Source organism: Nycticebus coucang, chromosome 5, assembly GCF_027406575.1.
Source record: "Nycticebus coucang isolate mNycCou1 chromosome 5, mNycCou1.pri, whole genome shotgun sequence".
NCBI lineage: Eukaryota > Metazoa > Chordata > Mammalia > Primates > Lorisidae > Nycticebus > Nycticebus coucang.
Window position 1 is genome coordinate 113921361 of NC_069784.1, and position 123142 is coordinate 114044502.

General features: G+C 40.1%; 1 protein-coding gene and 1 pseudogene across 4 annotated transcripts; one reads left to right on the forward strand and one right to left on the reverse strand.

Moving 5' to 3' along the window:
• Nucleotides 1-37754: 37754 nt before the first annotated feature.
• IL20RA (interleukin 20 receptor subunit alpha) lies at nt 37755-87474 on the reverse strand. Of its 4 annotated transcripts, XM_053591805.1 has the most exons (8): nt 87065-87160; nt 73824-73925; nt 57008-57143; nt 48898-49079; nt 47436-47611; nt 46207-46351; nt 40902-41041; nt 37755-39127 (listed from the first exon to the last, which is right to left on the reverse strand). In XM_053591805.1, exons 3-8 carry the CDS (start codon nt 57082-57084, stop codon nt 38330-38332), a joined length of 1518 nt encoding a protein of 505 aa, XP_053447780.1. In that variant the 5' UTR covers nt 57085-57143; nt 73824-73925; nt 87065-87160; the 3' UTR covers nt 37755-38329. The 4 variants fall into 4 exon arrangements, with proteins under 4 accessions (XP_053447780.1, XP_053447779.1, XP_053447778.1 ...); XM_053591804.1 differs by lacking the exon at nt 73824-73925 and having other exon boundaries at nt 48898-49076; nt 87065-87474; XM_053591803.1 differs by lacking the exon at nt 73824-73925 and having other exon boundaries at nt 87065-87474.
• Nucleotides 41035-45559, forward strand: LOC128586201 (obg-like ATPase 1; annotated as a pseudogene).
• Nucleotides 87475-123142: the final 35668 nt, after the last annotated feature.

The window sequence follows — 123142 nt, forward strand, 5'->3', positions numbered from 1 at the left end:
TATCCATCTTCCCTCCTCCACTTGAAAGTTTTAAAAGTCTCAATTGCGACTGCAATTAAAGCAAAACCAAACTCCCCAAAACACCTCTCAAGCCCCAGTGATCTGGTGCAATAACGCCATTATACAGATGAAATAACCGGAGTCCAGAAAAGTGAAAGATCAGAATGAAGCCAGAACTTGAGTCCAGTCTTTCCGACCCTTTGCCCAGTGCGTAGTTTATCACGATGAGAAAGCTGGCTTTGAAGTGCATTGAAAACATCATGGCAGTACTGATATCTGTGTCTAGCGTGCAGAGAAATAGCTACACGGGCCAACCCTGACCTACGTGAAGATGCATTTTAAATGCTGGGCATTCTCCTTTACAAAGATATTTCAGGTGAGGCCAGTTTTGGAAGCACAAATTTAGGAGGAGTAGGTGGAATTAGCCAATCTGATATTTAAAAAGATTTAGGACACAATGGAACAAAAGGTATTGCTCAAACTAATATGACTTAATAAATCATAGTTCAAACCCCCAAAGCAGAGAAAAGATAATTAACATTATTACACAATAAGTGATAAATACAAGACAAACTATGAACAAAATGTGACGATGCTGGGAGGGAGAAGAAATTACTACTAGCTGGGGTGGCTTCAAGCCTTTAGTGTGGTATAGTCCCCTTCTTGAGGGGACCCTGAAGGTTCATGATACAGGGAAAGGGAAAATTTGGGGACAGCAAGTAAGGGTTTTGGACGAACATTCATGATTGGAGTTTGGGCATTGATTGTCTCACTGTTTACCTGGAATACATAATGGGAAAGAACTTTTAAAAATTTTAAATAAAGTGGGCCAGGGTGCAGTGACTCACGCCTGCAATCCTAGCACTTGGGGAGGCTGAGATGGGTGGATTGCTTGCGCTCAGAAGTTTGAGACCAGCCTGAACAAGAGTAAGACACTTAGACCCTGTCTTTATTGAGATAGAAATAGTAGCTGGGTGTGGTGGCTCACTCCTGTAATCCTAGCACTCTGGGAGGCTGAGGCAAGAGGATCATCTCGAGCTCAAAGAGTTTGATATTGCTGTGAGCTATGATGCCATGGTACTCTACCCATGGTGACACAGACTCTTGTCTCAAAAAACAAAATTTATGGGCAGTGCCTGTGGTTCAGTGAGTAAGGCGCCAGCCCCATATACCAAGGGTGGCGGGTTCAAACCCGGCCCCGGCCAAACTGCAACAAAATATAGCCGGGCATTGTGGTGGGTGCGTGTAGTCCCAGCTACCAAGAGAATTGCCTAAACCCAAGAGCTGGAGGTTGCTGTGAGGTGTGATACTACGGCACTCTACTGAGGGAGATAAAGTGAGACTCTGTCTCTTTAAAGAAAAACAAAAAAACCCCCAAAAATTATTTTTAAAAATAAGGTAGAAATGAAAGAGACATGCATCATTTTCAACAATAATTCAATTACTATGCAAAAACAGTTCCCTTTGACTACTATACAAGGTATATATTTTTATTAGTCTTTAAGACCTATAAATGTCTTAAAAATACATGTTGGTCCAATTTTCTGGTGTAAACGTAGATTTTAAAATGTAAATTGACTTTGGTCTCCTCTTTTGCCTCTCTGGGTGTCCTCAACTGTGCAGTGACTAGATGATCTCTGTGACCCTATCTAGCTTTAAATTTATAATTCTACCAGATTATTTTTCAAAGCTGTAGTATCTAATTGGTACTTCTATTATTAATCCTGTTACCAGCAAACTGGGGATTTGTACAAGGCAATCTTGGGACATCATGAAGATAGTCATTACCTTACCGCTTATGATAATGATTTTAAGTGGCTGTTTGAATTATAATTTTAATAATATTAAAAGCCAGTGTTTAAAATATGCTCTGAAGTGCTTTTCAAAGTCAGAACTGTTGATATACATGCCCACAAAAGAGAGAAACTCAGTTCAATTCAAGCAAGGGGAAGGAGGGAAGAGAGAGGGGAATAGGGAGGGATTGGTGTGCTCTCACCTAATGGGCACACTGTAAGGGTATGTGGCACACCTCCTGGGAGCCAGACACAACACAGAGACTTTAACAAATGCAAACAGTGTAACCTAATCATTTGTGCCCTTGTATTAATCTGAATTTAAAAAAATGTTGATGTATAAAATCAAAATTATATTTTAAATGAATTGGAGATAATTTAATGTAGCCATATGGGGAATTTTTGTTCTTGTTAAAGAATCACTGTTTTTATAGAAATTGTTTTGTGTTTTGGGGGAAACAAAACTTTGACACATCTAATCTAAAAATAAAGCTCATTTTAAAGAATAATGTATGAGTTTAAGAAAATTCAGAAAAGATAATAAAGGAAAAGTACTAAATATTAAAATATCAAAAATATAAAACAATTTATTAGTGTTATGCTGTATAATAATAGACATAAATGAGGGGACTCGAGAAACAGGTCCTGGTCACCAAGAGAATTTAGTACACGGCAAAGACGGTGTATTGGTTTCTTATGGCTGCTCTAACAAGTACCAAAGAATCTGCTTCACGTAGGGTAAATGTTTATGCAACGTCTTTGCAGTATCTACGTAAAGAACTGGATGCACCTTTCAGGGTTAGTTCACATCTTTAAGACTTAAAAAGCTTTATTCATACTATTTCATAAAAACAGCATGAATAAACATATTTAATTCCCCATTACCCCCAAAATCGGTGGCTTCAAGCAATAGAAGTCTGGGAGGCTTGAAGTCTGAAATTAAGATGTTGGCAGAGCCACCTTTCCTCTGGAATTTCTAGACCCCTTCCTTGTCTTTTCTAGCTTTGGGTAGCTTCAGGCATTCCTTGGCTTATGACAAATAACTCCAATCTGCTTCCATCTCCACAAACTCGTTTTTTTCCCTGTCTTCAAGTGGCATTCTCTTCTCTGTTTCTTTTCTTCCTATAAGAACATTAGTTGGTTTGGTGCCTGTAACACAGTGGTTACAGCGCCAGCCACATACACCGCGGTTGGTGGGTTCGAACCTAGCCTGGACCAGCTAAGCAACAATGACAACTGCAACAGAAAAATAGCCAGGTATTGTGGCAGGTGCTGGTAGTCCCAGCTACTTGGGAGGCTGAGGCAAGAGAATCACTTAAGCCCAAGAGTTTGAGGTTGCTGTGAGCTGTGACACCACAACACTCTACCGAGGGCGACATAGTGAGACTCTGTCTCAAAAAAAAAAAAAAGTCATATAGGATTAAGGCCCACTCTATTCCATTATGACTAAATCATCTTAACTAATATCTGCAATGTCTCTATTTCCAAGCAAAGTCATTCGGAGGTACGGAGGGGTGAGGACTTTAACATGTCTTTCTGGAAGACACATTTAATGCATAACAGTATCATAACATAGTGGAGAAAGATATGATTGCTCAATAAAAACTAGACAATTTGCTAACTCTTTGAAGAAAGAAAATAAAGTCAGAAGGTTATCTTATAAACTGCCCAAAATAAATTTCCAATGGATTAATGTTAATATAAAAAGTGGAAAGTTAAAAAAAAATAGAAAATATAGGTGCACATTCATTGCTTCTTAGGAGATAGAAGACTTTCAATTGTAAAAGCCATAGTAGAGGGCGGCGCCTGTGGCTCAGTTGGTAAGGCGCCAGCCCCATATACCGAGGGTGGCGGGTTCAAACCCAGCCCTGGCTGAACTGCAACCAAAAAAATAGCTGGGCGTTGTGGCGGGCACCTGTAGTCCCAGCTACTCCGGAGGCTGAGGCAAGAGAATCGCTTAAGCCCAGGAGTTGGAGGTTGCTGTGAGCTTGTGATGCCACGGCACTCTACCGAGGGCCATAAAGTGAGACTCTTACTCTGTCTCTACCAAAAAAAAAAAAGCCATAGTAGATGTTTGTAAATACCCAAATTTGTCAATAACGCTTAAAAATTAAAAGATAAAACCAGGAGAAAAAACCATTTGCAACAAATACAACAAACATATGCATAATTCTTTGAATTCAATAAGAAAAAAACACTAACATGTCAACAGAATAAAAGGGTGGAAATAGTTAACACAGTCTAATAAGGCTTTTGTCTCTACTGAAACTTTCCTTGTCAAGGTCACCGGTGATTAATACCTTGTAAAATCAATTCTCAGCCCTCATCTTACTTGACCTATTGGCCACTTTCACATTGTTGATCACATTCTTCTGTAAAAAATAATGACTTTGCTTGGCTTTGGGAGCCCCGTAATGCCTTAGTTGGCATCCAGCACCACCCTCCTCCTTCCCTCCCTGTTCTCAAGTCTTTCCTGTCTCTGTAAATGGCACCACCTTTCATGTGGTTTGCTTTGGCCCAAACTTTAGGGTTTGCTGCTCATTTCTCTACCTTCAGAATGTATCTGGAATCTCATCACTTCTCCACAGCTGCGCCACTATTTCCAAGGTCAAACCTCCAACATCTCTTCTGGGCTGCTGTAAATGCCTCCTGCCTGCTATCCCTGCTTCTGGTCTTTTTCCCTATAGATAAATCTTCACTAAGCAGCTCCAACTGTCTCCAACAGGTATTGCATACGCAAGGGACATTTTAAATACATAAAAAGAGGATAATAGGAAAACTTTCTCCCATTCCCCAGCCCACCCAATTTCTTGTATATCCTTCCAGAGTTATTCTGTGAATTTACCAATATATTAATTTCTTTCCACACAGACCACAGAACACCATATACAATGTTTTGCCCTTTGTTTAGCTTCAGTAGAACGATCACCGAATCAGATCAGGTTACTCTTCTGCTTAAAACTCTAAGGGCACATCCCACATTACTCAGTAAAATCTACGTGATCTGCAAGGCTCTACACCGTCTGGCCCTCGTTCATGCCATCTCCTAAAATCAACTCCACGTTATCACATTTTCATATTCTTTGACCACATAGGCTTGTTCTTTCCTCTGGGCATTTGTACATACTGTTCCCTGTACTCAGAATACTCTTCTCCCACTTTTCTCTCCATTCCCTTGAGATTTCTGCTCACATGTAAGTGTACCCTGATTCCCTACCTAAGACAGCACTCTCGCTCACACCCAGTAGCACTCTTCTCCCATACCTTGCTTTATTCTTGTTTTTTAGAGCTCTTCTGTTTTCCTGGAATTATATTATGCTTGTTCATCTCTACCTGGAATGCAAACTTAAGGATGGAGGTATTTTGTTCAGGATTGTATGTCTAGGGCCTATAACTATGCCTGGCATGTAGTGATTATTCAATAACTGAATAATGAAAACAGGATATGTCTGCATATGAACCAGGCAAAACTTTTATTTTATTTTATTTTTTTTAGATCAGTGGTTCTCAGCCTTCCTAATGACGCAGCCCTTTAATACAGTTCCTATGGGGTGCGACAGGGTTGAGAACCTCTGTTTTAGTCTCACTCTGTTGCCTGGGTAAAGTGCAGTGGCATCAGCCTAGCTCACAGCAACTTCAGACTCCTGGGTTCAAGTTCAAGGAGGTAGCTAAGACTATATATTAGCTTATATATAGGTGCCCATCACAATGCCTGGCTATTTTATTTTTAGTAGAGACAGGGTCTCACTCTTGCTCAAGTTGGTCTTGAACTCCGGAGCTCAAGTGATCCTCTTGTGAACTAGGGAAATTTTAAAGTTAAAAAAAATTGTAGGGCAGCGCCTGTGGCTCAAGGAGTAGGGCACCAGCACATATGCCAGGGGTGGCAGTTTCAAACCTGGCCCCGGCCAAAAACTGCAAAAAGAAAAAATTGTAAATACTCATAGCTGAGTATTTATAATATGTAGGTGAAGGAGGGAGGTGGAGTCTCAGTGTGTGACACATCTTGTACCCTCAATGAATCCCCAACAATAAAAAAATATGTATATAAATAATAAAATTTAAAAAAGTACAAATATAATGTAAATAACTTCAAGAATATATGTAATAAATGTAGTAAAATTATTAGGAAGTGATTAAAGTATTTGTTACCTTAAATACTCATAAAAATGAGTATTTACACATAGCTGAGTATTTACAATATATAGGTACCCACAATGCCTGGCTATATATTTTATTTTATTTTTTCTTTTTGCAGTTTTTGGCTGGGGCTGGGTTTGAACCTGCCACCTCTGGCATATGGGGCCGGTGCCCTATTCCTTTGAGCCACAGGTGCCACCCTATGTATATTTTATTTTTAGTAGAGACAGGGTCTAACTCTTGTTCAAATTGGTCTTGAACTCCTGAGCTCAAGTGATCCTCTCATGAACTAGGAAAATTTTAAAGTTAAAAGAAATTCTATCAAAATTGAGTACATAGGATTCATGCTTCTCCATTCTTGTGATGCTTTACTAAGAATAATTTCTTCCACTTCCATCCAGGTTAATAGGAAGGATGTAAAGTCTCCATTCTTTTTAACGGCTGAATAGTATTCCATGGTATACATAGACCACAGCTTGTTAATCCATTCCTGGGTTGGTGGGCATTTAGGCTGTTTCCACATTTTGGTGATTGTAAGTTGAGCTGCAATAAACAGTAGTAAAAAAATCCTTTTATCATAAGGACACTTGTACTAGACTGTTTATTGCAGCTCAATTTACAATCGCCAAAATGTGGAAACAGCCTAAATGCCCACCAACCCAGGAATGGATTAACAAGCTGTGGTCTATGTATACCATGGAATACTATTCAGCCGTTAAAAAGAATGGAGACTTTACATCCTTCCTATTAACCTGGATGGAAGTGGAAGAAATTATTCTTAGTAAAGCATCACAAGAATGGAGAAGCATGAATCCTATGTACTCAATTTTGATATGAGGACAATTAATGACAATTATGGTTATGGGGGGGGAAGCAGAAAGAGGGAAGGAGGGAGGGGGGTGGGGCCTTGGTGTGTGTCACACTTTATGGGGGCTAGACATGATTGCAAGAGGGACTTTACCTAACAATTGCAATCAGTGTAACCTGGCTTATTGTACCCTCAATGAATCCCCAACAATAAAAAAAAATATAAGAATATATAAAAGCAAAAATAGATAATAAAAATATTCCATAACTCCACTAAAAAAAAAAAATTCTAAATACTCAGGGCTAATAGGGGGTGCTGGAAAGATTACAAACTGATGCCTAGAGAGATGACCTTGTTTGTTGGCCAGGGAGTAGACGACAACGAACTGCTCATGCAGCCCTGGACTTTGTCCCCCTGTAAACTGAGAGAACTGCACAAAACAATATAGAAACCCCTTCTTAAACCAAGACAGGATAATTTTCTCCCCTAGTTACTGATCTCTTCTCTTCCTGTGTCTGCCTAGTTAGTTATCCTGGGCACACAATTCTGAAGTTTCTCTCTTTTTTTTTTTTTTTTTGTAGAGACAGAGTCTCACTTTATGGCCCTCGGTAGAGTGCCGTGGACTCACACAGCTCACAGCAACCTCCAACTCCTGGGCTTACGCGATTCTCTTGCCTCAGCCTCCCGAGCAGCTGGGACTACAGGCGCCCGCCACAACGCCCGGCTATTTTCTGGTTGCAGTTTGGCCGGGGCTGGGTTTGAACCCGCCGCCCTCCCTGCTCACTGAGCCACAGGCGCCGCCCCTGAAGTTTCTCTTGTTCCTTTCTCTCTCTTTGCTTTTCTTCTCTTCCTTCCTTCTCAGAAGCAATACTAGTTTCTCAACTTGCTCCTTCAATCTCAGGTTAGCATTTTTCTCCCCTGAAGTGTGAACTTGAAGTCTTACCCTCAATCCCAGTTTATCAAAATATTTATTCCCAAAATAAATATACTTCCTCAGAGGAGTCCCACTGCATAAAAGTTTGTCTACCTCATTACATCTTTTAACAGTAGTGCTATGGAACTCGCAAAGTGCAATGTTAAAAGCAAACAATAATTTACTCTTTCAAGAGCACCACTTATGGTGCAGTCCGAAGGTACAGAGCATTGTCCGAGTCCCTTGCCTTGTCTTACTCACCTTTCTAGCACCCGTATAAAATAAGTGTTACACTCCCTATTACTCATACGAAGAAAATGAGTCACAAAGAAGTTAAGCAATCTGTTGAAAATCACAGATCTAGGAAGTGGTGAAGCTGGGATTCGAAATCAGTAGTTTAGTTTTTAGTATGACACACACATCCAAAGGGGCGAGAAGGACGCTGCGTTTTGATCCAGATGTGATGGAGAAGCAGCAGAAAGTTAGATAAGTAGAACACATTTGGAAATAGTCTCAGAGTTTTATTAATTTACTAATTATTCTCTATTTTAGATGCAGCTCTGGATTCAGGATGTGAGTTAGGCACAAAACAGTTCTTAACTTTAGGTTTCAATTTCGTCTTCCAACCAATTCAGAAACTAAGCAGGAAGCTGGGTGGAAACGGGGGCTCCTGGCTAGGTGAGGGCTGGTTCCTATGTTCCACCCGAGTTTTCTCTGAGCTGGTCCTGGGCTTGGCCCTTGGGGTCAGGGCTTTGTTCTTCCCTCTTGGATGCGCCTTTCTGTCTAGACACTCTGACTTCTTGTAACCGCTGTCTCCTCCCTGCTATTTTTTTTATAGCCTCGTGACCTCTGCTACCTCTAGAGAACATTTCCACTCTCACCCAGTCTGGATGGAGGTTGGGTAGAAATAGCCTTGGCCATTGCATGTGTGGTATCGGCAAAACAACCAGACCACAAGCACCCGTAGTGGATTTCAGTGCTGTCCGGATGCTACAGTCTCCCCGCCCCCTCTAGAACTGTGCTCCTGAATGCCTTCTCTTCATATCTTGGCTTTTACAGGGCGTCTAAATAGTCACCCGTGAAATAGCCATATGTAGGAAAAATGGGAAATTATAGCTAAATGTACTTTTAGTCACAAAATATTCTTTACAAAATTTTACACAGTATTTACAAAATGTTCTTTATGTATGGCCTTCTTTGTAAATTTTTTTTTTTTTTTTTTTGCAGGTTTTTTTTTTTTGGCCTAGGCTGGGTTTGAACCCGCCACCTCTGGCATATGGGGCCGGTGCCCTACTCCTTTGAGCCATAGGTACTGCCCCATCTTTATAAATTTTTCATGAATATTTTGTAAACAGAGCCACATTTACCTACAATTTCCCATTTTCCCTATGTGTGGCTACTTTATGGGTGACTTTTAGGACAGGCTGTAGATATGCCAAGTCCAGGAAGGTGTAGGTAATGAGGGCAAACGATAAAAGCCATTTCTCTGCCAGAAGCCATCATTTTTACAGCTCTGTTTTCCTGGTCATCAACAGTGAGCACACACTAATCTTATACCATGTGGATTTTGGACAAGAGCGGCTATTGCTTGGAAGGATCACATCATTTTATAATTTTTTCCTTTAAAACAGAAAGGAAAAAATACAGTTTTTTCATACAGTTCCTACTATTATGCCATTTTTTGAAAATATAAAATGGGCTCAGCGCCCGTAGCTCAGCAGTTATGGCACTGGCCACATACACTGAGGCTGGCAGGTTTGAACCTGGCCTGGGCCTGCCAAACAATGACAACTACAACAAAAAGCCAGGTATTGTGGTGGGCACCTGTAGTCGCAGCTACTTGGGAGGCTGAGGCAAGAGAATTGCTTAAGCCCAAGAGTTTGAGGTTGCTGTGAGCTGTGATGCCACGGCACTCTACCGAGGGTGACATAGTGAGACTCATCTCAAAATAAATCAAATAAAAATGGCTTTCAAATAAAAAATAAATGGCTTTCAAATCTATTATTGTCTTTCCTTTTTACAACTTTAGAAGGATAAGTTAGAATGAGCACTTTTTTGTGAATCACATATTTGTGTATTTTCTTAATTAGTATTTTACATTTTCTGGCCTGTGATTGTTATAATCAGGGAAGCCATCTTATTGCATCTGGTTAGGTTTTTCAAACTGTTTTGTATGAATTAACATGTCTTATTGCTTTTGATTTCTTGGACTGATATTCAATAAAAAATAATTGTTGCAGTTGACATTTTTATTAGTAGTGACTTATTTTAAAGAGAATGGCTCTGATATATCCCCATTTTTTTATTTCAAATTTTTATTTTCGTTTTGCTGCTTTGTGAATGTTTGCATTTTCCTCTTTATAAAAAATTACTACACACTGCAAATTTTAGAAAATATGAAAAAGCACAAAGAAAGGAAAAATCACAGATAACATGAAAAATTCCACCTAAAATTAAACCTGCAAACTAAGTTGTATTATATGTTCCTTCCCAGATTTTCATAGCATCTCCATTTTCTTAGTATCATTAATTATTTAGACACAGTCTAACTCTGTCACCCTGGCTAGAGTATGGTAGCATCATCATCCTTCACAGCAGCCTCAAACTCTTAAAATTAAGTGATCCTGCTGCCCCAGTCTCCCAAGCAGCAATAGGCACATACCACCATGCCTGGCCATTTTTTAAATTTTCTGTAGCTATGAGGCATCACTATATTGCTTAGGCTCGTCTCTTTCTCTGGGGCTCAGTAATCCTCCCACCTTGGCCTCTTAAAATTCTAGGATTATAGGAATGAGGCACTACACCAGGCCTAGGACCATCAACTATTAAAATTCCTATTTGTTAAAGACTTGTAAAACTTACAATTATCCTGTATTTTAGAGGATACCATGATAAACATCCATTTACCTAAATTTCAGAATATATCTAATAAATTCTTAGTAAAATGGCATGCTCAGTTTTAAAGATTGTGATGGATAATACCAAAGACTGTCCAGAAAGTTTTGCTAATGTACACTTCCAAAAACATGACAGGAGACTTATATTTTACCATACCCTAAATAGCCTAAGGCATAATTATGATTTTAATCTTGGCCTACTTAATGAGTGACAATAATTACTTTGTTTTTAACAATAGCAAAACTTTATTATTTTATTTTGTGATTGACTCTTTCATGAGGCTGAGTATTTTTGTACATGAATTATCTTTTCATATCCTTTGTCCATTTTTTTCTGTTGAGATGCTGTTTTTAAAAAAACTTTCTAACTTGTAAGAATTCTTGGTATACTAAAGATGTTAACTTCCTGTCTATTACATATGTATTATTAAGGGACAGTCTTTCACTATATTGCACAGGCTGTACTTGAACTCCTGAACTCAAGTGATCCTCCCACCTCAGCCTCCCAAGTAGTGTGCCACTCCGCCAGGCTTATTACATATTTTAATTAGCTTGTCATTTGCCTTTTAGTGGTGTTTTAACTTTTTTTTTTTAAATCTAAAAACTATGGTGGTTGATTTTTACCAAATGTCTTATTGACATCTATTTTCTTATTTTTAAATCTAACAATATGCTATATTATAGCAATATAGATAAACAATATGCTGGACTATTCTTGTATTACAAAAGCTCTACCTGACATGACATAATTTTGTCTGAATTGGACAATACTTTTCAGGATAACGAACTGCCTTGTGTCATTAGAGATGCCAAGTGTTTCCTGCCTCAGGGACACTTCCACAGCTGAAGAAGTGGCCTTGCTTCACCAACCCGAAGCATCGGTGACTGCATGACAATTGGACACCTGACTTGAGGGTTCCCTTCATAGACTTGCCAGTGGCCAGGCTGGTACGACAGTGAGTGGGACGAACTGGGTTTCCCTCTTCGGGACTTGGGGCATTGAGTCAGTCAAGGGCAAGCTCTTGAGCTCAGAGCTGAGACTGGAGAGATGGGGCTGGAGGAGTGCGAGGCCGTGTGCAGGATGAAGGAGCAGGTGCATAGGAAACCCTGCGGCTGCTGAGAGGCAGAAGGCGCTCGGTGGATGCCAGAGGGCTTTTGAGTTTCTCCAGTTTTCCTTGAGTCTCGTGTGCACCATCTTTTGTCCTTGGAATCTGTGAGAGCCTCCAGGGTTCTTTCAATCACATACCTTCCTCTTTTTTTCTCTTTCTTCTTTATTTAAGGTAGCTAAAGTAGGCTCCTGATTATGAAACTGAAAAGCCTTTGCTGGACATTCCCATACCTTCCTCTGCACCCTCTTCCCGAGTGAGTGCACAGTTATATGCCACCAGAGTGCCAGGAGATCAATGGCCTCTTACTAAAAAACTCAAAACGGCTGAACTCCGTGCTAAATGATCCCAATTTCCTTTCAGCCCTATATCTTTGTGTGTCTTTGAAATTAGTGAAGCTTTTTTTTTTTTAATTTTTTTATTAAATCATAACTGTATACAATGATATGATTATGGGGCATCATACACTCACTTCATAAACCATTTGACACATTTTTATCACAGTGGTTAACATAGCCTTTCCGGCGTTATCTCAGTTACTGTGCCAAAACATTTACATTCTACATTTACCAAGTTTCGCAAATACCCCTATAATATGCACCACAGGTGTGATCCCACCGATTCCCCTCCCTCTACCCACCCGCCCCCCTTTCCCACTTCCCCCTATTGTTAAGTTGTAGCTGGGTTATAGCTTTCATGTGAGAGTCCCAAATTAGTTTCATAGTAGGGCTGTGTACATTGGGTATTTTTTCTTCCATTCTTGGGATACTTTAGTGAAGCTTTTTATTGGGACATTTGCTAAAACCAGTTTGGTGGGACTCTAGAATGACAAAGACCCTATGCAAACTAGGAGCCAGAAGGGAATGTGCTTTGGAGACAGATCCCATGAGACAGGAAGAGATTTCCCATTTTCAAACCTCCGTGCTTCCTTCTAAGCTGACGGGCACTTTGGCTGTCACGGAACTGAAAGGGTCCCTCTGCACACAGTCACGGCCTCACAGTTGCTGTCCGTGTGTCCCTTCACGTACGCTGACCAGACTTCTGGCAGCGACAGGTAATCAAATCACCTCAAGGGACATCTGCCCCTCATCTCAGTCCTCAGACGTGAGCTGCTCTAAAGGGTTTTGGCTTTTCATCTTTAGCTTACAAACCAGCAAGATCCAATTTTTCAATGGGAACATTGATTTAGGTCTTTAAAAAACAATTCCCAGGAAAAAAGAAAACAATTCCCAGCCTCCCTGACATGGAGGAGACAGCTCATAACATCAAGATAAAAGAAAACCACGCCGTGCTGGAGTGCCTGCCTCTGCAGCTCTCCTGCGGGGAAAGAGAAGCCTAGATCAACACTCAGATGGAAGTATATTTTAAACATATTTGCGAATGTGCATGCCTTTCATTCATCTTGTCAGCAGGAAGAGAGTGGCATTCTCTTCTTACGGTGTTATATTTGTATCATATTTAAACTAATAAATATTTGAACTATCAAAAAATTCCTGAGCTGCTACTGTCAGTTGGGATATAGGAAGAGGGATAAAGATTTCACGTTTTTATTCCGAATGAAGCCTCAGATGGCATCAAAACGTCATAACTGATTAGCTTTTTAATTATCCTAAAATCCCTGGTAATGCCTCTTCTGTTCAGGAATCTTTAGATTGTGTCTTAGGTTGGGTTTCCCAGAAGTGGCCCCTGGGGTGAGGATCCATGTAAAAGTAGAATGGCCCTCCCTGATCCTTAGGGGATGTGTACCAAGACCCCAGGGGATGCCTGAACCCATGGGTAGTACTGAACCCTGTGTGTGTATACAGATGTTTTTTCCTATATACTCATACCTATAATAGAGTTTAATTTATACATCAGGCACAATAAGAGATTAACAACAAGAACTAGTAATAAAATAACAACATAGCAACATCACTACTCTTGCACTTTGGGGACATTGTGAAGTCACATAAGGGCAATCTGAACACAAGCACTGTGGTATCGAAACAGTTGGTCTGATAAGCCAGAGGGCTCCTAGGCCACTGATGAGTGGGCAGCACCTATAACCGACGTGGATGCACCAGACCCAGGGGTGCAAACACAGGATGGCTTCAGGGTTTGTCATCACACTACTCAGAATGGCACATTAATTTAAAGCTGTGAACTATTATTCCTGGAATTTTCCATTTAATAATTTTAGATTGCAGTTGACCATGGGTCAAGGAAACCTCAGATAAGGGGGGACTACTGTAATTTATTGGAAAATATTCCCAGGAGAGACCAGCAGGAGCAAGGACAGGGAGGGGAAGAAGGGTGTGATATCAAAGTCCCACAGAGTTTAACTCTTACTCACTCCTACAGCAAGACCATCCCGACTGGGCCAGAACAGCTCCCACAGATAGCGTTTCTGCTCAGCAATCTGAGGGCGCCCTTTAATACAAGAGCTGCAAGTGCTGGTTGGTAGGAGTGAAAGCATGTAGAGGGAGGGCTCGGTGTGCAAGAGGGATCTCACAGGACATGGGTGGGACACAAGCTGCTGGTTGCAAGAAACAAAGTTTCATCCTCGTTTATGTAAGGGGTATCTCAATTAAGATTGCACTTGGCTATATATAACAGAAGCCTGACTCACGGCCTAACCCAGAGCGTTTATGCCTCTAGTATGATGAGAAGTGCAGAAACTGGCAGTCTGGGATTGATGCAGCAGCTCCTGATGTTATCAGAGAGCGATGTTCAGCTCCATCTCTTGCCTGTTGCTGCATGATTGGATTGCAAGATGGCTCTTCTGCCCGCAGCCTCATACCTGCACTCCTGGCAGGAAAAAGGAGAACCGGAGAGGAAAGGCTGTCTATCAGGAAAGCAACCATTTTCCCAGAAATCTTTAGCAGACTTCTGCTTTTTTTCCCCTTTTATTGCTGGACCAAGGAGTCCATCCTCCCGTCACCTGAGCCAATCCACAGAGAAGAGGCTAAGAGATCAACAGTTTCACCAGCAATTCCGGAGAGCAGCGGGGACATCTCTCTAAAGAACTGCCCTGTCCTCCTCTTGCCCTTTGTTGCTTTTATTCTTACAGTAAAAGTAAACATCAGCAGTGTTACGACTCATCTTACTACGTATTAAGCAGATTGCCCCTCATAGGTTACAAAGTTGAGCAATATCTTCCGATCTTAAAGTGGTTATATCTTCAAAGGATTTTTTACTGTAGACCAAATTTATAGTTAGTCAACACTTCACTGGGTGCACAGAATGCCCTGCGTCCTTGACCACTACCAACTTATCAATGACAGTAGCCTTGGAAGTGGATGAGCAACCTCCAGATGTCAGCACTAGGCCCCTCTGGCCTCATTAGGGCCTGACCAGCAGTGTCCTGCAGGCAATGGCTGTTCAGGTTAACAGTGGCTGGTAACACTTTGGCCATAATTGAATCACCCAATTACCTTTAGATGTCAGAATTCTGGGGAGGTGGCAACGGCTCCTCTGAAAATGTAACTTTTTTTTAAGTAAGGATAGAAGAATAGGCAAGGACTGGGTATACAACCGTGTCTACCCAAGAGGGGATTTTTCTTTTTTCGTTGTTGTTAAAATACAATAGGCCACCTTGGGCGCTTCCGAGGACAAGATGCAAGTGCGTGCAGCTTAGGCATCTGAAGGATGGTGCTAGAACTGGCCAATGAGGAACTGCGTAGGTTCACGGGCAGTTATACAGGGCCCTGAGCTGGGGGGGAGTTGGAGGGCTCTGTGTTTGGCTTAATGTTCTGCTGTTGCTGGGCATTAACATTCACTGAGCATACAATTAAAATTATTAATAATTTTGTGTTTGGATTTGTGTTTTGTGAGTCTGATGGGACAATGGAATGTGAGTGTGCACCCTTGTTAACTCAGGCCCATGACACGGCATGCCGTGGGCGACATGTAAGCCAAGTAATTAGCCTGACTGCATAGCCAGGGTTGGTAGTGGGCCTAGATTGGTGGTGATGATGATGGCTGCAGAAGCAGCTGTGACCCTGGAGAGAGCAGGCACTCCAAGGAGATGTGAGGGCAGTGCCAGAATCTGGCACACCAGGCCAGTTTGCTGTCTATTACGGCAGCCTGTCCCTGGGCCATCGAACAAATCTTCACTCTTTGGCCAGGTCCTGCTACTGGCTCTTCCATAGTAAAACTTTGTCAGTAAATTACTATAAAAATAAAAGCATACACATCAATATTGCAATAAAAGCAGTCAGAGAGTTATTAGCATTCTTTAGATTATCATTTCTTTAAAATCTCTGGTTTTGAAAACTATTCCAACATTGCAAAACAAATATCCATAAGCTTAGAAATAGAAATCAAGTTTAAAGACCATCTCCTTTGACAGGAAAGAACACTATTTTCATATGAAGCATCGGATAAATCAATCATTAATGAAGAAGACAATTTAAAAATTACATTTTCTGTTATAATTGAAGACACAGTGATGGAATGCACAAACAGGTGATTAAATCATAGTTTCTTGTGAAACCTCAGGTTACAGAAAGTGTACGAGGAAATATTAAAGTGCTATTATAGTTCACATTTAAAATTGAATTCAGGGTTTGGGGCTTGGCACCTGTAGCTCAGTGGTTAGGACGCCGGCCACATACACCTTGGCTGTTGGGTTGGAACCTTGCCCCAGCCTGCTAAACAACAGTGGCAACTACAACAAAAAAATAGCATTGTTGTGGGTGCCTGTAGTCTCAGCTACTTGGGAGCCTGAGGCAAGAGAATCTCTTAAGCCTAAGAGTTTGAGGTTGCTGTGAGCTGTGACACCCTGGTACTCAACCATAGTGAGACTCTGTCTCAAAAAAAATTCAGGCTTTTGGGTTTTATGAAGAGTTAAATCTTTTTAGAAAAATATTCTATAAGAATTTTCATCTCTAGATGTACTATGATTTATATTTGAAAATAATTTATTAGTTATTTATCCCGATATTGGCACTGCCTGTAAAATATTCCTAACTGCTCCAGTAACATTTGCATCAGCAAAAAGATTTTCTTCAAAATTAAGAATTACCAGAAGTTGTTTGCACTCTTGCATTTTCCAAGAGCAACTCATGTTGCCTTCAATTATATCAATTGAAAATGAAGTTGCCAAAAGTATAAATTTTGATGACCTAGTAAATAAATTTGCAGAAGTGAGCCAGAAGCATCTTGCAATCAGTCAAGATAACACACTCATAAAGTACGGGGAGCCCTCTGTGGCCGTGGGCTCTACATCCACAGATTCAAGCAGCCAAGGATTGAAAATATTGGGAAAAGAAATTAAAAGGACAATACAACAATAAAAAATAATGCAGTTAAAAATAAAGCATGGCATTATTTCTATAGCATTTATATACATTAGTTATTTAAGCAATTTAGTGATCATTTAAAGTATATGGGAGGATGTATGTAGGTTATATGCAAATACTATAGCATTTTATATAAGGGACTTGAGCATCTGAGAATATTGCTATCTAAGTGGGGGCTGGAACCAAATTCCCTCAGATACCAAGGAAGGACTGTATTGTTGGTGATGACAGTGGCATTGTTACAAAACTGAGAGAAGAACTTTGTAGATAGAAAAGAAATAATAAATTTATCATTTATTATATAAGATTATGACACCAAGATGTTTAACTTGTGAGTTTATAGTGTTATCAATGTATCACTAGTCCCCCTTATGGACTGAATTTTGTCTCCCAATACCGTCGTATGTTGTGGCTGTATTCAGAGATTGGGCTTTTAAGGAGGTAATCACATTAAATGAAGTCAGAAGGGTGGGGCCCTAATCTGATAGAACTGGTGTCCTTTTAAGAAGAGGAAGAGTCAGCAGAGAACGCTCTTTCTGAGCTTGCACACCGAGGAGAGGCCATGTGAATACACAGGCCACGTGAGAAGGTTGGTTGTCAGCAAGCCAGGAAGAGAGAGGCCTCAGCAGAAAGCAACTCTGATGGCAGCTCCATGTTGGGCCTCCAGAGCTGTGAAAAAATAAATGTTTGTTGTTTAAGCCACCAGTCTGTGGTATTTTGTTATGGTGATACAAGCCAATATGTATGCACTAATGACATTTAATATAAATAATATTTTTATAGAAAAAAATCTTTATACTTTGCTACTTTCAATGACATTTCCCCCGTTTGTTTCTCTACATTTTCATTTTTCACTGGGTCCCACCACTGGTATGGCTGATCACGCTCTGAAGTGAGGTCACTCTCTGTACCCCCTCAGGCCTCAGAGTGGTTCATCTCTCTGCTTTCTCTGTCTCTAGATCAGCTGCTTCCACACTGACCCTACCTGACTTATCACGTCAAGTACTCAACATCAATCCACTAATTCTGTCTCCAAGCCCATTCTCAATTTCTGGGAGAAAGAATCTAATTTCCTTAGCCCAGCTAATGGATGTGCTGGTCCAGCATCAGATGTCCTTCTGTTCCAATGGGCCAGAGCCACACAGGTGTACCTGGCTGTCCAGGCCCATATTTGCTGGGGCTCAGCTGGAAGGTAATTTCAGAGGAGGAGGGGTGGGCTGGACTTATAGCCCCAACTGTGGCAATTACAACACTTTCCCAGAGAATCAATCAGCTTCAATGCTCAACTTCCTTTTATAATGGTATACAGCATTGTCCCTCCAAGAAATAAATGGAAACCACAGTTTAAAATGGAAAAGCAGAAACCGGTGCTCTGTGCTGGGAAGTATTTCAGGACTGTCTTGAGTAGCTTTCCATTGATGAAGAGCCCATTAAGAACATGATTAGGTGGCTATTTTCAACAGCAGAATGCAAATGTTCCTATGTTTTTAGTAAGGGTACTCCAAATTCATTTTAACATCCTGTTTGTTTCTGACATCCTGTGTCACTTAACATTAAACTGTGCTTGAAAAAGTTAACAAAGATTATAAATAAAAATAGAAATAGTAATAATTTCCACCAAGACAAATTATAAGAACTTATTTTTGGTAAGAATCATATTTATCATAAAAAATTAGGGAAACCAAGACTCTTGCTGTATTATTTTCAGAAACACATTTGAAAGATTCCTGTGAAAATTAAAGTATAAATTAAAATCCCTGGTTACCAAAATATTTAATATAGTTAAGACCTTAGTTACCTAGAAGTCATGCTTACTGGCAGCTTCTGTAGTCTGGAACACAGCGATGGAACAGAGTTCTCTGAAGCATTGAAACAGTTTTCACAGAATCAATGCATTGAATCTCATTTGCTTTAGTTGTTGGAGAGGGACTCAGTCAGAGCCTGCTCACCCTTACTATTCACTGCCTAAATAACTTTGATTATCTGGTTTGCCAACATTTATTAGGGTAGCAGTGTGCTGCTGAAGTCTAGAGAGTAATTGCTGACATCAGGGAGGAAACCAAAAAGAAGAAATTATAAAATCACCACAGGTTGGAGACATTTAGCACATACAAGCATCCATCATCATTCCTGCATACGTTTAATTAGCATGGGCTGAATGACCGCTACTAGCTAGGTGCCCAGGACACAGAGATTAAAGATTTGGTGTCTGCCTTCAGCAGCTTCTAATCTAGCATGACGTTTGACAAATACACAGGCAATTATAATAGAGTGTGGAGAATGAGTAAGCACCAAGTAAGGCTAAAATGGGCTAACATGCATTTCAAGCATTCCAGGTGAGAGGCTGGAATCCCTCACCTAACAGTGGCAGTGGAAATGGAGAAATGTGTAAGATTGGCAAAATCAAGGAGGTAGAATTTGCACTGAAGGATGACAGATGGGAAGTGAGGGGTGAGGGAGAAGGAAGAGTCCAGGATGTCACTCAGATTTCTGGCTGGTGTGAAGAAAGAGGCTTCTGCCTCTCCAGAGGGCATCTACTTATTATAGCTGACATTTTCAATGAAGATTTGGGAATCACTGACAAAAGGTCAGAGAAATGCAAAATCCATTTAGCAGTGACTGTCCCTGCTGGTGAAGAAAGCACATCATTCTGAATGACTGGTTTAGGAAGAAGGCCTGTAAGTTCCTTGAGGGCAAGGTACCCGTCATTTATCCTTACGTCCCGGGTGCCCAAATATGGTGGATACTTAATAACCATGTCTTTATTTGATTTATGGAAATGAATTAACATAACTGTGACCTTTTCTAGACATCTCCCTTTAGGGAGTAAGATAAGACACAGGAAATTTATGGATGTCTTTGGTCTTGGAGCAGATAGCGGTTGGCTCCAGATGTATTTCTCTTTCAAACAAGTTTTCTAAAGAGAATTGCTGCCTTACTGGATCAGATCTTCCTCATATCCTGACAGGCAGCCTTTCTGTCTGCTCAGGTTTCCAGCTGCTTTTCTGGTAGTAGACACCAATTAGCTCCCTGACTAGCAGGCGGAGGTGTGCACAGAGGCACACAGTGGCACCCCAGGGCACCTGGGCCAGCTGTGTCCCCACAGGCACTCTGCAGGATCACAGGTCCAGGGAAGGGCTGTCATTCTCTTTAAAGGAAAGGAGGATTCATTTGGCTGATCTCAGAGACTAAACCTTCTAATCCCTAGAAGGTTGCTCAGAGGTTTCTGCTCTGAAAATCAGCTCCTCTTTGAAAGGCAACTTGTAAAAACAATAAGTTAAGTCAAGAGGTGCTTAAAAGAAAAGCTCAGAATTAGGTCAGAGTTGGACAAAGAGAAAAAAAATACATGCATGAGGCAGTGCCTGTGGCTCAAGGAGTAGAGTACCAGCCCCATATGCCAGAGGTGGCAGGTTCAGCCCTCACCAAAAACTACAACAACAACAAAAAAATAGATGCATGTCAGTTACTGTGCCAAAACATTTACATTCTACCTTTACCAAGTTTCGCAAATACCCCTGTAGGTTAGTACAGAAGTAGTTATGAGAATACAGTTGTTTTCCATTAAGCCAGACATCATAAATATTTGTAGAAATGTTATTAAAATGCCACTCTTTTCACTAAACTTTTTCTTTTGGAAAATAGTCATTTTTAGTAAAAAATGTAATATTTATATTAACATGTAATCATTTTATTATTGTTTTTAAATGTATTGATAAATTTGTTTTAAATATTTCAATTTTAATTTCTAATACAATAAATGTTCATAACTGTAGCTCACATAAACAGAAAAAAAAATAGATGCATGATGAAGCTTCTTGGAAAATAACTGTTTCATGATTTTAATCACCAATATTGATGTGGTATTTTTTTTCATTTGAATGTTTAATTTTCAAAGCTCAAGCCTGAGAAGCAGAAGCATTCTATCCTTTATCAAATAGCTGTGAGTCATGGTTGATATGTCTGAGAAAAATCAGCTCTAAAATCTCAGTTGGCTGTGAAGCACAAACAGAAACAAAATAAAACAAGAATCGAATGGCACAAGGAAAACCAGCTTCCAAAAACACTCCCAAGAATGTTCATCCTCGCATATGAAATATACTTTATTATATCAAATTGCCAAATCTGTGTGAGCTTGAATAGCAGGTCTCATCATTATCAAATCTCTAAGATGAGCTCGGGGCTGCAGGGAGGTGAGTGGGGTAGGAGGCAGGAGCTTGAAAGTAAATGGGCAATGGACGTTCTTGGTCATGGTTTGGTTCTTGTTGGAGAAGTCATGTCTTTTTTATTTTTACTTTTGATTCCTCCTCAAGCAGCTGTGATTTTCTGCAGACGTGAACCTGAGCTGACCTTTCCACCACTTTGTGGAGAGATCTCTCTGGAAGCATTTAGTTGGGAGGGGCCCGCCAAAACTCCAGGGGGTGGAGAGACCCGGCTCTCTTCACCTCTTCCTGGACTTGCCGCCCCCAGTCAGGAGCCATGGCTGTTAAGGGACTTGGTCAGCCCAAAGCCACCTGAAGCGAGGCAGGGCACGGTGACTAAACCCCCTTGCATTTCTGAGTTCAAGGGGGCGCTGCTAATGTAATCTCCCTGTTAAGCACGGGTTCTTGCCCTCAGAGGGGTGGGGATGAAAAAATGCCAGACTGTCCTGGGAAGACTGCGGGATCAGACATTTTTGGATGTGACTGTCTGCTGCAGTTCGTGGGCTCACTCCTCTCCCCTGCGCTTAGCCGCCCACCTGCCTGGAAGCCGCTCCGCAGGGGTGTGGAGGGACGGGCAGCGCAGTCAGAGCCTGAGAGCAGAGCGGAACCCAGACCCGCCCAGGGCAGCCCATTTCCTACCCGGGCAAGGGCTGCCTCAGCAGTTCTGGAACCCCCAGAGCCTTTTTGGCCAAAGAAATGCTGAGTGTGTACATTCTGAGCTCAATTCTGGACTTTTCTGAAATTTTGCTGAAGGTCCCAAAATGTTAATTCTGAGGTGCTGCTGCCTTTGTGCCTTCATCAAAGATCAGGTAACCGTTGTGTGGGTCTGCTTGTCAGCACTCGTTCGTGTCATTTTAAAAAGATCATTTAGGGACAATGCTCACGAGGCTCACCCCTGTAATACTAGCACTCTGGGAGGCGGAGGCGGGTGGATTGCCTGAGTTCAGGAGTTCGAGACCAGCCTGAGCAAGAGTGAGACCCCTGTCTCTAAAAATAGCCGGGCATTGTGGCAGGCGCCTGTAGTCCCAGCTACTTGGGAGGCTGAGGCAAGAAAATTGCTTGAGCCCAAGAATTTGTAGTTGCTGTGAGCTATGACGCCATGGTACTCGACCAAGGGAGACTCTGTCTCAAAAAAAAAAAAAAAAAAACCTAAACAAAAACAAACAAACAAAAAAAAAAACAGGCTCGGCCACCTGTAGCTCAAGGCTAAGGTGCCAGCCACATACGCCAGAGCTGGCAGGTTCGAATCCAGCCTGGACCTGCCAAACATCAATGACAACTACAACCAAAAAATAGCCGGGTGTTGTGGCAGGTGCCTGTAGTCCCAGCTTTTGGGAAGCTGAGGCGAGAGAATCGCTTAAGCCCAGAAGTTGGAGGTTGCTGTGAGCTGTGACGCCACTGCACTCTACCCAGGGTGACAGCTTGAGGCTCTGTCTCAAAACAAACAACAAAAAAACCCAAACATGTACTCATACATTCCATCAACAAATACTTTCCCTGTATATTTACTAACTTTTCCCAGCAGATGTGTAGGGGGTCTTTATAAAATTCTTGTAAACTTTGACACTTTAATAATTTTTTTCTACAATACCACCTCGCCTTAAATGACATTTATTTATTTTTCAAGACATAGTGTCAGTCTGGTTGCCTGATAGAGTGCAGTGACATCATCATAGGTCACTGCAACCTCCCACTCCTGGGCTCAGGCAGTCCTCCTGCCTCGCCTCACTAGCAGCTGGGACTCCAAGCACATGCCAACATGCTCTATTTTTTCTACTAATATTTTAGTAGAGCTGGGTTTGGCTCTTGCTCTGGCTGATCCTGAACTCCTGACCTCAAGCAATCCTCCCACCTCAGCCTCCCCAGAGTGCTTAAGATTACAGGTGTGAGCCGCCACACCCTGCCCTCAAATGGCATTTAAAAATCAGACTTGTTGTAGAACAAATGTTTTAACACAATAATCAAGTAAATAAGGCAAAAGCTATGATTGATTTGATGTAAGCACATCAGACTGTATAAAAAAATCAATACATTGTACCTCACATATGCATAAATGTATTCATGATCTATGTGTATATGACTTAATAAAAAAATATATCAAATAATAAAAATTAGATTTGTTTAAGGTTAAGGTACTTGCTTACACAATTGTACATTTGTATTTCAAATTCTATACAAACCAAAATGGCTTTCATACGTGAGTATTTGTTTTCTACCTAGTAGTATGAAAACCTTTTAAAAAGTCCACCCCACTTGCAACTAGAGTATACTTCAGTTCTGTCAAACAATTACAGTTAAAGGGTAAAGGTTCACAAGGTTGTATGGGCTTCTTTTTCTGTGATTGCCTTGAGGAGCTATCATTATTTTTACAGATATTAGACCCTACTTATTTTCCTAATTTTAGCTAGATAGACATCTCATGGGATTATTATTAATCATCTTCAGCTGTATTCATCTGAATTTACTTCCTTATTTCAAATGCATTTTGAATGGTGCCATCTGAGCTTACATACAGTTTGTCCTTTATAACACTGTTGGAAAGATACTGTTCATTTAATCCTCTCCATTCCATCCTAATTTCTTTTTCTCAGTAGGGTTGGTCCTGAAAAATGCAATAGCTGAGAGGACTCTCTGTCCCTGAGAGTGGTGCTAATAAGACAGTAAATGTGCTTGTAATAGAATTTCCACACTTTTCTTTTAAAAATACTTAAACAATGTCACAAGTAATATATATCCATGGTGAAAAATGCAAACAGGTAAGCAGAAAGAAAAACTATGCACATACATTTATAAAATGTGGTATCTCCCACTGCTTTTAAAAACCTTTTCCTGCTTAATACAATGTGAATACTTTCCTTTATTCTAATGCCTGCCTCATTTTGCCTCATATAGATGTAATAATATACATTAATTTTTACTATTGGGGATGCAAATTATTTAAAAATCTTTGCTACTACAAAGGCAGCGATGAAGATTTTCCAGTTGTAGTCTTGTGTATTTCTCCCATGATTTTTGTACGATAAATTTTCTGGAACCCAATTCCTTTGTGACTAGGGCTCTGCTCATATCCTTAACCTATACCCCTTCATTAAAAGTGTATTTTGCTGATGCAGAAGATAGTATTGCTTCTGTTGTATGCTTCATGCTAATTCTTCTGACCTCAGAAGAATTTTGATTGCAGTATCTCTAGAAATGTCTCACTTTGGGTTTTTTATTTCTTTTCTAGAGGCCATATTTGGCCTAGCAAAAGTTATGATTATAATTTTTCTCTTTTTTTGCAGTTTTTGGCTGGGGCTGGGTTTGAACTCACCACCTCCGATATATGGGGCCGGCGCCCTACTCCTTTGAGCCACAGGCACCGCCCTATAATTTTCCATTCTCTCCTATCGCTAGACTCCCTTCCTCTGCTCTCTTTAAATGCTGCCTTTCCCACGATTCTATCATCGGCTTCCCGTCTTTGTACTCTATGCTCCCTTAGCTATTTTGTCTGTGATTCTAATTTATGAGAATGATGATTCATTCTTAAGCTCTACCTTTTTCTGCACTTTTTGATTTCTTTCCCCATCTATTTCTTGGCATCTGCACAGGACCATAGGGCAAGTATCTCAAGTTAATATTCACCAGAGTCAAATCATGCTTTATTCAAAAACTATCAAAACAAAGATGAATGCAAAATAAAAACCAAAAACAACCCTCTACCCCTCAAAACCCTAGTCTAGTGATTTTCAACCAGGGTGTCATGAAAATTCTTAAAGATCATTCATTAAATTATTTTTGGAAGAAGTTCAAAGCACAGGAAATACATTCTTCTTTTCTTACTCTTTTTTTTTTTTTTAACTATGTAATTTAAGTGTGCCATGGAAGTTTAACTACAGTTTCAAATGTGCCATGCGATTAAAAAAAAAGTTTGATGGGTGGCGCCTGTGGCTCAAGGAGTAGGGCGCCGGTCCCATATGCCAGAGGTGGCGGGTTCAAACCCAGCCCCGGCCAAAAACCAAAAAAAAAAAAAAGTTTGAAAAACACTGCCCTAGAACCACTCATGTTTTTTTTCCCCTTCTCTCTTTAATAATTGACGATGCCCACTGATCCATCATCATAGTCATTCAGATTCAGGTTGAGCTGACATTTATTGACTATAAAAAATCATACCAGTCTTCTGCTTAAAACTCTCTAGTGGCTTTCCATTGGCATTAAAGTGCAACCCAGACTCCTTCTAGGAGCCACAAAGGCTCATGATCTGGCCTCTGTCTGCCCCTGTCCTCCTCTCCTCCCAGGCTCCTCCTGCCTCACTATGACGCACAGTTGTTCTAATAATGTCTAGTCCTGGTCTAGGAGTCAGAAAAAGATTTACTTTCCTTCAAAGTACAAGTGCAGCCCGGCACAGTGGCTCACACCTGTAATCATAGCATTCTGGGAGGTTGGGGCAGGCGGATTGCTTAGGCTCACAAGTTGGAGACCAGCCTGAGCAAGAGCAAGACCCACCCTGTCTCTACTAAAAAAAATAGAAAAACTAGCCAAGTGTCGTAGCAGGTGCCTGTAAGTCCCAGCTACCAGGGAGGCCGAGGTGGGAAAATCACCTGAGCCCAGGAGTTTGAAGTTGTTGTGAGCTATGATGCTGCAGCAGTCTACCCAGGGTGACAGAGTGAGACTCTGTCTCAAAAAAAAAAAAAAAAATACAAGTACAAGTGTAGGTGTCCCTCAGAGACCAGGTGTTCACTCCTCCCTTGGCCAAGAGCCCTTTCCTTGATTGTGCTTTTTTGTGATAACTAAAAACTTATTGCCAACCCCCCCAAACACCTAGATTTTCTGCTATATGCTTTCTTTTAGCAGTTTTATATTTCGCCTTTTACATTTAGTCTATGATCCATTTTGAGTTCATTTTTGTGAAAGGTGGAAGATATTTGTCTAGAGTCAGGTGTTGTTTTTTTGGGTGGGGGGAGGATGTCCAATTGTTCCAGTGGCATTCGTTGAATATGCCATTCTTTCTCCATTGAATTGCGTTTGTGTCTTTATCAAAAATCAGTTAACTATTGTATGGATCTATTTCTGAGCACTAATTCATATCATCTTTAAGATCATTTATTCATACATTCCACCAACAAATATTTAATATATTACTATTTTTGGTGCCAGGAACATTATCTGTGAAAAACAATCCCTGTCTTTGTGGAGTTTACATCCTAGAAGTCAAGTGACCTATTACATATGAGAATATTGGTGGAGTTATTCATATTTCTTTCCGAGCTGTGTAGAGTGAGCACTGCTATGCCCAGCAACTTTGCCTATGCTTTCAATGTACTCCTTTGCTCATCACAGGTTTGAGCTGTGTGCGGCACACCGTGCCAGGTGCTGGGGGTATAAAGATGTCTTCCTCTCTCCTACCCCTTTTCATATCACTTTCCCCTTTTCTATCTGTTGAAAAGCACAGTATGATTTTTATATTTAGGTGTCCCTGAGACATGGAGTGCAAAAGAAGGTCCCAGCTAAGTTATATTTAAGGTCATACCTTGATACTTCCAGCAAAGAAAGCTCCATTCTAAGCTCCCTTCTAAGTGACTGCCTTTAAGTTTTTCTGGATAATTAGGATAAGACCACATTTTTTGAGATAGAAAAGTGATATAGATAGTGTGTGAAAAATGTAACCCTATCATCTATTAACACTTCTGTGATATGTAGTTGTTCTAATAATGTCTAGTCCTGGTCTGGGAGTCAGATATTTACTGAAACAGGATGGCTTCTGAGCTTTACTTGTATAGGAGTTCCTTTTCTGGCAACCCAAAAACTTCATTAAAGAAAACGTAAATAAATAAATAAAAGGGACTTGTGTAAGCATGACAGCAATAAAAAAGGATGGGGTCTTTATGGACCCCATAAAGATCAGCGTAATCCTCCACCACAAAAGTAAACCCACCTGGAAAATTTTGATCAAATTCCAACTTCCACAGTTGCAAAAGGATTAAAAATGTCCACTGGACCCTCAGCAGGTTTATCAATATTCTCATTAATGTGAATGGTTTAAACTGTTCTCTAAAGAGGCACAGGTTGGCTGACTGGATACAAAAACTCAAGCCCGATATCTGCTGCATACAAGAATCTCATCTTGCATTAAAAGACAAATATAGACTTAAGGTGAAGGGATGGTCATCTATACTCCAGGCAAATGGGAAGCAGAAAAAAGCAGGCGTTGCAATCCTATTCGCAGATACAATAGGCTTTAAACCAACCAAAATAAAGAAGGATAAGGATGGACACTTCATATTTGTTAAAAGCAATAATCAATATGATGAGATTTCAACTATTATTTATGCACCCAACCAGAATGCACCTCAATTTATAAGAGAAACTCTAACAGACATGAGCAACTTGATTTCCTCCAGTTCCGTAGTAGTTGGAGATTTTAACACCCCTCTAGCAGTGCTGGATAGATCCTCCAAAAAGAAGCTAAGCAAAGAAATTTTAGATTTAAACTTAACCATTCAACATCTGGACTTAACAGACATCTACAGAACATTTCATCCCAACAAAACTGAATACACATTCTTCTCATCAGCCCATGGAACACACTCCAAAATTGACCACATCCTAGGCCACAAATCCAACCTCAGCAAATTTAAAAAAATAGAAATTATTCCTTGCATCTTCTCAGACCATCATGGAATAAAAGTTGAACTCAATAACAACAGGAATCTGCATACCCATACAAAAACATGGAAGCTAAATAACTTTATGCTGAAAGATAGACGGGTTATAGACAAGATTAAGAAGGAAATCACCAAATTTTTGGAACAAAACAACAATGAAGACACAAATTATCAGAACCTCAGGGATACTGCAAAGGCAGGCCTAAGAGGGAAATTTATAGCACTGCAAGCCTTCCTCAAGAAAACAGAAAGAGAAGAAGTTAATAACTTAATGGGACATCTCAAGCAACTGGAGAAGGAAGAACATTCCAACCCCAAACCCAGCAGAAGAAAAGAAATAACTAAAATCAGAGCAGAATTAAATGAAATTGAAAACAAAAGAATTATACAACAGATCAATAAATCCAAAAGTTGGTTTTTTGAAATGATCAATAAAATAGATAAACCTTTGGCAACCTAATCAGGAAAAAAAGAGTAAAATCTCTAATCTCATCAATCAGAAATGACAAAGACAAAATAACAACAGACCCCTCAGAAATTCAAAAAATCCTTAACGAATATTACAAGAAACTCTACTCTCAGAAATACAAAAATCTGAAAGAAATCGACCAATACTTGGAAATACACCACCTACCAAGACTTAGCCAGAATGAAGTGGAAATGTTGAACAGGCCTATATCAAGTTCTGAAATAGCATCAACTATACAAAATCTCCCTAAAAAGAAAAGCCCAGGACCAGATGGCTTTACATCAGAATTCTACCAAAACTTTAAAGAAGAACTAGTACCTATACTACCCTGTTTCCCTGAAAATAAGACAGTGTCTTATTTTAAGGTGTGCTCCCAAAGATGTGCTAGGTCTTATTTTCAGGGGAAGTCTTATCTTTCCTGTAAGTAGGTCTTATTTTCGGAGGATGTCTTATTTTCACGGAAACAGGGTACTAAACCTCTTCCAAAATATAAAGAAGGAATACTACCCAACACATTCTACAAAGCTAATATCACCTTCATCCCTAAACTAGGGAAAGACCCAAGAAGAAAAAATTATAGACCAATATCACTAATGAATATTGATGCAAAAATATTCAATAAGATCCTAACAAACAGAATCCAACAACACATCAAAAAAATTATACACCATGACCAAGTGGGATTTATTTCAGGGTCTGAAGGCTGGTTAAACATATGTAAATCTATAAATGTAATTCAGCACATAAACTAAAAAATAAAGACCATATGATTCTCTCGATTGATGCAGAAAAAGCTTTTGATAATATCCAGCATCCCTTCATGATCAGAACACTTAAGAAAATCAATATAGAAGGGACATTTCTTAAACTAATAGAAACCATCTACAGCAAACCCACAGCCAATATCATATTGAATGGAGTTAAATTGAATCATTTCCACTTAGATCAGGAACCAGGCAAGGTTGCCCATTGTCTTCATTGCTCTTTAACAGTGTAATGGAAGTTTTAGCCATTGCAATTAGGGACAAAAAGGTGATCAAGGGTATCCACATAGGGTCAGAAGAGATCAAACTTTCACTCTTTGCAGATGACATGATCGTATATCTAGAAAACACTAGGGATTCTGCTAGAAAACTTTTAGACATGATCAAGGAATACAGCCACATCTCAGGCTACAAAGTCAACACCCATAAATCTGTAGCCTTTATATATACCAACAATAACCAAGCCAAAAAAACAGTCAAGGACTCTATTCCTTCACAGTAGTGCCAAAGAAGATGACATATTTGGAAGTATATCTAGCAAAAGATGTGAAAGATCACTATAAAGAGAACTATGAAACTTTAAGAAAGGAAATAGCTGAAGATGTTAACAAATGGAAAAACATACCATGCTCATGGCTGGGAAGAATCAACATTGTTAAAATGTTTATACTACCCAAAGCAATACATAATTTTAATGCAATTCCTATTAAAGCTCCATTGTCATGTTTAAAGACCTTGAAAAAATACTTCGTTTTATATGGAATCAGAAAAATCCTCAAATAGCCAAAACATTACTCAGCAATAAAAACACAGCAGGAGGAATCACGCTACCAGACCTGAGACTGTACTATAAATCGATAGTGATCAAAACAGCATGGTACTGGCACAAAAACAGAGGTAGATGTCTGGAACAGAATAGAGAACCAAGAGATGAATCCAGCTACTTACCGTTATTTGATCTTTGACAAGCCAATTAAAAACATTCCCCATTAAAATAGGGGAAAAGATTCCCTATTTAACAAATGGTGCTGGGTGAACTGGCTGGCAACCTGTAGAAGATTGAAACTGGACCCACACCTTTCACCATTAACTAAGATAGACTCTCACTGGATAAAAGATTTAAACTGAAGACATGAAACTATAAAAATACTTGAAGAAAGTGCAGGGAAAACTCTTGAAGGAATCGACCTGGGTGAATATTTTATGAGGAGGACTCCCCAGGCAACTGAAACAGTATCAAAAATACATTACTGGGACCTGATCAAACTAAAAAGCTTCTGCACAGCCAAGAACATAGTAAGTAAAGCAAGCAGACAGCCCTCAGAATGGGAGAAAATATTTGCAGGTTATACCTGTGACAAAGGTTTAATAACCAGAATCCACAGAGAACTCAAACGTATTAGCAAGAAAAGAACAAGTGATCCCATCTCAGGGTGGGCAAAGGACTTGAAGAGAAACTTCTCTAAAGACAGACGCACGATCTACAAACACATGAAAAACTCATCATCCTTAATCATCAGAAAAATGCAAATCGAAACTACTTTGAGATATCACCTAACCCCAGTAAGAGTAGCCCACATAACAAAATCCCAAAACCAGAGATGTTGGTGTGGATGTGGAGAAAAGGGCACACTTCTACACTGCTGGTGGGAATGCACACTAATACATTCCTTCTGGAAGGATGTTTGGAGAATACTTAGAGATCTAAAAATAGACCTGCCATTCGGTCCTATAATTCCTCTACTAGGTATGTATCCAGAAGACCAAAAATCACAATATAACAAAGACATCTGTACCAGAATGTTTATTGCAGCCCAATTCATAATCGCTAAGTCATGGAAGAAGCCCAAGTGCCCATCAACCCATGAATGGACTAGCAAACTGTGGTACATGTATACCATGGAATACTATGCAGCCTTAAAGAAAGATGGAGACTTTACCTCTTTCATGTTTACATGGATGGAGCTGGAACATATTCTTCTTAGCAAAGTATCTCAGGAATGGAAGAAAAAGTATCCAATGTACTCAGCCCTACTATGGAGCTAATTTATAGCTTTCACATGAAGGCTATAACCTAATTATAGCATAAGAATATGGGGAAAGGGCCAAGGGATGGGAAAGGAGGTGGGAAGTTAGGGTGGAGGGAAGGTAATAGGTGGGGCCACACCTACGGTGCATTAGAATGGGTACAGGCGAAACTTATTAAATGCAGAATACAAATGTCTACATACAATAACTAAGAAAATGCCATGAAGGCTATGTTGAACAGTTTGATGAGATTATTTCAGATTGTATATGAAACCAGCACGTTGTACCCCTTGATTGCACTAATGTACGTAGCTATGATTTAACAATAAAAATAAATAAATAAATAAAAAGAAAAAGGGATGGGGAAAGATGACACTTCTTTTTTTTTTTTTTTTTTTTGGAGACAGTCTCATTTTGTCATTCTCAGTAGAGTGCTGTGGTATCATAGCTCACAGCAACCTCCAACTCTTGGGCTTAGGTGATTCTCTTGCCTCAGTCTCCCAAGAAGCTGGGACTATGGGTGCCCGCCACAATGCCTGGCTATTTTTTGTTGCAGTTGTCACTGCTGTTTTAGCTGGCTGGGGGCCGAGTTCGAACCTGCCACCCTCAGTATATGGGGCTGGTGCCCTTCCCACTGAGCCACAGGTGCTGCCTGGGAAAGATGACATTTCTAAACTCAAACTCATTTCTTGCAGGGATGAGAACTCAGAGCTATCAATCTGGTGCCAATTCCTCAGCTGTGTCATAGTCAAGGAAAGGCACTCCATGACTCCTCTTAGCTGAAACAAAGGACAAGCGTATGGCAATTTATGAACAACAGAAATGAATTACAAGCTAGTAAATTGCCTGGAAGAAAAAGGAGGAAAAGGGGTGGAAATAAAGATGATTTCGAATACTGTTTTTCCATACTGCACGTTAGACATTTAGAGGTAGAGGGGATGTTTAGAGACCATTTATTCCAACTCCCAGCTTCATGGAGGAATCTGCAAAAATTTTGGCGGAAACTAGCCTGTGCTTAAACCCTTCTGGGGATAAAATTCCAGTACCTTATACGGTTAAGAATTTATAGCTGTCATTTAATTATAGGAAGCCTTCTTTGCTCAAAACTGAACCCCCTAAATCCATTCTCTGAAGCAACATTCACAGGAAAATCCTGCCCAGGCTGTCAGGGCTAAATCCTGGGTTCTCTCTCTCTGCACTTCCTCTTATGTCTTGGAGTACAGACCCCCTTCACGTTATTTTCTGGTTGGCTATAAGCCCTTGTTAAAATGTGATGCTCAGAATGAACACAGCACTCCTGGTATTTATCCTGGTTTCGTGGACGTGGGTTGCTCACAAGAAACATTAATTATACTTAATTATACTTCAGTTTATACAAATGTCTTAATTATATTTCTGTTTGTACTTTTATACACCCCCCACCCCCGAGGTTAAATGTTTAAAGTCTGGATTAAAAGTGTTTCTATGTAGATGTGGTGTTTAAATCTGTAATTTCACAAATTTTTCATTTTGGAAGCTGGTGACAACAAGCTGGCGGAAAATATGCTCCTTAGGAAAAGCAAACATTCTCTGTTTGCTGATGGTCACTAAGCATTTGTAACCAAAGCAAGCTTAGAAAGAAGCATTTAGCTAAAGTGTAAAGGCGGAACATTCTAAATCTCTAATCCTTCCTCCCTGCATGCTAAAACCAGTTAGCAGAAATCAAGTGTTAGCTGCTTTGTCAAAAAGGGATTTTCTCTTCCATATAATTTTTGTCAGTGGGCCTGTCTGCGGGCCTGCGGGAGATCTTGTTACTTATTAACTCATTGTACTTACTTCACATTTCCTGTGAAGAGGAAAAAGGAGCTTGCAATTTCAGAAGTTTGTGTGAATCACATGTTCTCTGCATTTCCTGCCAGGGACAGGTTTTTTTTTTTTTTAAATAATGACAGGTTTCAGCAAAGCCAAGATTTTAAGCTCATGCCCTTCAGTAGTGAAACTCAATTAACTCAATTTGTTAACAACTCTTTTCTGATCACAATTTTAGACTTCGTTGAAACTTTGGAAACTTAAGAAGCCTTGCAAACAGAGTATGACCACTAATATACTAGTTTCTGACTTCCAAGGGAAAATGCAAAACAGTCCTCATGATTCCAAATGCCTTGAGCAATATCACAAAACTTATACTGAATAGGGAACCCAGGTCAATAACACTAAAATTCAGGGGCTTTGGCATTGCATTATTGTTTTGCTTAATTAAATATACCTGCCACATGTTTTAGGGCATACATAATATACATGCTCAGGTTAAAGAAGAATGACCAGAGGAATACCCTTGTTTCTACCACTGTTTTAGGAGACCATTGCCAATTCCAATGGGCTCCTTCCTGCTCTGTCCTGGTTCCCAAGGTGGAAAAATAACTCTGAACTTCATCGTTACCCTGTCTGTCTTTATAGTTTTACCCTATATGTATATATCCCTAACAATAAAGAGGGTACCAAAAACACTTTAAGAGTTACCCAAGTATTACTTTTCAAAGTTGAATTGGAAATACTGTTACTGATCAACTGTAACTAGACATGCCACGCACAGCCGCTTTACCCACAATTCCTACACTTTGTGGGAGCGATCGATCTTACTTCCAAGAGATCACTTAAAATGTGTATACATTTTTTTTGTCACTCTCAGGTATAGTGTTTAATTTTGCATGTTTGGGGAACTTATAAAAGTGGAATTGTCCTCTATAATACGTATATTCTGGTAGGAATCCCTCTTTTTGCTCCATGTTATGTTTGTGAGATTCATTCATGCTGCCAAGCTTTTTCCTGCATATAAGCATTTGCGCTCTTTCTAGATTTTGAAAAAATGAACAATGATCCTATGAACTTTCTAACACATGCTTTCTGGTACTTTTAAAAAAGGTGCTGACATTGCAGAATATAAATGTCTTAACACAATAACTAAGAAAATGCCAGGAAGGCTATGTTAACCAGTGTGATGAAAATATGTCAAATGGTATATAAAACCAGTGTATGGTGCCCCATGATCGCATTAATGTACACAGCTATGATTTAATAATAAAAAAAAATGTAGACCTTAAAAAAAAAAAGCAGTTGACATTTATTGAGCACTTATTTTGTGTTAGGTACTATTTTAACTTATTAACTGCTGTGTGCAATTGTAATAAACTCATGCTAATTTTGAGCTCAGGGCCTTGTGAAGCATGTAGACATGGTGGACAGATGGGAAGGTCCATAGCATCCTTGCTCACTGTGAATTCCTGGTCTCCACTAGACACTAGGAGGACCCAACCTCTGGGTCACGACAAACAAGTCTCCAAACATAGCCAAATGTCCCCTGGGGGACAAAATTTCCCTTGGTTGAGAATCATTTTTCTATTCTAATATGTTTGCAGTGGTTAAATTCTGAGTAATTTTTCTTTTCCTACCTCATTTATTTCTAGTTAGTCTGCAATGAGTATCTGTGTATCTATCCTAATATATGTCCTCTATAATAAAAAAATTTACTGTTAAAATACAATCATCACACTATTTAAAAAATATAGGCACATAATTTGAGCAAAGTCTTTGAAAAAAACTGTAGATAGAAGATTTATGGAAGACATGATGCGGGGAATTAAAAAGGAAATAGAGAAAAATAGTTCTTCTAAGATAATTTAGCAAAAATTCATCTGCAAGATGTGAGGATGGTGATGTGTGGGCCAGAGAGAGTTTGACTTATGACCCAGGTGCACCCATCCGTGACGATCAAGTCCTCTGTTTATTGTTCTTATTAGATTTACCATGCTGGGCAGACCTGTGCTCCGAGCTGCACAAACAGCTTTTCTCCATAGCGATTCCCTTCCAGTTGAGCTCAACCTGAGCATCCCAGATCATTCCCATTTTCCAAGCTGCAAGGACAAGTTTACCTCCCGCACTTCTTTCCAGGGACAAAAGGTAATACCAGGTTGTCATCCATTTCATAGTTGTAATATTTTTATTCACCAGTTGTTGACGGTGTGGAAATAGAGCCACTAACATGTTTTCATGAGGAAAACTTAATATGGAAGTGGTATGTAAAATCCTGGGAATAATCAGTGATAGGATAAATAGTATAGTTGTCCTCTGGTACGCGTGGAGTTCCAGAACCCCCAGGATACCAAAATCCATGGACGTTCAAGTCCCTTTTATAAAATGGCATAGTGGCATAGTAATTGCAGATAGCAAATATTCCTATTTTCCTCCCTTCCCTCCCTCCCTCTCTCCCTTCCTTCCTTCCTACGCTCTCACTCTGTCTCCCAGGCTGGACTGAAGTGCTGTTATCATAACTCGCTGCAACCTCAAACTCCTGGGCGCAAGGGATCCTCCTCCTTCAGCCTTCCAAGTAGTGGGGACTAGAGACACACAAAACTACCCCAGATAAATTTTTTTTTTTAAAGAGATAGCCTCTTGCTATGTTGCCCCAGCTGGTTTCAGACTCCTTGTTCCGAGCCATCCTCGAACTTCGGCCACTCAAACTGCTGAGGTTACAGGTATAAGCTACCCTAGCTGGCCTCCCATATGCTTTAAGTCATCTCTCAATTGCTTGTAATATCTAATACATTGCCTGTACATCACCTCATTATAGTGGAAGGCAAATTCAAGTTTCATTTTTTGGAACTTTGTGGATATTTTTTCTTTGAATAGTTTTGATCTGTGGCTGGTTGAATCCATGGATGCAGAACCCCTGGATACAGCACTTGTCAGAGACTCTGAAATTTCCACTTCTCTGCTGCCTTTGAATCTCAGGCCTAGGGATGAAATCTGAAGAGGATCAGGGGACAGTTTCTTGGAGCTGGTGAAGTCTGGCCCCAGACACATGGCATCTAAGAAACTGACCCCTCCCCCACAAGAAATACGAATTGTATGCTCATGTTTGAATACATATGCACGTGTGTGTATGTGTGTGTGACAAAGTACAGAAGCAGCAAAATTAGAGAAAAGCTCGACATTCCTGATGTGCTTGGAATGACAGATGTAAATGCAACCCAGAATTAGACTCCCTTTTACAAAGCCAGAAAATGTGGTTCAACCATTGAAACATTTCAATCATGAAGGCAAGTAGGAAGCAAATTACTATTGTACTTTCAGGTAAGAAAAATAAAGTTAGGCAAGGTCTGCCTTTGAATCAAAATAGTCATATGTCAAAAAAAAAAAAAAAAAGTAGTCATTAGTCTAGCTGGCTTCCCGTTCTGGGACTAAGCAGGTTGTCTGGCAGTTTATGATGGTACCAAACATGGAGTATTCAGTAGGTACCAATCACTGTTCTAAGTGTCTTCCACAGTCTAATTCAGTGTTTTTCAACCTTTTTTTTTTTTTTTTTTTTTAACTCACAGCACACTTGAACCTATAGCTATTCTTCCGTGGCAGACATAAATTACATTGATCAGAAAAAAAGAGTAAAAAAAGGAATATACTTACTGTGCTTTGAACTTCTTTCAAAAATAATTTAATTAATGGTCTTTAAAAATTTTTGAGGCAAACCTAAGATCCTCTCACAGTATACCAGGGTGCCCTGACACATAGGTTGGAAATCACTTGTCTAACTCTTTTAACCCTCAAAACAACCCCAACAAAGTTGATATTTCTATTTGCCAGGTGAGGACACTGAAGGGTGCAGTAGTTGTTCGATGAAAATTTTGTGAATGAAATTAACAGGCCAAAGTTTCATCCATCATTTTATTTTCCTTTGCTCTTAATTACAACTCATTCTTTTCTACTCCTGAACTTCTTTTAGATAAGATCGGGCGGGTTCAGGGTGGTAGGGCCGTAGACCTGAACTTCTTTTATAGATAGTTTTATAAATTTGGTATTCAAAACTGGCAGAATCATTTGTATAAAGATTGAGAAGAACAGAACACTCTGATTAATGTAATTATTTTCCAAATGAAACTGGTAGCTCCAAAACAGTTCAGATTTTGTAGACAACTGCAAAAGATCATGACCCCAGAAACCCTCTCTCCTACCAGGGTTGTCTGTCTGTGCCAAAAATATAAATAAGGAAATGTGGATGTCTGTTTTCCTGAAAGAGCATCAATAGATTGTAGGTCTGTGACTGAAACAGATAGATATTATGGCAAAACCATATGAAGTTGCTGTTTCTGCAGATTAAAAACAGCCAACTGTAAGCAATTTTATATGACTCACCTTAAAAGATTCTATCCTATTTTAATCCAGTGTGACTGCAGAATTTAATTCTCTTAACAAGTGGTAAAGGAGATAGGAACAGTTACTAGAATTCAACTAGAAAGGTGTTCTTTCATGGTATGCTTTAGTTACCACAGTAAATTGTATCAAATTTTAATAAACTTTACCTCACATATTCATCTATTTCTTTTGTATGTTCTGTGTTTATTTATTGATTTTAATACTATGTGGACAGAGATATTCATATATATTCAAAAGTCTTTGTCGTACCCCCCACTCTAATAGACTATTTAACAGTATAATGATAACACAGTACTTCAACTGTTGAACAACTTTTTACTTTACAGAATATCTTTTTGAAAACACATTTCCACAGTAAAATGATGGCATTTTCTTTTAGATTAAATTGGAGGAAGCTGTTGCTAAATTATTGAGAGGGCATTTTTCTGACTACAAAATAATAATTTATGTTTCTACTCCAGGACTACTCATATTCAATTTGACCTCTTACATGAGGCAAAAGTGTGAGATAGCCTGAAGGCCTGTGCCTGGTTTATTCACTCTACATGTGGATTATTAGGGTTGAATAGGGGGGTGAGGTCTTCACAGGTGACCAACTTACCACCAACCTAGTGGTGATAAGTGGTCATAGGTGTGTATGTTTTAAGCATCGCTTCATTCTCACAATAACCAAATTCTGAAATAGTAGCATGTATATGATTATTATGAAATATTTTTACAATGCTATATACACATGGTACATAACCAGAAAACAATGGTAGAAGTCTGCTTGTAGGAAAATAACGAACCCACCTAAATAAATTCTGCACCCAATTGGGCAAACATCTATTAATTGCTTCCTCTGTATAATAAAACAGGCCAACCACAGCACTCCAGGTGCCTCCCAGCCCTGCCATTACAAGAGGCCCATGTACTTGAACCAACCCTTGGGGGCGGCAAGACCAGACAAGAGCTGTGAGCATAGAAAATAAGTAATTCTCATGAACACTGAGAAGTGTGAATAAACTTCTTTTATCCCAGATAGGTACTATCTTGTTGGGTCCCTCATTTTGTTGGCACGCCCATGCCTCATCACGTGAGGGTGCTGGCCAAGGGAGGGTTTGGTTTTAGTTCTCCATTTGTATATATAAACCCCATTCCTCCTTAAATTGCAGGAGATAGGTTTCATTTTCTTCCGGTGGCTTGTCTGGAGCCTGAGCCTTATAGAGCCTGGCTAACAGGCCCTCCTCTGCCAGCCGGTCATTCTCAGGGTGCTCACAGCCTGAGTCCTGGTCGGAGCTAGACAGGGAAGATATATACAGCCTGCCAGTCCGAGGGTCCCAATCGACCAGTGTCGCTGATGGCTCTTCCTCAGGCTCCTCTTCTGAGTCTGTGTGCTCCTGTGCCTGGGAGCGTAAGTCTCGGAGCTGAGGGGCACGTGAGTACAGTGATGTTGGTGGGTCCAATTTTGCCAGAGCTGCCCGATGCTCACATAAGCTTCCCTGGCTGGAAACCACCTGCTGCAAGCTGAGCTCTGGATCTTCAGACCCCACAGAAATGCCAGCGGTTCTTACATCATATTCATATTCTAGGTCCCTTTTCTCGGTGGGTATTGCTCTGCTGAATGCCTCCTGCTGGGAGTGGGAAGGACCTTTGGTGTTTTCCTCAGAGTCGCAGAGAATTTCCACCAAATGCGAAGCATACCCTAAGTGCTTCACCTCCTCTTCCCCCTGAGGCGGCTCAGGGTTCCTGCTGGGCTTGGGGTCATTAAGGTTGGATACATCACTGATGCTTTTTCCCAGTAAACCTGTATCCTTTTGAGAAATTTTAGAATCATCCAAAATACTGAGGCTGATGAAGTTAATCACGATTTTTTCAGCAGGCACAAAGAATCTTTTGTCAAATTCATTTCCATAAATCAAAATCTACAATGAGAAAAGAGAGCAGTTTTTTTACCTTTTCACTTCAGAGAAACATTCAAAACAACTGTTAGGTAGAATATAGCATCTCCAGATAGTTATAAAGATCTGTCTACCCTTACCAACTCATGAAAATGAAAGTTGTGCCTGGAATATATAGAAAAACCTCTCTCATTAGGAGGCCAGACAGCCAAGACCCACACAAGGTCCACTGCAGTGAAAAGCGGCTCCCTGGGTGAGTGTTTCTCAGATGGAGGATGGGGCGTGCCTCCATCTTAATTCCTTGAGATGTTTTAATTCTGTGAAGTCAGAGTCCTGGTCACATGAAGAGCAGCCAAGACGAGAGTGAGGTTGTGAAATGCCTTTCTTGTTTACAGTGCCCTTGTCAATGAGCGGTGCTTGCCTGGGCTATTAGCCCTTTTTGGGGATATACTGTGGACGTGAAATGTGGATGGGCTTGAAAATAGCATGTAGAAAGGGAGAGAAACACATGAGTAGGGATTGTTTTACCCCCTACACCATTCCAATCATGCTGTAATAAGGCCAAAAAAGGAAATTCATCTGCTGGTTAATGGCAGATACCAAGTCAGGGAGGAAGCCCCACTGAGACTGAAATACTGCTGGGTCTATGGAAGATGCCTGTCATCTAAGTGAGTGTCAGTTACGGGTACGTTACAATCCTCGTTGTCACTCTACCACGTAATTTCACTTAACATTACAAAATAGGACCCTCAGCCTCTCTCTTTTATAAAATTTCTGGTTTCAAAAAAATCGCAGGGAGTTGATTCTACTGTGAATTTCCCTCCCAGGAAATGGGATGCCACTAAGAAGCCAACTCTGAAACAGAGGCAGAATCAGGCAGAAATGCCGGCAGAAAAATCTACAAAGGCATGGACGGGAGCCGGTGTCTGTTATTGTGTGCACATGAACATACTAACAGTTCCCAAGGAAATAGCTTTCATTGTTTAAATGAATATGCTCAGCCCTTGGGAACCATTCAGCAGATGATTCCATAATACCAGGTTTATTCCTTCTACGTTCTTGCTCCTTGCCATGAATGATTAAGTCCTGGCTGTGCTCCTTACCTTCTCTCCCTTAGGTAACTGTCACGGTCCTCTAGCTGCTATTCTTGTTTCTAGCCTTACTTCCCCAAAGTTGTCCTGGAGTTTATATCTAGTTAGACCTAACCTCAATATTGACTGTGACACTCCCAATTTAGAGCCCTGTGTAAATTTCTCTTTGCCAGCAGACTAAATCCCTGGCCCCTTAGGATGGCTCCCAGCTCTTCCACTCCGGACCCTCCACCACCCGCTCCCTCACCAGGAGCCTCAGGGTGAAGCAGGGCCATGCATTTCCACCCACCTCTGCCCCTACTGTTTTGTCTGACTGCACCAAGTGTCCTAACTCCTACTCACCTCTTATTACCAAGCTCTGGTAACTGAGAACTGAGCCCCCATGAAGGGGGTTGGGGGCTTCGTGTACCCTTAGAGTCCCTAGTACCTGCTCTCAGCCTTCACGTATTATTAGAAATTCTAGTTCCCAACTACACATGAATTTCTAAAAGGATCATTAAATAAAATCTTTTCAAAGCTTTGGAGTCTTTATTTTTGGTTATGTTAGTGAGCCAGTCCAGAAAGTGTTTTATAATTCACCATTTAAATTAATTGGAACTATATCTGTTCTAGAGCCTTCTCTTCTATCCTCCCCCAGGTGTGTTATAATATAAATGATGTGATATACGATCTAATATAATATAAAGTTCTTGCTACTGAGCACTCACCAAATTTGCTGGGTGTCTCTCTTTGCCAACGTGAATATATCGGTAGATGGAATAGCCCATCACAGAAAAAAGAAACACTGTAACAGATATGGGCAAAACATACCAGAAGATGATTTTAACTTTGAACTCTGAAGATGGATCTGCAAAAAAAAAAAAAAAAAAATAGATTAGGGGTTGGAGAGTTGTGATTTGGTGTGGTGGGAGAAAACTGGGTTTGGGCAGATCGCTCACATTTAAGAACTCAGTTTTCTCACTTTTATGTTGATAAGCTTAAGCTAAATGCTATGGGGAGGTCTCGGAATTATTACTTTTTTCTGCCAATAGATGGTCTTAAGGAATCATCTGGATATACATCAAACCTTTACGGTAGGATGCATCAGCACTCCAAGTCAGTAGGTATTCCAGGTAACCAGTTTATACCTGTTCTGAGCTTCATACTGCTCTGGCCATTTAAAGGAAAGGGTGCCTGATATTCAGGGCACTCACAGCACTTCTAACCAAACACCAAAACCCTCTTGTGAAAATCCCGTTGAAGCACCCCACTTTTCCACACCACTCATTTGACTCAGTCTTCCCCATATATTCAACGGGGTACAAAAATGTGCGATGTCACCTTTTATGTGAATCACAAAACTATTCTTACATTGGTTTGCCAGACTTCTTGGGTAGGGCTGGAGCTTGGGGTATGTGGGTAGGGAGGTGGCTGGATCGGTGTGCTAAGAATGGCGGTTACCACCATTCTCAGTCTTGCTCATGATGTAGGCTCATGATGGGCAAAAGTCCACAGAGAAATGGAAAGAGCTGGGGATAGTTTTGAAGAAATATAGCCCTGACCCACCATTGATCAGACTATATAGCTGATGACCAGAGCTCCTTGTGACTAACTTATGTTTGTTAAGCTACTATGTATGATGTGCTTGGAAGTTGTGATGCTTAACTTTTTTTTTTTTTTTTTGTAGAGACAGAGTCTCACTCTATGGCCCTCGGTAGAGTGCCGTGGCATCACACAGCTCACAGCAACCTCCAACTCCTGGGCTTAAGTGATTCTCTTGCCTCAGCCTCCTGAGTAGCTGGGACTACAGGCGCCCGCCACAATGCCCGGCCGTTTCCTGGCTGCAATTTGGCCGGGGCCAGGCTTGAACCCGCCACCCTCAGCATATGGGGCCGGCGCCCTACCGACTGAGCCACAGGCGCCACCCTGTGATGCTTAACTTTATGTGACAACTTGGCTAGGCCACGGTACCCAGTTATTTGGCCAATCATTATTCTAGATGTTTCTGTGAAGATATGTTTTTAAATGAGATTAACATTTAAATCAATAGATTTTGACTAATGTGGGAACAAGTGGGAGTACATAAGGGAAGAGTCATATCTTGATGTGCTTGCATTGCTAGCAATAATGATTTAATAAACTTAAAACCAATATTCAAGTATTAGTTATAAGTTAGGAATTGAATTAAGAAAATGATTGCAGAGGATGGGCAAAGGAAAACAGAAACAGGACAGAAGTGGAGTTGAGGAACCCTAAACCTAGTGCTCCCGGAGGCTTGGTGCCTTTAAAACTCAGGAAGAGTCTGGCTTAAACTTCACCCCTATCTCAGCCCAGAGGTCTCTAAACAGGTGAGGCTGGCCCTGTGGGCAGGGCTACTCACTCTGGGAGAATGAGTGCTTTTGTGGAGTTAGTTATGCAGAATGTTTAAACTTTGCTAAAGATGGCAAGATTTGCTCCAGACCAGATGAAGATATAAAATATCTCTTTTCTTCTGCCACCTTGGAATGACCACATGTGTCTGTCTGAGCAAAAAGCTTCCTGAGTATTAATTGTCACTCCTGTGATTTGTGAGTGTGGCCTCATTGGGGTCTTCTCTGACATCCTGCTCTTGGATTGCTTTCATGGTTCTATGTTCTGCTTGTGTTAAAGATCATAAATAACTTAGACCAATATAAGTAAAAAGTAAATCTATCCAATTAATGTAGTTAAAGAAATAGTTTAGGTAGAAAAATGCAAGTGCCATTGTTTGCCTTTCCCTCATAAGATTTATGATTAAAACAATGGTATAAGAAGTAAAAATGGAGCTAGCCAGGAACAGGATACTGCATGCTGTGCTGTCCTTGTGAAGAAGGCATGCGGTCTCCTGGCCCAGCTATCTCTTAAACTTTCTCTTGCTTCTTGTCTCTTAATTTTTCCTTTGTCCTTTCATTTCTGCCAAGCCACTGGGAGGGAACCCATAGCTTAGTTGGAGCTGGTTCCTGACAGAGTAAAGTTGATTGCCATCTATAATGTGTGGGCTTCATCCTATCAATAGACGACTTTAATAAAGAAGAAAAGACTGATGACCCTGAGGAAAAGGGCATGTTGCCAGTAGACTGCATTTGGACACAGAATGCAATATCAGCTCTTTTTTAGGTCGGCAGCCTGCCCACCCTACAAATTTTGTGTGTGGCAGCCTCCACAGTCATGTGAGGCTACTCCTTAAAATAAACCAATTCTCTTCCTTCCTGCCTCCAGCTACCTGTAGGACCCATCTCTTGCTGCTGCTGCTGGGACCCTGTGTCATGGCCACACCGAGCACAATGCCCCCCAAAAAGGGAGGTGATGGAATTAAACCACCCCGATCTTTGGAAATTTGGAACTTCACTGAAAATTGGTATTGTTAGATTGCCAAATTTTGGGAAATCTACCTTCTTCAATGTATTAACCAATAGGCTTCAGCAGAAAACTTCCCATTCTGCACTATTGATCCTAATGAGAGCAGGGAACCTGTGCCAAACGAAAGGCTTGACTTTCTTGCCAGTGCCACAAACCAGTAAGTAAAATTCCTGCCTTTCTAAATGTGGTGGATATTGCTGGTCTTGTGAAAGGAGCTCACAGTGGGCAGGGCCTGGGAAAAAATGCTTTTTTATCTCATGTTAGTGCCTGTGATGGGATCTTTCATCTTTTGAAACAAGGGCTTTCGAAGATGATGAGATCACAAGTGTTGAAGGAAGTGTAGATCCTATTTGAGATATACCCTGTTTCCCCAAAAATAAGACAGTGTCTTATTTTAAGGTGTGCTCCCAAAGATGCGCTAGGTCTTATTTTCAGGGGACGTCTTATCTTTCCTGTAAGTGGGTCTTATTTTCGGAGGATGTCTTATTTTCAGGGAAACAGGGTAGAAATAATACTTGAAGAGCTTTAGCTTAAAAACAAGGCAATGATTTGGCCCATTATAGATAAATAAGAAAAGGAGACTGTGAGAGGAGATAAAAACTAAAACCTGAGTATGATATAATGTGCGAAGTCAAATCCTGGGTTATAGATCAGAAGAAAGCTATTTGCTTCTATCATGACTGGTATGACAAAAGAGACCGAAGTATTGAATAAACACTTGTTTTTTACTTCAAAACCAATGGTCTACTTGGTTAATCTTTCTGCAAAAAGACTACATTAGAAAGAGAAACAAATCGTTGATAAAAATTAATGAGTGGGTGGACAAGTATGACCCAGGTGCCTTACTCATTCCTTTTAGTGGGGCCTTGGAACTCAAGTTGCAAGAATTGAATGCTGAGGAGGGACAGAAGCGAATATGACACAAAGTGCTTTGCCAAGGGTCATTAAGGCTAGGTTTGCGGCACTCCAACTAGAATATTTTTTCACTGCAGGCCCAGATGAAGTGCATGCCTGGACTTCATGAGGAAGGGGATGAAGGCTCCTTAGGCTGCAAGAAAGATTCACACAGATTTTGAAAAGGGATTCATTATGGCTGAAGTAATGAAATCTGAAGATTTTAAAGAGGAAGTTTTTCTTTTCTTTTTTTTGAGACAGAGCCTCACTTTGTTGCCCTCGGTAGAATGCTGTGACATTACACCTCATAGCAACCTCAAACTCTTGGGCTCAAGTGATTCTCTTGCCTCAGCCTCCCAAGTAATTGGGACTATAGGCACCTGCTGCAATGCCCACCTATTTTTAGAGACAGGGTCTCACTTTTGCTCAGGCTGGTCTTGAACCCCTGAGCTCAGGCAATCCACCTGCCTCAGCCTCCCAGAGTGCTAGGATTACAGGCTTGAGCCACTGCGCCTGACCCAAGAGAAAGGTTCTGAAAGTGCAGTCAAGGCTGCTGGAAAGTACAGACACCAAAGCAGAAATTATAGTGTTGAAGATGGAGATACTGTCTTCTTCAAATTTAACCTCAACAACCAAAGAAGAAATAGATTTTAGTTATTACTTATAAAAATGTAGACCTTCCAAAAGGCATATAATTTTTTTAATTCAAATTTCTGAAAACTGAAAGGACAAATAAAGTTGGGGAAATGAGAATCTTCTACAAACAAATTATTTTTGTTTTAAAATTAAAATATTGTGTATCTCCAGTGAAAGGCAAATTCACTAAATGGGAATAACTTTGCTTTCCGTGTGATGAAGACTGGACTCCAAATTGAAGAAGTTTTTCAGGAACCCTGTTACTCTCATGATACTTCATTAATCTCTATCAAGTATGTCAAGCCTGACACATTTGACAGTGAGGACAATGTGGCTTGCTCCTTTAAAAAGCGAGAAGCTCGAGTGGTACCTGTGGCTCAAGGAATAGGGCACCAGCCCAATATACCAGGGGTGGTGGGTTCAATCCCAGCTCCAGCCAAAACTGCAAAAACAAACAAACAAACAAACAAAAAACCGGGAAGCTCACGACTCGACATCCCCTAACAGCAGTGAGTATCTTCAACCACCACTTCCCAGCGCCTCAGTGCAGAAGATGATGAGGAGACAGATGAAGGAGAGAGAAGCAGCTGTGAGGGGAAGGGCGTGACCCCAGATCCGCTGATCCCAGGCTTCCGTGCCAGGTCCGGACGGGGGTCTGAGTGCAACTGGAAAAGCCTGTAATTAAGATTCCTAAGGAGCAGCAAAAAAAATTCCATTTTACAGTGTTTTTGCTTCTAAAAATACAACTGTCCGATGGTCTTGAAGACCACACAGAACTTCTACTGAACAGAGTGATTGCGACTCCAAAGAAGAAAAAGATGTGAGTCAAAGTTCTTGTTATTGCACAAGGCAGGTGGCCGCGTGGCTGTGGGAGGATTGCTGGCCGTGGACTCCAGGACCCGCACTGGCAGATCTCTGCGGGGGTGAGAACACTTCCCAGCAGCCGCCAGGCTCAGTGGCAGAGTCCCAGGCTGCTCAATCACTTCTGGTGATAATCCTTTCTGTCTTTGCCTCAACTTGTTTCTATTAGACGTGCGTTTGTAAAAACCTTGTCTAAATTGCTCTCCTTCCTTCTAGTCTCGGTAGATTTCCTTCCTCAGACCGGCTGAGTTTTCTCAAGCTTACCTTTCAAGGTCCTGACACACTGCTTCTCTGAAGGCCGGGCAGGGCGGGGGAGCCCTGGGACGAAGGCCTCCACATGGACGCAGTACTGGGTGTCCGGCTCCAGCCAGGTGAGCACCAGCGTCTGGTTAGTCACACATTGGGACCACTGGGATAGGGAGTTGCAACAGTGGTTAGAGCCAGAGATTTCTGGGACCACCCCAGACAAATGACTCTAGACGGAAATGAAAGACTGAGTGCCATTTAACCTTTCACTGTCACTATAAACTTTTTTTTTCAGCAACAGTTTCAATATTCCCTTTTCCTTTAGCTCAGCTGAACCTGGTCAGGAGCTGGACAATTCTGAACAAACACATGGATGGGATTTTTATTCAACCTGGCCTTGTGTTCTTGGTAACATTTTTTTTTTTTTAAATTCTTGGAGAGTGATGGATATTATACAAGTGAAAGCTCTCCATCAGAGTCAAGTGTGTGGGGAAGAAATCCCCAGGACCCTGACAAAAGTATAGCTATTTGGGAGACAGGTAGTGAAAGACAGTTGGCCAGACACCGAATGGCATGGTCACGGCAACCCCCTTCGCATACTCCTGTAAATTCTCATACCCACAGAAGAGTACAGCCATCCTGGGAGGACAGCTAGTGAGAGAAAGCAGGTCAGAGACCAAATGGCATGGTCACAGCAGCCTCCTCCCCACCCTCCTGAAATACTGCAAAGCCTATGTTCCCGGGATGCATCAGGACCTCCTACCAGGTCCTGTGGAAGGCAGTGATTCTAAAATCAGTCTTGGATGCAGCATCATTCACTCTGCAGAAAAGATGACTCCCCTCACTTCCGATGACCCCCCTCCCACATTCCCACTACACTAATAAAAGTCCCTTGAAACCGTGTGAGGGGTGCTGACTTCTGTTCAGACTCCATCCTGCTCCTTTAAAATAAAGCCTATCCTTCATCTCTGGACCCGCCTCCTCTCTTCCTTGCAGACCCCGTCTGCACTCTATCCCTAAACTTCTCAAAGTGCACAATCGCTCTCCATTCCGGTAACATCACACCCTGTTAACGAGAGTTTCTATAAAGAAAATCTGAAGTCAGGTCTGTAAATTTTCATGGCATCTCTTTTGAATATCATGTCTTCCCCGAGTCATATGCAGAGACTCAAAGCACCAGGGCTGTTTGTTTTAGCATTGGCTACAAAAGTACATAGGTTGGCTATTCCATTCCGTTTCAGGCTTACCATCCTATTTGATCTAGTATTGCATATGGACACGTTATACTTCAGATTGGAGTATATCTGTTGCAGGGAAACAGAAGTGTCTTCTGGACTTCTCTTCCACTTCTCTGGAGGTGTCAGGACAATAGACATGGACTTCTCATCAGTGGTCAGAGCAACCTCTGGGGGGCCGATTTGCGCTTAAAGGGGAGGGGAAAGGATATTGTCACGTTCAGATGTAGAAATCACCTCAGATGACGCCACAGTGTAATCCTACTCAGTTCAAAGCCCTAAAACCTACCCTCTTACAGGAGATGCCTCAAAATGTCCTACAGTGGGCCTGAGTCATGCCAGATCTTGAAATATTCATTTCACAAATCCTAACAACAATGCTAAAACAGCAAGCTTGAGTGTTGTATTTAGTCACATGGCTAACCAGTACTCGATAATGGTAAATACAATCAGAACTGTTCCGTGACTTGAAAAGTTGGTGATAAAAAAACATAAACATGATGTGATAAGTGGAAAAATCAGAGATGTGATTAGAATGATCTAAAACTGGGGTCAACAAACTTTTATGATGGACATCCAGGCAGTACATATTTTAGGCTTTGCAGTCCAAGTGATCTCTGTCACAACTACTCTACTCTGGTTGTAGCACAGAAGCCGTCATAGACAGCTATGGAAATGCATGAGTGTGGCTTGTGTTCCAATAAAAGTTATTTAACAGTAGACATCAAAATTGGAATTTCCTGTACTTTTCACTTTTTCTGATTAAAAAAACTATTTAAAAAATACATGCTATTCTTAGCTCTTCCCCTGTAGAAAAACAGAGATGGGGTAGGGAGGCTAAATTTGGCCCAAGGGTTCTAGTTCTCTAACCCCTGACCTGGAAGAGCACCAGAGCCCAGCGAGCACTTGTAGAGTTCACTGTGTGGCCCTGAGTGGTTCTTCATGGCCCAGTTATAGATCAAAAGATGGCAAAATTATAAAAGCAAACCCCAGGAAGATATCACCTTAATTCTGATTACACCTGGAAATTATATCATCGCCCTACCAAGTTTATCAAGAAGGGACTTAGTTGGATGATCACGACTATCTTGAAACAATCTTACAGGCACATGTTGATGATTTTTAAACCCACAACATTAAAAAAAAAATCTTTCAGTTTTTCCTGAAATGACAGAGCCTCCAATACATAGTAAAACAAAACCAAAATTCGATGCTATTGGCCTCTAGCATTAGTTTTGGATCTGGAGAGATCTTAGAGATCATCTACCCAAACATTTCACTCTAAAGATGAGACTCTGGGAAGCAGCCAGGTGACACTTCTTAGCCTGGTCACTCAACCTGCTGGTATAGAACAGACCCAAGCCAAGCATCTTCCTTTAGGGCACCCTGTTTATGAGCCACACCAATAAACCAGGAGGTCAGGTTAGTTTGATAGTAATACATGCTTAACAATTGTGGCAATCACATTACTTACTTTCTACAAAAGGATAGAATCGGCCAGTTTCAGCCCATTTGGAGCAATTTGTTTCCCAAATGGCTTTAACTTTGGCATAATATTGGTGCTCATAGTCAGAAGTTTCAGCAGAAAGATCACAGTAGGTCCTATTGATATTTCTGCATTCGGATTTATTCAGCCATCTCTTTTGCCCATATCTGCTAAGAAAGAAACTCTGAATTAATAATGAGGTACCCTTTACAATTAAAATAAACCCCAGTCATTATATAAAACTGAATGGAACTGAAGACCTTCCCTTTAGAAAAACAAAAGTGCCTGTCATTGAGATAAAAAAGAATCCATTTTCCTGCTGGCATTTTTTTTTTTCCATTAGCTGTCAGGAACATGAGTTAGAGTTTCTGTAATCACCTTTCTATTCTGTGAATTATAATGTGGATGGTGCATTCTGAAAGCATGTATTTTATTTTTATTCTTTGGCTTCAGTACCATTTTTACATATTGTCTGATCTATTCTGCTAGGAATTATCTACAGAAGTTTTTAGTCCACCCTGTATATACAAAGTCCGTTTGATGGATTGTTTTATAAACAATTAGTCATTTCTTTTTCTTAGAAGAAAGATTATGTTGTTGTTTTCATATAATTAAAACATCTGCTAGGCATCAAGAGTCCTGAGGAACATTCAAGAGGTTGGAGTGCATATAAAACCCAGCATTTTCAATAGTGATAGTGAGGATGATAATAATGATACCGATTAGTTCCTCACTAAGCTTAATCATTAAAAAAGAATATTGGTTAGGTTGATAACACCTATTTTCTTTTTCTTTATTAAAAACACAACATTCCGAGCAAAGAGGAAGAAAGAAATAGTTTTAGCCCTTTTCAGGAAGGAGGGACTCAGATGTAGAGTTTGGGTGACATGGGATGAGCCAGTGAAACAGACAGAGCTGCGTGGGAGGCTCCTGAAGGGATTAAGGCATGTCTGGAGGGAGTGCGGAGAAGGTGACAGGGCTAGAGTGGCAGCGTGGGGAGCAGTTGAGAGGACACTGCAGTGGTCCAGGGGAAGATGCAGGTGGTTTGGACAAGGATGGTGACAGTAGAAAGAATGAGGACAGATGTATTAGGAGATAGGATTATAAACAATTAGTCATTTCTTTTTCTTAGAAGAAAGATTATGTTGTCGTTTCCATAAAACATCTGCTAGGCATCAAGAGTCCTGAGGAACATTCAAGAGGTTGGAGTGCATATAAAACCCAGCATTTTCCCACCCACATATAAAACCCACCCACTTGGTGACTGAGTGCGTGCAGGAGATTAGGGACAGGAAGGAGGTAAGGATGATGTCTTTTTCTGTCTGGGGCAGAAAGGGTGGAACTGTGGTAACATTTTCCAAGACAAGGAACACTGAGGAAGAGTGGATTTGGGGGGTGGGGTGGGTAAGGAAGATAATGTGCTGAGTTCTGATGAAGCCTGAGATACTCAAATGCAGATGCCCAGCGGGCCCAGGGGCTCAGAGAAATGGCACAGAACTGCTCACTGAAGGCACGGGCATGAATGGATTTTCCATGGAGACAAAGCAGCGCTTAGGGTAAGAATTCAGGAGCATTATGATTTAAGGGTTGGATACAAAGTAGACCGAAATTGTAGCAGCTAAAAAGAAAAGGGAGAAAACACATATCACAGAAGTTAAGGCAAAAGCGTGACTCCTGTTGAGGAGGAGGATACGTCAACGTTGTCAGGTATTGGCAAAGCTTCAGGATGCCTGCTCTTTCACAATATAGACACAGATTTCTGACAGTCAGTGCATACCTACTAAAAAACAGTAGGAATAGAGTCAGAGCTTACGGACCAACTTCTCCATCCAAATGATCACCATTGCTTAGGGATTTTCAGAATATTTTTTAACCAGTCTATGGGGAAAAAATACACTTTACATTTACACGTGTGTGTTTGTAACATACTACAACAAAAGTTTCACAACATAATATTTGAACCTTTCTACATGTTTTTCTCCATTCCACTTTACACCATTTTTCCTTTCCATTGAAATAATGTTAGCTATGTACCTCAAAATTGATTTCATAACCTGTCAACAGGCCTTGACTTGTGGTTTGAAAAATATTGCCAATGCCTATGTGATCCTCCCTCTTCAAACTTCCTCACTCTGCCAAGGGCAGGGCAGCTTTCCTTGACAGATATGATGAATGAGAAAATTCTGAACAAAATAAATGATGGACCAGAATTATTCAATAAATGTTTTAGTAACGATGTTGGTATATAGCAAAACAACAACCTTAGGAGTGGTTGGCATTATTGTCACCCCATTTTACAGATGAGGAAACAGAGGGGTTAAGGGATCCACTCAAGTTCACATGACTAATAAAAGGAATCTCTGGGCGTTGAAATAATTCTCCCTAATGTCAAAGCTTATGATTTTAGTGTGACATCCTATTTCCTGCATTCAATTCTTTTGGTGAATGTAATTTAAACCTTTGTTAAATTTTCATCTTGAAAACACATTGCACCCAAAAAGTATAAAAGTTTAATAGTAACCTGCTCAGCCTGGCTGTGAACTGGGGACTGTCTGACCCCAGAGCTGAGCTTGCAGCTCCATGGTGGTGAAATATGCCACCCTTTATTCCTATTCCCTTTCATATGCATGGGCGTGTAAGAACTCTGTCACTGCAAGCTTCTTTTTAAATACATAGTTTTGAAATGTGCACAATTTAAATTATCTGCTCTCACAGAGCAGTGATGACTCTGCCTATTTTTGTAAAACCCTTTTTGAATCACATAAAAACACAAAGGACAGAACAAGCTCTTTGCTCCACCTAATGGAAAAGGAGGCAAGGGCACACTCCAGAGCCATTTCTCTTTGCAGAGTGATGTCTCATTTCCTGTCAACACCAGCTCCTGAGAAACTTTTTGGAAGTAAGAATGTGGTTCTAGATAAGTGAGGGTGCGGTGAGTAGCCACTGACATCTCTCATTGGCTTTAGTGGACAGAATTTTTATTTCAAAGACTAACATGACTTTATTCTTCTTTGTAAATATGGTAAGTATTTTTTAATTCAAACAATCAAACAATTCAGAAAAGTATAATCAAAAAAGAAATCACCCTAAAACCCACTACCCTGAGACATTTGGTGTATGATTCTGGGTAACTTGTCACTCCTACATCTAAACAGAAGAATGACTAGATGGTAGAAAAGACAAAAACTCGATTGTATCATACATATGGTTTTAATAAAAGCAGCAAATATAATTTGATCTGAACTTTAATAGAAAAAAAATTGAAGTGAAATGAAAAGAATTGGTGAAGTTCAAATGTTTCATTACCACAAAAGATACTAGTTCCTAAGAAAGCTTTTAAATTAAGAAAATGGTTTGTGAAAAATAGCAAGAGGCTAGTTAAAGTATTTTCATTTCAGGGGAGGCGCCTGTGGCTCAGTCGGTAAGGCGCCGGCCCCATATACTGAGGGTGGCGGGTTCAAACCCGGCCCCTGCTGAACTGCAACCAAAAAATAGCCAGAGTTGGTTTTATCCCAGGGTCTCAAGGCTGGTTCAATATACGTAAATCTATAAATGTAATTCAGCACATAAACAAATTAAAAAACAAAGACCATATGATTCTCTCAATTGATGCAGAAAAAGCTTTTGATAATATCCAGCATCCCTTCATGATCAGAACACTCAAGAAAATTGGTCTAGAAGGGACTTTTCTTAAACTGATAGAGGCTATCTACAGCAAACCCACAGCCAATATCATATTGAATGGAGTTAAATTGGAATCATTTCCACTCAGATCAGGAACCAGACAAGGCTGCCCATTGTCTCCATTGCTTTTCAACATTGTAATGGAAGTTTTAGCCACCGCAATTAGGGAAGAAAAGGCGATCAAGGGTATCCATATAGGGTCAGAAGAGATCAAACTCTCGCTCTTCGCAGATGATATGATTGTGTATCTGGAAAACACTAGGGACTCTACTACAAAACTCCTAGAAGTGATCAAGGAATACAGCAGCGTCTCAGGTTACAAAATCAACATTCATAAATCGGTAGCCTTTATATACACCAACAACAGTCAAATTGAAAAAGCAGTTAAGGACTCTATCCCATTCACAGTAGTGCCAAAGAAGATGAAATATTTGGGAATTTACCTAACAAAAGACGTGAAAGATCTCTATAAAGAGAACTATGAAACTCTAAGAAAAGAAATAGCTGAAAATGTTAACAAATGGAAAAACATACCATGCTCATGGCTAGGAAGAATCAACATTATCAAAATGTCCATACTACCCAAAGCAATATATAATTTCAACGCACTCCCTATTAAAGCTCCACTGTCATATTTTAAAGATCTTGAAAAAACATTACTTCGTTTTATATGGAATCAGAAAAAACCTCGAATAGCCAAGACATTACTCAGAAATAAAAACAAAACAGGAGGAATCACACTACCAGACCTCAGACTTTACTACAAATCGATAGTGATCAAAACAGCATGGTATTGGCACAAAAACAGAGAAGTAGATATCTGGAATAGAATAGAGAACCAAGAGATGAATCCAGCTACTTACCGCTATTTGATTTTTGACAAGCCAATTAAAAACATTCAGTGGGGAAAAGATTCCCTATTTAACAAATGGTGCTGGGTGAACTGGCTGGCAACCTGCAGAAGACTGAAATTAGACCCACACCTTTCACCATTAACTAAGATAGACTCTCATTGGATTAAAGATTTAAACTTAAGACATGAAACTATAAAAATACTAGAGGAGAATGCAGGGAAAACCCTTGAAGAAATTGGTCTGGGTGAGTATTTCATGAGGAAAACCCCCCGGGCAATTGAAGCAGCTTCAAAAATACACTACTGGGACTTGATCAAACTAAAAAGCTTCTGCACAGCTAAGAACACAGTAAGCAGAGCAAGCAGACAGCCCTCAGAATGGGAGAAGATATTTGCAGGGTATAACTCTGACAAAGGTTTAATAACCAGAATCCACAGAGAACTCAAACGCATCAGCAAGAAAAAAACAAGGGATCCCATCGCAGGCTGGGCAAGGGATTTGAAGAGAAACTTCTCTGAAGAAGACAGGCGCACGGCCTTCAGACATATGAAAAAATGCTCATCATCTTTAATCATCAGAGAAATGCAAATCAAAACTACTTTGAGATATCATCTAACTCCAATGAGACTAGCCTATATCACAAAATCTCAAGACCAGAGATGTTGGCGTGGATGCGGAGAAAAGGGAACACTTCTGCACTGCTGGTGGGAATGCAAATTAATACATTCCTTTTGGAGGGATATATGGAGAACACTCAGAGATCTAAAAATAGATCTGCCATTCAATCCTGTAATTCCTCTGCTGGGCATATACCCAGAAGACCAAAAATCACAACATAACAAAGATATTTGTACCAGAATGTTTATTGCAGCCCAATTCATAATTGCTAAGTCATGGAAAAAGCCCAAGTGCCCATCGATCCACGAATGGATTAATAAATTGTGGTATATGTATACCATGGAATACTATGCAGCCTTAAAGAAAGATGGAGACTTTACCTCTTTCATGTTTACATGGATGGAGCTGGAACATATTCTTCTTAGTAAAGTATCCCAAGAATGGAAGAAAAAATATCCAATGTACACAGCCCTACTATGAAACTAATTTGGGACTCTCACATGAAAGCTATAACCCAGCTACAACTTAACAATAGGGGGAAGTGGGAAAGGGGGGGGTGGGTAGAGGGAGGGGAATCGGTGGGATCACACCTGTGGTGCATATTACAGGGGTATTTGCGAAACTTGGTAAATGTAGAATATAAATGTTTTGGCACAGTAACTGAGATAACGCCGGAAAGGCTATGTTAACCACTGGGATAAAAATGTGTCAAATGGTTTATGAAGTGAGTGTATGATGCCCCATAACCATATCATTGTATACACTTATGATTTAATAAAAAAATTAAAAAAAAAAAAAAAAAAAAAAAAAAACAAAAAATAGCCAGGCGTTGTGGCAGGCGCTTGTAGTCCCAGCTACTCGGGAGGCTGAGGCAAGAGAATTGCTTAAGCCCAGGAGTTGGAGGTTGCTGTGAGCTGGGTGAGGCCACGGCACTCTACCGAGGGCCATAAAGTGAGACTCTGTCTCTACAAAAAAAAAAAAAAGTATTTTCATTTCAGATCACATTTTATGGGTTCCTGCTGTGAAAATCAGTACACTGATAATTCTTCCCATCTGCTGATTTGTTAGATGGTTGTTTAAATTCGAATATTTACCAGAAATGTTCTCTCACTATCTTTCCCATCACTGTTTAGTCTTAGTTCTACATTTAGATGAATTCAGGGCATGCCACCATTTTCTTTTCCATAACTGTGTCCTTACTAAGTTCTTTTGAATTCATTTTTATATCTATGTTAGCTGAATATCATCTTTAGCTAGTGGTTCTCCCACTCCTGAAGGTCTCTGGGAAGAGATATTCTGAGTTCCCACCTGCATGGAAATATCTGTCTAGTGAACCTAATAAGAGTCTTAGGTCTCGCTTGTTTTTCCCTTAGAAGATGTAGTCTGTTCAGTGCTGCCAGGCAGAGATTCCTCTTTCCCAACTTGAGTTCTCCTTTTGCTATAATGGCCACAAATCATTTGATTTTCTTAAAGTTTAGTAACTTCACCAGGATATGTCCTTGTGTTTGTTTTCATTAGATTTTTTCTAGACATACCATAGTATTTATAATATGTAATTCCAAAAAGTCTGTATTACCTGTTCAACCACTATTATCCCTTAGCTATAATAGGTTTTCATTTTAATAGAATATTTTTATTTTCCAGCTTTTTCCTAAGCTCTATCCACTTGCTTTAAAAAAAAAAAAAACTTCTCCTGATGTCTTGGAATCTCTTCTTTCACTGTTTTCTCTTCTGTGAGTTTTATCTTTAGAGATTATGTTGTTTATGAACTATAAAAAAACTGTGGACAATCACTTGTCTGAAATCTCTTATTTCCATGGGAAACTTTTCAGAAACTTTTGACTTATGTTCTTTTTTCCTCTTTCCCCCTTCCAGTAACTATGGATAGGTGCTAAACTAGTTTCTTTGCGATTGCTATTCTTTGAATGGAGCTGGCTGCCTGCTGAACAGGCAAATGGGAGTAGAGGTAGGACCGAAGTAATGAGCTTTCTCCCCACAACTCGGAATGTCCGTTTCTGTCAAACACCCTTTCACCAAATCTATTATTCCTTTGCTGCGCAGCTTGTGCTGAGCAGCTGGTGTGCTCATGGCACCCTCCCCAGGCCATGACCCTCCTGGGCTCCCTTCCTTTTGCACCTGTCTCACACCTGCTTCCCTTGGGGCTGTGACAGGGCACTCAATGGAAATGTCCCTTGTCCCTGATTTCTGTTTCAGCTCCCCTTTTTCTGACATTCTGTGGCATCCATCTAGGGCTTCATGGTGACATTTCCTCAGTTCTGATCGTGGCAATTCCCTCAATTTCTACATTTTAGGATTGTTAGGTGGGCCTCTTAATAGCGTGACACTTATTCTTGTGACATTATTTCCTGTCACTGGTGTTTGGGAAAGCATAGTTTTGCTGCCAGCTTCTGCAGCTATTTTCCTTCAGAGTCTACTAGACTTGGTTTATATACTTCAGAGTCTGTGGTTTGGGGTTATGGCGTTTCCTTTGTTTCTCTGAAGATGGGTGTTGTCTAACTGTTTTACATTCTTTCTTGCTTGTAATGAGTTTTGAAGGTAGCTGTGACCGTTACTAGCAACAGCTGATTGCCCAGAATTCTGTGCTGTTTCCCTAAGTCTAAGAATGTAATTCTAAAATGCTTAGACATTTCAGAGAAGATGGATTGCCTTGTTTGCTCAGCCATGTAAAAGTGTTTTGACCAACTTTATTTCTCCAGGTATATAACTTCCCCTTGTCTGAGCACTCAAGGCTTCTCTCGCCACCAAGAAACTTTTATAATTTAATCTAACAAAACCAATCAAGAAACTTTAATATGAAATATCAAAAACTTTTCTCTTTTTCAAACACATATTTAATACCATAGATGGTTTCTCTTTGCACAATTAACAGGAGTCTGAGTCTTGTGTTTGTAAATTAGCCAAAAGGAAAAGAACCAACTTACATGAAGTACTGTACTGTATAAGTAACTTCAACTCCTTGTAGACCCTCTGGTGGATTCCACTGTAGGACATTCTTCATGTTTATGGATAAGAAGGTGATATTTGTAGGTTTAGGCAAACCACCAGAGACACAGGGAACTGAAAGAGGAGTAGAGATGAATGGAGGTCTTAGTTGAGAAGGAAAACATGACCCTGCAGTAGCTAGTCTGCAGAGATGGGGCCCTGTGAACCATGCTTCCCAGTACACAGGCCATGGGGACCTCCCAAACTGAACCTGACCTGACCTGTGACTTTCTTCAAATAAGAGAATGTGGCAGAAATGATTCTGGGACTAAGTTTTAGGGTGGCCTGGGAGCTTCCACTTTTGCCCTTTTGAGATCCCTAAGGGTTGTATGAAACAACAGCTATAACCTGCTGGGGTTCTAACTGGAGATCATGTCAAGAGGTCATAATGAAGAAGGATGGGCTCAGTTGTCCCAGTGTCTAAGCTGAACCCAACCTTTCAACTAAGAAGCCACAGTGAAGTCATTGTGATCATTTCAGTCCCATCTGCCATAGACTGTAGTTGCATGAGAGACCCTGAGCATGACCAACAGAAGAATCATCCAGCAGAATACCAGTTAATTTCCAAAATCATAAGAAATAATAAAATGTTTTAATCCACTAAGTTTTGGGGTAGTTTTTTAATCACTAGCAGAGAACTGAAATGATTTGTTTATTAGGTATAGAAATAAAATTTAGAATAGATGCCCCTCCAAGGCCAGAGTTTAGGAGGTTGGTTTGGGGTTGGCTTTACTGAAGTCTATAACAAAGCAACAATGAGAAAAGGAACCAATGGAAAAAGGCAATGTGTTTAACAAAATAGTAATATATTTACATCACTGTGCTCTAAGAAAAACTATATCTTAGGGGATTAATTTGTAGAAATTCTCTGTAGAGAAAAATTAAAAAGAATTGAAAAACTACCAAAAAAATCATAAAAGGAAAGTGGAGGACACTTTCTTATAATGGAAAAATAGACAAGGGTATATGTGAAACTTGGTAAATGGTCTGTAAAGCTAGTGAATGATGCCCCATGATCATATCAATGTACACAGCTATGATTTAATAAAAAAATAAAATAAAATAAAAAATTAAAAGAAAAATAGATGGTCTTCAAATTAAAATGAATGAAGAAAAATTCAGTGGTAACATATAAGAATCAAAATATTAATTTAAAATATTGGAATGAACACAAAATACTGAGTGATAAATAATTAGATTTTGTGGAGAACTTATTTTCTTACAAATATGCATTTTATAGTCAATGAACTTGGAAAATATGGAATTTTAATATTGCAAATCTAACTTAGGAAATAAAATTTAGCTTCGTCACTGAAGAGTGTTCCAATCTTAGCCTAAATCTCATAATTCTTGTGTAAATTAGCTGAGACTAATGTCAGAGAAAGGAATTGTACTTGAAGTGATCCTTGCCTAAGCTTAACTCTCTACAATGTATTATATTTTCACAAGCTAAATGAAAAGAAAAATAATTATTTACTTAAGAATTAAACTTTGTAATATGACCCCAGGTCTAAGCAAAATAAGCTCTTTTATTTATTTATTTTTTTGAGACAGAGTCTCACTTTGTAGTCCTCGGTAGAATAGCAACCTCAAACTCTTGGGCATAAGTGATCCTCATGCCTCAGCCTTCCAAAAAGCGAGGACTACAGGTGCCTGCCACAACACCTGGCTATTTTTAGAGATGGGGGTCTCGCTTTTGCTCAGGTTGATCTCAGACTCCTGAGCTCAGGGAATCCACTCCCCTTGGCCTCCCACAAAATAAGCTCTTTAACATACATAGATAGTTGAGGGTGTGCTTGTGTGTATGTTTATATGCTATATTTGTAATGACTCCTATTTTTAACCTTGATTTTTTTTTTAAATATCCCTGTTTTGTTTTTAAGAGGAAAGTTAAATACTCAAAGAAATGCACTATCACCTGATCACTGCCACACAGTATGTGTGTGGGTGCATGTATGATAGAGGTAGGGAGAATCCCAAAATGAGACAGCCTGCCCAACATCTCTGTTTTCTGTTTTTCCAACTATTTGAAAAATTGTAAAATTTTGAAAATTTGAAAAAGTGTAAAATTTCAGGAATGAATAATTATCATTGACTTAATCCTGCTTAGTGCTGTTAGTAGGTTCTAAATTTTAAACAGATATTTGAAGACTAACCAGAACATGGGGAAAAAGCACCCTTGAGGGATATTTCCTAACCCTTAAAAAATTGTGAACACTTTTAACATTAAAATTCCAAAGATTTTTCCACATCTAAAATGCTATGATTCTATATTTCTGAATGGCATGGCCCTCAGTCATGAAGAGTGGTTAGCAACTTGTAAGAAATAAAATTAAAATAGACTGTGCATTATATTACCGATGGAAGACATTGCCAAAACATGGCTTTATAGAAATTAACTGATAAGGAAATAGAATATTCTGGTTTCTAGTAACGTAAGTTTGAAGATAACAGCAGAAGTTACCTTAGATTATATGGTCCAGGTATATTTTCTCACTGTTCAAACTATACTACTCTCTATCTTCCAAAACACTAGTTTCTATCTCTCTTTTAACATAAGTGAGTGACAGAATTCTTAAGATACCTAAAACCTCCCCCCAAAAGTTGTAAGAAATAATTTACATTAAAAAGAGATGGACAGCTTGGTGCCTGTAGCACAGTGGTTATGGTGCCAGACACATACACCAAAGGTGGTGGGTTCAAACCTGGCCTGGGCCAGCTAAACAACGACAACTGTAACAAAAAATAGCTGGGTGTTGTGGCGGGCGCCTGTAGTCCCAGCTACTTGGGAGGTTGAAGCAAGAGAATCGCTTAAACCTAAGAGTTTGAGGTTGCTGTGAGCTGTGATGCCACAGCACTCTACCCAGGGCAACAGTTTGAGGCTCTGTCTCAAAAATAAGATAAGATAAAATAAGCAATCCATTTCTTTCTTTCTTTCTTTTTTTTTTTTTTTTTTTTGAGACAGAGCCTCAAGCTGTTGCCCGGGGTAGAGTGCTGTGGCATCACAGCTCACAGCAACCTACAACTCCTGGGCTCAAGCGATTCTCCTGCCTCCGCCTCCCAAGTAGCTGGGACTACAGGCGCCTGCCACAGTGCCCCACTATTTTTTGGCTAAAGCTGTCATTGTTGTTTGGTGGGCCTGGGCTGGATTCAAACCCACCAGCTCAGGTGTATGTGGCTGGCACCTTAGCTGCTTGAACCACAGGTGCTGAGCCTGATCATTTTACTTTAGTTTTTTTTGGGGGGGGGGGGTTGGGGGGAGTTCTGTCACAAAGAAACAAAGCAATTTTGCTCTTCTGAAATGAACTCTATTCTAGAACATATTGCTTTGGAATTGTTTAAATAGTCCTTCACAAATGCTAAGACAATTATCAAAATGTTACCAAACTTTGGCAATTATAGATTAAATAAAGAGAATGAATAATGTGACAATAACAACATTAAGATGTTAAACAATAATCTCACGCCACTTTTCTTTTGAAAAGAAAATGTATTTTATGATAAATGCTGTGAGCCATGTATACACCTCCTCTGCAAGCTTACATTATGGGTAAGTCATTCTACCACATAGTTGTGACAGCTGGCCCCCAACATGGCTCTGATAATCGCTTCCTCTTCCCATTTGCAGCCTGTATAATTTTCTCCTGTGTTGTACCAGGGTTAGTGTGTGAAACCAAGGGCTGTGACAAAAGCCGTGGTATTAACACTTCTGAGATTAGGTTATACAAGGCACTATGGCTTCTGCCTTGTTTTCTCTCTCTTGGATCATTTGCTCTGGGCAAAATCAGCTGCTCTTTTATAAGCACCCCCTACAAAGAGGCCCATGTGGCAAGGAATGGAAGTTTCCAACATTTGGTGAAGAAATGAGTGAAGCCTCCTGCCAAGAGGCACTTAGTAATCTTAAAAGTGGCTCTTGTGGGTTGGCACCCGTAGCACAGTGGTTACAGTGCCAGCCACATACACTGAGGCTGGTGGGTTTGAACCTGTCCTGGGCCAGCTAAACAATGACAACTGCAACAAAAAATAGCCAGGCATTGTGGCTGGCGCTTGTAGTCTCAGCTGCTTGGGAGGCTGAGGCAAGGGAATCGCTTACGTCCAAGAGTTTGAGGTTGCTGTGAGCTGTGATGCCCCCGCACTCTACCCAGGGTGACATAGTGAGACTCTGTCTCAAAAAAAAAAAAAAAAAGTTGGCTCCGCTGACCCCAGTCAAGCCTTCAGATGAAGGCAGCCCCAGCCAATCCCCTGACTACACTCTTGTGAATGGCCATGAGCTGGAACCATTTGTCTAAGCCATTATTGGACTCCTGACCTTCAACAAATGTGAAATACTATTTGTTGTTTATTTTAGAAGCTTTAAATATTAAAGCTTTAATATTTAAAGCTTCTAAATTTGAGGTAATTTGTTACATAGCAGTAGAAAACTAACACAACAACAAAAACAATCTAAACATTGAAGAAACCAGCAGAGACCAATCACTAAAAAAAAAAAGCCCAATGCCCCCCCCAAACAAAAAAAACAAATTAAACTGGAGGAATAAAAAATTGTACCCCATTCCCAGTAATGTTATAAACAACTTTTGTTTTAATCATCTTGAGAAATGTTCTGTTAAGCAGTTCAATTTTAACTTTATCAAAACCCTCAGTGAGAAGACCAGAAACTTATCTTTTTTTTTTAACTTATCATCTTCTTAATAGCAAGTGAGGATCATGGCAACAACTTTTTGGGTTAAAAACCATAAATGTTTGATTAAGCTCATTCTGAATACATTGACAAGGTTCAGAGTAGTAAACACCTTTAACAGAAATCCATTTGAAAATGATGTTTACTGTTTTGTACACTCTGGGAAAAGAACATTGCGGCTTGAAGTCCTGCAGGTTCTTCATTTGGGTTGATTTTATCTTTCTGATTGCGCAGGCAGAAAAGATACCAGTTTTGGATCACCCTCTTGTCAATAAATCAAAGTATTATCCAGAGGCAGCACTATCATGAGAAAAGTAGGTCACATCTTGACATCAACCCATCTCTAAATCTCCCCAGGACACAAAATAATTCTTTGTTATAACATGGTCTGTTGGTTTCTAAAATATATTTTTTATCAGTGCAAATTAAGCCATGTTAGTCATCCCTCTTTTTTTTTTTTTTTTTTTTTTTGTTGCAGTTTGGCCGGGGCTGGGTTTGAACCACCCCCACTCGGTATATGGGGCCAGCACCCTACTCACTGAGCCACAGGCGCTGCCCCTATTCATCCCTCTTGATATTAGGCATAGTACGTCTTGTCTTTCTGCTTGTAGAAATTTTTATTTCCAGACATGGATATTTAGCAATTGGTCTGGATCAGTGGTTTTATTTATCTGTATCAGTTATAATTTTTGTGAATTAATGATTTGGTTTTGATCAACAGAAATAGACAGCTCTTATTACAGTGAGGTTTGACCTTTCTGCAAAGGAGAGTTAAAAGGATTGTCTCACATGGACTGCGTGCTCCCCCACATTGGCTCTGGTTTCAGTAGACATGAGAGTTCTTTAGGTCCAGCTAAAAATAACATTGAAAGTGGGATCCATTCAGGACAGGAAAAGAGGTTCTGTTTCCACAGTAGATATAGTATGTACATAAAACTCAACTTGCAAGAGACTTAAAAACCAATAAATATTGTGAAAGCCTTTATATGTTATAGTATTTAGGTGATGTGAGGCAAACTGGCTAGCATATAATAAAAATAGATGTTAAAAAACCTCATGGAATCCCTACCGTGCAGCTCATTGAATTTTCACAACAGCCCTATGGTAGGTATTATTGCTATCCTCTCCATTATACAGATTCGAAAGCCGAGGCACAGGGAAGTTAAGTAGGTCATGTAAATTCACAGAGCTTGTAAGTCTTAACTGCTCATTCACTTGCCACCCTTGTACATTAAGTGGAATTTAAACAAAGACAAGACTGACGGGGAAACATGTATTATTCTAAGATAATTTAGAATAATAATGGTCAGTAATTTCTTTTTAATCCCACCACAAGCCCTTTCCTTTTCCTGCCAGATTATTTCCTTTTATTTCCTCTCATGTCCTAGCAAAGCCAAAGGGAAACTCAACTCCTTTACACATTTCCCTACCATGTGATGACTACAAAGAAGACTGTGTTTGCCTCCACTCTGCTTCCTTTTTAGGGGCTGATTTCTATTCATTCGAAACCATATTAAAACATGTGGACATGGAGAGAGATATATTTGTCTCGGCTTTGAGTTTTAATTCTTTATCTCTCATATGAAACATACCCACGATCAATCCCACCTGTATTGATGAGAAACATCAGTTCAAGTGTCACCTTATTTATTCATTCAACTGATATTTATTAGGCAGTATATTGTGTTGAATTATGTCCCTCCCAACCTGCAGAAAAAGATATATTCAAGTCATAAGCCCCTAGGGCCTCAGAATGTGGCCTTATTTGGAAATAGGATTGTTGCAGGTGTAATTAGTTAAGATGAGGTCATACTAGAGTAGGGTAGACCCCTAATCCAAGGTGACTGGTGTCCTACTAAGGCAGCGGCCACGTGAAGGCAAGGATTAGAGCAATGTTTCCACAAGCTTGGGTCTACCAGAACCTGCAGGGAGCTCGGAAGGGAGTCTTCAGAGGGAGAGTGGCACTGCCAACATCTTGACTCTGACTTCTAGCTCTCCAAACTGTGGGAGAAGATGTTGTGTTGCTCTAAGCCACCCACTTTGTGGTACTTTGTGCCAGTAGCCCTAGGAACCAATAGGGCTGCCTACTCGGTGGTTATCTGGCTGTGGCTATGCTGATATGTTTCTGCCCTTAGAGAGCTCCCAGGCCAGTGGGAAGAAGGACACCATTAATAAGTAAAAGCATAAACGAATGTGTGCTTACACATAGGTGATCAGGCTAAGAAAGGAAATAGGGCCGGAGCGGTGGTCACAGAACCTCCTGAGACAGGGGCTGGGCGGTCAGCTGTGGGCTGGGAGGACAGAGTGCCTGGTAGAGAACCAAAGACGGGAAAGAGCCATCCAGAATGACAATGTCCTTGGAACTGTTAAAGGATCCATGCAGCTGGAAAAGAGAAGAGAACAGTGGCCAAGAAGAAATGGAAGGAGACAAAGCAGCCAGACTCCCCAGGGAAGGAGTCTGCATTAGATTTGAAATTCAGTGCGGTAGTACGGAAGCCTTTTAGCAGGGGAAAATATGAACCTCTTCGTATTGCCAGTGGGTCACTTCATTGCTGATGGGAGAAAGGATTGGATGGGGGGCAGGAGTTGAAGGACAGACCAGTGAGAACATAACCGCAGAGCCCCAGTGTGAAAGCCCAGCTTGCAGGGAGATGCAGGCTGTGGTGGAGGAGGGGGGGGGCATCTTGGAACTTTAGCTTCAAAGGGGAAGCAGGACCTCCAGATGAAGCGGAGCTGCGCACATCCCATCAGGAAGGCAGGGGTTGTGCTGTGAGCTCCAAATCAGCAGGTGAGGATTTAGTGAGGTAAATGAGTGCTCACCCTTTCATCTGTTTTGATAATGCAAAGGAGTGATAAAAAAAATAGAATTAGCACTTTTTGTTTGTTTTTGCCTTTTTCTTCCAAGGTGCCACAACTTGCTGATAAGCACTTTTTTGTTTTTTTACAGGAAAGAACTAGCACACTAAAAAAAATGTGATAATTAATACAGGTATTCTCTTGTGTTTTTAACAGTCTTTACAAAGGTTTTAGGCACTGTGCTTATTTCAAGTTTGGAAATCAAAGAAAGACACTCTGGAATAAATATTCCAGCTGAAATAAATCATTTTTTTAACCTGCTAGTGCTGATAAGATTATCTGATCAGCACCAAAGTGAAAATATGTCATGCCCAACATAGTGGTATCTTGAATCACATGCCAATTAACAGGCAAAAAAAGCCTGTTTGTTCACACAGATTGATGGCCTGGAAGCACAGGTCTGATTCTCTCACAGTCCACAGATTTCATTTCCCAAATTAAAGAGCCATTGGCTTTGTGCAAGTAGCTCTGTATTTGGGACCCTCAAAACTCTGACTTGGCACACAGACTCTTCCAAGGTCTGAAGCTCTTCCAACTCTTGAAGCTCTGCCAAATGCACCAGGCCCACCAGTCACATCAAGTCAGCTTTAATACCTGACCTTTGTCTGCTGTTTTAGGCCTTTATGATTTGGGTCCCTTCTGCCTCCAGTGTCTCTTGAAACTAAAAGGCTCAGTACTTCCATGTGCACATCATAGAATGCCCATTGGCTTGTGCTATTTTAACGTATGTGACATGATTATGCTGTGATGTCATGTAGGGTCTGAATGGTTTCCAGTAAAGTGAGCTTTCTGTTACACACACTGATAGGAGACTGGTCTTCCTAGAGGAAAGGAAACTCAGCTCTCTCTGGGCTTTCCTGAGTGGAGTCTGGCCTTTGAACAATGACAGATAGCTTCCCAGGAGCCCCTATGAGTTGCAGGTATTAGAGATGCCTCTGCCTTAACAAAGCCATGAGGAGTCTCAACATAATAATTAGGGACCTATATTCTATAAGCTACATCATTTAGTTTGTGTCCCCTCTTGGTGTTGATTTCCCTTTGATAGACCTTGGTGTTATAAAGTGAATGTTTGTGGTTTGTGTCTCCCCCCCACCCCAATTCATATGTTAAATCCTAAAGCCAGAAGTAATGGTATTTGGGAGGTGATTAGGTCATAAGAATGGAGGCCTCCTGAGTGAGATTAGTGCCCTTATAATAGAGGCCCCTTCCACATGTGAGAATGGAGTGAAAAGATGACTGAGAACTGAGAGGTGGCCCATTACCAGATACCAAATCTGCCTTGATCTTGGGCTTCCCAGTCTCCAGAACAGTGAGAAATAAATTTCTGTTGTTTACAAGGCACCCAGTCTAGGCATTCTATACTAGCAGCTGGAGTGAACTAAGATAGTTGGCCTTTGGGAAAGTCTTCCAGCCCAGCTTTATCTACATAACAGCACTGAAAGGCAAAAGCCATGTCCACTCTTAGGTCCTTCCAGTAGAGAGATAATGGACAAATGAGATTTAAAATGGGCAGATTTAGGATAGCTCCATTAGTGGAGATGGATAAAATGTGACAGCTACATTGGTTCTAAGAGTTACCTTGAATACAGGTCTCTAAGTATAATAAAATGTGACATTTTCCTAATGGCTTCAAAGCTAGTATTAAGGTTGTTGCTTAAGTACATTGCACTTTTAATTACATGCCTGATAGTAAAGTTATTTGCATTTCGTTATACTGCAGGGAGAGCGTAGGCTTAGATTAATGCCTGATGAATACCAGTTAAAGTGATGAGGTTCTCAGGGTGAACTCACAAAGAGTGAGGGCAATCAGCCTCTGTGGTTAACGCTGCCTCTCTTTTCTGCAGCTGAAGCATTTCGATTTTCTCATTACAGACAGTACATTCATCAACCAGGGTAGAAAACCACTGGACTGTAAGAGACTGAACAGCCTAGTGCGTCCGCTTCTGGGCCTTTCAAGTTTCTGAAGCTCGTGACTAACCAGGGAAGCCTTAGCACTGTGGAAGCCCTGTCTACACTTGCTCAGAGAAGGTCCCTAGATGCTCTAGTCCACTTTACCCTACTAAAGCTGAAGCAGTGATGGAATAATGAGCCTTTGAGCTGCCTGACATTGGGCACTAGGCCTTACAAGGTATTTGTATCCTCAGTGCCTGGCAAATAAATGCTTTTGAGCTGAGTTAACCAGCACCTGTGAGGCTGGCTCAACGCAAGGTGATTGGGTGTCAGGGCAGAACCCAGATTCACACGAGCATCTGAATTGGGGATGGGGAAACAGTTCTAACTACCAAATCTTTGTAGCTTGAATTCACCTTGGTGAGCTTACCTTATTACAGGGGATCTGTATAGCTGGAAGATATTCCAAAGCAGCCTTATTATTATTATTATTTTTTGTATCAGTCCACAGCCAAGACTCTGGGGCTGACAAAAACAGCTTTTTAACAAAGGAATAGTAATCCCATGGCAAGTGGCTGCTACACATTGCAGGTGTATTTTTATTTTATTTTATTTTATTTTTTTCCTTTTCTTTTTTTTTTTTTTTTTGTAGAGACAGAGTCTCACTATACCTCCCTCGGGTAGAGTGCCGTGGCGTCACACAGCTCACAGCAACCTCCAACTCTTGGGCTTACGCGATTCTCTTGCCTCAGCCTCCCGAGCAGCTGGGACTACAGGCGCCCGCCACAAGGCCCGGCTATTTTTTTGTTGCAGTTTGGCCGGGGCTGGGTTTGAACCCGCCACCCTCTGCATATGGGGCCGGCGCCTTACTCACTGAGCCACAGGCGCCGCCCTGCAGGTGTATTTTTAAGTAAGAAAATACCTTATTAGGCTTGTAAGAAAAACAAACAAACAAAATAATCTCACCCTGAATGCATTTTCTTTTGTGAGAATGAGGTTAAGAATAGTTGAAGTATAAAAAGCATCAGGGGGTGATTAACCAAATTCAGGAAGCAAGAGTCATAAATAACTATATCTGAGCACAGCAGGTATGACCACCTTCAAATAGATTATCTGAAGTATTGTTCTAACTTCATCACGCTGACAAGAAAGACATGTTTTTCTTTGTCTCAAGTTACAAAACATGTGTCTTGAAAAATACGCATTGTTTTCTCTTCCTCGCCCTCCTAATTATAGATCAAGTGCCCATGAAAAGTAAGTCTTCTAAACAGCACTTAAAATATGACTCAGTAGGGTGGCGCCTGTGGCTCAGCAGGTAGGGTGCTGGCCCCATATACCGAGGGTGGCAGGTTCAAACCTGGCCCTGGCCAAACTGCAACAAAAAAATAGCCAGGCGTTGTGGCAGGTGCCTGTAGTCCTAGCTACTTGGGAGGCTGAGGCAAGAGAATCGCCTAAGCCCAGGAGTTGGAGGTTGCTGTGAGCTGTGATGCTACAGCACTCTACCAAGGGCAATAAAGTGAGACTCTGTCTCCAAAAAAAAAAAAAGACTCAGTAACTACTTACACCTGAAAAAAAGATAGACCACAACTTTCTTCTATGAAGGAGACACATGGTTTAGTGTTAACATTAATTCCTTTGAACTTGATTTTCTTCTTCCCTAACCATCATCTCCACTCTTATTTCTCTGTAATAATACTGTCCCTCTTTACAGGGTGCTGCCAACTGTCCTGCCCCATTGGTTTCTAATAATTGTTTATGCAAGCAGGTCAGGCAGAGGAGCCCAGGAGTTTGAGGTTGTAGAGAGTTACTCATGATCAGGCCACTGCACTCCAGCCTGGGCTACAGAGTGAAACCCTGTCTAAATACATAAATATTAGCTCAGTATCATCCTCCATCATTACCGCCCTCACTTTACAGCTACATACACAGAGGTTCAGGGAAGCTGAATTACTTGTCCACGATTTTTCAGCCATTTGGTGGATGACTGAGTCTAAGTCTGCAGACCAAGACAGGCGCGTCTCTGCTACGTTCTCACCTACTGTCTTTAGGAAATGCTCCAAAGTACAGAGGTGTGAGAAGAAAGGCTCATATGGTCCTTATACATTCTTCATGTTAGAGACTATAGCTTCTAAGGAAAGTTATAAGAAATTCAATGAGGCAAACTCAAGTATTATTATTCTTTGAAATTTTTCCTAGTGGAACTGTAAATAGCCTTATATATATGCAAATAGTTACTGGGCACTGTTATGGGCTAGAAAAAGAAATTATGCTAGGCACTGGGGTACAGTCGAGGACAAAAATATGCAGAAGGCCCTGCTTTTGTGGAGTAGATATTTTCTGAGTCTGGGGCCCAGCCCATCAATATGTACTTTCTTTGCCAGCTATGTGCACATTTGTCTAGACGAGCAATGCATAAATCATCAGAAAAACTGGTGACTGTATTTCTTACAGTTACAATTTAATAAGTAAATGTATATGCTTAAACATATATATTTAAAGCATGTATATGCCTTAAACATGTTATTGAGTATTTTGTTATTGGTGCTTAACATAGAGACTATTCTAGACCAGGTGCAGTGGCTCATACTGAGCCGTTTGGGTGGCAAAGGTGAGAAGATGGCTCAAGGCCAGGATTTCAGATCAGCCTAGGCAACAAAGCAAGACCCCGTCTCTACAAAAATTCAAAAAGTTAGGGCGGTGCCTGTGGCTCAAGGAGTAGGGCACCAGCCCCATAGACCAGGCGTGGTGGGTTCAAGCCTGGCCCTGGCTAAACTGCAAAAAAAAAAAAAAAATTAAAAGTTAGCTGGGCACAGTGGCATCTGTAGTCCCACCTATTTGGGAGGCTGAGGTAGGCGGATTGCTTGAGCCTAGAAGTTTGAGGTAATAGTAAGCTATGATCACATCATTGCACTTCAGCCTAAATGACAGAGTAACAAGCTATCTCTAAAATAAATAAATAAATAAATATAAGACTATTAAAAAATATGGAAGTTTGCCCATTGTCAGAATAATTTACTTGGGAGGGTTTATGATTCTTTCTACAGAACTGCTCAGCTCATGGTATTAAGGGCTTGTTCTTTCAGATACCATTGTCTTATATGCAACAAAAAATCAAATGCGTTTTTTTTTAGCCACTTCTTAGTTTTTGCCACTTCTTGGTTTTTGCTGAACTTAGCACTTTCCAGCTTGAACACCCAAGTTTACTGAAATTGGCTTTGACTACTTTCAGAAATGAAATTCACTCCCCAAAGATGAAAGTTTGCCACTTAATGGGATATTCTGACTGATGTGTGCCTGCAACTCTGAAAAAAGAAATTTATAAAATTCATCATTGTGAGATTTTTGTGCTTAGCCTCCCCAAATGCCTATTTTGAAGGTGTCATTATTGATTTGTGTATGAGGTTTGACAATTAAGTTTGTGAACTTACCACCATGCATTTACATTGGCAGCACTGTACAAACAACTCTAAGGTTTCATAACATTGGTATCAGTGTCTCACATCTGTATTCCTATTAACATGGGGTCTTGCTGAGTGGAATTCATTATTGGTGCATGCTTTTGTGTGCCATCACAAAAAGGCTGGAGCTCGAATTAGAGCAATGAACAAATGCTACATTTCTTATTAAACTTGGCAAGAGTGGGAATTAAATCAAGGACATGTTAGTTCAAGTTTGGGCAGATAATGTCTTGAAGAACATGGCAGTGTACAAATGGATTAAAAGTTTATTACTGATGAAGAGAGGTCAGGGAGGCCTGTAATGAGCAGAACTGATGAAAACATTGCCAACATTTGTCAAATTGTGCATCAAAATGATCAGCTGACTATGAGAAGCACAGCAGACCAAGTAAACATCAACGGAGAAGCAGTTAAGAAAATTTCAACTGAAAATTTTGACATGAGAAAGGTGTGGCTCTTGCATCAGGACAATGCATCAGCTCGCTGTTTGTGAGAAAGTTTTTAGCCAGCAAACAAATAACTATATTGGAACACCCTCCCTTCTCACCTAATCTGGCCCCAGTGGCTTTCTTCTTTACTCAAAGATAAAGGAAATATTGAAAAGAAGACATTTTGATGAAATGAAAGGTAATACTATGACAGCTCTGGTAGTCATTCCAGGAAAAGAGTTACAAAATGGCTTTGAAGGAAAAGCAATGGAGACAATGGGCAGCCTTGTCTGGTTCCTGATCTGAGTGGAAATGATTCCAATTTAACTCCATTCAATATGATATTGGCTGTGGGTTTGCTGTAGATAGCCTCTATCAGTTTAAATGGGGAAAAGATTCCCTATTTAACAAATGGTGCTGGGTGAACTGGCTGGCAACCTGCAGAAGACTGAAATTGGACCCACACCTTTCACCATTAACTAAGATAGACTCTCATTGGATTAAAGATTTAAACTTAAGACATGAAACTATAAAAATACTAGAGGAGAATGCAGGGAAAACCCTTGAAGAAATTGGTCTGGGTGAGTATTTCATGAGGAGAACCCCCCGGGCAATTGAAGCAGCTTCAAAAATACACTACTGGGACTTGATCAAACTAAAAAGCTTCTGCACAGCTAAGAACACAGTAAGCAGAGCAAGCAGACAGCCCTCAGAATGGGAGAAGATATTTGCAGGGTATAACTCTGACAAAGGTTTAATAACCAGAATCCACAGAGAACTCAAACGCATCAGCAAGAAAAAAACAAGGGATCCCATCGCAGGCTGGGCAAGGGATTTGAAGAGAAACTTCTCTGAAGAAGACAGGCGCACGGCCTTCAGACATATGAAAAAATGCTCATCATCTTTAATCATCAGAGAAATGCAAATCAAAACTACTTTGAGATATCATCTAACTCCAATGAGACTAGCCTATATCACAAAATCTCAAGACCAGAGATGTTGGCGTGGATGCGGAGAAAAGGGAACACTACTGCACTGCTGGTGGGAATGCAAATTAATACATTCCTTTTGGAAAGATATATGGAGAACACTCAGAGATCTGAAAATAGATCTGCCATTTAATCCTGTAATTCCTCTGCTGGGCATATACCCAGAAGACCAAAAATCACAACATAACAAAGATATTTGTACCAGAATGTTTATTGCAGCCCAATTCATAATTGCTAAGTCATGGAAAAAGCCCAAGTGCCCATCGATCCACGAATGGATTAATAAATTGTGGTATATGTATACCATGGAATACTATGCAGCCTTAAAGAAAGATGGAGACTTTACCTCTTTCATGTTTACATGGATGGAGCTGGAACATATTCTTCTTAGTAAAGTATCCCAAGAATGGAAGAAAAAATACCCAATGTACACAGCCCTACTATGAAACTAATTTGGGACTCTCACATGAAAGCTATAACCCAGCTACAACTTAACAACAGGGGGAAGTGGGAAAGGGGGGGGTGGGTAGAGGGAGGGGAATCGGTGGGATCACACCTGTGGTGCATATTACAGGGGTATTTGCGAAACTTGGTAAATGTAGAATATAAATGTTTTGGCACAGTAACTGAGATAACGCCGGAAAGGCTATGTTAACCACTGTGATAAAAATGTGTCAAATGGTATATGAAGTGAGTGTATGATGCCCCATAATCATATCATTGTATACAGTTATGATTTAATAAAAAAATTAAAAAAAAAAAATGGCTTTGAAGGGTGGACTAGGTGCTGGTGTTGGTGCATAGCTTCCCAAGGGGAGTACTGTGAAGGTGACTATAGTGATATTTAGCAATGAGGCATGTAGCACTTTTTCTAGGATGAGTTTGTGAACCTAATTGTCATACCTCTCATGTCAGCCCCAGAAACCAGTCCTATTACTTTCCTTATTTTGTCTCACAGATTATACAAATCTCTTCTCTTCCCCTTTAAGAGATTTTGAGATGGAGTCTCACTCTGTCACCCTGGGTAGAGTGCCATGGCATCATAGCTCACAGCAACCTCAAATTCTTGGGCTCAGGTAATCCTCTTGCCTCAGCCTCCTGAGTAGCTGGGACTACATAGCCCACCATAATGCCTGCTAGTTTTTCTATTTTTAGTAGAGATGCTCTTTCCCTTGCTCAGGTTGGTCTGAACTCCTGAGCTCAGGCAATCTACCCCTTTCAGACTCTCACTGTGCATGGCTCTCTTCCACTCTATTTTCCAAATCATTTTCACAGCTAGTACTTCTTTTTATCCTAACAGAGGCAAAATCTTAATGTTCCATTAACATCTCCAACACCTGAAATTTTCAGTGAGAAAGTCAATAAAATAAAAACATGAGAGAAAATGAATAGAGGAACTATAAAAATACTATATTTTGAAGATTTGGTAGTAAAAAAAATCAGGCAGAAATAACAAAATGGTAAATGATAGACAAATGGGGCAGAAGATGGACAGAGGGAGGAAAATAGATATTTTTTTCATTTTCATCAAAGAATTATAGCGAAAAATGTCAATGGATTGTGAATCTTCAATGTGTATGTCAGTAAGTTCTGAGCAAAAGCAAAGCAAAGCTGCCTATCACAGAATGAACAGGACTGATGAGGTGAAAAACCATGTAGCTCTTTTCCATCAAGACACACAATTCCAGGGGGCCTCATTCACTCATAAAGACAGTATGTCCCTGTGATAAACTTCCTCCATCTTTATATTTACACTTTCACATGAGGCAGCTTCCCTATGAATGATAGAAAGAGCCAAGAAAAAGAGATGGTGGGACAGGATTTTATCTCAACAAATCATTTGCGAAAGGCAGCAAAAATAACTGTTGCTTTATGGATTACCCCCAACAAATGGTTATGTTTCTTTTTTAAAGGGAAAAAAATGTGAAAAAATAGTTTCCCCTTACTGAGAAGTAGTAATTTTTCGGTTTGCTCACTGGATGCAGGATGATTCCAGGCTCCACTGCTTCCCTGGAGTGTTTTCCGTATTCTCTCCTGTCCACCCTCCACCCACCTATCTACCCATTTTTACCTTCTACATTTATTTTCTTTTACCCCACCCATCAACATATTTACTATTGAACTATTTACTGTTCATTGCCAGTAGTAATAACTATTACAATTATTAAAATAACTGGCATCATTATCAGTAATAAACATTGGCTGAATTACTCATTGGTGGGAAGCAGGGAGGTGAATAGAAGGGGAATGGTGGTAGATATGACAAGACACAAAAAGCCTATTTCCCCCACGCATCTCAGATTCACCTGCCTATGTTGGATATGCTTCCTTCAGAAGTTACCCTTCAGCCTAGAATAGCTATGATAAATTAACAAATAGTGCTGTCATGGTGGCACTGGACAGTGTGTTGTGCAGTGGGGTGACAGTGCATTGCCAGCTGAAAGATCACTTACCCCTCCAATCCAGGAATGGATGAGTAAGCTGTGGTATATGTATACCCTGGAATACTATTCAGCCATTAGAAAAGATGGAGACTTTACATCTTTTGTATTAACCTGGATGGAGGTGAAATGCATTCTTCTTAGTAAAGGATCACAAGAATGGAGAAGCAGGAATCCAATGTACTCAATTCTAATAGGAAGGCAGTAGATGACCTAATATGTGGTAGGGAGTAGGGGAAGGAGGGAGTGGGGAAAGGGGAGGAGAGAGGGGGATGGGGGTCACAGTGTATGACACACCTCTTGGGGGCAGGACACAATTGTAAGAGGGAATTTATCTAACAAATGCATTTGGTGTAACCTAACTTTCTTACCCTCAATGAATCCCAAACAATAATAAAAAAAGGTCACTTACCCCACTGGAAAGTACTTCAGACACATAGTCATATGCCGCATGACATAGTTTCAGCCAAGAACAGATGGCATAGGCCACGGTGTTCCCATAAGATTATACCTTATTCTTACTGTACCTTTTCAATGTTTCTAGATGTTTAGATACACAAATGCTGACCATTGTGTTACAATTGCCTACAGTATTCAGTACAGTAAGCTGCTATACAGTAACTATACCACATGCAGGGGTCCTCAAACTTTTTAAACAGGGGGCCAGTTCACTGTCCCTCAGACCATTGGAGGCCGGACTATAGTTAAAAAAAAAAAAACAAAACTATGAACAAATGCCTATGCACACTGCACATACCTTGAAGTAAAAAACAAAACTAGAACAAATACAATCACACCACCCCATGTGGCCCGTGGGCCGTAGTTTGAGAACCCCTGCCATAGAGCCTAGGTGTGTGGTAGGCTGTACCATATGGGTTTGTGTGAATACATTCTAAGATGTTCACACAACAGTGAAATCTCAGAACCTATCCCTGTCATTAAGTGACTCACAACTGTACATAAGAAAAGTAGGTCCTTGGTATAATCTTCTATTAGGCTGTGATTGAGGAAACAGAAGAGGAAGGTCAGAAGTCCAGCCTGGTACTCACCTACTTGGTAGGAATTGGAATGTGTTCTGTGGACAGAAAAGAGCTTGTGTGTTGTTGCACAGGTAGTGACATGGGGGATAGGTGGGTCTAGGCACAGAGAAATGTCCTACTCCTTTTCAGTACTTTTTATAGATGAGGACACCAAAGCCCATTCAAGGAAGGTGACTCACCTGCAGAGCAGGCAGGGGAAGAGGATGGCCTGGGACTTCTATTGCTTAATTTCCTGCTTGCTATTCTTTCCCTTTGGCCCTGAGATCCTAGCTATTTGTATTTAATTTCTGTTTCAGCAGAAGCATTTTAAAGCAGTAATTCAATGCTGTATTTCTTTTTTTAGATCTTGAGAAAATAATTACTAGAATTAACTTGTGTTCACTGTCAATTGGGATTTGGTGGTAACTGAGGTTGATGGTGTGACCTCAATTGGGTTCTCAGACCTTCCAGTCAAACACAAGGAAAACAGATGTGCACAGCAGCCATCAAAACACTACCAGAAGGAGGAGCTGTTTTGAGGGTGACTGTCATCAGAACTCGTCAAGGCTGAATTATGCCTTGATAACATTGTGTAACTAAATGCAGCGAAAGGGGCTCCACAAGCTACACAGGCCTTATGGAAGATCAGCTCTTTGAAGTAATTACATTATTTTGCCAGAAAATATAAAAAATGGAGTAGTCAGGATAAAAGCCAAGCTACAATGAAGAGACAACCTACAGAGCAGGGTCAAAGGCCCTTGTGTTAGTTTTCTGGGGCTGCTATAAACTGGGTGGCTCAAAACAACATATTTATTCTTTAACAGTTCTCGAGGTTCGATGTTTGAAATCAAGGTGTCAGCAGGATGACCCCTTCAGAAGTTTCTAGAAAACAATTTTTCCTGGCCTGTGTTAGCTTCTAGAGGCCCAGGTGTTCCTTGCTTGTGGCAGCACCTTTCCAGTCTCTGCTGACACCCATCTTCACGTGGCCTTCCAGAGTACTCTCCACCTCTCACAACAGCACCAGTCCACCCTGATTCAGGATGATTTAATCATGAGATCCTTAACCAATTGCATCTGCAGAAACCCTATTTCCAAACAAGGTTACATTCTGAGGTTGTGAGTGGAGATGAGTTTTTGAGGGACACTAGTCAATCCAGTGTTGCACTAGAATAGCTCTAGAAACGACACACAGACAGGACCCAGCAAGACATTCCTTTTGCTCTTGATTATGAAAGTTAACAGAATCATGAAAGGACCATGTTGACTCAGAAAAGGCGAAACACCTATATTAGAAACCACAGCTGTAATATGTGTGCCTTTTGATGACTGTGGTTGGTGCAGTACTGGCAAGAGCCACAGACCACAGTGACTTGTTAAGGCTGCCAATGACCTACAGGTCAGTGTCCCATAACCACAAAGCTCCTGACTGCTACCACCTGATAACTACTGCTCTCAGAAACGTCATCTTGGAAAATTCATGGGACTTTGCTATTGTTGATTTTTTGTTTGTTCATTTTTAGCTTTACGAGAAAGAAATATATGCAAAAGGGAACACTAACTACTTTATAGATAGTATATGCTAAGAGCAGTTTTAGCTTTATTTTCTTGCTAATATTTAAATTATATTGAATTATAAATGTTTTACATAATATGGATGGCAACCTATGACTATTTATTGAATTTATACTGTTTTTTCCTAAAAATATTTAAAGTATTCATAGTGATATTTACTTGGTTATCAACTTCCTTTTCTGATTGACCTTTTCTTCCTAAGTAGGAAGAAAACGATGTGATATATACATATGCATACGTGTATTTTAATTAACCAGCAACTTTCATAAGTCTCAGTGTCAGAAGCCCTGACACTTTGATTAGATCAGTGGTCTTGTTCTGTAGCTCTAAAGAAACTTGTTTTCCTCAATTCTGGCATTATACTTCAATGTAATCACTGAATTGTCTGTACCTCTCGGGAGACTCAATGACCAAAGGGACCTGGTTTTCTTATTCACCTTGAAGCCTAGAACAGATCCTAATATGTACAAAAGAATGGCACTGAATGAATGGGTAAATAAATAGCACTCTTATCTAAAAATCACACTGCATCAGGGTATAGTTAAACTTTTTGAAAACTCAAAATGGATGCGTGGGGATTAAGATAATCCTGTTTTGTTAAATCTGACCACCTCAAATGCCCCATTCCCCTAAGTTACGGGCTGCATGTGATATTCCATTTTGTATTTGAAATCTATGAGCTAATTTTAAAAATAGGTTATTTGGTGGATAATTTATTAATAGTAGACATTTTACAACATATATATTTTAATCTGAAATGGAGGGAACACTGGGTTGGAATGATATGGATAGTGATACCTTCTGTATGAAAATTGTCCTTGTTGGAGCAAGGAAGAGGATTTCACAGGGAAATGATCCTCAGAGCAGCCAGGATGGGCGGCAGAGGTCTGAGAAGGGCAAGCACCTGTGCTGGAGTAATTCAGTGTCACTGTTCTTTACGAAGCACCCCTGACGGCTGCTCCCTGAGGCTCAAGTTATGGAAAGCACAAGAGAAGGTCTCATTTCTGCCCTCGACATTCTCAATAGAGCCTTTTAGGTCTGACACTGCTGCAAAGGCTTCCCTTGGGCGGTGGACAGACCAGTAACCCCCGGGGTGAGGAGGAGGAGCCGCGCATGCGCCTGAGAAGACAGCGCGCCCCGCTGTACAGCCGCGCGCGTGGGTCCTGCTTGCTCGCTCCGGAAGTCTCTGAGAGAAGAGTAGGTGTCAGCAGTGGGATCACACTGCCCCCAAAGAGCTACGTTGACATGCTGACCCCTAATGCCTCAGAATGTGACTTTAACCAGAGACAGGGTCTTTACAGAGGTAAGCAAGTTAAAATGAGGTCGTTTGTACAGGCCCAAATGCAATATGACTGGTGTCCTTGTATCAGGACGGTGGGCTGCCCTTGGTTCTGGTGTGCTCTTGACTGCAGATTGACTAGACGCACCACGGCGTCAGGTCCAGCCTCCTGGTTGTTCTATTATCCGGGTTCTCTGACTGCTTGGGAGGGAACCATCCCCAGCAGGGTCCATGCGATGGAATGACCACAGGAACAAGCCCAGAGAAGCAGCTCTTTGTTCTGAAGGGAATGAGTCCGTCTCCGAGCGAGACTGACTCACTCGCTCCCTTACTGACGTTCTCAGTTTGTTTTCTTTTCTTCTTCTCCTTCTCCTCCTTTTTTTTTGTAGTTTTTGGCCAGGGCTGGGTTTGAACCCGCCACCTCTGGCATATGGGCCGGCACCCGATTCCTTTGAGTCACAGGTGCCGCCCCTCAGGTTGTTCTCTTTTATTGGGCCTGTCTGGGAGTGCGCTCTCGGGAAGTGTAGGATGTTACTAAATGATTAGCACGTGTCCTTAATTGCATCGGCGTTTATGAGCCGCCTCTCCCGAAGCCCACGTGGAGGGGATGAGGGGAAGTCCCTTGGGCGAAGCAGCTGCACGGCATAGGACTAAGCGTGGGCCAACGCCAACTAGAAGTGCCAGCCCTTATCCTTCCTTCCAAGTGGAGTAACTGCTTGGGACAGTACAAAGCAAGCACCCTTGTTCCTAGCGTAGCTGGGGATCCTGTCTACCTAACTGTTATAAAAAGGGGCTATTTGGACACAAAAACAAACATGCCCAGCGTCTTCTGGAAGACAGAGTGAGAGAAACAGGAAGAATGCCACGTGAAGAGGAGGGCAGAGATTAGGATGATGTGTTACAAGCCCAGGGACTCCAAAGATTATCAGCAATTACCTGGAGTGAGGAGAGAGCATGGAGCGGATTCTCCCTCCAGCCTTCTGGAGGAATCAACTCTGCCAATACCTTGCTTTCTGACTTGTAGTCTCCAGAATCCTGAGACAACAAAGTTATGTTATTTTAAGCCACCCAGTTTGTAGTACTTTGTTATGGTAGCCTTAAGAAACTAAAAATGGTGGGCATCTGTCACTTGCTTGTATCTTTCCTTAAAAATGAGCACAATGTGTACTGAGGAGAAAAATGAAGGCTCTAAGGGCTGCCAAATTATCTGCAAGTGAAGATGGGTGGACATCTAAATAGGAGAAATAATGTAAACAAATGTTTTAACTCAGAGTCTGCAGCTACCAAAATATCCCACATCAGTGCAGTGGCTCACGCCTGTAATCCTAGCACTTGGGGGCCGAGGCAGGTGGATTGCCTGAGCTCACAAGTTCCAGACCAGCCTGATCCAGAGCGAGACCTCATCTCTAAAAATAGCAAGGCATTGTGGCAGGTGCCTGTAGTCCCAGCTATTTGGGAGGTTGAGGCAAGAGAATCACTTGAGCCTAAGAGTTTGAGGTTGCTGTGAACTATGATACCATGGCACTCTACCAAGAATGACAAAGTTAGACTCTCAAAGCAAAATATCCCATGTTACCAAAATACAAATGTAGCTGTATGGAATGGAACTTTGGATTAGATAGCCAAAAGGAAGCTGGATGAAAAGCAGACATGCTGAAATCAAGAAGTCTAAGGAAAACTTACTGACAGGTCTATACAGGACAAAGTATGTTCATTATGTGTGTTCCAGGTAGAGTTGGTATTTGATTAGACAGTGGGTAAAGTGATTGAAGTAGCTATTTTGGTGGTTTAATATGCAGTGAAGCGATCCCACCCTCCCAAAACAGAACTCATTTTGTTTTCCGTGGTGTCATTTCCAAACAGATAATCAATAAAAATTGTCATTCCAAAAAAAGAGCTGCCCTAGTTGCATTAAACAGCACCATCAGAGACATCACAGAAGTTCTAGATAAGGCATTATGCCTATTTCCCTTCTCTAGATTCTGAAAAGAAAATAGAAAATCACCTCCACAAAGTGAAATTGTATCAATATGAAATTCTGAGTCTGAAGGAGGGGTTGAGGTCTGGGTCTCATAGAAGGCAACAAAAACGACGAAGTGTTCCTTCTAAGCATCAGGAGCTTGTGTTCGTCAGACTCGCTGAGCAGAACTATTTGAGGACAAACCTCCCAGGTTCAGTGTTAGAATGTGAGAGACCATTTCATCATGATCTGTAGGGAGGCAGCCTGAGAAGTTACAAACTGGAACAGGCAGTTGGCCGAGAGGAAAGAAGACATAAAGGAAATATGATGGCGGTCTTCAGTGAGTGATGATCAGAATAGCTTGTTCTGAAGGGTTAATCATCTTAGAACCAGGACCAACCAATTCACACCTACTGGGTTCAGTGCACACTAGCTGGGTGAAGGGCACACTTATAACTTTGACTCAGTCTGTACAAAAACAAAGTATGTAAACAAAACATGTGCTCCCTGATACTCTGAAGTAAAAAGATAAAATAAAAAATCTTGTATAATTAAAAAAAAAAAGGAATGAAGGTTAACAATGGATGAAAATTAAAGGGGCTGAGTCTCAGCTCTGAAGAACTTTTGAACAGAAGTTTGCAGAAACAGGACCCCTGCTTGTCTGGGTGCAGGGCTGTGAGTGTTGTGTGGTGAGCTGCTCTCACGGCAGAGACTTACATGGGCAGTGTAAGGTGAACGAGGTCGTGGGGATGAGGAAGAAGCACCCCTTCTCTGAGTACACCATCCTGTAAAACTCTATCAGAACTGCAGTCAGGTTTCATGGAGCCTCAAAACCAAACTCCACAGTTAAACCACCCCCCTGTGGCAGAACCCAAACTCAAATATAAGCAGTAACATCTGAACTTCACTTCTTACAAATGGAAAATATAAACACATTAAAAGGGGTGAGAGAAAAAATCTCAGAGTTCTTTGGCCGACAGTATCTTGACTAGACATTACAAAATGAAAGACCGAAAGACTGTACATAAAGGCTGTAATCTATGTACTAAATGTGCTTCTCATAGGAGCTTAAGTTAGCAATTCTGAACCTACTTTCCACTAGACTTGAACAAATAGCTATATCTATTTCAGATAATGATATATGGGTTTCCTACTATTGGAGAGAAAGGCTATAAATAAAGGGTAGTTTTCCCTGGTGTCATTTCCAAAAGACCCAATTTCCAGGTTTTTGTCATTAAGGTTGGATCATTATCACAAGGCTTTTAACAGAAGACTACCCTCACCTGGTGAACACATACTTTGGCACAACTTATCAAGGCATTAGCAGTGGTTCTCAACCTTCCTAATGCTGCGATGTATTTTCATTGTTACAAAGGGGTCGTGACACACAGGTTGAGAACTGCTGCATTACAGTATTGAGTGACAGAAGAGCTAAGAAATTCAAGGGACACATGGCATTCTGTTATCAAAGGCACATGTCTTCCCGAAACTATTAATACTTCAGTGTGTGTTTTCCTATAGGGGTTGATCTAATTGTTTTTAAGGCCAGAGGTAAAACTCCAGATTAAAGCAATCTGTTCAACTCTATTAGTTTAGTTAATTTTGGTTTCAAGATACTATTTGTTCCTTCAACCTTTATAGAGGACTGAGGCTGATGAGGGCCAGGGCTTTGCTACTGGATTTGTAAAATCTTATTTGACTGAGTCGTCCCCTGTCCAGTTAAGTGAGCTCCTATAGCTGGAGATTTCTCCAAGAATGCCCCTCAAACAAAACACATTTTATAATAATTTGTTTGCTACCGTGCTGGCAAGAACCTTTCTACAAGGGAAAGCCTCAACTCACTCTGAATACAGATGCACATCACAAAAATTCTAGATTTCCCTCATGGCCCACTATCATTGTTAGCCCATGACATGCCCCTTGTGGTGTTATGTGTATATGTTTCTATATATTTCTTTTTATTCCCGTTATTCAAGTCCACTTCCCTCTTTGTAGGTAACCACTGTATTATTTGACCTTCCCTAAAATTTGCACGTGACCTTATAGAATATATGCTTCCACTTATGTGTATTTATTTTATTGTACATGTGTGCTATAATGCATGGCGCTACAAAGGGACCCGACAATCAATTGCCCACTCCAGGGCACTTTGGAACACAAATGGATTTGCTGTTAAATTTGTATTTTCAGAACAAGGCTATGAAAGTGATTATAATCAACTGAACTATAACCTTCCTCAAGTTTTTCACTTACTAATGGTATGTTTTAAGAGGTAGTAATATTAACACTAATAATTTTTTAAAAAGAGAAAGAGGAAGGCTACAATGAACCTTGGCAATTGCATCAAAATCCTAAGTATTAGTATAAACTCATGGTCTTCAATACAGATGGACAGATAGAGAAGTGCAGATGGTGTGTATAACTGGGTTAGGACACATATACATATTTTCCAGCTCTGCTTACTGAGAGCTTACTTAGAAACAACATTCTGGTAGTAACAAGCATGGCTGGCCCCCAGACCTTGGTGTCTCAACACCATTCTCTAGGAAAAGGAACCAGAGCTCCTTGAGGAAATGGTTAATTCCAGACCTGGGGCAGAGAAAATATAAGATGACTCTGTACTCAAAACTGCTCAAAAAGGAGGGAGCTTCTTAAAAGGACACAGAAGCCAAATGGAACGGGTTCTTAACAGCCAAAGTTGGAACACTGTTAGCAACAAAACTAACAATGATAGTATTGGATTATAACTGAAAGACTAAAATAAATAGCGCTGGCCCCAGATGCCAGAGGTGGTGGGTTCAAACCAAGCCCCAGCCAAAAAAAAAAGAAAAAAATTTGCAAAAAAATAAAACTAAATAAATATTTATGAGTTCATATTGATATATTTAAACCACTGGATAAATAAATGAGGGAAAAGAGAGTCCTTCACTGCAATAAGATTCCAATTAATAAATGTGGAAAGAGAAAAATAAAAAAATCCCTATTAGGCATAATAGTTGTTGCAGTCAAAATCTACTAATGAGTACTAAAATCAATGGGTGTTAAGTTTGTGGAGAAATAGGATAATTGCATAATTTCAAAGTATCTCTCCACAAATTATTTATTTTAAGATTTTAATTTTTGTTAATACCATCCACCTTTGATTTTGTTGAAAAAGAATTAGAATTTAGCAATATTTTCCACAAGATATATATTAACAACAAAATGAAAAATAGAAAGTTTATAATCAGAAACTCTGAAGATATCACCTTAACTAAGTGATCATGGTTAACACAACCAGTAAGAAGTAGTGATGTCATAAATCCTTTGAAATGATGCATTGAGAAAGACAACATAATTTATGTGCCATTTTTGCAAAAAATGCAATACTTTTAATGATGAGAAAACTTACAAATGAACTCAAACTAAGGGATAGTGTAAGGAAGAGGTGACCAGAACTCTTCAAAAGTGTCAGGGTCGTGAAAGCAGAGGAAGGCTGAGGAATTGTCCCCAGTTGGAGGAGGTTAAAAAGATGTGAAACTAAATGTAATGTGACATCCCAGGTTGGATTTTGGAACAGTAAAGGGCATTAGTGGAAAAATGGTGAAATTCCACCATTTTTAGGTCTATAGAGGGCTATAATTCAGTTAATGTATTATGCCAATGTTAATTTCCTGATTCTGAACATTGTACAATGATTATGCAAGATGTTCAAATTGGGGGAAACTAGGTGAATGGTATATGGGAACTTCCAGTGCTTTTTCTGCAACTTTTCTGAAGTCTCAAATTAGTTCAAAATTAAAAGTTAAAATAATATGGAAGTTTAATTAGTTCACAGGAATCAATTCTGCATGTATGTGTACAAAGTACACACTAGAATAACTTCTCAGTAAAATAAAATATCCACTTGCTGCTGTGTTTCTATCAAGAAAAGACATTTCAAAAAAATACCCTCAGTGCATCAATTTTAAGTGTATTAGTTCTAATAAGCATAGTTGTTGTAGTAATATTTAGGTTATATTCTAAAGCTCCAAAACTAAAGTTAGGTTCCTTTGTTCATAGATCTAATAAACTATACTTTTTCCATCTTCTGTGATTTAGGACAGGCTTTCTTGAGGGAAGCACATTGGAGGTGAGCTGCCATGCCTGAGCAAGACTTAGTTGAGGATAGAGTGGGGAGGAGCATCTAGGAGACGGACTTCAAGTATGAATCCCCGAGATAGGAAACAGCTTGGCTTGCACTAGGAACTAGAAAAGGGCCAGCACAGCAGGAATTAAATGGTGTGAGGTGAGGATGGAGAGACAGGCAGGGAGTTGGCCATTAGAAGAACTTAGAATCTGTGTCTAAGAACAGTGGAAGCTGCTGAAGGGCTTTGAGCAGAGACACATGACCCAGGAAATCACTGTCTCCTTTTCTCTTATTGAAGTTAAATGCCTGTTTATATAATGCTGGCCGTAGTTCTTTATCTTCACTGAAGAATAAGATATGGTTTCTTTGCATTATTATTATTATTGCTTAAAAAAATAAGTCTTACCACCTTTCAACGGCTCAGACTAGCTGGGTTGCTGACAGAAAGCTTAAAGAAAACATGGACTAGACATCTTGAGAATGTAGCTATAATTTCCAATTTAGGCTTTCATGTCAGCTGCAGAAGTAGATATTTTAACAGCCATGATTTATATTTAATAAGTGCTTCTTCTCTAACCTTCTCTCTCATGACCCTTATGTCTTACTTGAAAATATCTTACGTGAAAATATTTGAGGGTGGCTAGTATTTAATATTGCAAGAGGACTTGGTATTACCTAATGATGATACAGTTATTAATGAGACCTCTCCTGTCGCTTGTGTTGATATCATGAAATCATTACTTTATGTTTGTGAGTTTTCTACTCACAATGTGAAAATAGTCCCTTTGAATGATTTATATACAGGGCTATAGGATAGCATAAATGTGTACATAAACCAGCTTGCTAAATGTTTTAAAGTACGCATATATATATCATATATAAAACATATAAAACAGTGTATATATATATAAAACACACACATATATATGTTTTGAACTATTTAGCATTACAAGTCAAGACAATTGAAACTAGTAGTCATTTAAATGATGAATCTGGGTTAAATTTAGATTAATTTACTCAGTTATCTATGTAACAATAGTTGTGCATATATCTGTATACATTTGATATCCAACTATTAACTAATATCCTGAGTCACAAATCATAACAATACTTAACTAAAAAAAAAAAAAGAATAAGATATGGGAATGGTCAATAGGGCAGAGTTATAAGCCACTGTGAAATTCTGTCCCTGGACAGTTTAGAGAGTGAAGGACAGTGTGTCTACACCTGTCTTGGAGCTGCACAGACATTCTGATTTGCATAAAAATTTACCTGGCGTGAAATAGAGGCAGCCCACAAGATAGAAACATCCGACTGATGTACAGTTTGCCCTTATGAATAGAGGCTATTACAGGTAACAGGTAAATGTATCTGTTCCAACTTACATACCAATTCAACTTAAGAACAAACATATAGAACCTATCTTGTTTGTAACCTGGGGACTGCCTGTACCAAGATTTTCCTAAAATGTTGATGCCACATTGAGTTCCTTTTCTCTCTCTTTAGATGTTGTGGTATTACACAGCCTGCTTCAACACTGAGTTTTGAGAGTCTGACTTTTCAAAAAGTAAAGCATTAAAACATTCATCTACCCAAGCGTGGCAAAGTCACAGAACTCTTAGGAAGCCCATGTTGTTCAGCAGATATTGTAGATAATCCATCAGCAAAGAGCAAGTAGTCTCCAGAGTAATAGCACACAACTAAGATTTTCCCAGAAGTTCTTAAGGTGCCTGGAGACCCAGGAGAGGACAGGAATGCCTTACAAAGAGCTAAGAAAGGGCCTCTTGGGTCAAAAAGTTTGCTTGTTTTTTGGAAATTTTCCTTTGAAGTAAAGAATATTACAGCCTTCTCTAGATTGCTTATCTCAGCTCAGGTCACAGTTGCCAAAAAATGAAATGCCCATCAACCCATAATGGATTAATAAACTGTGGTATGTGTATATGTATACCATGGAATCCTATTCAGCCATAAAAAGATGGAGACTTCATATCTTTTGTATTAACCTGGATAGAGTTGAAGCACATTCTTCTTAGAAAAGTATAACAAGAATGGAAAAGTATCCAATGTACTCAATATGATGCCAGTAGACGAACTAATATATGCGCTCATGAGAAAAACTCAGTTCAATTCAAGATGGGGGAGGGGGAGTGGGCAGAGGATTGGTGTGGTCCCACCTGATGGGTACAATGTAAGGGTATGTGGCACACCTCCTGGGTGTGGCACACAACTACAACAGGGACTTTACCTAACATGTGCACACATTGTAGCCTAATCATTTGTACCTTCATAAAAAAAAAAAAGAAATCCCAGCATATTACAACCTTCTAATGAATGTCAGCTCACCAATCCAACTAAGAAACAAGTTCATTTCTCTTTTTGATTAAAAATAAAAACAAGAAAATTCATACGTAGTATGTTAGTTAATGGCTGGATTTTGCCCAATGATGAGTAGTCTCTTCTCTTGGAATATTAAAAGGCAAAATAGCTATTCTGTAATTTCTGATAGATTTAGGATTTAGCAGATAAGGGTGTAAGGGTGTGTGTGTGTCTACTGTTCAAAAATCACCTCAAGATCTATATGCACAGCTCTCTTGCCTTTGGAACCTCACTGGACTTAGTAACTTTTGACTGCTAAAGACTCAGCAGCTTCGGGGACTCTCTTCCCCCATTTACTCTTGTAGCTCACTTAAAAAGTACAGGAGCCTAAGCCAAGTCTGTACAAAGTACAGTATTCTGACAGACTTTGGTGTTGTTTCTAATTTTAAGAAAAAAAGATCCCAGATATCTCTCTTTTTAAACGAAACAAAACATTCTTTTTCTCCAATTCTGCATTTCTGCATTAGAACAAAAGGCAATCAGGTTAATGAATCACTCTAGCTTCCTGGATTCCAATTGGTAGAGGGTTAAACAAAACGAGTTCGGTTACCTTAGGTTATAAGTGAGTTGAAATTTGCTGTTAACTTCTGTAAAGGAAACAATGCCCAGGAAAGGTGGGGAGGTCTCCAGAAGCGCTGCGTCTTCCAGATTCCCCTTGCTCCCAAGCAGACCTTCGCAGGGAGTCTGGTCCTTACAGTGACCGACCGCACGTCACCGGCGGCGGGTACCACCCCGGGCGACTGGGGCCCCTCTTCCCTCCCTCCAGTCCACCTGGAAGAGTGGAACGCAGGGTGGCGCCCCGAGCCCGCGCCGGGGCGAGGGTCTCCCCAGGGCTCCCTGCGCCGATGCGGGCGGGGTGCGCCCTCTGCACCCCGAAAAGTGAAACCGGCGGGGGGGGGGGGCGACCGCGAAGCGCCCCGGGCGATATGACTAACTTACCTGCTTGTCCCCACGGCGCCGCCACCAGCGGCAGCAGCAGCAGTGACAGGAACGGGCAGCGGGGCGCTGGGGCCCTGGGGCCCCGCATGGGTGGCGGAGCTGGGTCACATTTCAGGGGACAGCCGGCTCCGCGGGACGCCTGCTCGGGCCACGCGTGGCTGGGGTGCAGCCTCCACTCGGCGTCCCGGGCTCTGCGCACCGAGGTCCGCCAGGCTCAGAGAGGTGGCGCCCGGTTCCTCCAGTCCCGGTATCCCCTGGTGTCCCCGGAGCAGCGGGCGAGCGAGGAGGGGACACCCGGGCTTCCCAACAACAGCCGGTGAAACTTCTCGAGGATTTGTAGTACCCTGGGCCACTCAGAGTTTCAGTTCGGAGAGTCTGAGTTTCCACCTCCAGGTTTCACAGCCCGACCAACCAGGTCACACTAGGCGGTGACACCTCCCTCCCGTAACCAGAGTGACGCGAACCCACAGCCCAGCAGTTCTGGTATTCAGACGGAGCTGATGGTCACTTAAAATGTCAGAATTCAATACTGGAAGAATGCAATGTGTAGTTATTTCTCAACATACTAATAGGCACTCTGCCAGGCATGGTACAGTCATGGGTCGCTTAACAAAGACAAATTCCTTCTGAGACAGGCATCGTTAGGCGGTTTCACCACTGTGCACCAGCCACGGAGCACTGACGCAGACCTCCGAGTCCGCGCTGGTATTGCCTGTACAGGGCTGGAACACGGAGGTCAGCATTAAACCAAACTATCTGAAGGTGGAAACAGCAAAGTAAACATTATAAAACATTAAAATGGTGCACCAGTATCAGGCGATTGCTGCAAAGGGAGCTTGCAGAACTGGAAGGTGCCCGGGGTGGGTCAGTGAGTGGTGAGTGAGCGTGAAATGCCTGGGACGTTACTGTGCACCAGTGTAGACTTTGTAAACACTGTACGCTTAGGCTACGCTAAATTTATAAAACAAAACAAAACAAAACATTTTCTTTCTTTAATAGTTACCTTAACTTACTGTAACTGTTTTCGTTTACAAACTTAACTTAAAAAATTTGTTGAATCTTTTGTAATAACCCTTAGCTGAACCATATTGAACAACCCGAGGGGCGAAGAGTGAAAGAAAGAAATGTTGAGTAGCCGAAGACAAATCTGAAAGTTGGTCTCAGCTTTGCTCTTTTCTCGGTAGTTGCAAAGATTGGGCACAGCCTAAAAATAGAGAAATTAATAATTTACTTCTGATGTGTTCCATTTACCTCAGATGCCTGTTTTCTTTTTTTTTTTTGTGGTTTTTGGCCAGGGCTGGGTTTAGAACCCACCACCTCCGGCATATGGGACTGGCGCCCTACTCATTGAGCCACAGCACCACCCCAGATGCCTGTTTTCAAAACACAAATAAAGGGAATCAATGTTAAAATTAGATAAATTATTCGTATGTTAGAAAAAAGCGTCTTCAGCAATTGAAAAAACACTTTTTGGAGGGAAAGGAGTAAAAAGAGGATGGAGCAGAATTTTCTTAGATCCCTGAATATACTATTTGCTCCCTCCTGGAGAGACTTAGAACTAGAAGTGGGACTCCAGGTCTCTTAGGCTGGCACCCCACTTTGTCATGTAGCAGCTAGATCCCTGCAACCATATTTCTGGATTGTTATTTGCTCTTTTAGTTTCTACCAATAGGGGACACTGAAGGAATACTGAACGCCTGAAGAGGAAAGAAGGGACTTGCTTCCTGTTTATTTGCTGTTAGGTCAGGTAAGACCCCACAGTGCCTCTTTACCCTGGCAGGGGCAGCTAGTTCCAATAGCAATTGGTTCTGGCTTCCGGCTTCTTTCTGTACTCCCAGAATCAGCCTCATTACACCTCACAAATTTTTAATTTATCCATGGGGTCACAAAAAATGGCTTTAAAAATTTTTTTGAAAGATAATCACAAAGTAAATCGTGCACTTGAAAGAACGAGGATATACCTTCTCAATAAATATAAAACAAGAAGTGTCAAAGTGAAAGGTCAGAGATTTCAACTGCCAAACTTAGTCCTTTAGGAAATGAGACATTTTGTACTTAATAACCTAATAGTTCTCCGACATGTTTTGTTTTTATTTTCCAACCATATCTTGCACAATCCAATCTCTGTTTAACCAATTCTTTATACAAATTCTTTCTGTTAAAATAACCAGTGTAGTTTCTGTTTTCCTAACTGATTAGTGATTCTTTTGTAATTCTGGAACATTTTAGGAAAGGCTCAATGTTACTAGTACATTATCAGTATTACTTTGAGTTACTGCTGTTCTTATTTTTTAATTATAAACTGTTATTAGTTTAGCTCCATCATTATCATCTTAAGTCTTGTTGGTTAAATAGAGTGTAAGTTTGCTACAAAAGCATTTTGTGCCAATCATTTTTTGATATCTAAATATTAGGACTTGTATGCATTTCAGTTCAAATATGAATCATTCGTGGACTTTCAGGACTAAAGCAGACATTTGCACAGTCCTCCATTATCTCCTAACCCTTCCTAATTCAAATAATGACATTTCATTATTTCACCAAGTTGTTCCCACACCCAGGAATTGGGAATGGATAGGGTCACTGGGACTTGGAGCTTTCCCCCTGTGGGCAGACTATCCTTTGTTTGAGAAGCCACAGTTTTCTCCAGGCCTCTGGTCCCCTCTCTCCTTTCTTCTTTAGGTTCCTCTTGGTCGGAAGGCAGTCACCAGTTCACTGAAAGGCTTTAAGGTAACAAGCTCACCTTTCTGTCCTCAGGATGCCTGGATTCTGTGGGATGAGTGTGACTGAGAACCCCTAGGTCCTCAGCCGATGTTTCCCATGCATTGAAGTAATAAGTTTAGTCATAGCTTTTGTTTTTACCTGTGACCCAGCACTCACCTTAGGGAGTCTTAGTACCTCTAAATCTCACTTTTTACTCACTTCCATTAACATCAGGAAGTAACAGTCCTAGTCTCTCCCTATTTCAACGTTCCCACTCAAAATAAAGACTTTAGTGTATCCTTCAGAGATTTTTGAAATGCCTCACTGCATTCAAATTGTTTTCGTCTACTTCTCAGCATTGTAACCCTTCTTGCCATGATTTGCCACATTGAGATTGCAATGTGTGGAGCCTGATGTATTCTGTTCCTGGGCTTTCTGGTCAAAAAAGCTGTAAATCAATATCTCCCACCTCCCACATCAAATACTAACACCACAAACAAAAAATACATGTTTTTCTCCCCTAGTTTAATTTCTAAATGGTTTCCAGGAGTGATATGTAATAATAATAATAGTGATATTATGAAGTTACTGAATTCTTACTTTGAGTCAAATACCATGCTTTATATTTACTATCTCCTTCACTCTTTACAACAATCCTGTGAGTTGATCATGTTTCCCCAAGTTTTAAAACAAAAAAACAGGCTTGGACAGGTTGTTCACTCAATAAACACCAGAACCAGAACCTGAATTCTGGTTGATCTAATGTCAAAGTTTATGCTCTACATAGTTTCCTTATGTGCCTCTTATACTGAGAAAAATAAAGCATTAGAGGTGTGAACTATAAAATAGCATACATTTAATTATTAAAGTCATAATATTCGACATATGTAGTGAATTATTTCAAACAAATTAAAGATAAAATGAAAAGACGAGCTAATACTGAGTTTATGTAGGCTACACATCCCGTAGCTGCCACTGTCTTCTAAGAGAGAAAGAGAATCCCTGGGTCCCTAATGTAACCATATTCTGTGGAAAGTAAATTAATTCTTTCTGGAAGACAAAGGGGAAAAATACCGACCCTGGAATGCAAACATTTGACTATTGAGGAAATAAGTTTTATTATCCTTTAAATGAGACCAGACAGCTCTAACACCCTTATGATGTGGAAGAAGAGATATACTATGGCTTGCCAATTTCCTTTGCTCAAGAAGACAAACCATCCAGAAACATTAGAATATTCATAGAGCAGTGTTTCCCTGACATCCTATTGTTTGAAGATGCTTCATTTGATTTATCTGTCTCCTCTTGATAAACATTTGGGTTGTTTTATTAATGATGACAAACATTTGGGTTGTTTTGTTGATGAAGTCCTTATGTATCCTGGATACAAGTACTTGGTTAGATGTGCATGTTGCAGATATTTTTGCCTGCTTGGTGGTTTCCTTTTTCATGTTTACAATGATGTCTGCAACAGCAAAAGTTTTTACTTTGGATAAAGTAAAATTTTACAATTTTTTTCTTTATGATTCAATGAGAATATTTCTTTCTTTCAATGGGAAAGAACCAACATCCTGCAAAATAATTGAAAGAAGTTTATTCGAAGCTGGCTGTGTGTGGCTGTGGCCCAGAGTGCCACACCCTTGATCACTGTGGTTGGGGTACAGTTTGGTTTTATACACTTCCCGAAATAGGAATTCCATGTAAATTCATAAATCAATGTATGGTCCCTAAAGGCAGGACATCTAGAAGCAGGGGATTATAGGTTATAGATTGTTGGGGGTCATTGCGCGTAAACCCCGACTGGTTTCCCCGACTGGGAAAATGACATTGAAGAAGAAGAATTTATGCCAGTTTAAAAAAACAAAGTCTGGGAACGCCTGGAGAAGGTTTACATTAACTCAGGCTGAGCAGTAAGACTGAGAAAATGCCGCCTCTCTCTGGCCTCTTCAAAAGGCTTTTATTGATTTTTCACAAAGGTGTGTTTGCAAAATGCAAAAATGTCAAAACATAGGGTTGAAAGAATCCCAAGTTCCAAGGAAGATTAGATACAGGAAGAGGCTGGGTAAAAAAATAGTAGGCTGTTGCTAACAGACAGCTGATGGTGTATTTAGAAAGCGGTAGGGAAAACCTAGTTCTACCCCAGCAGTGGAATAAGCCAGGTTTCCTAATCTAACTACACATCTAAAGTTCAAAGAGCTTGAGCCCTCCCCCCTGTTGACTCTCAGGTCACTGACTAGTCCTGCCTGTCCTGGCACCTCCCAGCTCTCTTCATCTTCTCTGGTTTTGATGAGCTGGGAGCCCTTTGCGGGGTTTGCAGGCTTTCCCCTGGATACCTAGTCAGGGTGACCCCGCTGAGAAGTCAACCTAACCTAACTAACCTATCCCACATGGATATGTTTAAAGATTTTTGGATTTATAATTGGTTAAAGAAATGGAGCTATGTCTAAAAGCTTGGAATGTTTTAAGTTAAGATAAGGAAGTGTATTAAACAGAGACAAGTCACTGGAAATATATTTAGACTCAAATGTTCTGTCAAGTCAGTTGAGGTCCTACAGGTATGGTTTAAGATTTGTCTCGCATAACCTTAGGCCTGTTAATAAATTACAAATGATATCTTGGAGAAAGGAGCTCCAGGCGGCAAGTCTGATATCCCTTCTCAGGGCCAGCACCTCGGCTTTAGGGTACTTCTGGGGCCCTGCTGCCCAAGGAGGGGTCCATTTGGTCAGCTGGGGGCCTTCACATTTTATTCTAGTTCCCAGTGTTGTAGTTCCCATCTAAGAAATCTCTGTGTATCCCAGAGTTGAAGAATGTTTCTTTTTTTTCCCTAGAAATGTTATAGTTTTACAATTAGGTCTGTGATAACAAAATGTTAATAGTTTTTACAATTAGGTCTATAGTACATTGAGAATTAGTTTTTGTGTATGATGTGGAGAAAGAATAGAGATTAATTTTTTCCCATACAGATAGCCTGTTTTCTGTAGCATTTGTTGAAAGGACTTTCATTCCACAGCAAACTGCTTTAGCCATTTTGAAAATCTATTGACACTGTGTGTGTGTGTGTGTGTGTGTGTGTGTGTGTGTGTGTGTAGGGAAGGGAGGTTAGACTTGCTGCCTTGTGCTCCCTTCTTGGAGATATCCTTTGTAATTTATTAACAGGACTAAGGTTATGTGAGACAAATATATCTCATACACACACACACACACACATACACACACAGGATGCTAAAAACAGTATACACATTTTAAGAAAAGAAAAAAACGTATTAAATTTAACACTGAAGTCACATTTTACTTCTGCAATTCCTTTTCATTTTTTGGTGAGACAGTCTCACTCTGTTGCCTTGGGTAGAGAGAGATGGCATCATCATACCTCCCAGCAACTTCAAACTCTTGGGCTTAAGCAGTCCTCTTGTTCAGCCTCCTGAGTAGCTGGGACTATAGGCATTTGCCACAATGCCCAGGTTGGTTTTCTATTTTTAGTAGAGATGGGGTCTTGCTCTTGCTCAGGTTGGTCTTGTGCTCTTGCGCTCAAGCAATCTGCCCATGCAGGCCTTCCAGATTGCTAGGATTGCAGGTGTAAGCCACTGTGCCTGGTTGAGAGGTGTTCAGTGTGACTTGTATTCATCTGTGGTTATTGGTGCTAAGAAAGGAAAAAAAAACTATTAAAATTGTAATATTCAAGCCTCAACTCATCTTGTAAAGGCCTAAAATCTTGGTTTTCTGTATTAGAGGGTGATATTTCATTGTTTGATAATGGCGGAGTATGACAATGGCAGAGTATAAAGGTGAGAGAGAGAGAAATTGTCTGTGTTTTAACCTGGACTAAATCAAGGAGAAACAATTTCTTAAACAATTTATGTGGAAAGGGGCCTGGATGGCTTCACTGGTTAATTTTACGAAACATTTAAAGAAGAATGACTATCAATCTTTCACAGATACTTCCAAAAATAGAAGAGAAGGAAATACTTTTTAATTTATTCTGTCAGGTCAGTATTCCTCTGATATCAAAACCAAATATCTGTATGATAAGAAAATGAAACTACATACCAATATTTCTTATGAATATATACACACAAATTCTTAAGCAAATACTGGCAAACTGAATCCTGAAACATATAAAAAAGATCATATGCTATGACCAAGTGGGATTTATCCCAAGAATGCAGGGTTGGTTTAACATCTATAATGCACCATATCAATAGAAAAAAGTATTTGACACCCCCACACATGATCATCTCCAAAGGATCAGAAAGAGTATTTGACAAAGCCCAGTACCCCTGCATAACACTTAGTGAATTAAAAGTAAGAAGGATTCTTCAACCTAATAAAGGGCATGGATGAAGAAGCCCACTGTTAACACTGTAATCAATTGTGAAAGAATGAATGCTTAATAAGATTAGGAACAAGACATGATGTCCACACTTACCACTTCTGTTTAGTGTTCTACTGGAGGTTCTAGCTAGGACAGTTTGGCAAGAAAAATAAATAAAGGTGTACAGATTAAAAAGAAAGAAGTAAGAGTATATCCACAGATGACATACTCTTGAATATAGATCTTGTATATAGAAAATCCCGCAAAATACATTTAAAAATTATTAGAACTAATAAATAAGCTCAGTAAGTTTGTGAAATACAAGATCAATATAAAAAATCAATTTTATTTTTATACAGTTGCCAGAACAGCTCAAAAATTAAATAAAATTCCACTCAATATAGCATCAATAACTATAAAATACTTAGGAATAAATGAAAAGACCGATAGTCATGGGTCAGATTTTCGTAATATGGCAATACGCCTCAAATTTATCTATAGATTCAATGAAATCATTGAAAAAAATACCAGTTTTTTTTTGCAGAAATTGACAAGTTAATTTTAAAGTTCATATGGAAATTTAGAGGATCTAGAATAGCCAAAACAGTCTTGATGATGAAGAGCAAATTTGGAAGACTTACATTTCCTGATTTCAGAACTTACTAATGGTAATTTTAAGATGGTATTGTACTGACATAAGATAGATATATGCATCACTGACATATAACTGAAATAAATGATAAAATTATCATTAATTTTATCTCAATGATTTACATCACTGGTATATGACTGAGATAAAAGTAATGATACAATTATTATCATTGAAAATAATGATAATTTATGGGCAATTAATTTTCTACAAGGGTGTCAACACAATTTAGTGGGAGAAAGAATAGTATTTTCAACAAACGGTGCTGGAATGCTACAAATCTATAGCCAAAGAAGGAAGTTCTTTGGACTTTACCTCATACCACATGCAAAAATTTACTCAAAATGAATCAAGAACCTAATGCAAGAGCTGAAACTATAAAACTCCTAGAATAAAACATTAGGTGACTTTCATGACCTCGTCTGACACAGTATACGTGCATATGATTTTATATGAAATGTCATAATCAAGTTTATAGAGACAAAAAATAGATTACTTATTTTCAGGGGCTGGGGCAGGCAGTGGTGGTGATAGTATTTGAGAGTGGTTTGGGGGAGATGCCTAAAGATACAGAGTTTCTTTCTGGGGTAATGAAAATATTCTCCAATTCATTGTGGGGATATGATAGTTGCACAACTTAGTGAACATGCTAAAAATGATTGAGATATACACCTTAAATCAGGAAATCGTATGGTATATGAATTATATTTAAACACAAGAAAATGACTTGCTAATTCATCATCACAAAGTAGGGTTTGTTCCAAAAATGCAAAATTGTTTAACATTTGGAACATCAATAATTGTAACTCATTACAAACATATAGGAGAAAAATAAGATAGCTATGCAAATTGGGAAAAATGAAAAAATCTAGCAACTTTGGAATAGAAGGAGACTTCCTTGGTCTGATAAGGAGGATCTTAAAAACAAAAAAGCCATCACGAACATATAGTTAATAGTGAAATATGGAAAATACCTCTTTAAGGTCAGGAACAAAGCAAGTGTGTCTTCTGTCATTTCTTCTGAATTCGATATCAATATTACATGGGATGGGATGTCCTAGCCAGTGTGATAAGGCAAGAGAAAGAAATAAAGTTACAGGAATTAAAAATGATGGTAGAATAGTTATTATTCATAGATACCAGACTAAAAAAGTATCCATGGATAATTGTAAAATATCCGGGATATGAGATTATAAGGTTTCTAGACATGAATTCAGTATCCACAAGAAATTACCTATCTACATACCAATAATAAATAGTTAGAAATGAAAAAAATCAATTTTAATAGGATAAAAAATATCTAAGGCATGCAAGAGCTTTATGGGAATATGGGTGAAATTTTATTGAATGATATTGAAGAAGACCTTTTGAAATGGAGAGATATGAATTGCGATTATGGATTAAAAGCTTGATATCTCTCAAAATTAGGTTATAGGTTCCATACAATGCCGAACAAAATTGTAACAGTATGGAATTGCAAATGTCCAAAAATAACCAAGACATTTTTGAACAAGGTTAGAGAAGGAAACTTTTCCCTTCACATATCAAGACTTATACAATTATCTTAAGACAATGTGGCAGATGAATGGATCAATAAAATGGTTCTATAGAGTCCCACACTTATGGAAATTTGATAAATGACAAAGAGGGCAAATCAGATTAGTAGGGAAAGGATGGGATTTTCAGTGAGCAGTCCTGGGAAAATTGGATATTTACCTTATTTTACACCATACACAAAAATAATTTCTGATGATGTAAAGAGCTATTATGGGTTGAATGATGTCTCCTCGAATGCACATGTGGAAGTCTTAGCCCCTGGTACCTCAGAATGTGACCTTATTCAGAAAAAAGATATTGCAGACATAATTAGTTAAGATGTGATCATAGGGGAATAGGGTGGGCCCCCAATTTGATGTGGACACAGATAGGTGTACAGGAAGAGTGTCACATGAATGTAAAGACCAAGAGATTGGGGTGCTGGGTAAGCTAGGGAACACCAGAAATCGCTGGTAAAACACTAGAAGCTACAGGAGAAACTTGGAACAGAGGCTCTGAGGCCTCAGAAGGAACCAACTCTGCCGACTTCTCAGATTTTGAGACCCTAGAACTGTTAGATAAGAACTTTCTGTCATTTAAGTCGCCCAGTTTGTGGTACTTTGTTATGACAGCCCTAGCAAACCTATGTAAGAGATGAAGGTAAAAACTAGGAAGATTTTAGGAGACCATATAATAAAACATCTGTATGACCCTGAGGTCGGAAAGTGTTTCTTAAATATCAAAAGACTAGCCATAAATTAAAAAACTGACAGGCTTGACTACATTAAAATTAGAATTTCTGCTCGTCAAATGAGACTAAAAGAGTTGAGATAAGCCACACACTGGGAGAATATATATTCATGGTATATAACATACATATGTAGAATACTATGTTAATACACATATGTTCTGGATACATTCATATATATTCTGGGAAGTAGGTAATTTTCACTTAATTTTAGAAGATTTTTAACTTCTTTGAATATGTATGTGATGTTTGGTCATTTCTATTTTGAGGTTGAGAACTACTATGAAAAATGGGCACAGTACTTCTAACAACTGAAATAATAGCTTCTGGAAGGGTTTTTAAATAGCTACAGAAGTTACTCCAGTCAGAACCATTAAAAATGGTGGTAATAAAGAAGATGAAAATCCTTGCAAGTGTTGAATGACCTTGGCATTCATGATCACCAAAAAAAATTCTCAATGCAACAACTGTTGATAATAATTCAGCTGGCGGTTGTACCTGCCAAGGATGCTAATTAGCCAGAGTATGTGAAAAGAGACTAAAGATTCTTCTTTTTCAGTATAGAAAATCAAAGCAAAACATTAGTAATCTGCTTTGGTCCAAATCCAAAGGCAACCTGGTTTCACCTCTAAGGTAGCATAATTCCCTCTTCTGGGTAATTTAAGGAATTAAGATCTGAAGAGTTTTGAAAATGCTGCATTAGCACATAGATCATTTCATAGCTTTTTATTTCAAACGGGCCTAGAAGAGCCACGACAATCTTAAAGAGCAAAACTGGACAATTTACATCAAGCTATCAAGGTTAACTATAAAACTATAGATTGGTAAATTACATTTCATTGGAATTATCAGATACTGTTTATCAAAAGACATCATCAAGGGAGTCAAAGAGTCAATACAGACCAGGAGAAGACATTTGCAATATTTATGTACAAAACAATGCAGAAAATATAACTCCTACAAATCAGTAAGAAAAAGACAATCTAAATTTTTAAAAATTGGTATTAAGTTAGATAGACATGAAAATATTATGGTAATCCAGCTGACATATTTTATTTTTACTACATAGTTGGGGCTATAGGAGACTAGAAATGAACATCTTCTTAAGAATTACATCCTAAAGAGTGCATGGTATGAATTTAATAGGCTTGTGGAGAGCTAAAAATTTGTCTTTATTGTTTGCTACAGTCTGTAACAATATCCACATATGTAATATATAAAACAGTTATTAACTGTTCTTGCCATTGCTAAGTTAATCTTAGGAAGTATGAGTCAGTTTCAGCAACTTAAAAATAATAAAGTGCTTTATAGTATGGTTAAATATCCATTTTCATTTCATTCCTATAATTAGCATACACATCATCACTAGAAGTCTTCATTTAGAAACGAAACTTTAGAGCAATTTTATGAAAATTTCAGAAATAAAAAGGTGGAACAAAGGGGTAAAATCAACAGTTTTAACACATTTTAGAAGATAAACAGGAATAAAAATATTTGGAAAGAGGGCACACGTGCAGCGCCAGCACCTTGGCTGGTAGGTAGAAGGCTTTCCTGTCAAGTTTTCCTTCTCTACCAGGTGAAGATATTCAGAAGAATAAAAAGCAGAGATAAGTCAACAACAATTAAATCTGAGAACAGAGCAAGGTGCAAGGTAGGGTCAGGGTGACTGTGTATGGTTTATAGAAATATTAATAAAATAATTCATCAATAATTTCTGAAAACCCACTGTGTGGAGCCTGGCTGGGTTGCTGTCATGAGCACCCCACTGCACCACCCAGCTCCCCACTTCATTTCCCAGCTGCCAAAGTGCTGGCGGCTCACAGCTCTGTTCCTCTCACGGCCCTGCTCTTGGCTGAAGGGAGCTGCCACACCCACAGTTGTACTTCCACCTCCAGCAGCCATAAGCCCCCAGTGACTGATGGCTGCAGGGCTGCAAGGCCCAGTTGCCCTAGGCCCAGTAGCCCCTTGCCTCAATTGGGACAATTCTGAAGGGCTATCCCAGCTCTGGAGCCCCTTGTGGGTATAACCAAAGCCTCCATGACAACATGGAGATCAGCTAAGAAAACCTGTGTAGAAGAGTTTTGAAAACAATATGGTGTTCTAAAAAATGAAAGTATTATTATTAAAAAAAGAAAAATATATAAGAACAAAAGTAAAAGATGTTCACTGGCTGTGGATTGTGCTCCAGGCACTTTACACAGGTTATTCCACATTTATGCTGTGAGGCAGGTATTACTTATCCCCATTTTAAGGATGGGGATGCTGAGGCCAAGAGAGGTTACATAAACTCTTGATGCCATTGACTGGTGATAGTGCCTTAGATTCTAGGGCCTACCTTCCTACCACTGCACCAAAACTGACTCTCAATTCATTGGGGCAAGCAGTGGAGAGCAGTTTTCTGTTGTGAATCTTTCCAATTATGCCCCTTCCCAACTCTTCCATAATCACCTCTGTTAGTGTCCCTTGAAACCTCAAGGAGGCAATGGATTATAATTTAAGAACACTTGCTAGGCTAGGTGAGGTGTCTCATGCCTGTAATCCTAACATTCTGAGAGGCCAGGCAGGTGGATTGCCTGAGCTCAGGAGTTGGAGACCAGCTTGAGCTAGAGGGAGTCCCTTTCTCTAGAAAATAGCTGGGTGCTGTGCCAGGCGCCTATGGTCCCAGCTACTCGGGAGGCTGAGGCAAGACAATTGCTTGAGCCTAAAGTTTAAGGTTGCTGTGAGCTATGATGCCACAGCACTCTACTAAGGGAGACAAACTAAGACTCTGTCTCAAAAACAAACAAACAAACAAATAAGCTTGCTTATCTAAGCAGTGCAATCTGAATCCTAGGATGCACATCAGCACTGCTAGTTATATGTGTTTTTCTGTATCCAATTTCAGTCCTTAGAAGAGATGGGTTTGAGAATGCATCTCACAGGTCAGTTCTAGAAGGTCAGGAGGTGCAAACGAGCTGAGCCGTTGATTCAGTTGAGGTAATTTCAATGAGCACATGCTTGCATGTGGGTCTATAATGTGGTTCATCTCCATAAAATCCCAAGCTTTATGGGTTTGAAAGCATTAACTCATGTCTTAGAAACATCCCACATAGATTATTATGATTCTTGGTGTGCTGCCTGACCATCTGGTCACCTATAGGAGTTACAATCAGATGGAATGGCCCTGCTCTAATCTGGGCTCATAAAAGAAATATGAGAGTACCTGAGTCCTTTCCTGTTTTGTCGAAGCAGCACTATTTTTTTACACCCTACTCAGCATAATAATGAAAAATGTGTTAATTTGAGACTTTTCTTAAATATTCTCTGGGTAGAAAAAATATTTAAATGGTTATTTTTTCTTCCCCTCCTCTTGTTCTATGAGAATATATCAATGATCTTGCGCAGTATGCCAACAAGTTAATGATATTTAAGTGCTTGCTGACTTTGTGTGCTGTCTTGGCTTCTACTTAATTGCAGTTTGCAGATTTAGCAAAATCGTGAGGAAAAATATGCAGCTCTCTCAGGTCACCTGGTCAGGGTTTTAATGGAAGAAGAAAGGGAAAGGGTGAGGCAGGGTGACCAGATTATCTTTATGGTCCTCTTTTCATGATAATCAAATATGAATTTCTTAGTTACATGCAAATAATATAAAAATATCAAATTTAAACTCTTCTCATCCCATTCCTTTCCTCATAGGACCTCACATGGCCTTACATCTCTATCCAGGTATAAAACCCCAATGGATCCTACTTAGTATGAGAACTACATGTTTTCTCTTCTCTGAAAATATGAGTGTTCTACTGCAAAGACTAGTTAGAATATAGTGCAAATGAAAATGATGTCATGGTTTAATGCTTAATTGGTTAATTACCTCCTACTTCGTGACCACAGATTATACCCTTAAACTATGGGGCCACTGGAAAACCAGGCAAGAGAATATAAATCCATCATTACTCTGGTATAACAACCCAACCTCAAAGAATAATAAAAAATCCATTTCTTCCTTCCCTTCCCATCTTCCCACCTCCCCACCTCCCCCTTCCCTTCTTCCTTCCCTCTTCCTTCCTTCCACCACTGTTTTATTGACACCTGTTAAGAGCTCGTTTTGAGAACACAGTTTTGAGAACTGAACAAGTAGAGAGAGCACCTTCCTTATGAGGCTCAATGGTAGTGGATGAGACAGATATTAGACATTATTTTGCCAAGAACCTTGGTGTTATAATCTCAGTGAGTGCTATGTCTGAAAATTCCTGGATGCCAGAAAAATGGAAGAGAAATGATGAAGAACAACTTGGTATTAGTATTTTCTCAAAAGAGCTTATTTTCATTGTTATTTTGCTGACAGAAAGAGACATCATAGAATTCAACAGACCATCCCTCATCCTGTTTTTTCTACTCTCTCCTTCACTGCTTGGCCATTCTCAGCAAATGCCTGGTGATGTTTTTGAGTGAACGTGATGTTCAGTGAAATATAATCTCAACGCCTTTACTTAGTCCAAAAACCATTATATGCTGCTTAAACTGATATTTTAAAAATCACTTTGTGTATTTTTATTCTAGTTTTTCTTAAATATACTCCTGATACTGTCTTTTCTAGATGCATGTATTTTTCAAGTACTACTAACTTCCAACTAAAAGCAAAAGTCTAATTTTCACCTAAACTCGAAGAATGTCAAGGAGTTTTGTCTTAAAAAATAGTGCTGATCTTAAGAGGTAACTAGGGCAGGCTACAGGGTAACTGAAGAGAAGATAGAAGTGAGAAGGCAAGCAGATGCAGAGAATAGGTTGGTACAGATCCCAGGGCCTAGCGTTGTGTGGGCGATTCTGGTACTCTACAGTTGGGCTTTGAAATGTAGCTACGACATTTAAGATTTTTAAATATTTTATTTAACCCAATATATCCGAGAAATCATCATTTTAATATGTAGGCAATATAAACCTTTTAATGAGATGTTTTATATTATTGTCTTCAGCTGAGTCTTTGAAAGTCAGTATAGCTATGAAATATCCCTTCAGCTGGCTTCTCTCCCTCTTAGTTTGTTTATGGAAGGGCTCCCAGAATGTGTCTTTAAGCACTTATTCTGTGGAATGTTAACAAATGGTATATGGGGAAACAGGGGGGGAATAATATTATTTATAGTTAAAAGAATTTCTTTACTGCAAGACTTTTCAGAAATTTTAAAATCTGAAGTGCATTATGAGTCACCAAGAGAGAGGAATCATCAGCAGTTAGACTCAAATCTATTTGACAATGAGCCTCCTTTTTATAGTCCATCTCATAAGACTAGGATTGCTCGAAATGATATTTGCAGAACATAGACTTAGATTACTTTCTAAGAAAGTTTCTTCTCTTGAAGGTATCAAGGGATAGCGGGGAAGAAGTTTCGTAAGACATAGAATAGCAAAGAAGAAAGTGGATCTGGGGTTAAAGTGTTGCTTTAGATGATCCGCAAAATGGCTAATTCACAGGGCAAAGTCATTGGGAGTTGACAGTTACTGTTACTTAATTTCACAATGGCATGGTACAGATGAGCACTAGTGTGGCTTTCACATACACCGTGAGATTTGGCAACAGCCATCCATTCCTAGTCCTTTTAGGATCCATTATGTCAAGTTAGAACCACTTTGATTTCATTGTTTCAATCCACCAGAGTTGATCTTTAAAAATATATTTTTCACTCATTTTGGTTTAAATATCACTAGTTTGTAGTGTTTCTGTTCTTCTTTTACTGGAAATGGATGTTCTGGTTAGAATATGGCTTCACCAGAGATGAATAAAAGTGAAATATAACTAAATGCTAAATTATTTCATAACTGTCAAAACGTATCGACCAGTTTGAATGGGTCTATGAAGATCTCTTTCTATTTACTTCAATACCAGCTTTCCTAATTACTATAGCTCCTATGTTCAGAAGCATTTTATAACAGCTCTTTGGATTCTAACAAATGTTGTAATTCCTTGCCTGGTTCTTTATTCCTAATGTACTGACAAACACAAAAAGTATAGTTGTACATTTTTTTTTCTCTCTCTGGCATCTGAAAAAAGTTTGCTTTCTTTTCTAAAACTGGATTCTTAACTCTTCCTTTTTTTGGTTATCATTTTTTAACTCATTGTCTGTATAGTTAGATACTTTACTTAAAACATAAAGTAGAAACACATTTCAGATAGATGGAACTGTCCCTATTTGAGTTTGAAAAGGGGGTTCCAGCTTATCCCCCAAAGTGAAGGTATGAGAAGTTTCTGAGGCAATAGAATTAAAAGAAATGTGTTTTGATTTAGACATTAGAATTTAAAATTCTACCAAGTGTGTTTAAATAGCAATAATTTTTAAAAGCTATACAATTAAAAGTAACTTTTTTTTTTTTGAAACAGTCTCACTCTGTCACTTTGGGTAGAGTGCCATCATGTCATACCTCACAGCAACCTCAAACTCTTGAGCTTGAACAATCCTCTTGCCTTAGGTTCCCGAGTAGATGGGACTATGGGCATCCACCCTAATGACCAGCTAGTGTTTCTATTTTTAGTAGAGACCTGGTCTCACTCTTGTTCCGGCTGGTCTGAAATTCCTGAGCTCAAGCAATCCACCCATCTCTGCCTCCCAGAAAGCTAGGATTACAGGCATGAGCCTCTGTACCCAGTCTAAAAGTAACTTCTTGTAGTTATGTTTTTGTAAAGAAATGAAAATCCATTTGTTCTAATTTTAGTTCTGGTGCTGAATTTTTGTGTGACTTTTCCTGAGTTTCTCTGTGCTCCCTAGACTCTGTGAAATATTAATAGATAGAGGCTTCCTTAACACTATGGAATTTAATGACTCATTTATTTTTCCTCCACCTCTTTGCTAAATCCTATGGTAATTAATCTTTGTTTTCAAAGTGCTCTAAAATTCTTGGTCATAAAGTACAAAAGATTAATAAATTATTATAAAGCATTTGCATATAATGAGGTCTTATCTAAACATTAAATATTATAATAATGGAAGGGAGTGATGCTTAAGGTCACCTCTGTCCTGAGGCGTCCTCATATCAACCCGGCTCCTGGGACACTCCTCCTTTAATTGTCAGATTGGATTTCTCAGTGAATTCAGAAGTCGGATTTCTTCTTTTTCTTTTTTTGTTTCTTTTAAAAAATGATTACCTTTTGGGTGGGGGAAGTGGAGAGCAGAGAAAGAAAGAAGGAGGGAGGGGTGGGAAGAGCAGAGAGAGGGAAGGAGGGAGGGAGGTGGGGTCTTGGTGTGTGACACACCTTTTGGGGGCAAGACATGATTGCAAGAGGGACTTTGCCTAACAAATGCAATCAGTGTAACCTGGTTTCTTGTACCCTCAATTAATCCCCAACAATAAAAAAAAATTTACCTTTTATTAGGATGTAATTCTAATTATGTTGACGTTTAAGATGGAAAGAAAGTCAGATATCTATTTAACTATTATGGGTGGGTGGATTGGCATGTATATAGTATTGTCTTCATTTCCCTCCTGTCCATGGAGCCAGGGAAATATCTCATGGGGAGGATTTCCTCTTAGTGTTGGGATAGGCATGTGGCTAACTGAGAACCTGATTTAGGACTGTGGCTTGGGAGAGCTGTGGTTCACAGAAAGTAAGAGCTCAAATAATTGAAAATAAACATTCATTCAGTATAGATTGAGCACCTACTGTTTGCCAGGCAGTATATTTGCAGGGTCAGAGCTTTGAACAATGCAAAGTAGACCAAAGGTTGAAATTGCTACCCAATGCTGGAGACCTAGATGTTTCCCCCAGAGTGGCTTAAAACAGACAGAGGAATTTATAATAATGCCTTAAGCTTGTTCCAGTCCTTACTGCTGTTAAGATTTTCAGGTATTATGTTTAAAGAGCTGGTACTTTCCGCTCTGGGTAGAGGTTGTAAACTAGGATCATAGCCACAGTAGGTTCATGGGCAATTCAGGATCCTGCTGTGTGCTTCACTACGAAAGTTTTGAGACGGACTGTGTTATGGTTCATTACTTCACTTCCAAGAAACACAATGAACAGGATGATTCATCTGTGCAAGTTTCAGCTTGCTTGACTTATTGGTGGTGCTGAGAGGGCTTCATTTGTTTCTGTTCACCCAGACTTTAAGTTTCTTTATTGTTGTGTATCTTGAAACTTTCATAATGACTCACGTTATACTTTAGAAAGAGCTTTCATAGGCAATTAATTAATTTAACCCTTATCATCCTGTAAAGTAGAAAAATGAACCTGCCAATATCACAGAAACAATAAAGATCAGGCCTGGGTCTGGTGGATCCTCCAGGCAGTAGGATCACTTGGGGCCAAGAGTTTGAGACGACCCTGGGCAACATAGCGAGACCTGTCTCTACAAAAAAATTAGGAAAAAATTAGCCAGGCATGGTAGTATGTGTATATAGTCCCAGCTGCTTAGGAGGCTGAGGCAGGAGTTTGAGGCTGCAATAAGCTGTAAGTACCATTGCATTCTAGCTTGGTGACAGAGAAAGACACTCTTAAAAAAAATCGGGAATGTCTGACCACAAGACAGGTCTAATTTCTCTGACCTATTTTTCCAAGGCTTAAGCAGAGGTCAATAAAGTACAGCCTTGGAACAAATCCAGCTGTTTTTGAACAGTCTATGACTTAATAATAATTCTTATATTTTAAAATAATTGTACAAACAAAGAAGAATATCTGACAGAGACAGTATGTGGCCTGCAAAGTTTAAAATACTTACTGCCTGACCCTTTACAAAAAAGTTTGCCAACTCTTAGATGTGTATTATATATGCATCTTCCCGCTGTCTAGAGATTATTGGGATAATTAATTTTTTAAAAATTGGAAAAATTAATAGTAACTTAAAAAGTGTCAAAATTGTTGTAAAAATATTTTTTTAAAACAAAACAATTTAGGCGTATAGAAGTGTGGGAAGAATACCAACTTAAAAATGAGTCATACATGGGTCTGGGTCAGAAATAGTACCAGCTTGTAAGAGTTGGTTGTGCCCCTGTCTCCCAGCTCCAAGTTTAGTGATATCAAGTTCAAAGTTTGAAATGAAATAGGGTATGGTGGAAATACAGTAGAACCTCCATAGCTGACCACTTCCCTAAGTTGACTACCTTCTTAAGTTGACCTAATGTTCATAGACTGGACATGTACCACTTATACCAATCAGTACAGTAGGCCTAGTTCCTTATGTTGATCACTTCCACATGTTGACCAGTTTCTTACCGTCCCTTGGGTGGTCAGCTTAGAGGTTCTACTGTGTGTACACCTCAGAAATTGGCTAAATCTACAGCCAGGGCCTTTTCTCCCCAGAAGGATGGTTTTGAGCCACTTACAGTATACCACTAAATGTATGTCATTTCATGTCTGAAGTCCCTTATAATCCAAACTGATGTATTTATCCTAGTAATAAAGAGACTTTGTTTTGAAATTTCACAGAAGCCAGTTTTTGATCTGATAAATACATTTTCTTAGAAGCTGAAGTCAAAGGCATATATAGATATGTATTATCTACATAAGCAAAAATAAATAGATTATTAGGTCATTGTATCACTTCTCAGCCTTTTGGATAAGATCAAGTGTAGATTATTGGGTTATTACGTGAGAATTAAATGTGTTAAAATATGCGTGCATTTTCAAAGGTGAAACATGTAAAGCAGTGCCCCACACATGCAAACGATTCCATCCCTAGTAGTCTCTATTATTTCTGTGTTCAGACTCCAGTTCTGTGGAGCACTGCACATTCAGATACATGCCACCTAGGCCCCCATGAGGAGTTGACATGGGGTTTGGAGTCGGGGCAGTGGACTGTCCGTCTTTGTTCTGCTCTTTCCCATCTTGTGCTCTCAGACAGGTCAGCCTGAGCATGCCTGCCTCTTCTTATCCGTCCGTAGGCAAAGCTTCATGTCAGACAAGTCAGCCTGAGCTTGCCTGCCTCTTCTCATCCATAGGCAAAGCTTCTTGTCACCCACCTTGCCAGTCAGTGGGAGGACAGACAAGATAATACCCAGGAAGGTGCTTTGCTAATGACAGCCTACCACACAAGTCTGAGGTGTTATTATCTTACAATAATCTGATCTTGAAACGTGTACAGTGAGACTCAGGCTGACATTCTGTTGAAAAGAGGAAGTAAACGAGTCACATGTTCCCCTGCCTCTTACCCGTTTCTGTCAAAAGTGGTGCATCATTGGCCGAAAATGAAAACAAAGCTGTCATAAAGGCTCACATGAAAGTTTTTATTCTACTTACAGCTCTGATGGCCTTGCGCGTTATAGCAAAACTAAACTATTGACTGGAAACCAATCTGCTAAACTCTACCACTATAGAAAACTCATATGCATGTGTTCAATATAGCTTATTTTGTAATTATATAAAATATAATTTTTATAAAAATGGTTTTTTTTTCTTTTTATTTTTTTGAGACAGAGTCTCACTATGTCACCCTCGGTTGAGTGCTGTGGTGTCACAGCTCACAGCAATCTCCAACTCTTGGGCTTAAGTGATTCTCTTGCCTCAGCGTCTCAAGTAGCTGGGACTACAGACGCCCACTACAATGCCCGGCTATTTTTTTGTTGTAGTTGTCATTGTTGCTTGGCAGGCCCTGAGCCTGGTTTGAACCTGCCAGCCCAGGTGCATGTGGCCGGCACTCCAGCCACTGAGCTACAGGTGCCAAGCCGAGATTGTGTTTTTATTTAAGTCAAAGATGTTCAAGAGTTTCTTACATATCTAGACAATATATTTTAGTTCCCATCAATAACCCAGTCTGGAAGCTAGTCTCATAAAGCCCCTCCCTCCACCCTCTCTACCCACCTGTCTGTCCCCAGGCAATCACTAATCTGCTCTCTTTCACTATGGATTAGCTTGCATTTTATAGGCTCTTACTTACATAGATGGAATCATAGAGTATCTGCTATTTTTGTCTGGCTTCTTCCACTTAGCATAATTATCTTGAGATTCTCCCATGTAAGCCGTATCAATTCCTTCTCCTGGCTGAGTGGAATTCCATGGGGTGAGTACCTCACAATGTGCTCAGCCGTTTACCGGCTGATGGACAGCTGATGGTTTCCGGTTTGAAGCCCATCATCTTCCTAGGGCTGTTGTAACAAAGCACCACAAACCAGGTGACTTACAACCACAGAAATGATGTCTCAGCATGCTGGAGGCTGGAAGTCAGATCCCAGTATCAACAGGGTTGGTTCGGTCTAAGGGCCACCAGGGGGAGTCTGTTCCAGGCCTTTCTCTGGCTTCTGGTGGTTTGCTGGCAATCTTGAGTATCCCGGGCCCGGTGGAAGGGGAACTCCATCCTTGGGCATGTTCTGTCTCTTCCTGTAGCATTCTGTCTCAAGGGCAGCAGTCAACCAGGGGTCTGGCCTCCTCCAATATGACCCCATCTGGACTAATTACAGCAGCAAACTCCTTGTTTCCAAATAAGCCTGCATCTTAAGGTACTGGGGGTTAGGACTTAACATATAAATTTTGTGGAGATGCCACTCAACCCATGAAGAGAAAGATATTTATCTTCTCAGGGCCTTAGTTTCCTCACTTGTAAAACAGGGATATTAGTAGTGCCTACACTGCAGAGTTGGTAAACAGATTCAGGCGTTTAGAACCTGTAAAGCACTTTGAGGCGTCCCCGGCACACAGCAAGCAGCTGGTACGTGTTAGCCCCACTACTGTTTCACTACCAGATGAGCAGATTTCAACCCTAAAGAGATTTTTTTTGGTTCTGGATTTACAAAATAGTTCTCCTCCCACCTCATTTTTATAACACTTTAAAAAATAATAGACTGGATGTGGTAGACCAGCACTTAGAGAATCTAAGGCAGGAGGATTTCTGGCGGCCAGAAGTTGAAGATCAGCCTGGGCAACAGCAAGTCTCTAAAATACACAGAAAAATTAGCTGGGCCTGGTGGCATGCCCCTGGAGTCCCAGCTACTTAGAGGCTGAGGCAGGAGGATTGCCTGGGCCCAGGATTTTGAGGCTACAGTGAGCTGTCATTGCACCAGCACTCCAGCCTGAGTGATGAAATGAGACCCTCTCTCTAAAATAAATAAATTAATTAATTAATATTCTGTGGTGTATGCTGAGTACTAAAGTCCTGAGGATGTGATACTTCTGTGTGCCAAGTAGTCAAGGAAAGAAACTTTAATGAGAGATGGCAGCAGACCCTGAAGGTGGGGGGTGGATTCTTTTTTTCAAAATCCCTTTTTGTGCAACTGATTTTGGGGAAAATTACTGATCATCTTTGAATTTCAATTTCTCTTCTATAAAACAGGGATAATATAGTTATGGCGATGATTAATGCAGGTAAAGCACCTGTCAGATGCCCCAAATGTAATAGGGACTCAATGAATATTTTTTAAAAGTACATAAATTGCTGTTGGCAAAGACTTGGGAAAATTGTTAGGAACAAGACTGTGACTTTGTTTTTATTTTATTGTTTTTTGAGGTAGAGTCTCACTATGTCGGCCTTGGTACAGTGCTGTGAAGTCACAGCTCACAGCAACCTCAAACTCCTGGGCTTAAGTGATTCTCTTGCCTCAGCCTCCCTAGTAGCTGGGACTACAGGAGCCCGCCACAATTCCTGGCAATTTTTTGTTGTTGTTGTTGTTGTTGTTGTTTAGCAGGCTCGGGCCAGGTTCAAACCCGCTAGCCCCCCAGTGTATGTGGCCAGCGCCCTAACCAGTGAGCTACAGGTGCCAAGCCAAGACTATGACTTTGAGCAGAGAAAAGTTTATTTTATTAACTCAGTAATTCCACATCTGAGTACAATGTCACCTAGTTCTTTCATGATGACACATGAGGATCGAATTACCCAGGTGACAGCAATTACTGTTGTGCTCTCTGAAGAAGCTGGTTTGTTAAGTTGAGAACAGCACTTTGCAATATGGCCACAGGAGGTCAGTAGCAAGCTGTGGGTCTACTCTACAAGGACGCAAAAAACTTCAGTCTCTTTCAGGTATCTTTAACCCATAAATTCTTTATTCTAAACTATAAGTACATTATTCCTTCCTTCTCTTCAGATAAATTGACAGTTTACCATGAATAAAGTATGCTTTCGGCTTATAAAATGGAATAGGCAGGCTCTAACTCTTCTTAGAAGACTCATGTACTATGATACCTGTGTGTTTGAATGAGTGTTTTTATTAAGCGTATGTTTTGGTTACGAGTATTGCCACATTTAACACACTTAGATCGCAACTTTTCAAAGGAAATACACTCACACATGTTAACATTAATTATATTTAGCATAATTTTAGGTTTCTTTGATGTTTGCAAGGGGGGTCTTCAGTAATTTGGATTTCATTATTATGGCGATTGCTTTTCTTTTTCTCGCCTTGATTTCTCATCTTTAGATGAGACAATGGAGTTGAAGTGCTGTCATCAAGGCTTAAACATTTTGCACTTCTGGAAGCTCAGTATTCTTCCTATCTGGGGCGAGACCACAGATGAGTGGGAGACAGGACTTGCTTCCCGCCCACTGGAAGTCAAAGGGAGGGGCATCCCTTTTTCTTTGACCTGGCTGCTAGAGCACTGGCATTTGATCAGAGTGTGGTTGGGCATCTTAAAGGCTTGGACCATCTGGATATTAATTGTGAGAGCAAGTACCTGGGATGGTGGGGCTTTTCCCTGTAGTTTCTGCCTAAGTAAGCAGAGTTCTCCCAACAATCCCGGGAGCTAATTTATATCATATTTATGTTTCTAACAAATCCATATTTTATTTTTATTAGCCAGACAATCTGCTGTTGTTGACAACCAAAAACATGGGACAATGCAAGCTTCAACATTAAGTTTACAGTTACTGGTTAAAGAAGGAGTCTGCTGGTGGATAGTAGAGTTTCTCCTAAGTTTTCTTTCTCCTAAGTTTTATTTCACAATACAATCAATGACTACAAAAAGGAAACCTGGATCATTTATAAAAAGGGCTACTTTTTTTTAACATGACAGTAGAAATAGTGTTTCCTAAGGGCAGAGAGCTGGGGTTCAACCTTCCTGCAGTTGCGGCTAAGCAGCAGGCTTTTCTGAGAATGGCTGTGCGTGCTCTTCATCGCTGGTGGCCTGGATGAGGTCATTAGGTCCCAGTGGCTTCCCCTTCCTCCAGATTGAGGGGCTGCACCTAAGTCTGGTTCCCATGGGACAAATGAACTTCCTCGCTCATAACCCCACCCCACCGGACCCTAAATGAGACTAAACAGAAATATCTCTGAAGTCCCCGGGTAAGAGAACAGTAGAAACACTGCGTATGGGTGTGTATGTGCAGACAGGCTCAGCACCAAAGCCCAAATTCCGATGCATAATCACACAGGGATACCATATGTCCACTCAGTGTTGTGTCAAAAGGTAAATACGTTAATTTTTATTTTTTTCTAAAGAGACTGTGGAATAAAAGGTAAGTATTTTCTCTTCAGATGATATTAGAAGAATCATTTATTTATTTATTTATTTATTTATTTTTCTTCGTTGCAGTTTTTGGCAGGCGCTGGGTTTGAACCTGCCACCTCCGGCATATGGGGCCGGCACCCTACTCCATTGAGCCACAGGTGCCCACCAGAGGTATCATTTATTTAATTTTTAAAGTTAAATATTATGTTTGAAATGTTTCATTATGATTTAAAGCCTGTCACCACTACAAAAAAAAAAAAAAGCCCAAATCCCAAACTCCAACCCCAAACTACTGCTATTTGTTTCTCCAAACTGCTCTTTATTGCCTGGGATCACACTCGCCAGGACAATTTTCTTGGTAAAAGAACTTCCATTTCTTCTCTCCTCACCCCACACCGCAGCCCTCCCCTGGGGGATGGAGTGCTCAGAAAAAATGATCTCTTCATAAATGTTTGATGAAAATGGGCTTACCTCACCATAATATGGGAAGACATTTCTATCATCTATATTCTAGGTTGACTATAAAATCATCTTATAAAATTAGTTAATTATACCAAGGTTTAACTATTTATTATGGTGGAAAAATAGGGTTGGGGCAGGTCTGAGGTGAAGAGATTGGTAGTAAGGGCTGACTCAATTTATAGCTTTTACAACCAGTAAAATCTGAAGCCTTGCAAAATCTCAGTGGTGCTTAATTATATAAAACAAGGTAATTTTTCTTGCATCATCAATAATTAAAAGCCTCTTGGCTGACCATGTTGGGACACCTATATTTTGAAGCATGTGAGGAAACAGCTGTGAGCACATTTATAAAGGGTATCCAAAAGGTTGCTCAAATAGTCACCAACATAGGGAAAATGGGAAATCATAGCTAAATGTACCTTTATTTAAAAAATAGTCATTACATAATTTTACAAAGAGCTGGCCAACATTCAGAGAATATTTTGTAAATATTTTGTAAAATTTTGTAATGACTATTTTGTAAATGTACATTTAGCTATAATTTCCTGTTTTCCCTATGTATGGTGACTTTATTGGTGACCTTTGAGATACCCACCCTGTAGCATTCCATTGAAAAATAAGCTTCAAATTCAAGATGTGTACTTTTAAGTTTGTAATGTTTACGGACATGTTTATATGCAGAATACCTAAAAAAAGTTAAAATGAGATAAAATCTTGGGAAAAAAGGAGGCAGCTCATTTCCCTCACTCTTCTTTGTTTTCTAAACCTTCTCTTTGAACTTAAAAAAAAGTCTTTTTTTGCATAATATCCTTTTCTTTTAATTCTTAACTATTTTCAAAATGACTTTAAAGTCTTAAATGACTCCTTTCTATACCAAACACAGACATACTTTACAGAGCCCCTTTCACCAACTGTAACGTGCAAACCTCCATGCTAATATATGTCTGGAAATGTGATAAGAAGGATGTTATCTTCAAAAATAAAAGAAAGACATAGGCAACAAATTCTAATCAAGAGAATTTATTTAAAATCATGGAGTAGTAGGAAAAAAACAAGTTATTCTTTCTTGCATCACTGATACTTGTAAGTCGTGTGGTAAGCCATTTTGAGACACCCTGTTGGCAGCATGTGAAGCTAACAGCTGGGCTCCTTGGTAGCCTTCTAGTCAGTACCACGCTTCCAAGTCCAGGTTTACAATTTCTGATTTGCAGTGTAGAGGCATACTTGCCTCCAGATACTGCTTATCAGAATGCTTTTCAATAGGAAAAAGTCATGGTGAAGAAGTCACAGGGGTCCTCAAACTACAGCCCGCGGGCCACATGAGGTGGTGTGATTGTATTTGTTCCTGTTTTGTGTTTTTACTCCAAAATAAGATATGTGCAGTGTGCATAAGGAATTTGTTCACAGTTTCTTTTGTAACTATAGTCCGGCCCTCCAACAGTCTGAGGGACAGTGAATTGGCCCCATGTTTAAAAAGTTTGAGGACCTCTGTAAAAAGGTGTTTTCTCCTTTTTAACTCTTTGGCAAGTAAAATATTACTATTAGCACACTAGCTCTTCTTATAAGAAATCATCCTAAGCTCTTAAGTTATGCCCTTCCTCCTGGAGTCATACTTACTAGCCTCTTTCTTTACCTACCTTAAAGTACAAAACCCCAACCCTCCAAATAGTTGGAAACATCTTATTCATGTGGCATTTTGCCATGACTCTTGTTGAATTCCAGTCTTTGTCAATAAAATATATTGAGGATTTATTTTGGACCGTAAATGTGGATGATCTGTGTTCAAACAGCAGCGAAGCAACATGTTCTTGGGCTTGAACTTACTGAATTTTGGCTTATTCTTTGATAAAATGGGTAAAAAAAAAATGCCAAATTAAAAAAATTTGTTTTAAAAATCAAGTGAGGATGACAGTAATAGCTAAGATTCACAAAGAAATTTTCATGTGCCAGCTACTGGCTGAGAGCTTGATGGGGGCTTGACACTTTAGGAAAACTGAGTATACAAGAGAAAGGTCACAAGAAGTAGGCAGAGAAATGTGAATTGATTCTCCCTTCCCGCGTCATTACAAATTCTTGTACGAATGATTTTTTTTTTGAGGCACAGATAAGAATTTCTTTTTATTTATATGTATGAATTATTTAGCACCATTTTTTTTTCCCACTTTGCTGAAAACTGATCAACCATATATGTGTTGGTGTCTCTGGTTTCGTTTCTGGACTCTGTCTTGTACTATTGATGTATTTGTCTATATTAACATCAATGCCATTGTCGTGATCACTCCAGCTTCGTGATAAATCCTGAAATCAGATAGTGTAAATTTTGTTTCTCACTTTGAAGATTGTTTTGGCTAATCTAGGTCCATTGAATTTCCATTCAAATTTTCTAGATTTTAACTAGGCTTTTGCTGAATCTACAGGTCAACTTGGAGAAAATCAATATATTAAAAATATTGAGATCATATCAATGTATACAGTTATGATTTAATAAAAAAAATTAAAAAAATAAAAATATTGAGCTTTTTGGATACACAGACATAGTATATCCCTCCATCTGTTCAAGTCTGCCTAAATTGACTTTGGTATTGCCTTATAGTTTACAATGTACCAGTATTGTACATCTTTCGAATGATTTTTAATGAAAATGTAATGCTCTAAAAGACACACCTATGGCCTTGACTGTTTCCCTGATTGAAGAGCATTGAGATTGTTTCTACTTTTTGCTTGTTTTGCTATTAAAACATACACTGCAGTGAATATCATTGTGCATGAATTTGTATTTGCATTTTGAACATTTTTACCATTGGTGTAGAAGCCCAGAAATATAATTACTGAGTCAAGTGATATGAACATTTTCAAGTCAATTTGCTTTCCAGATTGGTTTCCCTAATTTATCCATCTTATACCACTCTTGCCGAAATGAGTATTATAATTTCATCTTTTTTCTAGTTGATGCATGTGAATGGTATTTCTTTTTAACATGAGATTTTAAAAGTACTAATTAATTGAACAATGAAAAATTAATGACAATTTGCATTATCTTGTTAACTGAGAACCCTGTAAGAGTTCTTCAGACACTAAGAATATTAACTTTGTTCATTAAACGTTGTGAAAAAATTCACATCTCACTTTTAATTTGGTTTATGCTAAATTTTAAGATTTGTAAAATTTAAAGTTCTATGAGATAAACATTCATCAATTCTTTTCTTTGTAATTTCTATAGGTTTTATAGTCTAAAAGATCTTTGCCTTTCAGAGAACAGAAAAATAATCACAGTGCTTTTTTCTAAGTTTAGTTTTAGTTTGAGTTTCTTTGATTTAATTCTTTGTTCAACCTAGGATTGTTTTAAGGTGTGGTGTGAGAGGACAATGAGAATTTTCTTTTGGCTGAATCACAAAGATAGGCCCATATACTTGGGTCCTGCTAAAATAAATAAAGACATCAAAGGCAAACACCCAATGCCAAGAAGTTGTACGATGGGTTTTCTTATTAGAAACATTATTTTTGTAAGCGAAAGAAACTTCGAAAACTTATGTAGCCCCAGATATTTTTTTTTTTTTTCTTTTTTTGGCCAGGGCCGGGTTTGGGGCCAGCGCCCTTCTCCTTGAGCCACAGGTGCGCCCAACTCCAGATTTTTTAAACACAGGGAGATCTAATTTCTTTTTTCTTGGTTATTCAGACATAAGATACATTGTTTTTCTTTTTTTTTTTTTTTTGTTTTTTACCTCATTTCCAGTATCCATGTCTGGTTGTGTTGGTGTTTTAAGACTTTGAAGCCTATATTATCTGTCATCTTACACATATATTTACATTCCTCTTTGGGCTGCCCACTCACCTTCTATACCTTCTGAAAATAAAATGATTACCTCTAGGTGAATGAGCCACGTGGAGTTGTGATACAAAGGGCTTGTGCTGAGTTAATTTTGTGCCACATTTCAAGTTAAGACCTCAGGAGGGGATCCTGATTGAGATTGAAGTCTACACATAAATAAATCCCCAGCCAATGCTTGATTTGAATAGATATATGGGAGTTGGGGGAAGAATTGACCAGATGCTGGACCATATGATAAACACAGAGGATCACGGTGTGGTATAAAAAACGGGCAGTGCTACGGTACAGCTGGCTGTGCATAATCTTCTGCTAATTTATAAGGCAGGAGCATCTGCTCTCTCGCTGCCAATCTCCAGTTTTCAAACAGCCTTACCCTCTAGTCCCTTGCTCAATTGAATGGCTGCAGGAAGCTGCAGGAGAAAAGGGAGGGTGACCACAAGGGAAAAATGACATGGCCTAGAGCCCTCCTTTCAGAAGGAAAGGGAGAGTGACTTCAATTCTTGGTTTCACCCTGGATTCTTAGTCTTATCCTGACTCAGCCTTCTTTCTTGAATGGTGGCATTATGAAATTGCTCTTTTATTAATAAATGGAACATCTTTGGCTGCTGTCACTGGATAGGGTCTTTTGCTATAAGGAGTTTCTCTCTGCCCCTTAATCTATAAGAGGAGAACGTAGGCCAAAGTAAAGCTTCACATCAATTTCAGTTCAAATTCGTATTAGTTGTTTAATTCAAATCAACTAGTGTTTACTTCGACTACATAGGCAGGCGCTATGATGCCCTCCTTGTCCTATAAACCTACCCAAAGCCTTTGAGAGGGCCTGTCCTTCTTCTCACTATTCTTTCTCCCTCTTATTATTTTTATTTCTATTTCCTGCTGGGGCAGGCTGGGGTTATGGTGGCGACGGCTTTAATTACCCAATAGACTAGGCTCAGCTTTCTGCTCTCTCTCTGTTAATCCCATTGATGGAGGTTTAAAATATTTTAATAATTTTATTGTAAAAGGGACATCTAACACTGATGTTAAAAGACCAGAAGGGATGAACATCTTAATGGCAGAATTTTGTTTTCTCAGAAACATAGGTAAAACACGGTTTAAAAAGGAGGACCACTTCACTTTCAAATCATACTATTTGGAGAGAAACCTACTGGTCTAGGGATTAGAAGAGGCTTTAGTTTTTATTCTACCACTAATGCAGCCTTGTCACTTGGTGACAGCACTTGGCCTCTCTGAGCTTGTGTTTCCAGAAGGTCACAGAGGTGATAATAAGACCTCCGACCTTAAAAAATTACCTTTTACTATATGATATACAGTAGACAAATATGTGACTATGATTAGATTCATGAACACATAGAATATCAGCTATTAATAAGGTGAACCATATAATTTATCATCAAAGCAGTATATTTTTGAGAAAGGAAAAAGAAGTGAGGACTGGATAGGATACCGGAATAAACTGTCCTGGGAACGCCTGCACATGTTGGTCCATAAAAGGCTCTGGAAACCATAAACTCTAATTAGGCCTAGTCCCGGCTTTGTCTTTGAACACTATTGTGTTGGTAAGAGAGGATACAGAAATAAATAAAGAACCTTTATGTTGATGAGTGTTCGGGAAAACCAAGCACATTCAGAACACTCAATGACTGTATGTCTGTGACCTTCCAATGTTGCCCGTGGACCCTGCATCACATTGGCTGTGACTCCCTTGAGCCTCCTGCCCTCCGCATCCCATGGTATGGAGAGTGGAGTGGCAAAGACTCATGCCGAGTGGTTGAGAGGATTTCTGCAGTGCTGGGCATGCCGTGAGCAAGGTCAGGGCTAAACTTTGACCTGTTGATTTCTCACTCCCTCCTTGAGCTTTACCCTCCCCTCCTAGGGCCTGCATGCTGTCCTCAAATGCCCATGATCTTCCACTGTGTCTTGCTCCAAGACCATCCTCAGGGATGATGCTCTGGGGTTTACTGTCATGATGCTTCCCAAATTCCTCTCTAGTAAGAATCTCCTGGGTGCTCAGCCTGTGATTCTGCCAGAAAGTCTGGGGTGGGGCCTGCTGCTCCGTGTGCTTCCCGAGTTCCTGGGCCAGTCTTGGGACCACATGAGTCTGAGACACATGGATTCAATAAACGTGAACATTGAAAAATGCCCTAGAGAACGCTTCAGGAGTGGTTCTCACAGTGTACCTCTCAAGGGAGCATCAGCATCACCTGGGGACTTGTTAGAAATGCCAATTATTGGCCCCAAGAAATAGGAACTGTGGAGGTGAGGCCCAGTGACCTGGGTTTTAACAAGCCTTGCAGGTGATTCTCCAGTCGACTAAGATTCCAGAATCACTGATTTAGACCCACTCTTTCTTGTTCTGCCTTTTGCAGAAGAGGGATGTGGGCATTTTTTCTCTCACTAATTAGCACCCTGGGGGCTAAGGTTAGGGAGGGGCGAGTGCTATGATCGCTCGGTGGTCACAATGGGGTGGGAAGATAGGGAAGGTGGAGGGTTATTGGTGGGCATGGTTCTCGCCTCCCTCTCTCTGCTCCCCAACTTGTCTGTAGATGAGGACTCTTGTTGGCCAAGGGTACTGCTAAAAGACACGAGACTTCTGAAGAGACAAAAGCCCGTGGTAAACCAGAGCCCGGTGGGAATGGCGCCTCCCCACTAAGAAATCCCCTGAGAACCCAGCCACCAAGAAGGCCCAGTTCCTTCCAGAGAAAGGCCTGCTTCACTCCGGGAGAAGTTTCACCTCCGCTTTCAGTGGTTAGTCCCTGCTCATTCTCAGGGCTGTTGAAGAAAGACTTCTAATTAGTGCTACAGAAGAAACGTCTGAAATTGCCAGCTGTGGGTAGGATTTCTGTGGTTTAATCACACCTTTTCCTGTCTTAATAGTGGAAGGAATGAGTGTTCACAGACAGTTCAGCCATCACTGTGATCCTCAAAGTCAGTGTTCTCACCCTTGAGTCACTTGGCTACAACTTTCATAATGTTCTCAAATTCAAGGTCAATGTGCACTATCATTTATTTTGATAGTTTTCATTTACTCAGCTTAAAAAAATAAAATTATTTTTTGGCTCAGCACCCATAGCACAGTGGTTACTGTGCCAGCCATAAACACCAAGGCTGGCGGGTTTGAACCTGGCCTGGGCCAGCTAACAACAGTGACAACAGCAACAAAAAATAGCCAGGCATTGTGGCGGGTGCCTGTAGTCCCAGCTACTTCGGAGGCTGAGGCAAGAGAATCGCTTAAGCCCAAGAGTTTGAGGTTGCTGTGAGCTGTGATGCTATGGCACTCTACCGAGGATGACATAGTGAGACTCTGTCTCAAAAAAAAAAAATAATAAATAAAAAATAAATAAAATAAAATATTTTAGAACAGTTTCGAATTTACAAAAACAATTATGAAGATAGTGCAGAGAATTCCCATTTACCCCATATCTGGTTTGCCCTATTATTGACACCTTAATTAGTAGGGTACGCTTGTTACAATTAATGAACTAAAAGTGATACATTATTATTAATTAATTATGAGGCAAGTACCTCTTTTGAGGATTCAAAGGCTAAAGCAAGGGCCCCCTGTCTTGATTTCTGCGGAATCCTCGAGATCTAGTAGTGGCATATAACTGGTGTTTTTAAGTATGTGTTGCAGGACTGTGGTTGAGTTTTAGTGTCAGAAAGATCACTCCGGCTTTATTGTGCAGGTTAGTTGGAAGGAGGCGATGCTCAGTAGGAGACCAAGCAGGAAGTCTGGGGCGCCACAGCCAAGGCTTCTAGGGCTTCAGACCCAAATCCTACCCTCTTCAGAAAATAACTAGTCTCATTCTGGAAAACATCTATTGGCTTATTATTTGGGTCCTGAAAGCTTGACCATTGGATATCCGTGACCATATGGCCTGAGCTTCCCATCATGAGGGGGTGTTATCTGGACGGTTAAGCCAGGAGGCAGGAGGAACATGTTGAGACTGGACCCAACCATGTCCTTTACAGCACAAACAGGCTACAGGACGTGGAGAATCTGTGGACAAGGCGACGGACTCTGAATGTGGGACCTCTCTCTCTTTCCCAGACACAACAGTGTTTTCTCACTGTGCTCATGAGCCAATATCCATGCAGTAGGGGTGGCAGGGACATGTGGCTCAGAATCACGGGTTTCCTGTCACTGAGGCTGACCTGGCTGCTCCCAGCCTGAGGGTCCGGTCAGCCAACGGTCAGAAGCAATCCGTCTACACTTTGTTGGCCTGTCTCGGAGGGGTCAGTGATTTTTCCCCGGTGGAGTAGACACACCTACATGTGAGTTCGCTTTTTGGTTCGCCATGCTTCTGTGTGGCCTGGCACCTGCAGACATAGGGAATGTCTTATTCCCCATCTTATTGTACCACACAGTGCTGCTTTTGACCCAAGAACTCTCGCCCAGTTGGCTATTTCTAACAAGTCCGCCAGTTGACAGGCACTGCCTGTCAGTTACTTTAGCCCGTGAGCATTTTCAGAGACTTTCCCCGTCACAGATCTTCAGACTGACATATCTCCTGGCTTGTAAATTGGACACACTCCTCTTTCCTCTTTAAATGGCAGGCACCTTCAGGCCACCTGAGAAAAAAATTGGCTTACAGAGGAAGACAACACCTGGATTTGTTCTTTGCCTGAAGCGTCTTTCTTTTTTGGCTTAGGAGCCTTAGCACGCCTTTGAGAAAGGCTGCCAGCGATAGTTTTATCTTCTTGTGGTTTGTTTCCAAGTTGTATCGGTTAGATTCTCCAACCTTACAAGTCTCACCTCTCTGGAAGCTCCCAATTTTCTTCCATCTCTGTTTCCAAACTTGCCAATTCTTGCCTTCGCTGATCATTTTTAAAAAACCTTTTTGCAAACATCAAAGAGCAGCTAGCACATATGGACATGCTGGTTCTTTCCCATAGTTTCCTTTGAAGTAGCAGAAGAAGCAATCTGCTTTTTTGGCTATTGAAGATGATAGTTTTACCAAATGTTTTGTGACAGCGGAACGAAGGTCATCAACCTTTTATCCCAAAATACATGTGTTCCCATCACCCACTGTTCTTCCATTGTACCAAGGCCACAGTTTAGATTTCAGGTATGGCAACACCCTGCCTAATTTCTATATTATTTGGGGCAAATCCTGAGCTACTGTAAAGAGAATGCCAAATGCCCTGATTTGAATATGATGGATATTTGTGACTCTCACACATTAATATGCAGGGCTATCGTAAGTGGGTTCTTCTCCAGGAAATCATTCAGGGATCCATGTGGAATGAAGACAATTTAACATATTCAATCCTTAGCTTCCATGGCTGCTAAAGAAATAGGAAAAGGAAGGGCAGTTCAAAAGTCAACATCCTGCAGAAGATGAACCGGCAGGTGTACGTACCAATCTCGTTCATTTCCAGTAGGTGTGAACTGACGCGGGTGGCTATACCTACCTGTAAAGAAGTTTTAAAAAAGTGATCTCAAGCAGGGCAACCCCACCCCCAAAAAGAGGAAAGAATGATTTCAGGGGGATAACCAGCAGTCTGCCACAATGAGCCTACTCTTCTACCTGATCCTTTGCGATGCTTATATAGCATATTACTTAACATATGCATAATTTTTCAACCAGGTCCCTCTTGGTGGATGTTTAGGCTGTTTCCAGGCTGGGTGGTTCATGTGTATAATCCTAGCACTCGGGAGGCCTAGTCGGTGGATTGCTTGAGCTCAAATAGCCCAAAACAAGCCTGAGCAATAGTGAGACCCCGTCTCTACTGATGGCACGTGCCTACAGTTGATCTCTTGAGCCCAGGAGTTTGAGGTTGCTGAGCTACAATGACACCACAGCACCCTGACTCAAAAAAAGAAAAAGGGGGCTGTTCCAATTCATTGTTCTTATAAACCCTCTTTACACATAAATACTTGTGCTCTGTAATTTTGACAGCTGTACCCAAACTGCTTTCTAGAGATGCATTACCTCTTCTCATCCTGAGGCACTGAGTGTGTCGGCTTCCCCAGGGTTCACAAAAAGTGTGTTTCATCTAACTTTTTAGTTTTTGCCAATTTAATTAGGTAAAGGAGGTGTCTTGTTTTTAGTTTGCATTTCTGTCATTATGTTTAGCATTTTTCCTTTCTTTAGAAAATAAGTTTATTTCTTTTTTTTTGAAACTGCCTGTTTTAAATTACTGCTACTTTCCTGTTGGGGTTTTGGTACTTTTAAAATAAATTTGTCAGGGACAGCGCCGGTGGCTCAAGGACTGGGGTGCTGGCCCCATATACCAGGGGTGGAGGGTTCAAGCCCGGCTCCAGCCAAAACTGCAAAATAAAATAAAATAAATTTGTCAGGCACCTTATAGATGCATAAACGCTGTTCTAAACACCTTATTCCAGACCTTAGTCTACCCCAAGGTGGGGGGCCAACTAGGGCTTGCAGGCCAAATCTGCCCTGTAAAAGAAGCTATATTGGAATGCAGGCAGGCTCATTTTTTACATGTGGTCTATGACTGCTTTTGTGCTGCAATGTCTGAGTTATTTCAACTAATATTATATGGCCTTGAGCCTAAAATATTTACTCCCCAATCTTTCACAAAAAAAAAAAAAAAACAAAACAAACAAAAAAAAAAACATTTGCTGATTTTTACCCCAGAGTCACTGAAAGAATATCCAGTGTTGGAGGCTGGCAAACATACATTTTGAAAAAGCTTCTCAGGTACTTTTTAAGTTCACCAAAACTTGAGAAATACGATTTAGTTAGTAGTCGAATATAGATAGGCTGTTTTCTCACTCGACTCTTTTTCACTTCTTCTGCATTTCTTTTCCACATCTCTCCACATCCAACCACTCAAAAACCAAAGTCTTAAAAAAAAACAGATAGGGGCTTTCCAAGTAAATATGGCTACTCATCTGTATCTTTTTACTCAGGCACTGAAAAATTCCTTAGACATAGGAAAACTTTATTTTAAATAGTAAACATTTTGGGCAAAAGCAAGAAGTTGACATTTCTTCTATGTCAAAAAAGACAACACATTTCTCTTTAGAAAACAATTTTGATATGCAAAGTTATATGTGCGTGTGTCCCTAGATATGCATATATTTGCATAATGATGTGGTATAGTGTACATATAACAGACATATACATTGAAAGTGCCACTTTGGATCAAATTCATGATTCAGCCCTGTACTTTGTTAGTTTATTTCTAGTTCACATGCCAAAGAACAAGGTCATCCTAAAAGCTTTTATGAACCAGAAAATAACCACTAGAATGATTGATACCTTTGCTTCAATGTCAATCTCAAAGTTGAAGGGTGAATCTGAACTATCCAACTTTACTTTCCTGCATGGCTCTGTTTCTCCTGACTTTATTAGATCCTCTTTAAAAGGTATTTTGATTTTGTCCTTACTCACCAAAGTGCAATAGTGTTCTGCTCCTCAAAACAGAAAACATTTTGGGTGCTGGCGTGTAGTTATTATATAAGTCATTAAAGACATAATTTACTTCCTGTGTTCTTTTCTCTCATTACGGGAAACCTGTTTCAATACTACACTGA

Excerpts from the sequence above, each read along its gene's own strand:
- IL20RA (XM_053591803.1), bottom strand. The coding sequence starts at position 87,152 with ATGCGGGGCCCCAGGGCCCCAGCGCCCCGCTGCCCGTTCCTGTCACTG. Across the intron at positions 57,144-87,064 it reads GGCGCCGTGGGGACAAGCAG|TTCCCTGTGTCTCTGGTGGT; the intron begins GTAAGTTAGTCA and ends CTCCTCTTTCAG. Across the intron at positions 49,080-57,007 it reads TATACAGTACAGTACTTCAT|CAGATATGGGCAAAAGAGAT; the intron begins GTAAGTTGGTTC and ends TTTCTTTCTTAG.